General features: G+C 36.7%; 2 protein-coding genes across 2 annotated transcripts; one reads left to right on the top strand and one right to left on the bottom strand.

The window, feature by feature from the left end:
* Positions 1-42,219: 42,219 nt before the first annotated feature.
* On the bottom strand, positions 42,220-43,014 carry LOC128988456 (uncharacterized protein K02A2.6-like). The gene has a single exon (XM_054409750.1). It carries the CDS (start codon positions 43,012-43,014, stop codon positions 42,220-42,222), a length of 795 nt encoding a protein of 264 aa, XP_054265725.1.
* A 38,244-nt stretch (positions 43,015-81,258) lies between these two features.
* LOC128991000 (zwei Ig domain protein zig-8-like) lies at positions 81,259-143,769 on the top strand. The gene is made up of 7 exons (XM_054413701.1): positions 81,259-81,518; positions 119,277-119,413; positions 130,105-130,318; positions 130,816-130,878; positions 131,235-131,422; positions 133,508-133,664; positions 143,525-143,769. Exons 1-7 carry the CDS (start codon positions 81,467-81,469, stop codon positions 143,620-143,622), a joined length of 909 nt encoding a protein of 302 aa, XP_054269676.1. The 5' UTR covers positions 81,259-81,466; the 3' UTR covers positions 143,623-143,769.
* The last annotated feature ends 410 nt before the right edge of the window (positions 143,770-144,179 follow it).

Below are 144,179 nucleotides of genomic sequence, written 5' to 3'. Positions count from 1 at the left end.
TGAGCACTACCATGTTTTGAGGCCATAAACGAAAAAAATATCTAAAGGGGACAATCGCACTGCAACGGCCAGTAATCACGGCACGTTGAAACATGTATTGCGCATGCACACCCTTGAACATTGCTAGCTACTATTGTGGTATTTATAAGCATCATGAATAATCTTGACTCATAAATCCTTCTATTTTTGGTACTCTAGATGAAACTATCTGTTTTGAATCAACTTGTATATTTTGTTATTTATTTGCAATGATGAGTTCCTAGCCGTAGTTTGATATCAGTATTGTGATAGTGTTCGCAGATGAACAGTCTATGTATCCTAGGCCTACATCACGTAAGATGGAAGGTGTTCAGTGACACATAGGCTGTATTATCTGGAGAGTAACCGGATATTGCGTCGTTCCCGGCGTTATCAGTTTAGTGATCGAAGGTGAGCAGACCACCTATCCCAGAGTTTATAGTGGAATAAATTGTATTTGATGAAAATAGAAACATTCACTATATTTGCTACAAATGACGTTTGCTCCTCATAATTAGATGCTCCTCTAAGCATGGCAGGTAGAAGTAACTATAAATCAGTTAAGCTTCTTGGTTTTCATTTGGATTCTAGACTTGATTGGAATGATCATATAGATGGCATTTGTAAGAAAATTTCCAGAGTGTCTTTTTTAATGTGGAAACTTAGAGATTGTGTGAGGGATGAGTATTTGAGGATATCTTATTTTTCTTTTGTTCAATCACATATTTGTTATGGAATAGTTTTGTGGGGTCACTCTAGTGCTGTACACGACATTCTCATAATTCAAAAGAAAATCTTGAGAACTATGTGTAGAGTGGATGAAGTGGAACACTGTAAACCATTGTTTATCAGACTAAATATCATGACAGTAATAAACCTTTACATCTACCAAGTACTTATCCACACAAAACTACACCTTTCAGATTTCACCACCAGAGACCACTTTCATGCACATGACACCAGAGGCAAGGCTAAGCTGGATCTACCCCAACACAGGTTAGCCAAAACAGGTAAATCCTTTAAAGCCAACTGTGTAAGGTTTTTTAATAGGCTCCCCCAAACTGCAAAACTCATCCCATTTAATCACTTCAAAAAAACTATAAAAAATTGGCTAGTTGAAAACCCTTTTTATTCGCTTGATGAATTCGAAATGTCAGAGTTTAATGTTAAGTTTTAACCTGTTGTACATAGTTTTTAGTTAATTTTTATTTAATGTATTAGCATTATTTGACTGTTCCTATTTCTGTATTGCTATAGATCAATGGAATAAACACTCTTGACTCTTAATATATATTTACTTTTACGAACGGAATTCATATGTGTTGTAATATGTCAAGCATTCATAATTTAAGTGTATTTAGTAGAGGTTCTTATTTGTATGTTTTTCTTTACTCCACAAAGATTTGAATAGCTTTGTCATTCGCAAACCATTATAGGCATATTCTGATCCTTACAAGTTAATGTACTTTTATAAGATGAATTACACATGGTTGTCTTATATCGCATGAATTAGGACTCATGGATAGAATTACCTACGGTAAATTTGAATTATAAATCTTCTTAATTGTTTTCTTTTACTACGAAACGTTCACCATTGCAATAGATCCAAGGGATCATAGTAGAATACCCAGTTGATGTTATTTGTGTTATGCACTTGTTCATCGATCCATCGAAAATCGTAGTTTGTATAATATTATTTAGTCAATTTTAATTAACTTGTAAAGTTTTTAATTTTTAATTTATAATCGGAAAGTTCTCTTTATTGAATACAGATAAATAATGGTTCCCTTTGATGGGATATTCCCAATGACTCTAAAAAAGCTGAGATAATTGGTTCAGTCAGTTGATTTAACTTCGAAACGATTTTGACACAACCTTGATCTTAAAACGTTATATTTTATTTTAAATTGACAGCAATTTTACACACTTTTAAATAGGCCATAATAAATGTTTAAGTTTTCATTCAACTTTTTCAGATATAAATGATAATGATTAGTTACGGCATTGCAATTGTTTAAGAAAATGTATTTTGTGGAATTTCGTGTGTAAAAAATTACTGATCAAAACAAATCTATAATTCTACTAAATGGAGCAAATAGAAGCCATCAAAATAGCCAATAAAATAGCCTATAACCATCAGGATTAAGAAGATAGCTTATTTCAATAGGTCTAGAGTTGGGACCATCGATAAAATCTAAAAGCCCAACAAGATCTAAAAGCCCAACATCATCAGGGAAGAATAACGTTTTAACAACGATGAATTGGAGAAATTAAGAAAATGCCAAGTAGACAACTGTTGTTATTACTAAATATGGAAACAGAACATTGCTTTAGTATAAGATACGACGTAAGCCCAAGACTATGGAATTTTGGTTATCACTTTGTAACAAAAATACACCTTTCCTATAAAAAACTTTGCTTGTAAATCATTATAAGTTATGATAGTACGAACGTCTAAGTTCGAGCGTTCAGATCTAACGGAAAGTAACTTAGTTAGGCCTATACTTTTTATGAGCTTTGAGTTTTTAGTTCTATTAGAATTTACTATTTTTATTACATGGACGTCTAAAATCCGTTTTTTATTCGACAGTTAAATGCGACATAAATGCAGTTTTATAAGGTTAGATAAAAGAGGGAAACGATCATTAGTTTCTCCAAGGCCAAACAGAGCTAATTGTTTAACTGACAAGAAGGCAAAAGTTTGTCTTTCTTCTTAAGCCTCGTCAGAAAGCCTTCACTTTTCTTGTTCTGCTTTCAATCACCATTTAGTTTAAAATGCGATATAGTAGTTCCTATTACAATAATTGCATGTATGGTATAGTTTAATACAACTATACTCCCTTATAAAATCAAAGTAAAACTGATTTATTTTTATTTTGTTCTTTTATTAAATTTGTTAATACTGTAACAGAAAGCATTATTATTTGAAGGTTGTCAGTAAATATGAAAACTATAAGTATTTATAGGAATAGCTTGTTTTATACTCTATTAAGTATTATTTTTAACATTTTTCCTTCAGATACTTAATTGCATGGTTCCTATATACGAAGTCAGTGAAAAATAAAATTCAAATCAGTAATAGTCTTATTACTGATTTGAATTTTATTTTTCACTTGCATTTGCATTTTAAAAATAATATCGCAAAATACAAAAATAATTGATCGTATATCTGCATGTTTGGTATTACATCTATAGTGACATGTTTAACATTAGTAACAAAACCCAAATTGACATCTAGGTGTAAAGATTGTTAGTATGTAGATAATTTATAATGTAATTTCGAAAGAACCATTGTCAAATTAAATTACAAATAAATCAAGTAGATAATCATTTTACTTTACGTCATCACCAAAGGAGGATGAAATAAACTTAAGCAAATAAGTTTGAAGTTGACTAAGGCATTACTTTTCAGTGAGATTGAATAAATGTCAGTTTACTGGATTAAAGTATTATTAAGATAAGTTGGCGACTTGATTGTTGTCAATTTTGTATAATCTTATTATTAAAGAAAGGTACAAAAATTAAGAAAAATAACTTTAAGTGACGGATTTACAAGTTAAATAGTTTGTGCTTGTTGAAAAGTTAAACATAACTAGTATTTTCGTAATGTCTCACCCTTAATTTAATTTTTATAACAATCGATAACAGTTGAACAAATAATTTTTTTCAGAAGTTTTTTCTTAAATAATACACCTACATTGTTTAATGGAAATTATGTATTATGCCTAAAGTTATACTGAGTGACAATTCAGACATTTTTAAAATTATTAATGTTTAACATTTTTTAAGTGTGTCAAGGGATCATTAGGTTTATACTTTAAAGTACCAGTCTCTAGTATTCGTGGTACCAGTACTTTAGTTAAGTCAAATAGCATTGGTACAACTAATTCATTATTTCATTATTAGCTTATTATCTTTATTTTTCATTCCGTATTTTTCCCACTGAGCCAAACAATTTTTTCGATAGATTTATATTATTTATAGGTATATTATATATAGGTAGGTTTACTCTTTAAATGCTAGGATGTTGGAGATCATAAATAGACATTCTTATATTAGTCATCTAGGTTTAAAGAATTTCGCATTCCTCATATTAATGTAAGTGTATAGTTATTCTTGTATCTTTACGTTCAACGTACAACGCAATCTACGTTTAACGTAGAAGCACATGAACAACTTAAAATACTCTAGTGTTCTAGCAATATTTATCCTCAATGAAAAGAGTCGTTTATTTTTTATGACTACTACTTAACACTGGCTTAGTTATTATCCTAGTTATGGCTATATTGCAAGCACAAAATATTAAAATATATAAATAAATAAAAAAAACCTTTTAACTTTGTTTGGCAAGTCTCGTACAAATACAAAAAGAAACTAACTTAACATATTGTTCTATCAGACTAGAATCAGAAAATGTCTGTATTTGTAATGGTATACCAATTACTTTTCATTTAAATAACCACCAAAAGATCAATTACGGAGGTAAGGTTAGAGTGGTTACGTTTAAAGACTCAATAATCTGTTGTCAGGCCAGCAGAGAAGTCTGCCGAGGAGCTCTTTCAGTAGTAGGTCTTGCAAGTTAAGTTTTGGTTGTAAAATAGTATAACTAAAATAATTCAACGATCTAATACTAAATAAATTCATTTATAATACTAATTAATTACCCAATACTTAAAAAGAAAGTAGTACAATTATAAAAAATGATAATTAGTTGCTATAGAGTATAAAAGTTTAAGACAGTTTAAGCAACTGGTGTGCAGCATCAGGCACTAATTAAAGAGCTTTTATAAGGCCATATGGTCTGTGTATGAGTGCGTGTGTCACACTAAGGGGAACATTTAATTTATTTTACGCAGCTCGTAGCCTTTGTAGTCTGTGCCTTTAGAGAATGTAAAAAGCTAATAAACAGAATGCCATCTAGTAACATGTTATTTTAATGACCACCGTATTGCAATAGACTCGACGATGATGGTGATGATGATAATGATGATAATGAAGATGTTTGAAAAGATTATACAGGAAATGCCTGTTAAACACAATACATGTAAACATCTTGTAGATTTAACAGTTTATTATGATAAAAAGATCTTAGATGTATTTTGTGATATATTTATAATGAATATACAGTTATAAACCTAAATTAATATTATTTATTGGATAAATATCAAAAACATATTTTCTTGTGGTTTCCGGAGAGTAAGAAGCCATCGAAGACTTTTCAAAATGAATCGTAGTGTTGAAGTGGGTTGTGGCTTTTGGTGAAATCTCTTTCATAACCATTTTGCTATTCATTTGGCGTTTTGACTTGATTTAACAACAATAAGCTTCTCCCTACTTTAATTTGTATGAATTCTATCCCTCGTAAAATGTCTGTAAGCAATATTTAACAAGATTATAATAAGTATTCTTGTCAGTATTTAATGTCCGGAAAATAGTTTTGGTTACTATATTTTCTACCAATAATTTGTTTTCATAACGTGTTAACATAACAGTGGATTAAAATCAAACTCGTTAACACATTGTAAATATGTGTAGTAGCCCTCCAATGATTGTCTATAGTTATAATATACATGTTCGTAATTTATTGATGAACGATATCGCAAGGCAGTGACATCCGTAATATTAAAATAACTGTATTTTATATAAGTTGCTGTTTATATAAAAAATGTTTACGGTATAAAAACATTTAAGCTTTTTCTATTAATTTGGATAATCCGGTACCAGGAAAAGGAAGAAATGCCTTGTAAACTTTTAAAGCTTTCTCTACGACAAAATTACTTAATCTGCCTAACTCTTTTAGAGTCATGATTTATTATCGTCTTCATATAACTGTAATATTAGCAGTAAGTTAGTTCCAAGATAACATGAAGTTAAAGATTAATATCGTACTCATTTCCTCATTATTTACGCAAATAGATTTTAAAGATTGGACGTGGTTACTCCATATTGCCATAGGAGTGTAGGACTTTGAATCCGAAGGTTTAAATCATAACCAATCCCTGATTGTATTTAGTTATGCCACACCAAACGCATTTTCCTAGACGGGATCGTGCTATGGGGCATTAGTTCAGACTTTGCTGTAAGCTGAAGATCATTGAACATATAGAAACCGAAATACATGGGTTCCTTATGAAAGCTGAACGTTGGACCTTTCATCAACTACGGAGTTCTATGGTTTAGTAACGCATTAGGTATGAACAATCTGAGCAAAATAGTATAAATATCATGAATATACCAAAGGTTTTGTTAGTTGATAGTGGCGAAATCGGTATTCTGGGAATGTGGAACTTTCAAAAAAATAGAAAATAGGACAGTGAATTTATATTTTGAACTGTCACAGGTTACAGCTGACGATTAAGTGCTTAAATTCCACATTATAAAATCCTGTATATTAAAATAAATGGTAAGTAAATAATAGATACGTCTTATAACAGTTATAAGATATATTTACGCTTATACTGTTACTCACATGACGGTAAATATAAAAAAGATTGTAAAACATCATGTTTTACAATGTAACAGTATAAGCGTAAATATATATTTGTAATTGTTGTAACGTACCCCATTCACCCCTGTACCCGATTTACCTTCCCGACCTACCTACGAGTTTCACTTACCTTTCCCTGATACCTTTCCACCACCGGCGTCGCCTCCAAACCCTCAGCGTCGTCCGGTATCCCTCCCGAAAGTTTCCGCGACCGAATCCAGAAGTCCGCTTCAGGAACCCGTTACCTCACCTTCCCCTGATACCTTTCCACCACCGGCGTCGCCCCCAAACCCTCAGCGTCGTCCGGTATCCCTCCCGAAAGTTTCCGCGACCGAATCCAGAAGTCCGCTTCAGGAACCCGTTACCTCACCTTCCCCTGATACCTTTCCACCACCGGCGTCGCCCCCAAACCCTCAGCGTCGTCCGGTATCCCTCCCGAAAGTTTCCGCGACCGAATCCAGAAGTCCGCTTCAGGAACCCGTTACCTCACCTTCCCCTGATACCTTTCCACCACCGGCGTCGCCCCCAAACCCTCAGCGTCGTCCGGTATCCCTCCCGAAAGTTTCCGCGACCGAATCCAGAAGTCCGCTTCAGGAACCCGTTACCTACCCTTCCCCTGATACCTTTCCAACCCCGGCGTCGTCTCTAACACGCCTACGTCCCCTGTAAAAGGTCCCGATGTCCAAAAACACGTTCCGCATCCTTTACCAGTCCTACCGTAATTACCTATACCACTCCCAGCCCCGGCGTCGCGGTTTAGGCCGCTGCGTCGCACCCGCTTCATTGTTCAACATTCCCGACGCCAGAAACCATCACCCGAAACCCCAAGAGTCACTTACCTACCACGGCGTCGCCGATTCCAGGGCGGCGTCGCTCATAAAGCTTCCCCGAACACTCACGACGCCTTCCTGTACCAACCTGAAACTTTCCCCAACCTAAGCACACCTCCAAAAACCCAACGACCCAAAAAGTTCTCCAAACCACCCGCCACAGAGCCCAGCGTCGCCCACGAGGACAGGTACAGACAGGCCGGGTTGAGGAGAAGAGCGACGACGCTACCTAACCTCCAAACCGGTAAGTATTTCCACAGCCCCTTTGCAACGATGCAGAAACCAGGAGCGATGTGGCCTCGATGACGGCTGGAATACAACTGACGACCAACTGGCCTACTGCGCATGCGCGACCTGGAGCGCATAAATACGGAGCCCCTACCAGGCTACAAATCAGTCTAGCTGGAGCAGCCGAACTGGACACATCGACCAGAGCGACTCACGAACTGGTAAGTATCCGACGATTAGCCCATCCTGCTAGAGTAATCCATAGCACGATCCCGTCCTGCTAGAGCAATCCAAGCACGACCCCCGTCCCGCTAGAGAGATCCAAGCACGACCCCCGTCCCGCTAGAGCAATCCAAGCACGACCCCGTCCTGCTAGAGAGATCCAAGCACGACCCCGTCCTGCTAGAGAGATCCAAGCACGACCCCCGTCCCGCTAGAGAAATCCAAGCACGACCCCCGTCCTGCTAGAGAAATCCATAGCACGACCCCGTCCTGCTAGAGCAATCCAAGCACGACCCAGTCCTGCTAGAGAAATCCAAGCACGACCCAGTCCTGCTAGAGAAATCCAAGCACGACCCAGTCCTGCTAGAGCAATCCAAGCACGACCCCCGTCCTGCTAGAGAAATCCGAGCACGACCCAGTCCTGCTAGAGCAATCCAAGCACGACCCCCGTCCTGCTAGAGAAATCCATAGCACGATCCCGTCCTGCTAGAGCAATCCGAGCACGATCCCGTCCTGCTAGAGCAATCCGAGCACGACCCCGTCCTGCTAGAGCAATCCGAGCACGACCCCGTCCTGCTAGAGAAATCCAAGCACGACCCAGTCCTGCTAGAGAAATCCAAGCACGACCCAGTCCTGCTAGAGAAATCCATAGCACGACCCCGTCCTGCTAGAGCAATCCAAGCACGACCCAGTCCTGCTAGAGCAATCCAAGCACGACCCCCGTCCTGCTAGAGAAATCCATAGCACGATCCCGTCCTGCTAGAGCAATCCGAGCACGACCCCGTCCTGCTAGAGAAATCCGAGCACGACCCAGTCCTGCTAGAGAAATCCCAGCACGACCCCGTCCTGCTAGAGCAATCCAAGCACGACCCCGTCCTGCTAGAGCAATCCAAGCACGACCCCGTCCTGCTAGAGCAATCCGAGCACGACCCCGTCCTGCTAGAGCAATCCGAGCACGACCCCGTCCTGCTAGAGCAATCCCAGCACGACCCAGTCCTGCTAGAGCAATCCAAGCACGACCCAGTCCTGCTAGAGCAATCCAAGCACGAACCCCCATCCTGCTAGAGCAATCCGAGCACGACCCCGTCCTGCTAGAGCAATGCAAGCACGACCCCGTCCTGCTAGAGCAATCCAAGCACGACCCCGTCCTGCTAGAGCAATCCAAGCACGAACCCCATCCTGCTAGAGCAATCCGAGCACGACCCCGTCCTGCTAGAGCAATCCAAGCACGACCCCGTCCCGCTAGAGCAATCCAAGCACGACCCCGTCCCGCTAGAGCAATCCAAGCACGATCCCATCCTGCTAGAGAAATCCATAGCATTAGATTTACCGATATCCTGCTAGAGAAATCCATAGCATTAGATTTACCGATATCCTGCTAGTGAAACCCCAGCATTCCCGGTGGCTATGATGAGTGTGGCCCTATTGTAGACTATTTGAAACATTGCCCGGTATCTGAGCCACCCTTCGAACCTTTCTTTCCTGACCCCTGGAACGAACCCCAGCAACGACTGAGCAGATCCTGGTAATAAGTGATAAAACGACACGACATACCCCGAAGTACATCACATAATTTTGGCGCCCGAACAGGGACCCTAAACGTTTAGGGACGAACGAAATTGACAAAAGAACGAAAAGAAAAATGGGAAACGAAAAGGACTCATCTGAGACGACCAAGAGCTCCAAAGACGAGGAGTTTCCACCTTTACCTCCACTTCATTTAACGACATCGACTTCAACTACGATGAGCACGACTACATTAACATCAGGATTACCAAGCACGATATCAAATCCTAGAAGCCAATCTGAGAAAATAATCCAACCACCCGATGAACGAGTTGGATGGGTCTACAACCTCAGTAAAATTGCACTGCAAGAAGAATGCGAGAGCAGACGACTTGATACATCGGGAACTGCGAAGGAGCTGCGAAAACGACTAGTTGACTACCTGCGCACTCCGACAGCCACCCCAGACGCTTGCTCTGAAGATGAAGAGAAGGAAGATCAACGACTAGACGACGACAACTCACTGACTGGTGCAATCAGGAAGCAAAGCCAAGCCATTTATGATACAGCATCTAGAAGAACTCCACCCAATTTACTACACAATTTTATAGAAATCTTAGGGCTCCCACCTCAAGTGGATTTGGCTACATTAAGACGGAGGCTGGTTGATCTGACCATGCTGGAAAGAAAAGAAATTGCCCAAGTGCCAAGTCAAACTCAACGGCAAAGTGACAGGGACGCCGAAAACTGGACTTTGCGAGAGGAAACGCTACCGAAACGCAATATGGCCGAGAGTCTGCGTACCAGCACACATTTTCATGGACATAATGACAGATTCCGTGAGGAGGATCTGACAACCCCAGCCATCTGCAACCTCGTACGAAAATGGAATCTGAAGTTCGATGGTAGAAATGATCCCATCTCTTTTTTGGAGAGATTACATGAACTGATCGAGTCTTATGACGTCCCCCCGAATCGAATTCTGCGATCGCTGCCAGAAATTTTTAAAGGCAATGCTCTTTTGTGGTGGAGAAATAATAGGGACTTATGGAGATCTTATGAAGATTTTCGCTCAGATTTCGAACAACAGTTTCTGCCACCCGGGTATTACCGGAATCTCGACAAAGAAATTCAAGAGAGAACTCAGGGTGAAAGAGAAACCTGCCGAGAGTTTGTGGTTGCAATCTCTACACTAATTCGTAGGCGTGGAGGATTCAATAATGAAAGTAGATTGAACCGGATCTACAGCAATTTAAAACCAGACTACAAATTCTACATCAGACGTCACGAAATCCACAGCCTATCTGATCTCATCAAAAAGGCAGAAGAGTACGAAGCTGTGTTGAGAGACAGAACGATCTATCGCCCACCACCCCCTCCAGCACAAGTGCTGACCCCAGAAACTGCCTATCAAGGAAAAGGAAGACGCCGCTCTGACTGGAATGAGCCTATCTACTTGGACGAGATGTATCAGCCTTTTTCTACGTATGAAGATCCACAACCTACCTGGAAACCTAAATATCGAAACCCACCCGAATCACAAAAACACAGTGACAGAGACTTCCTCAAAGCCAGGCAGAGCCTACAAGATGACCGAAATACCCGAGTATACTCTGGACCTACATTTAACGCTCCGAGACGTTTCAATAGAGATACTAGTGAGACAAGGTCAGCTGGAGAGAATCGTAATTTCCGAGCATATCCCACAACCCCTGCGGAGCCACCAAGGAAGTTCGAGCGAAATCTCCAAAAGGCTACTACACCCCCAGAGAATTACCAAAACACCAGAGGACATAGTGGAAACCCTGTCTACCCAGCCCGACTCTTTGAGAGACCTGCACCCGAAATCCATCCTACACCTGGAGAAAGTAAAACCCCCAGAGTGCACTTTGAAAATAATACTCCGAATACGAATAATTCCAAAATTGGGACCCATGGAATATACGTTTGTTGGAATTGCGATCAAGAAGGACATATGTTCAAAGATTGTAAACACCCTCGCCGAATCAGATGTTTCAACTGTAAAACTGAAGGACAATTCACCACCACTTGCCCATGCCGTTCGGGAAACGCCAGAATGACCCTGAGGGAGGGAAGTCGTCAGGGCCATTAAACCAACAAGCTTCCCAGAATTGGATCAAATGGCTACACACTGTAGCAAATTTCCATGTAAACACCCTTCCAACCAAGGCCAGAATAGATGAGAGAATTTATATCCAAGTCGATATTCTTGGCAGAAAATTTCCAGCACTAGTTGACACTGGGGCGATGCTATCTTTTATATCAGATGATGTTGCTGATCACCTTACAAGTCAAGGATTTTACTCTATTCAGTCCAAGGTAGTGATATGTCTCGCTGATAGCCGCAAAGTTGAATCAAATGAAAAATTTATTTTCCCTGGACAGATAGACAACTACGAGATCGAAGTAGAAGCAGTCTACTTGCACGGGCTAACATCGCCGATAATTCTCGGCATAGACTACATCAAGAAATTAAGGCTGGTTCAAATAAACCTTCCCCGAGCCATCAATGATCAAGGTGATTGCCTAAAGAGAGTAGAATTATCCGCCTTAGATAATCTCACCGTAGACCAGCAGAAGAAACTTGATGACTTCTTAGCCTACGAGCTTCCCTTATTTGAAACCACCGCCGCTCGAACAACCATTGTAAGCCACAAAATACATTTGAAGTCTGCTGACCCAATCAAACAAAGGTATTATCCTCGCAACCCTGCTATGCAGGAGATAATGAGAAACGAGGTGGCAGATATGCTTAAGGACGATATAATTGAACCTTCATCAAGCCCCTGGAGTTCCCCAGTGGTCCTCATTAAAAAACCATCAGGCAAATATCGATTTTGCATCGACTTTCGCAGGGTCAATGAGGCCAGTATAAAAGACGCCTATCCTCTGCCCTATATAAGTGGGGTGCTCGACAAGCTTCGCGAAGCGAACTTTATCACCACTCTGGATTTAAAAAACGGGTACTGGCAAATACCCATGGATCCAGAAAGCAGGCCCGTAACAGCCTTTACTGTGCCAGGACTTGGTTTATACCAATTTAAGGTTATGCCTTTTGGGCTCCATTCCGCCCCGGCTACTTTTCAAAGACTTTTGGACACTATTATTGGCCCAGACTTAGAACCAAAAGCATTTGCTTATCTGGACGACATCATTATACTTGGTAAAACATTTGAGGAACACTTAGATTTGTTAAAGGAGGTATTCAATCGACTACGGACTGCTGGGTTAAAACTTAATCCCGATAAGTGCCAGTTCGTCAGAACGGAACTTCGCTATCTGGGTCATATTGTCAACAAAGATGGAATCCATACTGACCCGGACAAGGTAAAATGTATGAAAGAGTTTCCAATACCCAACAATGTAAAACGTCTTAGGAGTTTCCTAGGCTTGGCATCCTGGTACAGGCGGTTTATTAAAGATTTTGCAAAGATTAGCGCTCCTCTGACAGTGCTCTTAAAGAAGAATGCCAAATGGGATTGGACCAACGAACAGCAACACTCCTTTGAGACCTTAAAAACTAAACTTGGTTCAGCCCCGGTTCTAGCCTGCCCAGATTTCTCCCAGGAATTTACGCTCCAAGTAGATGCATCTCATTGCGGCCTCGGTGCAGCATTGACTCAATGCCAAGAAGGAAAAGAGGTAGCGATCGCTTTTGCCAGCCGACTCTTAAGTGCCCAGGAACAAAAATTCAGTACCACAGAAAAGGAATGCTTGGCCTTACTATTTGGTGTGAAGACCTTCAGACCATACCTAGAAGGGTATCATTTTAAGGCTATAACCGACCACCAGTCCCTTAGATGGCTGCTTGCTATTAAGGAACCGTCCGGACGCCTAGGACGTTGGGTATTAGAACTTCAACAGTACGATTTTGAAGTGTGTTACCGAAAAGGGGTTAACAACGGCTTAGCCGATGCTCTCTCTCGCATTCCCGAGTCCCAGACGGAACAATTGGAATGTTTAACAACAGTAGAACAATCAGAAGAAGAGTCGAGTCAAGAAGCAGCAAGTGGGGATCAATGGATTGACAAAATGGTAAAGGCGGTCACGCAAAATCCTAAAGAGTTTGTAAATTACACCCTGTTCGAAGGAAAGCTTTATCGAAGACCGTTTGGACAACGAACTAAGTCTGGACCACTGACAACGACCTGGTTACTTTGTGTACCTAAAACTGAACGTGACCAGGTGCTAAAGGAAAACCACGATGCCCCAACGGCCGGCCATTTAGGGATACACAAAACTTTGAATCGAATAAGAAGACTTTACTATTGGCCTGGCTGGAAAAATGATGTCATTCATCACGTTAGAACGTGCGAAAGCTGCCAAAGGCAGAAACCAGAGCAAAGGAAGCAAATGGGTCAAATGAAATTCAGGGCTCCCCAAGGCCCATGGACTAATGTAGTAGCTGACATCATGGGACCATTTCCGAGATCCACTAAAGGCTTCAGATACGTCTTCGTAATCCAAGACACTTTCACCAAGTGGGTTGAGATAACACCTTTGAGATCTGCAACCGCTAAAGACATAAGGGATAAATTTAGAGAGCTGATCCTTTTTCGATACGGTGCCCCATCTTCAATACTGACGGATAATGGCACACAGTTCACCTCAAAGCTGTTTGCAGAATTGTCAACCGAATGGAAAATTAAACACGTATTGACCGCCCCGTATTCTCCTCAATCAAACCCCACCGAGAGAAGCAACCGGGTGCTGAAGACCATGATTAGGCAGTACATCGATTCCAATCATAGGCATTGGGATAGATACTTAAAAGAATTCAGGTTGGCAATAAATACAGCCGTACACGAGTCGACAGGTTACACGCCAGCCTTCCTTAATTTTGGAAAAGAATTCCGACTCCCCGAGGCCCTTCATGAAGGCCTTGAAGTAGACCTAGGAGACAATCTTACAGTACCAGACCGTATTGAACTTCTGAGAACCATACGAGACAACGTGAAGCGAAACCTCTCCAAAGCCTATCAACGTCAATCTAAGTACTATAACCTGCGAAGACGACCAAATACATTCAAGGAGGGACAACAAGTGTTATGCAGGAGGCATGAACTCTCAGATGCTGCAAGAGGATTCGCCGCCAAATTGGCCCCAAAATTTGACGGACCCTACACAATTGTGCACCCTGAAGGAGCGAATATATTCGAACTCCTAAATGACAAAGGAGAAACGAAGAGAGCCCACGTCAAAGACCTCAAACCCCTCTTAGTCTAACCCCGAACCTTCTTTTCCTATCTTTTTCACTACAGGATATTATTCTAAGTCTATATTTTATGCATGTTGCCTGTTTGTTGTATGTTTTGCTTACCTTGGTTTTCGCTTTCAGAAACGATGGAGCTGTTAACCAAAGAAGATTTTGACACGCTTAAACCAAACCATTGCCTCAATGATAAAGTGGTAAACTGTTTTATGAAGCTACTGGAAACGCAGTCGAAACATCGTTCGAAAAAGGTGATGGCCTTCCCAAGTTTCTTTTTTGAAAGGTGGGACAGAGAGGGACAAGGATACGATGGTGTGAAGAAGTGGGTAAAGGAGGATCCTTTTGCAAAAGACTTTGTGCTTTTCCCCATTTTTATCAAACCAGAAGGTGCCTCTATCACATCCCACGAGGCCAGTACTACCACCAAAACTCAACCGAAGACCAAAGTGGGACATTGGGCTCTCATAGTTGTCCGCCCAAAGAAAAAGGACGCCGTGGCATTAGACAGCCTTGGACGAGAACACAACTTTCGACTGGGCCAAGTAAAAGAGTTCTTCGAGCAAGAGTCTCTAAAAAGGAAAAAGAAAGTGCTCCCAAGATGGAATCTTTTAAACACCCTAAAGACTTGTCCACAACAAAGCAATGTTTATGACTGTGGGGTCTATATATGTTTATTTGCAGAATACCTCACGCAGGGCAAAACTCTACAATCGCTGAGGGAGAAAACCTCAGAAGAAATACGACAGCACGTGGTCCGAAAACTAAAATGGTCCTCCAACCCGCGGGGCCCAGCGAAACAGCCTCACAAATCTCCACGGGTAATTGTAAATAGATTAAAATCACCCCTAAGACGGAGGCATTCTCCAAAGAAAATTCGACCAATTGGTAAAAATCCTCCTTCAGCCACCATCACTCGCCCCGAAGAGGAGACCAACCAAGTTCCGTCACTAGTTCACTCCTCGGCTCTACCAAGCCAACCCTCCCCCATGATGTATAGTAACCGTGAGGGATATTACACACAGTCAGGTCAGAAACAAGAAGTAGTATCGGCTGCAGACTTCTTGCAAGTAATTCTCCGGAGTCCAGCTCACTCTGCGGCAGCCGATCCCCTGTTGGAGGAATTAAATGAATTTATTGAAGCTATGCCAAATGCAGTGAGCCCCTTTCCCCATTCACCACGCAAGCTCCAAACGCCTGACTTAGAGTCAACATTGAAGGAAATGAAGCTGCAATCTCCTCAGGCAGAAAGTATGGAAGACGGAGGGGCAGGAGAAAATGTTATGGCACCCACCGTCAAGGAATTCCCAACACCAGCCCCTGCCGAACCGATGGAGACAAGTATTCCAGCTCCAGTTAGTGGTGTCCTCGGAAGCCCTAAACAAAGGGAATCAATGCCACCGCCCAGAGGGTTTCCTCCTACAAAAATGCAACCCCCAAAACGCAAGCGAGGACACACCCAACGACAACGAGTAATCCTACCAGATGGCTCTTTTGTGCGCATGAACAAAAGAAAGGTGGAAAACTTTGCCCACTATTTCCCGGATGTAGATATATCGAGTTTGGCAAAAAGAAAGAAAACATCCGAGGAGCAGTAACGAAAAAGAGAATAAACCCAAAGACGACATGTTAGTTTTAAGGAAGATTTATTTGAAATGTTTCTGTGATTTATAGTTTTCTAGTCGAGAAAGAGCTTTTTTATTTTGTTATACTTTGTTAAGGAGAATTTTTGTTTTAGAAACGATAATTTTAAGTCAAGTATTAAATAGATGACCAGTTGTTCCTTTTTATATTTGAATTTAGGTTAAGTTTCAAAAAAAAAAAAAAAGGAAAAAGAAAAAAATTGAAAAAAAAGTTAAAAAAAAATGAAACTAAATGAGACTGATTTTTATATTTGTTCATTTATTCGAACGAGTTATTGTTATTTTGTTAGTAAGAGAGAATTGTTTTGTTTTGTTTTATTGTAATAAAGTTTTTTATTTTCTTTTTACACAGCAATTGTGTTCTTTTTTTCCTTGTTTTCTTTTTGCCTCCCGAAGTGGGAAGGGGGCTGTAACGTACCCCATTCACCCCTGTACCCGATTTACCTTCCCGACCTACCTACGAGTTTCACTTACCTTTCCCTGATACCTTTCCACCACCGGCGTCGCCTCCAAACCCTCAGCGTCGTCCGGTATCCCTCCCGAAAGTTTCCGCGACCGAATCCAGAAGTCCGCTTCAGGAACCCGTTACCTCACCTTCCCCTGATACCTTTCCACCACCGGCGTCGCCCCCAAACCCTCAGCGTCGTCCGGTATCCCTCCCGAAAGTTTCCGCGACCGAATCCAGAAGTCCGCTTCAGGAACCCGTTACCTCACCTTCCCCTGATACCTTTCCACCACCGGCGTCGCCCCCAAACCCTCAGCGTCGTCCGGTATCCCTCCCGAAAGTTTCCGCGACCGAATCCAGAAGTCCGCTTCAGGAACCCGTTACCTACCCTTCCCCTGATACCTTTCCAACCCCGGCGTCGTCTCTAACACGCCTACGTCCCCTGTAAAAGGTCCCGATGTCCAAAAACACGTTCCGCATCCTTTACCAGTCCTACCGTAATTACCTATACCACTCCCAGCCCCGGCGTCGCGGTTTAGGCCGCTGCGTCGCACCCGCTTCATTGTTCAACATTCCCGACGCCAGAAACCATCACCCGAAACCCCAAGAGTCACTTACCTACCACGGCGTCGCCGATTCCAGGGCGGCGTCGCTCATAAAGCTTCCCCGAACACTCACGACGCCTTCCTGTACCAACCTGAAACTTTCCCCAACCTAAGCACACCTCCAAAAACCCAACGACCCAAAAAGTTCTCCAAACCACCCGCCACAGAGCCCAGCGTCGCCCACGAGGACAGGTACAGACAGGCCGGGTTGAGGAGAAGAGCGACGACGCTACCTAACCTCCAAACCGGTAAGTATTTCCACAGCCCCTTTGCAACGATGCAGAAACCAGGAGCGATGTGGCCTCGATGACGGCTGGAATACAACTGACGACCAACTGGCCTACTGCGCATGCGCGACCTGGAGCGCATAAATACGGAGCCCCTACCAGGCTACAAATCAGTCTAGCTGGAGCAGCCGAACTGGACACATCGACCAGAGCGACTCACGAACTGGTAAGTATCCGACGATTAGCCCATCCTGCTAGAGTAATCCATAGCACGATCCCGTCCTGCTAGAGCAATCCAAGCACGACCCCCGTCCCGCTAGAGAGATCCAAGCACGACCCCCGTCCCGCTAGAGCAATCCAAGCACGACCCCGTCCTGCTAGAGAGATCCAAGCACGACCCCGTCCTGCTAGAGAGATCCAAGCACGACCCCCGTCCCGCTAGAGAAATCCAAGCACGACCCCCGTCCTGCTAGAGAAATCCATAGCACGACCCCGTCCTGCTAGAGCAATCCAAGCACGACCCAGTCCTGCTAGAGAAATCCAAGCACGACCCAGTCCTGCTAGAGAAATCCAAGCACGACCCAGTCCTGCTAGAGCAATCCAAGCACGACCCCCGTCCTGCTAGAGAAATCCGAGCACGACCCAGTCCTGCTAGAGCAATCCAAGCACGACCCCCGTCCTGCTAGAGAAATCCATAGCACGATCCCGTCCTGCTAGAGCAATCCGAGCACGATCCCGTCCTGCTAGAGCAATCCGAGCACGACCCCGTCCTGCTAGAGCAATCCGAGCACGACCCCGTCCTGCTAGAGAAATCCAAGCACGACCCAGTCCTGCTAGAGAAATCCAAGCACGACCCAGTCCTGCTAGAGAAATCCATAGCACGACCCCGTCCTGCTAGAGCAATCCAAGCACGACCCAGTCCTGCTAGAGCAATCCAAGCACGACCCCCGTCCTGCTAGAGAAATCCATAGCACGATCCCGTCCTGCTAGAGCAATCCGAGCACGACCCCGTCCTGCTAGAGAAATCCGAGCACGACCCAGTCCTGCTAGAGAAATCCCAGCACGACCCCGTCCTGCTAGAGCAATCCAAGCACGACCCCGTCCTGCTAGAGCAATCCAAGCACGACCCCGTCCTGCTAGAGCAATCCGAGCACGACCCCGTCCTGCTAGAGCAATCCGAGCACGACCCCGTCCTGCTAGAGCAATCCCAGCACGACCCAGTCCTGCTAGAGCAATCCAAGCACGACCCAGTCCTGCTAGAGCAATCCAAGCACGAACCCCCATCCTGCTAGAGCAATCCGAGCACGACCCCGTCCTGCTAGAGCAATGCAAGCACGACCCCGTCCTGCTAGAGCAATCCAAGCACGACCCCGTCCTGCTAGAGCAATCCAAGCACGAACCCCATCCTGCTAGAGCAATCCGAGCACGACCCCGTCCTGCTAGAGCAATCCAAGCACGACCCCGTCCCGCTAGAGCAATCCAAGCACGACCCCGTCCCGCTAGAGCAATCCAAGCACGATCCCATCCTGCTAGAGAAATCCATAGCATTAGATTTACCGATATCCTGCTAGAGAAATCCATAGCATTAGATTTACCGATATCCTGCTAGTGAAACCCCAGCATTCCCGGTGGCTATGATGAGTGTGGCCCTATTGTAGACTATTTGAAACATTGCCCGGTATCTGAGCCACCCTTCGAACCTTTCTTTCCTGACCCCTGGAACGAACCCCAGCAACGACTGAGCAGATCCTGGTAATAAGTGATAAAACGACACGACATACCCCGAAGTACATCACATTGTTATAAGACGTATCTTTTATTTTTAAAATGAATAAATATTTAAAATGCAACTCTCATTGGGAAGAAGGATTTACTGCAGTATAAAGAGCTTGGCACCAGGCCAAAGTACTTTTTATTATCTTTTATTGGAAATTCGCTTTGTCTGCAGGATTTTCTGCAGTGGTACTTGAGGTGTGTAAATTTGTTTAATTGTGTTCCTACGGATGACGTGACGGTGCAATGAATAGTGAATTCGTCAGTCAACCTGTTACTTAGTTGTATTAGGTTGATTGCCTTAAGACGAATATAAACAGTAATAGCAATCTTTAAACTAATTACTATACACATTCAATTTATGATGGGTTTAATCACAGTGTATAAGATGATTGTGAGGTTTAGGTACACGACCAATTTCACAAGGGATTTGGGCAAGATTGTATTTGGTCTCAGAAGCCGCAAATAGGTGTCATATCTACAATTGTAGCGATTCACTCATTAACAGACCTAATTCAGAAAATACCAAAACTAATTTCAAGTGATGATTCATTCCGACTCCTTTCCCTGATACCTTTCCACCACCGGCGTCGCCTCCAAACCCTCAGCGTCGTCCGGTATCCCTCCCGAAAGTTTCCGCGACCGAATCCAGAAGTCCGCTTCAGGAACCCGTTACCTCACCTTCCCCTGATACCTTTCCACCACCGGCGTCGCCCCCAAACCCTCAGCGTCGTCCGGTATCCCTCCCGAAAGTTTCCGCGACCGAATCCAGAAGTCCGCTTCAGGAACCCGTTACCTCACCTTCCCCTGATACCTTTCCACCACCGGCGTCGCCCCCAAACCCTCAGCGTCGTCCGGTATCCCTCCCGAAAGTTTCCGCGACCGAATCCAGAAGTCCGCTTCAGGAACCCGTTACCTACCCTTCCCCTGATACCTTTCCAACCCCGGCGTCGTCTCTAACACGCCTACGTCCCCTGTAAAAGGTCCCGATGTCCAAAAACACGTTCCGCATCCTTTACCAGTCCTACCGTAATTACCTATACCACTCCCAGCCCCGGCGTCGCGGTTTAGGCCGCTGCGTCGCACCCGCTTCATTGTTCAACATTCCCGACGCCAGAAACCATCACCCGAAACCCCAAGAGTCACTTACCTACCACGGCGTCGCCGATTCCAGGGCGGCGTCGCTCATAAAGCTTCCCCGAACACTCACGACGCCTTCCTGTACCAACCTGAAACTTTCCCCAACCTAAGCACACCTCCAAAAACCCAACGACCCAAAAAGTTCTCCAAACCACCCGCCACAGAGCCCAGCGTCGCCCACGAGGACAGGTACAGACAGGCCGGGTTGAGGAGAAGAGCGACGACGCTACCTAACCTCCAAACCGGTAAGTATTTCCACAGCCCCTTTGCAACGATGCAGAAACCAGGAGCGATGTGGCCTCGATGACGGCTGGAATACAACTGACGACCAACTGGCCTACTGCGCATGCGCGACCTGGAGCGCATAAATACGGAGCCCCTACCAGGCTACAAATCAGTCTAGCTGGAGCAGCCGAACTGGACACATCGACCAGAGCGACTCACGAACTGGTAAGTATCCGACGATTAGCCCATCCTGCTAGAGTAATCCATAGCACGATCCCGTCCTGCTAGAGCAATCCAAGCACGACCCCCGTCCCGCTAGAGAGATCCAAGCACGACCCCCGTCCCGCTAGAGCAATCCAAGCACGACCCCGTCCTGCTAGAGAGATCCAAGCACGACCCCGTCCTGCTAGAGAGATCCAAGCACGACCCCCGTCCCGCTAGAGAAATCCAAGCACGACCCCCGTCCTGCTAGAGAAATCCATAGCACGACCCCGTCCTGCTAGAGCAATCCAAGCACGACCCAGTCCTGCTAGAGAAATCCAAGCACGACCCAGTCCTGCTAGAGAAATCCAAGCACGACCCAGTCCTGCTAGAGCAATCCAAGCACGACCCCCGTCCTGCTAGAGAAATCCGAGCACGACCCAGTCCTGCTAGAGCAATCCAAGCACGACCCCCGTCCTGCTAGAGAAATCCATAGCACGATCCCGTCCTGCTAGAGCAATCCGAGCACGATCCCGTCCTGCTAGAGCAATCCGAGCACGACCCCGTCCTGCTAGAGCAATCCGAGCACGACCCCGTCCTGCTAGAGAAATCCAAGCACGACCCAGTCCTGCTAGAGAAATCCAAGCACGACCCAGTCCTGCTAGAGAAATCCATAGCACGACCCCGTCCTGCTAGAGCAATCCAAGCACGACCCAGTCCTGCTAGAGCAATCCAAGCACGACCCCCGTCCTGCTAGAGAAATCCATAGCACGATCCCGTCCTGCTAGAGCAATCCGAGCACGACCCCGTCCTGCTAGAGAAATCCGAGCACGACCCAGTCCTGCTAGAGAAATCCCAGCACGACCCCGTCCTGCTAGAGCAATCCAAGCACGACCCCGTCCTGCTAGAGCAATCCAAGCACGACCCCGTCCTGCTAGAGCAATCCGAGCACGACCCCGTCCTGCTAGAGCAATCCGAGCACGACCCCGTCCTGCTAGAGCAATCCCAGCACGACCCAGTCCTGCTAGAGCAATCCAAGCACGACCCAGTCCTGCTAGAGCAATCCAAGCACGAACCCCCATCCTGCTAGAGCAATCCGAGCACGACCCCGTCCTGCTAGAGCAATGCAAGCACGACCCCGTCCTGCTAGAGCAATCCAAGCACGACCCCGTCCTGCTAGAGCAATCCAAGCACGAACCCCATCCTGCTAGAGCAATCCGAGCACGACCCCGTCCTGCTAGAGCAATCCAAGCACGACCCCGTCCCGCTAGAGCAATCCAAGCACGACCCCGTCCCGCTAGAGCAATCCAAGCACGATCCCATCCTGCTAGAGAAATCCATAGCATTAGATTTACCGATATCCTGCTAGAGAAATCCATAGCATTAGATTTACCGATATCCTGCTAGTGAAACCCCAGCATTCCCGGTGGCTATGATGAGTGTGGCCCTATTGTAGACTATTTGAAACATTGCCCGGTATCTGAGCCACCCTTCGAACCTTTCTTTCCTGACCCCTGGAACGAACCCCAGCAACGACTGAGCAGATCCTGGTAATAAGTGATAAAACGACACGACATACCCCGAAGTACATCACATTGTTATAAGACGTATCTTTTATTTTTAAAATGAATAAATATTTAAAATGCAACTCTCATTGGGAAGAAGGATTTACTGCAGTATAAAGAGCTTGGCACCAGGCCAAAGTACTTTTTATTATCTTTTATTGGAAATTCGCTTTGTCTGCAGGATTTTCTGCAGTGGTACTTGAGGTGTGTAAATTTGTTTAATTGTGTTCCTACGGATGACGTGACGGTGCAATGAATAGTGAATTCGTCAGTCAACCTGTTACTTAGTTGTATTAGGTTGATTGCCTTAAGACGAATATAAACAGTAATAGCAATCTTTAAACTAATTACTATACACATTCAATTTATGATGGGTTTAATCACAGTGTATAAGATGATTGTGAGGTTTAGGTACACGACCAATTTCACAAGGGATTTGGGCAAGATTGTATTTGGTCTCAGAAGCCGCAAATAGGTGTCATATCTACAATTGTAGCGATTCACTCATTAACAGACCTAATTCAGAAAATACCAAAACTAATTTCAAGTGATGATTCATTCCGACTCATATTTATTTCTACTAGATAAGCCGTTTCTCGAAATCGAGCAAAACTGCAACTTGTAATAGAAGATTAAAGAACAAAAACATAAACAGCAAGACCTCAATCAAAGAGTTACTCTAAAGTATTTTCCGTGGCTGATTATAGAAATATGAAAAAATATGTTGTAAAAATTATAAGAGTAATCTACAATATTTAAATATAGATTTGCTCTCATACTGCTTTGGTTATCTCTTAGGGCAGGTGCCCTTTATGCGAACGTAGATCGTAGATGTCAACCACACACTGAAAAGTGAGCTTTTTAGACCTAATGTATCAAAGCCTAATCCCTGTCTTGACGCCAACCAGAACGACACCTAATATATTTTTAGCATTGTTAAATTATTTATACGATATGTTCTGCTTTAAGAGTGTTAAAATTAGGGGTCGCTACCAAAGTCTCTGGTTGGGAACATACGAGGGCAAGGAAGCGGATCCAAACGACGTATCTAGAACGGATTCGCGTTTAACATTATTATTTTTTGAACTAAAAAACTACGATTTATTTGTCCAGGTGGTGCTCTGTTTTTAGCTTTAAAAATAGCTGCGACATGTATACAGGTAGCATAATTGTAGCAAGGGAAGTCATTTCTTTTGTCTCTTACTATGCACATGAGAATCTTAATCGGAGCTCTCGTCCCTACGAATTTCTGACACAGTCTTAAAAGATTTGGCAAATGGGTTGGCATTTTGACCCTATTTCACACATATTATTTTTTCATTTCATTTATTGTCTGAATTGTGTTTCATGCGCTGTTGGGATCCATTGCTAATGTCGTACTTATACAACTGTGTCTGTGCGTGTTAAGGATCATGACCTTTTTGACGAATTAGATTACCTACTTGGTGGTAAAACGTGTCATGAATCTTGAAATTGTAGATCTCCTGTGTGATCCTCTCATCTAAATCAATTCAACTATTAAAAACAATTTGTTGTCAAGTCTTGCTAGGAAACTCTTTATTTATGAACCAGACAGATGTTAACAGATGTTTAAATCAAAAATATAAATTCAGACTTTGCTCTGGAAGTATAAATCAAATCAAATCAAATCAAATTAGCATTTATTCCGCCAAAATATTTACAAATTACAAATCATGTTAGTATCATACAGAAATGTTTACAATATTGTTTGGTATTTTAATAATATAAAATTTAATATAAACATAAACATATAAAAAAGCTTTTTAAATTAGCGAAATATCTTCCACAAAGAAGGAATACCTCTGTGTGTGGAAGAGAGTCGTATTGTATATATTTATAAATTTTTTAAGCTAAGTGATGAAGAAAAAAAAAGTTATTTTAGAAAAAAAAATGATTTTGGAATAATAGATACGCTGGAGGACTTAATGGTAAGTGAGTGTAATACTATATTAAACAATTAGTGAACCCTTCCCCCCTCCCAACGCCCAATCACCCTCCCCCCAAAGATAACCTATCTACTTCCCAATACACACACACATACAAGCTCACACACGCAATCACACACACACTCACACACACCACCACACACTGATACACTCAGCTGTCCTCGTCCCAACACCAACAAGCGGCTGGTAGCCCTAGGGTACTAGGGCCGTCAATGCTCTGTCCCTGTGGCACAGAATCGAGAACTGCACACACACACACACACACACACACACACACACACGCTCACAAAGACGCGCGCGACGTTTACGCTGACATTCAATCGTTCTTTCACCTTATCAGCTGATGTGAGTTTAGTTGTCTGTCTGTAAGTTGGTCATTGTCTGTAGGTTGAGATCATTACATTTTGAGCAGCTGATCTCTCCATACTTTGTAGCCATAATGTAATTTGTTTTTTGTATTTAACTAGTGATCCAAAATAGTTTTCCCGTAAGTTGTGAGGCAGATTGTTGTAGATAGTGTGAGCAACATAGTAACAATTCGTCGTAGAGTAAGTTCTATTTAGTCTCGGTAAGCAAATTCCTCCACCTAGTGCATGTCTGGTTCTGTATTCGTGTGCTACTCTTTCAAAAATGTCATTAAAGTGTTTGAATATGTAAATAGTCATGGTTCGGATGAACAACTGTCTGATGTCGAGAACGTTCATTTCATTGAAGAGAGCATCCGAAGGGTAGCGCCGACACCTGCCTAAGGCTGCTTTAATTATAGCTTTTTGGGTGGTTAATAATGGCTTTAAAATATAACTATATGCACAGCCCCAGGCTATTATTCCTCCGTCAAGCAAAGACTGCACGTAAGAAAAATATGCAATTCTGATTTCCTCAAATTCCAAAACCTGTCTTAACTGATTAAAAGCATATATATATTTTCTTAGTTTATTGTTTAGATATGATACGTGATCTGCCCATGAAAGTTTATAATCAATAATTACGCCAAGGTATTTATATTTTTGCACTCTATCTATCACTGGACAGTCACAAGCCGGATCAAAATTTGGACAAGAATGAATTTTTAACTCATTGACGAGTGTGTCACCACGATGACTAAAAGTGATTGGCATGAATTTGGTTTTATCTACATTAAGTGTCAAAACATTTTGATCAAACCATTTTTTTATTTTTGAAATACCTCTTTCGGCGAGGTTGAAAACAGTCTCCCAATCTTTACCTTCGAACAATACTAAAGTGTCATCTGCAAAGAGGTAGAACTTCCCTTCAATGTTGATTTTCACTAGATTATTTATGTATATTAAAAATAATAAAGGACCAAGGGTACTTCCTTGAACCACACCATAGTCCACTTCAGCTAAATTGCTCTGAACTCCGTTTATGACAACGAATTGCTTTCTTTCAGAAAAATACGATTCAAACCAGTTCAATGAAATGTTTTTAATCCCAACTAACTCCAGTTTTTTTAAAAGTATTGATCTGTCAACAGAGTCGAATGCTTTTGCTAAATCGAAAAATACTAGTACAACTTTATTACCTTTATTAACTGCTAAATTGATATCTTTGTTAACTTCAAACAAAGCGTCAGAAATATTTTTTGATTTCCTGAATCCAAATTGACGTGATGTTAAAATATTGTAATTATTTAAATAATTAGTTAACTGGTCTTTAATGATTTTTTCCAATACCTTGGTTAACACACTCAGCAAGGAGTGTGTTAACCAAGGTATTGGAAAAAATCATTAAAGATCCTGTATAAGTCCTGCAGTCTGTGGTCAAACCTTAAAATATTTCAAACTACGTCCATATGTTTAGTTGTAAATAAAGGGAACTGAGTTTGATCTCAACAGATTATTATTGTGAAAATAAAACTGCTTGGGTATTAATATATAGATATTCATTGGTTCACCACATTTATTGGCTAAATGCTTAATGCATTAATTAATTATTACTAACTGTGTAAATAAAATACCTTACTTCATTTGGTATAATTATTGTAATGTGCGAAAATACCATATTTGAGTAGAATACACATCCAGACCCTCCAGACTGAATAAGGCCAGAAAGACTACGACATGGAAGTCTAACAACACACACACATATTATTTGACAAAAAGTAGATTAAGCATAAACTTGTTTTATTATTACGTACATTACATCTTAGTGATATAATATAATTATGTATGTGTTTATTTGATGTTATTTAACGAACTACAATAACTGAATATTACACGTCGTTGTAAAGGAAATTGTATTGTAGTATAGCTCAGGAATATTTATTACCAAGGTAGGGAATTTGGACACTGACCTTGAAGGTAATGTAGATTAGCTTTTTTGTGAGTCATTTAAAATGGCAAAAGAGAATTACAAACATGAATCAATGGTATCTTCCAGTCTTAAATTATTCAAATTTGTGTTAATGTAATTTTTGCATGTAAAAGGATACATGTAATAAATAGTATAATAGTATATATTAGCTATATTTTATGTATTTAATTGGTTTTTTTGGAAACATCTACTGGATTTCTACTTGGTAATTTTAGAAAAGATAAATTAAATTGTAACAATTTCCTTTGAGTGTGTATATTTGAAGACGGTGGTTGGGCCTTGTTTATTGCAAATCCATTGAAAAGTAATCCCCAATGGTTATAATAAAACATATATCTATTTTCTAAATGGCATATTATGAAAAGTGAAAACTTATTTAGTATGGTTAAACATAAAACGTTATATACTTTAGGCTACATAGCTAAAATGTGTTGTGATAATTACTTTTAATTCAAGGCATGCTGTTATGTATATACATTATTACCAGTCTTACATTATTCTTACATTATTACTTGGCAAATAATTAATAAAACATTTCTCCGAGGTAAAAACCACTGAAACCATTAGACTATTGAAAATGAATCGCAGCGTTGCACTGGGTTGCGGCTTTTGGTGAGAACCTTTTCATAAATGTGTTGCTATTCATGAGATGTTTTTACTTCTGTTATTATACAACACCGTTCCCATCACTTTTATTTAAACGAATGTCGCTTCCATAGAAAATGCCTGTAAACACTATTTACCTACCCCATGAGAAAATCTGTATTTAATAAGAGGCTATAATACACATGTCTATAAAAGAGAAAATTGGAATTTTGTATTCCATTCCCCTTGTTAACCATCTCGTTTGAAATACTACTTTGTCCTTGCACTTTTGAGCGAGAGTTTGATTAGACGGCAAGCACTCTCGGTAATGTTATTGTTGTATTTTATCGCCTGTCTGGGGACAGTATTTGCTTGAGCCGCCTCAGTCGCGCCGACGTTATGGACCGGAACTAAACACCAGACCTCCCAAGCTTTAGTGGGTTGCAGGTTTGGAGCATTACAGCCCAAGAGCAACTTTATTCAGTAAACACTGATGATAGTAAATCTTTGTATACTTAATAAGACAAGTAAGATAATGAAAAAATTAGGTCATTTTCACATTTTTTTTTTTCAAATTACTTTGTTTAATTGAGTTTAAATTTTCAAAAATAATGAAAGTAAAAATGTGGCTTTCAATACTTAAAAATGCTTTTGGGCTGCCCTCTGCATTTTTGATTCAATGAGGTACATATCTTTTACATAAATACCATTGGTCTAGCCAAATAATTCTTCACAAGACTGTGGTAGGCAAAATTTTCAAATCTGCCACATGACTCGTACAAGATTATCACAGAATTGTCAACAGAATATTTCCAAATAATGATTCTTAACTAAATCTGCATTACATCATGCTATGGATAGACCAAATAATTAGAATAAAAAAGTATGCGACCACTCTCAAACCGTAGACCGAACATTACTGAATATCTAATTAAAATCATTACTTCCATGAACATGCAATGATATTGAAAAATGCCACAACACATACTTTAATACTTTTAATACTTTCTTATGAAATGGCGACCATACAATGTAGGTATTTTAAGCCAAGTATGAATGGAGATGAGTGTAGGATGAGTGGCGCGATCTTGTAGTCTTACATCCATAAGAGAAAAAAGGGAAAACAACATGCATTATTAACAGGTAACAAGAATACTGCAATAAATACTTTAACGATTAACATCTTAACAGTTAGTGGACTTAAACATGCAATTATACAAATTTCGGGACCACATACATAACAAAAACCGACATATCTGAGAAAACATGCATCAAATAAATATTCCAATTAATAGGCTACTACGTACAGTCTACTCATAGAAGTTAAGAAATCAAAATAAAAGTTCAGTCTGTAGAGAGTCACTGATATTTCAAAGTTTTACCATCATACACAGTGTGTAAAGGCGCGTTGGTAGAGAAAATAGTCACGACTCGCCTTATCTCACATATAGTTACCATCTGGTCGACCAGTTTGAAATATTTGAGTTTTTCCGTGTTATTTGTATATTACATAACTTCTGATCTGGCGATCTCCACTATGAGGAATATATACGTTCTGACCAGATGATGTACTCTATTTGCTGCACAAAACTGTCTGTTGTCATGTAAACTACCAAAGATTGTTTTGACACTGCAAGTAAACAAAAAATACTTGGATGACAACTAAACTGATTCCTTCAATAAGTTGATAGTATCATTAAATGCAGATTTGAAACACCAAAATTGTAAAATTATCTTGTTCCTTGAATGGTCCTCAACACTCCTCCTAGTTTTTCAAATGTGAAACCATATCTTTTCCTGCAACAGCAAACCAAAGTACCTATTAAAACAGAAAACCAAACGGTGATTTAAAAATTATGAAAGTAATCAATTGTTGTTGTTGGCTGACTACATCGTGTCTAGTCTAGGCTAAGTGGTAGTAATGTTAAGTTAACTAACGCATTTCCATTCACGCGTACATTCCTACATTGTATATGACATGTAGATTCAATTCAGAGTTAACATAAATACTATTGATAGTACGTATTTTTTATTTCTTTAAGTTAGCACTGGTTTAGTTGGATTCCGCAGAAAAACTAACACATCTAGAAGGATTGGACATTTGACAAATATCTCGGTCAAAATGTCTGATTCAGCAATGATCAGCTCTGCTTTGAACAAAAACAAACTAAAATGAGCAATTGGATGTATACGTATTTTTTAAAAATATACCATACACTTATTTTTTGAGGAAGCTGGGTGGACCGCGTGTTAACTCAATGTGGGCTAAACTAAGCATCTGAGAAATACTGAGGTATACGAGGTAGAATTAATGTAGTACTAAATAGTTGTCACCAGAGGGAATATTTGATGACTCTGGCGATGTCGTTTATAAAGAGATTGAAGAGTACAGGGCCGAGATGTGAGCCCTGGGGGACGCCAGATGTAGCAGAGATCGATCTTGAGGTACAAGAGGCAAACTTCATCATCAGTTTCCGACCACAGAGGTAAGACGAATACAGTCCATCAATGGGCCGTGGATCCCGTGAGACGACAGTTTAGCAAGAAGGTGAGGGTGGCTGACCCTATCAAAGGCATTGGAAAAGTCTAGGAATATGGTGTCGACCTGCTTTCGACTGGTGAACGAGGATATGATGTCGGAGTGAAACTTGATCAAGTTTGTCATAGAAGATCTACTCAGTGAGAAGCCATGCTGGTAGGGAGAAATAGCGCTTTGGAGTAGTGGGAAGATTTTAGTTGTTGTCATAACGTCAATAGTAAGTATTTAACTGAGAAAATGCAGAGTAAAAATGCCTGATGTTATTCAGATGATTTTTTTGTTTCTCTTAACTGTGAATAATAATTGAACGCTTCAATGAAAGTTTTTTCAAAAAAGGAAAAGTTTCTTGGGTGTAGTATATTACTACATCCAAAAAGGAAACTTAATCTGTCCAACTTTATCGTTGTCCGCGTGTGTCGTTGTCTAACTTTGGCGCGGTCCCGTATTAATTATATAGATGGTAGTAAATACCTAGGCCCTACATTTTTTGTAAGTAGGTATCGGTACCTATTTTATTGTAACCGAATTGTTAGGTACCGGTAATTAATGATAAATTATTTTTAGAATAATTATAATAAATTACATATACCTGTCAAACTAAACAATAATTTAATTAGGTACAGGTACCTAATACCGTAACTGTTTACCATTATGCTTACTTGTTATTTCCATTTATTGTTTTATTGTTTTATTGTTATCTACCTAACAAAAATATAGGAAGAAAAAGTTAAATTTCATGTAGTTGTACTCTAAAACCTATTAATAATATATAGCTTATGAACATTATATAAATAGTAACGTACCTCATGTTTAATTTGTGAGATCTTCAATCTTATTTCTTCCATTAATAAATAATTCATCAAAAAATACTTATCACATTTGGGTACATTATTTACATAGCCGTCCATTTACAAATAATTCAACAAAAATATTTACATATGTCTATTTACACAACCTCCTTCATCTTGGAAACTGCAACAAGAAAGTTAACATAACAATTAGGCTTTTCAACCTTAGTGTGAATTTTGTATAGGTCTATTCGTTTATTATGTGTGTGTGTAACAAGTTACTGGTCAGCTGCCAATTCACTTTGTCTCAATGAACAGAAAACTCAAAATTTGAAATTTTGTTTGAGGTCATATGCCCAGGAGGATATTGACACTTTAAAGTTCTTAGGATTTTTTCCAAAGTAATGTAAAATGGGATATGCACATTGGGATGCTATGCAGTCAATTGTCTAAGAGATTTAGCGAATTGCCCATATAGGGAATAAGCTATTACCGTAGTACTCATGGTAAGACTTGGACCCGGGACCTATATAATTTTTTTTTGAGGTCCCTAGATGCCAAAAGCACCATCAGTTCAAATTCATATATTATAGTATATTATTAAATGTTTAAATAATTAAACATTTAGTACCCTTTAGGTTACTAAATTTTCAATGATTTCATCGTCAATGATCTCCCTAAAACCCGTCCAGTTGGCCTTTTTGTTTTTCAAAAAGGCTGCGCCTTAGAGGAACAACTTCAGGTTTAACAACAGCACTAACGGTGCATACTATTGGTCTGTGTTGAGTTCGGGGAATTGGATCACCTACAGACTTTTCACACTGGGAGGCAATCCTGCTGCTCACAAAGATGTTGTCAGGGTTATAACCCCTCTTCCATCGACCGCTGTTAAAGGAGCAAGGGAGCTTAGGATCGTGTATGAGCTGCAGGTCATTTGCCTCAGCCCAGGTTTCAAGTTTTGTCCCATTTTCACTTGTCTCTTTGTATCCCCAAGCAATGGTCTGACAATTAAAATCCCCCAAGACGAAATTAATGTCATCATAGCATAAATTATCGGGCTCTGTAAATACATACTGAGATTCGGGAGGCTTATACAAAGAGGTGACACTGTACTGTGATGTCCTGACCGTTAGTATCTCAGTATTGTTCCTCTCAGCAAGCGAAGCTGAGGTGATGTCAATGTATGGCCTGGCAAAAACAGCACTTCCAAAAACGATGCCCTGACCTTCCACAGCTGCCTTTAGTTCGGCAGCAAAGGCGGCTTTATCTTTAGACTTACCCAGTTCGAGGAGGACGTCCCTGTCGCGGGTTTGTCTAATCGACCGTACAACCGTGTCGGTTTGCTCTGGCTTAGCATTGGCCTTGATAACACCAAAGACTTCGGCGAATGATCTTCCCTCCAAAGGCTTGACCAAGATTGTCTCCGTCCTGGGCTTTTTGGGCCGGGACTTTTTAGAAGCAAGTGCCGAGCCAGGCACAGACCGGAATAAGACTACACGTTCCTAAACAGTTATAAAAATAACTGGATTAGGAACGTAATCTAGCGTCATTTGGATCAGACGTGCGCCTACAATTCAACAACGAATGTCGCAGTATGGTGAATTTACCAGTTTGTTTGATGGAATCAATATTGTAATAAAAGGGTTTTCACCCAAGCTGAATGTCCACTATTAAATAATACAGTTACGAGTACTAACAAACATTAAAACAATTTGATTATTTATGGTAAGATACCTACCTTCTGTTTCTCAAAATTTGCTTAGTGTGACTTGTACCACTATGGATTTCAGAGGGTCAATTAATGGTAAAATAGTGGTGGTAAAATAAATGTGTATAATGTAATATACACAAAAATTACATATATATATATGGTTTCTGATAACCATCGAGACTATGTACATACTTCGCCGGGTTATTCATTTTAATAAATCAAAAAACAGTTCCGCGACCATCTCCATCCCTTTGACATTCCAATGGATTTCGTCTGGTCTACGATGTTGACCATGGCCCATCCACCTAGAAACGAAAGTGGATATGATTTTAAAAGTAATACTTTGTTCAGCTATAGCTTTTGCGGTTGATCTACTTTCTTATTGATATTGCTTTATTTACAGTGTAGTTCGTAATAAACATACAGTCTACATTAAACCTAAAATTATTTTAAACAATTTACCTCTCAAAGGCATTGAGTTGAATCCTGCCATCATGCGTCCATAAAATTCCAGCCACATCCAATACTTGGACTCGCCCTACAATTTGGTGTATATTAGATATATTTAGCGTTAATAATACAATTACAAATATTACTGCACAACATATAAGTGTAATTATTTCATGCTGAAATGAACAAAACAGAATAGAATAATACAGTAATATTAACAAATAATCATACATGATTTTAATCTATTAGTCTAATTCCGTAAATAATTTCTTGTGTACAGCAAAACTTTGATTTATATACCGATTTTGATGATTAAGGTGTCAAATTAAAGGGAATACTCTGTAGAAGTCATGGAATAACTTTTGTCACGCTCAGTTCAATGTACTTTGCTCAATTGGACTTGAAAGTTGCCATGTATTTTAAATGTATACGTCAACATTTGTTAGATTACCTAACATATGATTCATTTCTTAAAAGAAAACATCTGTCTTCACAAAAATAGTCTGTTTCCCTTCTGTCATTTTAATATTTACTTTTTCTGTTTACCTACCAGTTTAATTTCATATACAACTAGCTGTAACCCACGGGCTTTGCCCCGTTTAACTTCTTAATTTTCAAGATTATCTCGTTCGCATGGCTCAATCACGTCCTTGTTGAAGTTTGTTCGCTACGCTCACTCACCTTTGGGTTGGAGCTCGTTCGCTACGCTCACTCACCTTTAGGTTGGAGCTCGTTCGCTGCGCTCACTTGCCTTCAGTTTAGCTCGTTCGCTGCGCTCACTTGCCTTCAGTTTAGCTCGTTCGCTTCGCTAACTCGCCTCCAGGTTGAAGTTCGTTCGCTACGCTCACTCACCTTTTGGTTGCAAATTAGCTGTTGTCATAAATGTAAAAGAAATAATAGTGCTGCACCCTGTTGGTAATCCTTGTAACTTTAATGCTATTGAACATCATAGAACAGGACCAACTTGTTTAATTGAAACAGCTGTTAAGATTCAACAATTCCATTTCTCATTAGGTTAACATGGGAAACTCCAGAGCCACTGGGGCGGAGCCCGAAAGGATTTTTGAAATAAGAATATGCCTATATGTTAATCGGGAATGTCAGCTATCATAATGCCAAATTTCAGCCCAATCCGACCAGTATTTTTCGCGTTCACTTGTCACAAACATACATCCATACATCCATATATCCATACATCCAAACTTTCTCATTTATAATATTATAAGTAGGATGATAACTTATGAGATTGAATAGTTTATTTATGCAGTTTCATACATTGGGAGTAAAAATCTATCTATTTCATTATGTGATTGTGTTTTATTTCAGATATGGTGTGTTTAACGTTTTCATAGATATTTTTATGTTGTGTGTCTTCCAATTTTTAATTTTGATTATCACAAATTGCCACCTAGAAGAAACAATCCCGTGTTTGCGATTCGGCGAAGTATTAACAACAGAGAGCCATATAATAAAGAAAGTATTTTAGTATAAAGTAAAGATATCGAGTTACCTATGCTGGTTTTTGAAATTCAAAGAAATGTTACGTGACTCCGTGATTATTTGTTTTTATATTGCACGGACAGATGCTGTCGCAACAGATTATTTTGACTTAAGAAATTTTAGCGTACAGTACAAAACAGATTTAAATTGCCAATACAATGAAATGAGTCAGTCTCATTTTCCGGATTAAAATCCAATAGTAACGAAGCTAAATGTTTGTAAAATAATAATATTATGGGATGGAGGTTTTATGTACAATAAGTATTCTTTATCGACTGTAGAATTATTACTGTGAGATATCGCCAGAAGAGAAGGCCAAGACAAGCCTTTTGGTGGAATGGTTTTTGGAGGCAATTTCCGGCAATGAGCTACCATAGTCTCTGGTGCGAGTCGATAATTCGATAGTTCAATAAATATATTCAAGGCAAATGTTTAAAATATTTCACTTTCTAAAACATGAGAGCAAATCCAAGTGAATTAATATTTGCTTTATATCTTTTACGACAAGGAATGGCCAAGAGAGCCATAATGGTTTTGTGAGACATTGATAAGTCTTCCTCCACAATGTATTGTCATATAAAAATATAAAAATAGCATTGACAAAATCCTCAGTGAAGGATTCTCTGAAGATGCTTAAAAATACAAAAATCATGCAATAATTTCACCAAAGAATGAACATTGAACCAACAAAGAATAAAATAGTTAAGCAACTAAATAATGACATTAGAATTTACTACTCAGTGGAAACTTTGACTCAAAAAGGAGAACAGTTAAATCCACACTTTAGCACCAAGTGGTTATGTCTCACAAGTTATGCTTTATAAAAGGTGTAATTGTAATTTTACTAAGAAATTTACACCCATAAAAATGACTGGTTAATGGAACCAGAATAATGGTGAAAGAGATTAATGACAATGTCTTAAATCTGGAAATGATTACCTTACTGGAAGTTCGGCTGGTAAAAGAGTTTTATTATTCCAATTAAGTTTAGATTCGTCAGAAGGAAATTTTCTCCTGAAATTCAAACGTCGGCAGTTCCAATGCCGAATTGCTTTTGCCATGATCATCACATAAATTCAAGGACAGACACTTGAAAAAGTTGGTCTTATCTGCCATGCTTTCAGCATGGGGCATTGTACGTACCGCGATTTTGATTAACTAAAAATAATTTTTATAGAACAACGACACCTAGGTCATCTGGTTAAGAGTTTCACCTATAACAATTCAAAAATAAAATGTAAATGTTAACTGTTCTGACGGGAAGTAATCTGAACTCTGTTAAAACCTTTATTAAAACAATATTGAGTATTTACTTTTGATTTATTATGTAGTGACAAAGTAAAATGTTATTTAAATAATTATTAAAATGACATTGAAATGTAGTTAATATTATTAACTGGAAACAACTACACCTTTTCCACTTTTATTTCAGAAATGGACAATTGTATTTCAGAATAGTAATTTGTTTTCCTACAGTTACATAACAATTTACATGTTCTCTCACTGATTTGAGAAAGCAAAGTGGCCAATTCGCTCATCAGTGAGAGAATGTTAATATTGTCTCACTCGCTCCAGATTTGCAACGTATAGCCCCGAAATAGTGAGCGCGTAACAGTCAATGGTAACATGCAGACAAGGTCGTATGCGCGCGAAATACGTTGGCAGCACTGGCTGTAAATCAGCTGGTCGGCTGTTGTACTGTTGTATCATTAAATGTCATATTAAAAGCTCATTTCTGTGTAAAAATATATCACGTTTCTTTACCAATTTATTTGTTTTACGGTAACTGTAGGAAAAATATAATGTGCAACTCGAGTGCAAAGTGCAATTGCTCACTAGTTGCACAAATAACAAATTTCAGAAATGGCAATTTGTATTTCAGATGTAAGAATTTAATTTTAGAAAGCGTCAATTGTATTTCAGAATAGTAATTTTAATTTAAGAAATCATCACTTTCATTTCAGAAATGACCATTTATATTCCATAAATAATTGTTTGTATTTAATAAGACATCAATTGTATGTACTTCATAAATAATTTGTGTAAACAACTTTGTCACCAGCATTAGGAATTAGCTATGAATTCGTTATGAGCAACAAAAACGTTTAGTTAGTACAAATTTGGTATCATAGGATGTGATTCAACTTGAGAAAAATATGTTATTAGGCCTGGTCAAATCAGGAAAAAATCTTGGTAAACGGCAGAATTTTCCAGGCTAACCTAAATAACCTAAACTTAACCCTCCCTGGGCTCTATTTATATTAAATTTTAATCAGATCCGCTACGACTGTGCAAAATTATGTAATCAATTATTTCTGAAATACAATTGACTAACCCTGAATTATATGGGACAATTTCTTAACTACATATTTATTACTACTTCTGAAATTCAATTGATGTTTTCTGAAATTAAAGTTACTAGTCTGGAATGCAAATGATACTTTCTGAAATAAAAATGATAATTCTTAAATACAATTGATGCTTTCTGAAATAGACTTAACACTTTCTGAAACAAAATTAGAAAAGGTGTAGTTAGGTAATAATTTGAACGAATAACAAACAAATAAATACAGCTGAGGTATTTTTATAGGTATAAGGAAAGTTCACTTTGGAAAGGAATTACGACCTCATAGGACAATTATTAATGAAATAATGGATAATTTTGCGAAAGGTTTCTCGCCATGACGAACCTTGGCGTGATGTAGTGCATGTGTGCATGTGTGTGACTTGTAGTTTTCTCAAAGTTCATGGGTACTTTAGGATTTATATATATAAGTGTTGTAATTTATTAATTAATGCGTTGTAACGCACTATATTTAATATTTTAGTGTTGCACGTTTACCTGCTTCGCTGGCTATGTTGTTGTTCAAAAAGTCCCTGCAGTAATGGTAGCGCTCCCGCTCAAGCGGACTACTAAACTCCAGAGCGGGAATTGGTGGAATTGTACATAAAGCCACTTGTTCACACTTCCTGGTCAAATAGTTTAGGATGATTTTCAACTTCTTTAAAAGTTTTCTTAACGCCTTTGCCTGAAAAATTAAGTTTGTAGCTTTTAAGTTTGTATGCATTAGTAAAAATGATTATTACAACCTATAAAACAATTAAAAAGGCTTCATTCAATATCATTTGTAATAAAGACATCAGAATTAACTGTTATTCATTCAATAAAAACTGCAAAATCGCCACCCTACGACTCTATCATTGCACTACATAACATAACCTGGGGATTGGATCACCTCACCCCGAAGATAAGGGAAGAACATTGTTGGAGGTTTTCTGTATACTATTATATGTACTGCCTGTCTTTTGTACATGAATCATATGTTTTATTATAATGTTAATACTCTATTTACAATATTGTTTACATCAGTTCTTTGAAAATCATGTCCATTAAACCATGAGAGAGACTAATGAGATATGGCTCTGGGCACCACGTGTCACTAGTCACACAGCTACTTCACAAATCACGACTGTGAGAGATGTGTGTGGTGTGGCTCTGGGCACCACGTGTCACTAGTCACACAGCTACTTCACACATCACGACTGTGAGAGATGGCTGTGGTGTGGCTCTGGGCACCAGGTGTCACAAGTCACACAGCTACTTCACACATCACGACTGTGAGAGATGTGTGTGGTGTGGCTCTGGGCACCAGGTGTCACTAGTCACACAGCTACTGCACACATCACGACGACTGTGATAGATGGCTGTGGTGTGGCTCTGGGCACCAGGTGTCACTAGTCACACAGCTACTGCACACATCACGACGACTGTGAGAGATGGCTGTGGTGTGGCTCTGGGCACCAGGTGTCACTAGTCACACAGCTACTGCACACATCACGACGACTGTGATAGATGGCTGTGGTGTGGCTCTGGGCACCAGGTGTCACTAGTCACACAGCTACTGCACACATCACGACGACTGTGAGAGATGGCTGTGGTGTGGCTCTGGGCACCAGGTGTCACTAGTCACACAGCTACTGCACACATCACGACGACTGTGATAGATGGCTGTGGTGTGGCTCTGGGCACCACGTGTCACTAGTCACACAGCTACTGCACACATCACGACGACTGTGATAGATGGCTGTGGTGTGGCTCTGGGCACCAGGTGTCACTAGTCACACAGCTACTGCACACATCACGACGACTGTGATAGATGGCTGTGGTGTGGCTCTGGGCACCACGTGTCACTAGTCACACAGCTACTGCACACATCACGACGACTGTGAGAGATGGCTGTGGTGTGGCTCTGGGCACCAGGTGTCACTAGTCACACAGCTACTGCACACATCACGACGACTGTGATAGATGGCTGTGGTGTGGCTCTGGGCACCAGGTGTCACTAGTCACACAGCTACTTCACACATCACGACTGTGAGAGATGTGTGTGGTGTGGCTCTGGGCACCAGGTGTCACTAGTCACACAGCTACTTCACACATCACGACTGTGAGAGATGGCTGTGGTGTGGCTCTGGGCACCAGGTGTCACAAGTCACACAGCTACTTCACACATCACGACTGTGAGAGATGTGTGTGGTGTGGCTCTGGGCACCAGGTGTCACTAGTCACACAGCTACTTCACACATCACGACTGTGAGAGATGGCTGTGGTGTGGCTCTGGGCACCAGGTGTCACTAGTCACACAGCTACTGCACACATCACGACGACTGTGATAGATGGCTGTGGTGTGGCTCTGGGCACCACGTGTCACTAGTCACACAGCTACTGCACACATCACGACGACTGTGAGAGATGGCTGTGGTGTGGCTCTGGGCACCAGGTGTCACTAGTCACACAGCTACTGCACACATTACGACGACTGTGAGAGATGGCTGTGGTGTGGCTCTGGGCACCACGTGTCACAAGTCACACAGCTACTGCACACATTACGACGACTGTGATAGATGGCTGTGGTGTGGCTCTGGGCACCACGTGTCACAAGTCACACAGCTACTGCACACATTATGACGACTGTGATAGATGGCTGTGGTGTGGCTCTGGGCACCACGTGTCACAAGTCACACAGCTACTGCACACATTATGACGACTGTGATAGATGGCTGTGGTGTGGCTCTGGGCACCAGGTGTCACAAGTCACACAGCTACTGCACACATCACGACGACTGTGAGAGATGGCTGTGGTGTGGCTCTGGGCACCAGGTGTCACTAGTCACACAGCTACTGCACACATTACGACGACTGTGAGAGATGGCTGTGGTGTGGCTCTGGGCACCACGTGTCACAAGTCACACAGCTACTGCACACATTACGACGACTGTGATAGATGGCTGTGGTGTGGCTCTGGGCACCACGTGTCACTAGTCACACAGCTACTGCACACATTACGACGACTGTGAGAGATGGCTGTGGTGTGGCTCTGGGCACCACGTGTCACAAGTCACACAGCTACTGCACACATTATGACGACTGTGATAGATGGCTGTGGTGTGGCTCTGGGCACCACGTGTCACAAGTCACACAGCTACTGCACACATTATGACGACTGTGATAGATGGCTGTGGTGTGGCTCTGGGCACCACGTGTCACAAGTCACACAGCTATTTCACACATCACGACGACTGTGAGAGATGGCTGTGGTGTGGCTGTGGGCACCACGTGTCACAAGTCACACAGCTACTTCACACATCACGACGACTGTGAGAGATGGCTGTGGTGTGGCTCTGGGCACCACGTGTGACAAGTCACACAGCTACTGCACACATTATGACGACTGTGATAGATGGCTGTGGTGTGGCTCTGGGCACCACGTGTCACAAGTCACACAGCTACTGCACACATTATGACGACTGTGATAGATGGCTGTGGTGTGGCTCTGGGCACCACGTGTCACAAGTCACAAAGCTATTTCACACATCACGACGACTGTGAGAGATGGCTGTGGTGTGGCTCTGGGCACCACGTGTGACAAGTCACACAGCTACTGCACACATTATGACGACTGTGATAGATGGCTGTGGTGTGGCTCTGGGCACCACGTGTCACAAGTCACACAGCTACTGCACACATTATGACGACTGTGATAGATGGCTGTGGTGTGGCTCTGGGCACCACGTGTCACTAGTCACACAGCTACTTCACACATCACGACTGTGAGAGATGGCTGTGGTGTGGCTCTGGGCACCACGTGTCACAAGTCACACAGCTACTGCACACATTATGACGACTGTGATAGATGGCTGTGGTGTGGCTCTGGGCACTTCGTGTCACAAGTCACACAGCTATTTCACACATCACGACGACTGTGAGAGATGGCTGTGGTGTGGCTCTGGGCACCACGTGTCACAAGTCACACAGCTATTTCACACATCACGACGACTGTGAGAGATGGCTGTGGTGTGGCTCTGGGCACCACGTGTGACTAGTCACACAGCTACTTCACACATCACGACGACTGTGAGAGATGGCTGTGGTGTGGCTGTGGGCACCACACTACTGTGGTGCCCACACCACTACTATTGTGTACTATTGTGGGTTACCACAAGTCGCTCCGCCGCTTTCCTCATCACGACGAACGACAAAATATACAATTCGCACATGCAAGAAGTACATTCATAACTCATGATCATTAATTTTACGGTAGACTATTAGACAACTATGTGTATTGTAAAACTAGAGAAACAATTTCGGCTCAGAATACGCAACAGCAAGCAGTTATATACTTTCATAATATGGATTGTGAAATTGTTGGTAAATTCTGGCCAAAATACCAATTACCTATCAATAATCAATTTCATTTATAAAAGAAAATAAAGAAGTGTATGACTATTTGTCAACATGGCCTACGTAACTTATACGTTAACCTGTTTACATAACAATTAATTCAAATCTTTATTTACCAATGGCACTGTCGCCTTGGAGAGATGTAATAGGTCGTTTGTACCAATGAGCAGGCAGACTTTTCTCCTGGGCGTATATCCGCGGAGTCTCTGTTTGAGTTGGTGTACAGTCTGCCCGCTCACGCAAAGCCCCCATTGTCGACTTGTGGATACTGTAAAAAGTTTTCGTGTAAACAGTGAGTTAAAACAAATTAAATCCGCAAGGTGTTTCGTTGTATTTGAAGTTACCAAAAGCTTTTTTAATTTAATCCTTAAGGTATCTGGGCTGGTTAGGTAGACAATTTAAGACTGGCAGATAAAAAAAAATGGTAGCAAAATGTAATACCCATCCTAGATAGCATATAAGCTTACGACAAACTTGTCATATCCTTTACACGGATAAACGTATCCCTTAACCTTGACTAAAGGATGAATAAAAGGTAAAAATTACTTATATAGGCAAAAATTACATTACATTGTTATACTCACCGGTAGTTTGTTCAGAATACTTCTTAGCGAATCTTAAAAACATGCTATCGCCCATTAGTTCGTACCGACAAAACATCGGGCAAGACGCCATGCCAACGAGTTTTGTTATGCACTTAAACTTTTAACTAACTGTTGTGACTTTGAATTAAAGTTCATAATAAGCACACATTTGAAGAAACTCTTTTATTGAAAATTGTTATGATTAACTATAATAAAGTAAAATGTAAACATTGAAAAACAATTATCATCTGTCTTGACCTTATTTGAATTATTAACTAAATCATATGAAGTCAAGATAGACTAAAGGATATGACAGTCTTCCCCACTAATTAAGAACAATCTTTTTCAATCAAATCTGGTAGTCTCTAAATCTTGAGGGCATGTGACGCTTACGCTGTGGTCTGGCGTTGGTATTATCAGCTTGCTCACGATGTGGTATGACATTCTCAGCTTGAGCTCTTTCTGCTGGAGATTGTTCTTCTGGTTGCCTTGGTTCTGGAGCTGCAACTGGATCTGGATTCCTATGTATTTCTGGTCGTCTTGGAATTCTGGGAACATTAAACAACTGCGTTGGTCCGAATGTAACATTTTTCGTTTTTGGACTCTGTACCAGCGTTGGGCGTAGTTGATTGATGTGCCTCTTCAGGATTCAATCAGAAGAACTCAGATGAGATTCAATCTTCAGATGAGTCGAGAACTACGAGATAGTGTCTTTTCCCAAGCCTCTTCTTTACTTGACCAAACTGCCATATGTTTTTATTATTGATGAAAAGTTTGACCTGTACCCTCTCCCCCACATATAGTGAACGTGCAGGTGAAGACTGTGTAGTTGAAGGTTGAGGTTTGTACGGGAAAATGGCATTTAGTCTTATCCTTATTTTTCTGTGCAGGTAGAGTTCCGCCGGGGACTGACCACAAGCTAGCGGTGTTGCTCTGTACCTTTGTAAAATATTTTGAATTTTGGTTTGGATTGGAGTTTGGTCAGTTGAGACTGCTTTCAGGCGATTCTTTAGTGTTTGGATTGATCTCTCGGCTAAACCGTTTGTTGCCGGATGCCCTGGAGCGATGAATTTCTGGAAAATACCGTTTGTTTTGCAGTAATTTTGAAAAATATCACTTTTGAAAATGGTAGCATTATCTGAAACGAGTACTTGAGGATATCCATGACATGAGAAAATTCCTTCTAAAAGATTAATTGTGTTTGCACTAGTAGGTGAGTCTTTGATGATTTTCACCTCCGCCCATTTAGATTTTGCATCAACACACATGAGAAAATATGTATTATCAAGCGGTCCTGCATAGTCGATATGAACCCTTTCCCAATTCTCTTGTGGTGTATCCCAGGGATGTACTGGAACTTTGGGAGGGCTGTGACGTGTGAGAGCACATTTTTCACATCCTTTGACAATACGTTCTATTTCTTTGTCGATGCTGGGCCAGTAGACGTAGCGGCGGGCCAGCTGTTTCATTTTTGTTATACCTAGGTGGGTATAATGAACTTCATTTAAGATTGATGGTCATAAGCTTCTTGGAATAATTACACGATCTTGGCGAAATAAAATCCCGTCAACCAATGTATATTCTGTTTCATCAGACTTGTTTTTTAGATCTTTTACAATTCTTGATAAGTCTGGATCCTTTTCTGTTTCACTCCTTATTGTTGAAGCGGTTATGTGTTCATCTGACATCTCGAAAATCATTTGTTCGTATACTTGGTTGACTTCATTGGCAATGATTTCATCAACAGTCGAATTTACTTGCTGAAGTGGAGCTCTTGAGAGGCAGTCAACATTTTCATTTTCCTTGCCAGGTTTGAATTTTAATGTGTAGTTGAACCCGGATAAGTAAGATGCATATCGGAGTAAACGTCCTGATGTCATTTGAGGGAGTGCTTTGTTGTGCTGGAAAATCCGTGAAATGGGTGCATTGTCAGTTGCTAGTGTGAAGTGAGTCCCAAAAAGGTAATAGTAGAAATGTGACACACCAAAAATAATAGCGAGGCTTTCATGGTCTAATTGACTGTAATTTCTTTCAGAAACTGTAAGAGAACGAGAAGCATATGCAATGGGCTTTTCTTCTCCTTCTGTGACATGACTAAGCACGGCTGCAAGTCCTGTAGGGCTGGCGTCTGTAGTTAGTACTAGAGGGAGAGCCGGATCGAAAGGTACGAGAACTCGATCACTGCAGAGCTCTGATTTGATTTGTAAAAATGCTGCTTCACAGGATGAATTCCATTCCCATTTCATATTTTTCTGTAACAGACGTCGCAGAGGATATGTGATAGTTGAAGCATCAGGGATGAAACGTGAGTAGTACGACACAAGTCCGAGTAGACGTTTGACCTCTTCAGTATTGGACGGGCGAGGCATCTGTTGGACTGCTTGAATTTTCGTTGGAGATTTACTAATTTTGTTGAACTCTACGACTCGTCCTAAATACTCAATTTTTTCTTGAAAAAATGAGCATTTGTTTCTGTTGACATGTAAATTGTAATCAGAGAGTCTCTGTAGACAGGCTTGTAAATTTTTACTGCATTCTTCAATGGTCGAACCATGCACAATAATGTCATCAAAATATGCTTCTGTCTTACGTAACCCCTTTAAGATCTGAGAGAGTATGCGGTTGAATTCTGATGGTGCAGTTTTGACGCCAAAACTGAGTCTATGTACTCTATAAGTACCTCTGTGAGTCGTCATTGTCTGTATCATGCTATATTCTTCATCCACCTGGAGATGTAAATAGGCTTTGTAGAGGTCAAGTTTGCAAAAGTATTTTGAATTGCGCAAACTGTCAATAACATCATCAATACGCCTTATAGGATGATTTGCTTGAATTAGACGCTCGTTGACACCGCATTTGTAATCGACGCAGAGGCGGACACCACCGTCTGGTTTAGGAATGACAACCAGTGGCGATCCCCAATCGCTGGCCTCCACGGGTGAAATGATCCCTTCATTTTCCAGTGTGTCCAATTCCTTGTTCACTTGGTCGGTTAAAGCATGTGGGACATTTTTTCGTTCCTTAACAAAAATAGGTTTTGCACCATTTTTGAAGCTGTAATGACACTTTGAAGTCTGGAACGCATCCAATCTTCTCTTCAAAAATGTTGGAAAAAGGCTGAAAGATTTCTTCAGGAGACTGGATTCTTTTGATTTGGGAAATTTGAGTGCTTTGATTTGTGTCTTCATTCAATTTGTTCAGTTCGATTCCTAGGGCTCTTATCCATTGACGTCCCAAGAGTGCTTCGTGTCCTGTTGGAACAATGTGGAGTTCCTCTTTGACGCAACGTCCACAGTAAGTAACATTTATTTTCACTTTCCCTTCAGGTTTGATAATATTACCTGAGTAAGTTCTGAAAGCAATGTTAGTTGTTTCCAATGGAATGTCCAATTTGAGTTTGTCGAAATCATTTTTAGCTAGAAGTGAGAATTTTGCTCCTGTGTCTACTTCGAATTGTTGTGGTTTACCATTGAGATTAACTGTGATCATGTATTTGTCTGAATCGTTATTTACTTCAAACAGATCTAGTAACTTTGGGCTTGAATTGACATTAGTTACTTTATTTAGACCGTAATCAGAAAATTTCGATGTAGACTCTGTAGGAGAACAGCACTGGATGTAGTTGGCTGCACTGGGAGAATTGATTTTCTTCTGTTCTGCGATAAGGGTCGAAATGCACACTTTAGATATGTGTCCTTGCTTGTTACATTTGTTGCACTTGAGCTTAGATTTGTCGGTGCGGCACTCGGATGCTTGGTGATTGTCTTTTCCACACCTGAAGCAAAGATTACCAATTCCAAGAGATTTCAGATCTGGACGTTTTCGAGAGCGTGAGGAGTGACCCTGTTGCTGTCTGGAAGGTCGATTACCGGTTTGGAATTGAGATTTCCTTGCTTTATGTGAAACTTTATTCACATCGTCACATATATTGAAATTTGCATTACTTGAATGTGAACGTTTAGACAGTTCCCTGGATTCAATTTTTGATGCTTCGAGGGCGATTGCTCTGGTAAGGATTCCTTCAAAAGTAGTTTCAGTTGACTGTAGAATTTGTTCTCGTAGCCAGTCATCTCGCAAACCTCGAATAAACTGGGCTCTCAGGAAAACTTCGGCGATTGAAACTGTCTGGTCACATGAACACTTGACAGAAAATTCACACTCAGCAATATCACGTTGTAGGGAAGCCACGAATTCTGTTATTGATTGGTGTTCTTTTTGAAATACATTTAGAAAATAGTTTTGAGATACTACAACGTTCTTCTTAGGAATCAATAACTGCTTGAATGCTGTGATAAGCTCATCATAGTTGAGACTTTTCAATTGTTTCTCGGGGCCTAGAAAAGAATTAAGATTGTTATAATGATATTGGATGTAACAGGCTAAAATAATGGTACGATTTTTTTTGATTAAATATCAAAAATAGACGAAATATAGACAAGCAAGACAAGCATATTCAGGTTCCACCGATTTGAATTTCCCGCTTCCTTGACGTGCGCGCGCACCTCGCGCATGCTCCAGTTTCCCGCGCTGGCCTGTCGCGCATGCGCACGACGGTCTAGCTACTCAGAGAATCCAAGATGACTCTAAGACTTCACTTCCGAACACGATACCGACCCGACTAGTCGATCTTCAAATAAGGTAGGAGAACGTCTCCAATTCTATTTGTAGTATTTGCATCGACATTTATTTTCATCCGTATTATTGCTTGATTTAATTTAACGCTAATTGCTTTGCTTTACCTTTTGTAAATCATTTGGAAATTATAATACCGTAGCATTTTGAGCTTGAATCGCACATATATAGTATTATTGCATTTAGTTGACGTATAAATTGTCATTGCTTTGTAATTGCTTGATATATAATTAGCAGATCATTTTACACGCTAATTTGTAGATTTGCTTTGCTCATATTGATTATACATCGTACTTTATCTACCTTGCTTGTGCATTCTATGCTTGTATTTACATTTGTACGCATCTAGCCTCATTATACCTGCTTTATTCCGTTGCTTAAAACCTATCCAACCATCCCAAGACCATTCCCATAAATCCTGGGAGCTGTGATAGCCTAAAGTAGGTAGAGTATAGAAGTGCTATTATTAATGAGCAGACCATCGTACCATTATTGATTCCCTTGTTTAAATAGTTGAACCTTGTGTTTTACCATTAATCCTTGGATTTTACACCTTGATTCCTTGGATTAATACCGTTACTGTTTTGCCATTAATCCTTGGCTTTACACCTTAATTCCTTGGATTAATACCACTACCTCCTTGCTACATTTATACCGATTTACCATTAATCCTTGGATTTTACACCTTGATTCCTTGGATTAATACCGTTACCGTTTTGCCATTAATCCTTGGCTTTACACCTTAATTCCTTGGATTAATACCACTACCTCCTTGCTACATAATATTACCGATTTACCAATAATCCTTGGATTTTACACCTTAATTCCTTGGATTAATACCACTACCTCCTTGGTACATAATATTACCGATTTACCATTAATCCTTGGATTTTACACCTTGATTCCTTGGATTAATACCGTTACCGATTAACCATTAATCCTTGGCTTTACACCTTAATTCCTTGGATTAATACCACTACCTCCTTGCTACATAATATTACCGATTTACCATTAATCCTTGGCTTTACACCTCAATTCCTTGGATTAATACCGCTCCCTCCTTGCTACATAATATTACCGATTTACCAATAATCATTGGATTTTACACCTTGATTCCTTGGATTAATACCGTTACCGATTTACCATTAATCCTTGGCTTTACACCTTAATTCCTTGGATTAATACCACTACCTCCTTGCTACATAATATTACCGATTTACCATTAATCCTTGGATTTTACACCTTGATTCCTTGGATTAATACCGTTACCGATTTACCATTAATCCTTGGCTTTACACCTTAATTCCTTGGATTAATACCACTACCTCCTTGCTACATAATATTACCGATTTACCATTAATCCTTGGCTTTACACCTCAATTCCTTGGATTAATACCGCTCCCTCCTTGCTACATAATATTACCGATTTACCAATAATCCTTGGATTTTACACCTTGATTCCTTGGATTAATACCATTACCGATTTACCATTAATCCTTGGCTTTACACCTTAATTCCTTGGATTAATACCACTACCTCCTTGCTACCTAATATTACCGATTTACCAATAATCCTTGGATTTTACACCTTGATTCCTTGGATTAATACCGTTACCGATTTACTATTAATCCTTGGCTTTACACCTTAATTCCTTGGATTAATACCGCTACCTCCTTGCTACATAATATTACCGATTTACCAATAATCCTTAGATTTTACACCTTGATTCCTTGGATTAATACCGTTACCGATTTACCATTAATCCTTGGCTTTACACCTTAATTCCTTGGATTAATACCACTACCTCCTTGCTACATAATATTACCGATTTACCATTAATCCTTGGCTTTACACCTTAATTCCGTGGATTAATACCGCTACCTCCTTGCTACATAATATTACCGATTTACCAATAATCCTTGGATTTTACACCTTGATTCCTTGGATTAATACCGTTACCGATTTACCATTAATCCTTGGCTTTACACCTTAATTCCTTGGATTAATAAAACTACCTCCTTGCTACATAATATTACCGATTTACCAATAATCCTTGGATTTTACACCTTGATTCCTTGGATTAATACCGATACCGTTTTGCCATTAATCCTTGGCTTTACACCTTAATTCCTTGGATTAATACCGCTACCTCCTTGCTACATAATATTACCGATTTACCAATAAATCTTGGATTTTACACCTTGATTCCTTGGATTAATATCTTTGCCGTTTTACCATTAATCCTTGGTTTTTACACCTTACTTCCTTGGATTAATACCTTTACTACCTTGATTACCGTAAACCGTTCTACCTTTAATCCTTGGCTTTTACACCATCGTTCCTTGGATTAATACCTTTACCGTCTTACCATTAATCCTTGGCTTTTACACCATAGTTCCTTGGATTAATACCTTGATTACCTTGATCACCGTAAACCGTTCTACCATTAATCCTTAGTTTTTACACCTTACTTCCTTGGATTAATACCTTTACTACCTTGATTACCGTAAACCGTTCTACCATTAATCCTTGGTTTTTACACCTTACTTCCTTGGATTAATACCTCGACTCCCTTGCATAATAGATTACCGTATAATATCTTAAACACATTCTTTAATCAATAAATAAGATAAAGCGCAAGCGATAGATTTTCGACATCAAATAGATACCGCGAAATTACGACCCACTCCTTGTCAACGACCTTTTTACGATTCCTTGATTGCTTCCACATCATTCCTTGATTAGGGGCGATGATGAGAGCTTAGCAGCAAGGACATAAAGGAATCTCAAGAGTGATTGAGTGATTTTAAAGCTGCACTACTGAGCCCATTCCAAAAACTCCAAACCTATTCCAAAGGCCAAGAAAAACCGATCCTGGATTTACCCACTTCTAGCGATTGAACTATCTGTGCTTCGAAATTATTTGACAGTACGAACAAAACGACACCGACCCGGAAACTCTGTCACAAATTTGGCGCCCGAACAGGGACTGTTTTTCAAGAAAATACACGAAGGAGTCACGAATTTGAGGCACCAAGACAGGACTGTTTTTCAAGAAACCCACCAGAAGGTGTCACAAATTTGGCGCCCGAACACTGGGACTGTTTTTCAAGAAAACTAGACGAATTTGACACGAAGTTGCTTCCCCAAGACTTGGAACTGTTTGTTAAGAAAACCACACGGAGGTGTCACAAATTTGATGCCCAAACACTAGGACTGTTTTATTAAAAACTGTGAGATATTTCGAGAACTTTGTATCTAAACTCAAGGAGTATTTCACCGAACCATCAACATCATAATGGGACTTCTATCACTGTTTCTTCGACTATGGATGTTCTTACTGACGCCATTCTACGTATATCCACCAAATTCAGTAAAGGGGGATAAGGAGACTGATCCAAAGGATAAAGAGAAGAAAACTTCAAGCCCTAAAACAGCTACAGAGACATCTACTACGTCAACTGGTGGGGTATACACCGCCACAACATCGACAACATCAACTGTGGACACAAGTCACCTCTCAACAAGCTATGCAGGAGCAATTAAGAGAAATACACCACAAACACTTGAGGTCCCAACAACAACTACTGCTCCATCTCCCACCGAGGCGGATCCACGAGTCGGCTGGATATACAGACTTCATAAGGAACAGTTGGTGAACGAACTGGACAATGTTGGATTACCATCAGAAGGAACTGTTGTTGAGCTAAGAAGACGACTCGTCACCTATACACGAATTCAAGGATTAAATGAACCAGTTACTGAACCAAGCCACGCCACAGAAGATGATACACGCCTGGACTATGCCGGCTTACCCCACTACACACTAGGTGACAACAGCAAGGCTTTTCCTGACACGATTGCTAACCGGACACCTATTATGTCGGTTCAAGAAGATGGTAGTGGATTAAACCGTCACCGAAATCTAGACATACTAAAGGAAATGTTGGGTCTTCCCCCTATGGCTACCGTTGACCAAATGCGATCAGCCATGTCCCAAATGATACAATCGTCTCGAATCTCAACCAGTCCACGGACTGGCGGACATCTTGAAAAATCGGAACGTTTCACAGGCAGCGAGCCAACCCCAAATCCACCCTTGATTTCAGGAGATGTTAGACAAAACCCGAATGAAATAGCAAACACGTGTAACACCGTTCGTAAATGGAACTTAAAGTTTGACGGAGGAAAGGATGCCGTTTCGTTCTTAGAAAGATTAGACGAATTGGTCGCTGCCAATGGGATCAAACAAGATTTATTACTACGATCAATGCCAGAACTTCTAAAGGGCCAAGCCCTACTTTGGTATCGAAACAACAAAGATTTTTGGACTAATTATGAGGACTTTTTGTCAGACTTCAAGATGCAATTCTTCCCACCTGAGTACGGACGAAATCTAACTCAGGAAATTATGAACAGAACTCAAGGCGAGACGGAAAGTTTTCGTAACTACGTCACTGCACTCTGTACCCTAATGCGTAGGAAAGGAGGCTATACTGCAGAGGAGCAAATGGATAAGATATACACAAATATGCGCCCAGATTACAAACTAACAATCCACCGAGACCAATTTACCTCTGTAGGAGCCGCAATCAAGTTAGCTGAACACTACGAATCCTATTTGAGGGACAAACAAAACTATAGAGCTCCCCCAAATCCAGCGCAATCGTTAATGCCAGAAACTGCCTACTACCGGACCAACGATAGGACACACTCATCGATTGTTTGTGATAATTCCATGCCAAGACGAGAGCCTCTTCACACTACGAATAGAAATTGGAATCCACCGAGCCAAGATAGAACTTCACGGTTCGCCACTGGAACCATTAACAGACCCACGAACACAAGATATTTCTCCGAACGAAAAGTACCACTCACCCCAACATATCCAAATGCCAATAGTAACAATGTGGTACAATCGAAGTCGTCTAATTATCAACAAACCCAAGAAGCATCATCCCACCTATTCTGCTGGAACTGCGAGAAAAGTGGACACAAGTACCACGAATGTAAAGAACCACGAGTTATCAGATGTTTCAACTGCAAGAAGGAAGGCATACGTACGATTCATTGCGATTGTAAGAAGGGAAACGCCAATTGGGTCCGGAGGGAAGGAGGGACTCCGGCCTTCGACGCAACAAGGCCCTCCACAAGTCTATCACAGAACCAGCAATAAATAAGAGAGAAATAGTAAGCCATAGCAACCATGAAGTCTCTTTTGTAAAAGATATAAAAGTTGGAACACCAGTCAGACAAAGGATTTATCCTCAAACTCCAACAGGCGTGCGCACAATACACCCAGTACACATTACCATGGCTACTGATCAACTCTTGACCAAACCGAGGAGGCAAGGAACGGAAGACAATTCTACTTTTAATTGGTACGACCGAAGAAAGCAGCAAGTTCTTAAACAACCCGAGAAGTATAAAGACTATGTAGTTCGTGAGGGTAGACTTTTACGAAGAATCCCCAAACGCAGCAACCGGATTGTTGACCAAACGACTCTGTGGAAGACTTGTGTCCCGGAGACCCAAATATCAGATGTCTTGACCGAATGTCATGACACTCCGATTTCAGGCCATCTGGGCATTAACAAGACGATCAAACGAGTTTCAGACCGATACTACTGGCCGAGATGGAGAATAGACGTAAAGAATTATGTCAGAGCGTGTGACTCCTGCCAACGTCATAAGGTTGAACAAAAACCTCCCGTTGGGCAAATGTTTTTCCGACAACCTAAAGGACCGTGGGTGACGGTTACATCCGATATAATGGGACCAATGCCACGATCAAGGCGTGGAAACAAATACATTCTGCTGTTCCAAGACACATTTACGAAATGGGTTGAGATAGTAGGAATGAAGAATGCCACGGCCAAGACGGTATCCCAGCACTTTACTGATCTCATTCTTCTTAGATATGGTGCCCCCGAAGTTATCATCACAGATAATGGGACACAATATACATCTAAGATCTTTCATCAGGTCACCAAGGATTGGAACATCCGCCATCAATTCACCGCACCTTATAGTCCTCAGTCCAACCCTGCCGAACGCCCGAACCGTGTGATTAAAACTATGATATCACAGTTCGTCAACTCCGATTATCGAAATTGGGACATCCATTTAAACGAGTTCCGATATGCCATTAACAGCTCCGTCCACGAATCTACGCAATATTCACCCGCCATGCTGAATTTTGGTAGAGAGTTGTGTACTCCAAACAGCATACATGCTGCCCCTGTCGAAACCTCTTCCCGCCCAGAAGACACACCTATGGGAGAAAAGTACGGGTCACAGATACAACGCCTTCACCTACTACAAGAAAAGGTGTGCCGGAACTTGAAGACAGCCTTCGAAAGACAGTCAAAATATTACAATCTGCGAAGACGAGCTAACGAGTTCAAAATAGGGGATCTCGTTTTGAGGAAGACTCATCGGCTTTCAAGTGCAGCCGACTATATAGCCGGAAAACTTGAACCAAAATTTGATGGACCATACATACTTAGCGAGCCACAAGGATCTAATATGTTCAAAATATCAGATCAAAGAGGCAAGAAAGTTGGAGTCGTCCACGTTAAGGATTTGAAACCTTACAAAAATAATTTGTAGAAGAAAACATTTTATTTTATTTATTCTTGAAGAATTTTAGTTTGAAGAATATTTGTATTTATCATCAACTTATGAAGCTTCTGAGAAAAAAAAAACCAAAAAAAAGCACAAAGAACAAAACACAAAAATATTTATGGAAGATTCTATTGTTTTATTTTATGAAGAATATACATTTTTTTTCTTTTTACATGTTTTCTTTTTTTTCTGCCCCGAAGTAAAGGGGGGATGTAACAGGCTAAAATAATGGTACGATTTTTTTTTTATTAAATATCAAAAATAGACGAAATATAGACAAGCAAGACAAGCATATTCAGGTTCCACCGATTTGAATTTCCCGCTTCCTTGACGTGCGCGCGCACCTCGCGCATGCTCCAGTTTCCCGCGCTGGCCTGTCGCGCATGCGCACGACGGTCTAGCTACTCAGAGAATCCAAGATGACTCTAAGACTTCACTTCCGAACACGATACCGACCCGACTAGTCGATCTTCAAATAAGGTAGGAGAACGTCTCCAATTCTATTTGTAGTATTTGCATCGACATTTATTTTCATCCGTATTATTGCTTGATTTAATTTAACGCTAATTGCTTTGCTTTACCTTTTGTAAATCATTTGGAAATTATAATACCGTAGCATTTTGAGCTTGAATCGCACATATATAGTATTATTGCATTTAGTTGACGTATAAATTGTCATTGCTTTGTAATTGCTTGATATATAATTAGCAGATCATTTTACACGCTAATTTGTAGATTTGCTTTGCTCATATTGATTATACATCGTACTTTATCTACCTTGCTTGTACATTCTATGCTTGTATTTCCATTTGTACGCATCTAGCCTCATTATACCTGCTTTATTCCGTTGCTTAAAACCTATCCAACCATCCCAAGACCATTCCCATAAATCCTGGGAGCTGTGATAGCCTAAAGTAGGTAGAGTATAGAAGTGCTATTATTAAGGAGCAGACCATCGTACCATTATTGATTCCCTTGTTTAAATAGTTGAACCTTGTGTTTTACCATTAATCCTTGGATTTTACACCTTGATTCCTTGGATTAATACCGTTACTGTTTTGCCATTAATCCTTGGCTTTACACCTTAATTCCTTGGATTAATACCACTACCTCCTTGCTACATTTATACCGATTTACCATTAATCCTTGGATTTTACACCTTGATTCCTTGGATTAATACCGTTACCGTTTTGCCATTAATCCTTGGCTTTACACCTTAATTCCTTGGATTAATACCACTACCTCCTTGCTACATAATATTACCGATTTAACAAAAATCCTTGGATTTTACACCTTAATTCCTTGGATTAATACCACTACCTCCTTGCTACATAATATTACCGATTTACCATTAATCCTTGGATTTTACACCTTGATTCCTTGGATTAATACCGTTACCGATTTACCATTAATCCTTGGCTTTACACCTTAATTCCTTGGATTAATACCACTACCTCCTTGCTACATAATATTACCGATTTACCATTAATCCTTGGCTTTACACCTCAATTCCTTGGATTAATACCGCTCCCTCCTTGCTACATAATATTACCGATTTACCAATAATCCTTGGATTTTACACCTCGATTCCTTGGATTAATACCGTTACCGATTTACCATTAATCCTTGGCTTTACACCTTAATTCCTTGGATTAATACCACTACCTCCTTGCTACATAATATTACCGATTTACCATTAATCCTTGGATTTTACACCTTGATTCCTTGGATTAATACCGTTACCGATTTACCATTAATCCTTGGCTTTACACCTTAATTCCTTGGATTAATACCACTACCTCCTTGCTACATAATATTACCGATTTACCATTAATCCTTGGCTTTACACCTCAATTCCTTGGATTAATACCGCTCCCTCCTTGCTACATAATATTACCGATTTACCAATAATCCTTGGATTTTACACCTTGATTCCTTAGATTAATACCGTTACCGATTTACCATTAATCCTTGGCTTTACACCTTAATTCCTTGGATTAATACCGTTACCTCGTTGCTACATAATATTACCGATTTACCAATAATCCTTGGATTTTACACCTTGATTCCTTGGATTAATACCATTACCGATTTACCATTAATCCTTGGCTTTACACCTTAATTCCTTGGATTAATACCACTACCTCCTTGCTACCTAATATTACCGATTTACCAATAATCCTTGGATTTTACACCTTGATTCCTTGGATTAATACCGTTACCGATTTACCATTAATCCTTGGCTTTACACCTTAATTCCTTGGATTAATACCGCTACCTCCTTGCTACATAATATTACCGATTTACCAATAATCCTTAGATTTTACACCTTGATTCCTTGGATTAATACCGTTACCGATTTACCATTAATCCTTGGCTTTACACCTTAATTCCTTGGATTAATACCACTACCTCCTTGCTACATAATATTACCGATTTACCATTAATCCTTGGCTTTACACCTTAATTCCGTGGATTAATACCGCTACCTCCTTGCTACATAATATTACCGATTTACCAATAATCCTTGGATTTTACACCTTGATTCCTTGGATTAATACCGTTACCGATTTACCATTAATCCTTGGCTTTACACCTTAATTCCTTGGATTAATACCACTACCTCCTTGCTACATAATATTACCGATTTACCAATAATCCTTGGATTTTACACCTTGATTCCTTGGATTAATACCGTTACCGTTTTGCCATTAATCCTTGGCTTTACACCTTAATTCCTTGGATTAATACCGCTACCTCCTTGCTACATAATATTACCGATTTACCAATAATCCTTGGATTTTACACCTTGATTCCTTGGATTAATACCTTTGCCGTTTTACCATTAATCCTTGGTTTTTACACCTTACTTCCTTGGATTAATACCTCGACTCCCTTGCATAATAGATTACCGTATAATATCTTAAACACATTCTTTAATCAATAAATAAGATAAAGCGCAAGCGATAGATTTTCGACATCAAATAGATACCGCGAAATTACGACCCACTCCTTGTCAACGACCTTTTTACGATTCCTTGATTGCTTCCACATCATTCCTTGATTAGGGGCGATGATGAGAGCTTAGCAGCAAGGACATAAAGGAATCTCAAGAGTGATTGAGTGATTTTAAAGCTGCACTACTGAGCCCATTCCAAAAACTCCAAACCTATTCCAAAGGCCAAGAAAAACCGATCCTGGATTTACCCACTTCTAGCGATTGAACTATCTGTGCTTCGAAATTATTTGACAGTACGAACAAAACGACACCGACCCGGAAACACTGTCACAATCACTGCCGATAGAGATGCACAGTAGCTGTCCAATCTTAGTTGAGTCTGTTAGGCCTTTCATGGTGTAATAGTTTTCAAAACGTTCTAGGTAACATGTAAAGTTTTCTTTCTTTGGATCATAGTTTTCAAAAGGAGCCACATTTGAGTAGTTGACCCGAGGTATCTCAGTCTGTTGATCATTCTGTTTTAAGACAGTTTCTAATACTTCTTTAATAAACTTGTTCTGGTTTTCTTGCTGTTGTCTTTGTTGTTCTTGAAAGATAGTAAGGAATTGATTGAACTGATCTGCATTCATTTTTAATACAAAATAATTTGAACACAAATTCTGAAAAATTTAGTAATCTTACATGTAATAATTCTGTTTTTCCTTCGTCGCCAAATAATTGTTGTGACTTTGAATTAGAGTTCATAATAAGCACACATTTGAAGAAACTCTTTTATTGAAAATTGTTATGATTAACTATAATAAAGTAAAATGTAAACATTGAAAAACAATTATCATCTGTCTTGACCTTATTTGAATTATTAACTAAATCATATGAAGTCAAGATATACTAAAGGATATGACACTAACGCTTCAGATTTTTGTTGCCTTAATGTTTTTTTCGGTGCAGGGGCCTTAATTAAATCCTCTGACAGCTCATTCTAGCACAAAGTACACAATTTTGTTTCAAAATTAAAATGTAACAACAACACAAAAACTACACAGAAAAACATAAACATTAGCAATAATAAATAATAACAGCTGTGTTATTTACACATATGTAACTTAAAATATATTACATATTTCATATTTAAAATTATTTTTAGCTTTGCTATCTTGCAGGGAGGAGTTGGTAAAGAGAGTTCTGGAGGCACTCAAGATGCGTCGCCGGCAGATACGCTGTTGGAACTGTGGAGAAATGGGGCGTCCCCGGAGTAAACGTCATTCAATCTCTCCAGCAACGAAGCAGGAGTATGACTAAGAGTCAAATCATCGTGCCATCGAGCCATAAGAAGGCGGATGCACTCTCCAGAAGACAATGTGGAGACAGTAGTAGGCGAGTCGGTGGCTCAGTTGGTAGCGGATAGGACTTAGGGCCCAAGGCAGCGATGTCGAGGGTCACTGCCGCAAACATTTAATCAGAGTACAGTTCACCTTTGTACTGTACCGGCTCACCCCTTGCTTTGCTGGATACGTTCCACGCACAGATCAGTAGTCTATGTGAACGGGCAAATGCAAGGTTAAAAGAGGCAGCCAGTCTCTTAAAACAAAAAAAGAAAAAAAATCATTGTGCACGCAATGAAGAACATAGTAAATCGGTTCATCGTGTGACTACCATTAACGACGAAGGGGACAAGAAGAAGCTGTCAGATGACCTTTACACCTCGCCAGTGGAATGTGCCTTGGCCCATTACGTAGCAGAAGACTGGAGAGCGTCGCGAGGTATAGTCATAGTCTTCAGAATAAAGTTTGGATATCTCCAAACTCCAAAACATGTTACATGCCAACCTTTGTAAACACATGCCATCATCAAAATTGATATGGAGGGCCCCAACCTCTACTAATTTACACAGCTTAAATAGGCCTGGCCTATACCCTTAAGGGCTTAATGTGATAAAGAAGGCTTCTAAAACCCAAAACTAAGATTCCAAATCAATTAACATTGATCGCTTAGAGCTATTTGATTCTATAATATCCATTTCCAAATTCAGCCTACTTGGAATTCCCAAAGGTCACAGAATTAGTTTTAGGTTTTAAGGTTAAATCTTGTCCCATAATATCTCTCCTTCAGCTATAACTCTGACTACGGTACAAACTTTAAGCTATCATTATTTGGTCATTTAATGTAAGAAAATATGTTTGCTGGTTGTTGTTGTTGGCTACTTAAAAGCAGTAAACTATTTCATTTTTATTATTCTCTCTTTCTTTAAAAAACTATGTGAATAATATTGAAGGTATGAAAAGTAAATCCTAAACTTTATATACCCGTTGATAGAATGGCCAAATACCGATAGACTTACATAATATCGAAGTAACTATATGTAGCAAAACACAATCGACTTCCCGAATCGATCGAATCAATGATGACGTCACGACCTGCTAACATCGATGTGAAAATCTGCCCACCTCGAATCATTACAATTTTACTTATCCCCTCTCAGTCCTAGAACCTCATTGGTCAGCTACCTGTGTTTTTATGAGTAAAACTATGCTGCTATGAAAGGAAACAATACTGTTATGTGAAACTTTTCAATTCTAAGAACTGAATTGAAACTGCTACTTTAAAAAACGGTCGTAGGTAAAAATATGTACATGTATGCAAAACCTTTGTTCGCAACGAATATGCGGGATAGTATATGCCTATCCAAACTGAGAAGCACGATTATATCAAAGGTTACTAACGAACTTTGTTCAGTAGGCCTAACATTTAAGAGTAAAATAATAACAAAATATTCTATTACAAAACTCATGACATTCTTGTATAGTTATGAATAATCACACAAACACAAGACCAATAATGTACACCGACACAGCAGAGAATGTTTTTATGTATTCTTACACAACAGATATGTAATTATTGTGTAAGTGAAAAACTTTGTATTTACGTTTCAATAAGTAAAATATATGGTAATGTATGGTATACTTTCATTGATGACTCGTGGCATTTGTAATTCAATGAATCTAATATAACTAATATAATGGTTTAAATACCTTCAGTCACCAGTTCAAATTAGTCGGCTATTGCGACCTAGGTTTCGGCACGAAGTTGTACCATCATCAGGCGGGCCAGTTTTGAGTCTTCAGTCCAATGGACGTCGTTGAGTTAAAACAAATAAACAGTTCACGACATACAGCACAAACACGCACACGAACACATATAACGAATAATACCGGTATTTACAGAAGGACGACATTATTGTAAGTTCACCGGCCGCGACGGGTGACATCCAAGCACAGGTGTGATATCGGCCAAACAGGTCGATCATTTGCAACCAGGTTAAAAGAACATAAACCAAACCCTCGTTTCACCCAACAAAAATCCACATTCGCCCAACATATAATTGAGAATGACCATAGAATGGGAAAATTAGATGAGAACGTTTCCATTCTCAGCTATTGTAAGAAAGGATTTTTATTGGACACGTTAGAAGAGTTCCATATCTACAAATCGTTAAAAGTAGATGCCGACAACCTACTAAACGACCAAATCCACCACAGCTCCAATTTAATTTTTAACAAAATAATTGAAACCCAAGCAACACTAACGCATCCTACTAGACATGGCTCAAAACAATACCGAGGACAAAGGTCAGATAGACCACCTGAACGTTCCAGTTAGTTGTGGCTTGGATGTCACCCGTCGCGGCCGGTGAACTTACAATAATGTCGTCCTTCTGTAAATACCGGTATTATTCGTTATATGTGTTCGTGTGCGTGTTTGTGCTGTATGTCGTGAACTGTTTATTTGTTTTAACTCAACGACGTCCATTGGACTGAAGACTCAAAACTGGCCCGCCTGATGATGGTACAACTTCGTGCCGAAACCTAGGTCGCAATAGCCGACTAATTTGAACTGGTGACTGAAGGTATTTAAACCATTATATTAGTTATTATAACCAGTTCAGGGGCAATCCAACATCTTATGATGTCGAAAGAATCTAATATAAAGTAGACATTAGTGGGGTTAAATGCCTTTGGCTTAGATGTATGTTATAAATCAAAAGGTGTTCATTTTGAATATAATTTTATTTCAATTTTGAAAAGTTTAAATCGTAATGATTGTAGAGTAGTTTTATAACTCTGACAGAGAAATGGAATGAAGTGCTACTCTGAGTGAACTTATAAACTTTCGCAATCATGTCTCCACAATCTGCAGCGGATAAAACTTTTATTTATTTCTAACTGCCTTCAGTATAGTTCAATTATTTTATTAAATTGTCTTAACATATTATTTATATATCTATATAAGTATAAAATACCCCCGCCGCAGCAAACCTGCAGACTTAGCGAATTTCCATCTGCCTGATTAGATTTAAACTAAATTGTCTCCTTAAAAATATCACATTTATTCCCTACTAGCTGTAACCCGCGGGCTTTGCCCCGTTTAACTTCTTAATTTTCAAGATTATCTCGTTCGCATGACTCAATCACGTCCTGGTTGAAGTTTGTTCGCTACGCTCACTCACCTTTAGGTTGGAGCTCGTTCGCTACGCTCACTCACCTTTAGGTTGGAGCTCGTTCGCTACGCTCACTCACCTTTAGGTTGGAGCTCGTTCGCTGCGCTCACTTGCCTTCAGGTTAGCTCGTTCGCTACGCTAACTCGCCTCCAGGTTGAAGTTCGTTCGCTACGCTCACTCACCTTTTGGTTGCAAATTAGCTGTTGTCATAAATGTAAAAGAAATAATAGTGCTGCACCCTGTTGGTAATTTTTGTAACTTTAATGCTATTGAACATCACAGAACAGAACCAACTTGTTTAATTGAAACAGCTGTTAAGATTCAATAATTTCATTTCTCATAAGGTTAACATGGGAAACTCCAGAGCCACTGGGGCGGAGCCCGAAAGGATTTTTGAAATAAGAATATGCCTATATGTTAATCGGGAATGTGAGCTATCATCATGCCAAATTTCAGCCCAATCCGACCAGTATTTTTCGCGTTCACTTGTCACAAACATACATCCATACATCCATACATCCATACATCCAAACTTTCTCATTTATAATATTAGTAGGATTTAAACAGAATTAGTTTAATGAGTACTTAGGTTTGCTGCAACAGGGAGGGTAAAAAAGTTTTTTTTAATGTAAAATATGAAAAGGTACTATGGTTTAGTAAGAAATTAATGTATTTTCCAAATTTGATCAAAATATGTTCATAAACAAGCAAACTACAACAGTTGACTTATTCTCCATAAGACTAACATGGGAATTTTTACAAAAAATTACAATTTTTTTGAATTTTCTCCGTAACAATTAGGCGCATAATAACGCTTCAATATACTAAATTATTTGTTTTTTTAAGCTCTACAAAATGGTTTAAAAAGAAATTGTGAAATTTTGTGTTTTTAGGGTCAAAAATGGGAAAAACCTATTTTTACCCCATAAAACCCCCCATAAACCCCCGTTCCCATAGTCCGATCATGCTGGTTCGCGAACTCATTCAAGTTTATCCTGCCTTACACCTTCAAACCAAATTTTATCAAAATCGAACAAAAATTACTCAAGTTATCGTGCGGATGGACACACACACATATATATATATATATATATATATATATCTATATATAGATATATAAAAATTTGAACGAATGTGTTTTTGGCCTCTTGGGACATCAAAATGAAATAGTAAATCGGTCCCGGGCTTAGGTCTTACCATGAGACCTACGGTAATAGCTACTTCCCTATAGGGAAATTCGCTAAAAGGATGTTTGTATATATATATATATATATTTGTTTGGCAGTGATAAACTCAGACACCGCTGTACCGATTGCCACGAAACTTGGTACATACGTGTAGAATTTCATGGAATAGGTTTATACACCATCGATTTCGTGATCCGTCCAATCGGCTCCGCCCCAGTGGCTCTGGAGTTTCCCATGTTAACCTTATGAGAAATGGAATTAATGAATCTTAACAGCTGTTTCAATTAAACAAGTTGGTTCTGTTCTATGCTGTTCAATAGCATTAAAGTTACAAGGATTACCAAGAGGGTGCAGCACTATTATTTCTTTTAAATTTATTACAACAGCTAATTTGCAACCAAAAGGTGAGTGAGCGTAGCGAACGAACTTCATCCTGGAGGCGAGTTAGCGTAGCGAACGAGCTAACCTGAAGGCAAGTGAGCGCAGCGAACGAGCTCCAACCTAAAGGTGAGTGAGCGTAGCGAACGAACTTCAACCAGGACGTGATTGAGCCATGCGAACGAGATCATCTTGAAAATTAAGAAGTTAAACGGGGCAAAGCCCGCGGGTTACAGCTAGTATAATATATTATAAATATTATTTATTTGTATATGATTGTTTCTAATGACTAACTAATATGCATTATTATAACACCCAATCCAATCCAATCGTAATCAATTACACATCTCCAACCAATGCTAAGAACAAATTAAAATTAAGAACAATGTCAAGTCAAAAACTTTATATTGCTGCCCCAACAAAAATATTACTTTTTCGCCAGTGCTAAGAAAAAATAACAATGGGTATTTTTATTATAATTTAATACCTATACAGATACATGGAGTTACTCAAGTAAAATAAAATCAATCTCGTCACTAGCGAATTAAAATTTACCACAAAATACAGGTTTTAATTAGGCTTTTGCATTTATGATTAAAACATTATATATGTACACAAAAATACCATTTTAGCAATATTAGCCTATAATACAAGTGTTATGTCTTATACACAACTCATTAACCTCAGTTTTACAGTCAATTGCTCTGACGACTCACTTAAATATTCCCTCAAAGGACGATTGATAAAGATGATATTTGCCCGAAATATCCCATTTCCAGACCATCCATAAGGTTTGAAACTTACTCTGAGATACGTTTGATCCTGGAACCATCCACAAACCATAACATAAGGAGACGAATTACTGAACTGCTCCCAAATTACTGTTTCACAAAATGTAGTTTCCATTTTCAGCCAAGCCATTACTATGAGGATTTGCCGAACAATTATTAATGTTACAGAATAGTATTGATCTACAATTTTTCATATTTCATAGCTTATGTTAGTTTTGCTATGGTCTACTTCAAAGGTCCATATCCAAATGTTTTCTTTTTGCGCGTATGTTGTAATTTGCTAGAATATTGTAGATAGTTTGTTAAGACCGTTATGTTATAGTTCTCATGTTTACTTTTTTCGTGGTAATTCATAAAACTGTCATGGGTACTTTCGTCCCGTTAGCCTAATGTAAAACATTGGAAATTTTAAGTTAGTTTTAAATTGCATTAGCATTATCAAATTAAAATTAGTTTGTTTACAAACCTCCTCACTATTAGTCAAACCGAGGCCACACTAAAAATACAGGCCGTAATACTCGGGGAAATCGTGTTCATTATTTATGTTGGGCTGAAGGCCTCAACCGGCAATTATTTAATTCCTACATATTTAAATGTCGGGGCGACCCTTAAAGACGGTGACACACTATCGATCTTTTCCCCGAACAAGACCCCGAACCGAGCAGGGAGAAGGGAGAAGGGAGGTCGAAGGGAGGATGTTCGATAGTGTGTCACGGGTCCGTACACCGATCAAGACGCCGAACAAGACATCAGGCCGAGCAGGGAGACGAGCGCTCTGGAGGCGGTTTTTTGGCGAAAGATCAAAGAAAAGATCGGTCCGATGTACGGTCCGATGTACGATAGTGTGTCACGGTACATTTTTGCCCCGTACATCGTCGCGAGCGCCGCACCGAGCGGCCGCCTGCGCTAGCATTGATAGTTCTGATTTAATATGGCAATTAAACTCTTTAATTGGTAAAATAAATAAATGTTGGGTAATATGTTGCCGTTATATATTATAATCATTTAAGATGTAATGTTTGTGGTTTGTTTGGTCAAGGTTGAAAGTGTAGAAACCGTTAAATCAATTATATCAATAATATTAAGGTTGAATTAAGTAATTGATGTTGACTTAAATTCTTTCAAAAATAATATAAACATTAATATTATTAAAGGCAATTAAAATTATCATTCTGTAACGTTATTTCAATGAATAAAACCAATAGAAATCAATAGATATAACTAAGCATCCTTTATAGAATATTTTATTTTCTCGACAAGTTTTCAAAATGCGACTTTTAACAATAATTTGTATGTTATAGAAACTTTTTGGCTTTGGTCTGGTGTGCATTTTTTAGATTGCCTCCGCGCTCTCACTCGCACACACTCTCTATCTCTCTCCAAACTTCCTTTTGCCGCGCTCGGTAGAATTCGTCTGGTCTTGGTCATGTTCGGGGAAATGTTCGGAGTAAAATTTTGCTGATATTTATCTCCCTTCTCCCTTCTCCCTGCTCGGTTCGGGGTCTTGATCGGGGAAAAGATCGATAGTGTGTCACCGCCTTAAAGGCCTGGTTACGTGGCGCGAGCGCCGCGCGGACTACCTGCTACGTTGTGACAGATTTGACAGCGCTCAAGTATACTGTACACGTCTTATAATCGTCAAATTATCCATGTTGTAAATAAATTGTGTCCGTATATGCGAGCTTTTAAACACTTTGTTAAAACTTAGTGTTTTAGAGCGTTCTTATACCTAATTATAATAGCATAAACGATTGCTATTAACCTAACCCCTAAACGTAACATAACAGCTGACTCTCCGTACTTGGACATGTGCCACGGGGAACCCGCAGTGACCACCGCGTGGAGTTACGGACGTTTAAAACCCCAATTTTGTGCGATTTTTTGCGATTTCGTCAAGTTTTCTCCCAATGTTAATCACATAATCATCTACAAAATAGCGAACAGCCGTTTAGATCAAGATTATTTTTCTCTAGCTGTCACTGATATGTTTACATTGAATGTTGTTTACAAATACCGCAATCATTTCCGATCACGTTTCAAAAGCAAATCCAAACCACCAAACCGAGTTGGATTAAAACCGTTTTTCCTGTGGGGTTTCTTTACATAACGGATTTAATTAATCGCAAGTGCAATAATGTGTAGGGTAATCGTAAATGAAGATAGAGCTTCTTTGTGTATACAATTGTTCTTGAGTTTTGATAACCGGGGAAAAGACCTTGAATCAGTGTTGTATATGGCTGGGAAATTTACATTTTTACGTAAGCTTTACCAATAGCTTACATAAAAGGTTTTAACTCATTGACGGCGCTTCAATGGTGGTTGTGTAAAGTGTTAAGTGACAACTGCAGAGGGTGATTGTACCAGAGGTTTACGTATTATGCTCAAAACGCTTTTCCAATGTGTCTTCTCAACGCTATGTGCTGCTCGCTGGACCATACAGCCAATATACCATTGCCCATCTCTTGGGTTCTATAACGCAATAACTATAAAGCTATAAGTAGTTTAAGTTTATATTTAAATTAAAATTTTTATTTATATTTATATAAAAAAAAAACATGTAAAGAGGCTTGACTAAAGTTAAAGAATAAATTATGGTAAAAAAAGAAGAAAAAAGTAGTTTAAGTGTTAATAGTTATTTTTTCTTAATGTTCCAATGTGTTGGCGTACCAAAATGTTGTATAGTAACCGGTATATTTGCTCTCTACAAAACCAGCAAAGTCCAAATCAGCTGCACTGTGTCAGTAGGAACCAAAATCGATGTATACTATACCAACTATCCCAGTAGTTATGTTTCAGAAACTTGGCCACCGACCAAAGAACCGAAAAATCTGTTTGCTGGCTTTGAGAATCGCTAATATTTATATAGTCGTAATATTTTGTAATATAGTCGTAAAATAAAATCGTAGTGTTATATAGTCAATGTTAATATGTAGAGTAAACCGTGATTCATAAACTTATCTGTAGGCTACTACTGTGTATAAGTATCTAAACACGATAACCTTCGGTAGTAGGCTTACAGATCCTGTCTGTACAAATCATAGCAACAACAATCGTTTGGTATTGCTTAATTTATAAATTTAAAATAATGTGTAAGCAGCTTAACGTTTGATTATAGATAAACCTTACAAAATATACTTTCTCTTGCCTAGCTTACGTTGTTGCACTGGTAGGATTAACCTTCAATCGATAAATTCAACATTGTGTACCGCTTTAAAATTATTTTCCCTCCGCTGATTTTTGAATTTTTGGAAGCTGTGTAAGCTGTAGATTAGATATAATATCTTCGATTTCTAAAGTGATCTGTTGAACTTTATTTTATTAATTGCTCGTTATGATTACAGACGTACAATTAAGGATTCGAATTGCGATTAAAAGAAGGAAAATTTGTAAGACAGTTTTCCAACAAAACGAAAATTATAAAAGAAACTTTTTCAATCTTTGGTACTCAGTGGTGAGTTTTTCAGCCTAACTTTGTAATCATTGTAACTCAGTTGTTGTTACTTTCATGTTAACTTTGTTACGTTTCCGGGTACTTGTTAAGACATCTACCTCATCAACGATCTAATTTCACAGACTAGATGTAAGTAATACTTTACCCGATAAAATAATTTCATATCACAATCAAAAAACCAAGCATAACACTTTCAATAGCTTCAAACAATTAAAAATTTACCCTTTATTGTTTACATAGTTGGCTATTTTGTTCCTTAAAATATGGTTTAGTACAATCTTACGTTGTGATAAAGCATAATCCCTTAATTGAAAACCTTGGTCTCAATCCAATCATACATTTAAAAATTCATTTAATGGTTTAATGTAGTAAACCATCGTCCGAAAGTAATTCCCTATCTTTCTTACCTGAACCGAATAGCAGTGAAACTCTTGAGATTTCACAATGCCTACTAAAAGTTGCTAACATTGGCATATATTACACCGAATAATATCAACAAAGTAGTTTTCAGTTGTACAACAAGTGATTTATTTTTATTGTGTCAATATTAGTAACACAAACTTAAAAAATAACAAAGATATGGGATAGGCTCAACAATGAAGACGTCGTAGGCCAAACCATCACTAAGCCTGCGGCATTAAACCAATCACAGAGTCATATTTAACCTCGTGTGAGGTAGGTTTATTCCGATACAATCTTCATTGACTAGACGATGTGGTGGGTCTAGTGTATAGACATTGAGTTTTGTAGGATTATCCTAAGATTTCTGAACATAGGCAATGTATTCAAATAAGCTTTTAAAATACAGGGTGTCCACAAAGTCTTGGTCTGATGAGGAAATCGCATAGTATGAAAACGAGTAATAGTAGGATACAGATTTATTTACAGAAATTACAGGCAACTTAAGATTTTATAACTATGTATAAACGTAACACAACTCTACGTGTGCGCCTCCAGTGGCCTGCAGATATTCTATTCGTATTTTCAGTTTGTTCCAGGTTTTAGTCAGCATATCCTGGGTTACAGACGCCACAGAATTTCTGAATCTCTCCAGAAGTGTGTGTAAATTAGGAACCAGGGAAGAATAGTCAGTGTCCTTGACAAATTCACACAAAAAGAATTCCATGAGGGTTACATTGGGGGAATGAGGTCATTTGTGGGGAAGTGAAGATTAAAAAAAAATCCTTCACACATTTAGCCCAGTGTGATGGAACGCCGTCTTGCTGGAAAATTATCATAGGTTGCAGTTCTTATAATTGAGGGGCTATATACAACTCCAACATAAAGTAAACAAACCCATTCACATTTTCTGCATTTCCGGCACACTGCACCAAAGATTTAGTTTTGGACTGACCCTTTCATTTTTAACCCCGATCCTGGGATTTTCACTCCCCCAAATTCTACAATCAATGTGTCTGTTAACCTTCCCACTTAAATGGGAGATCTTCGAACTGCTATAGGGGATTGGTTTCGTGAAATAGCCAAACACACTGCGATTTCTCTTGTAAACTCACGATTTCTGAAGTGGTCAATCAGTTGTGTTTAGGTGTTACCTATTTCATTAAATAAAACTTGATTAAATTTCCTCCAAAACAAGGCATACAAGTTAAGTGTGGCTCTAATGGTTTTCGTACAGCAAGGCTATTAAATCAGACCAAGACTTTATGGACACCCAGGTATATTAAGAGTTATACTTTACTGACTATTACCAATAACCAGTGTAGTGTTAGCATAGTAGGTAACCTTTTCTCTTTTGGAATTCCGTGTGATGAGTAAGTAAATAGTGATATCGATTACAATAATTTGCTGGTGTAGTATGACACGATTTAAAAATAACTTTAAGCACAATCTGTAGGGGGCTTAGTGGTTTAGTTGAACTACATCTGCTACAAAATCTAGCTAAATCACGATATGGAATTGACTGTATACTCATTCTTTACGAGCTTCTACATCGTTCACACCCAATGTATTCGTACTAGAATTAAATCAAAATTCTTTAAGCTATTGTTAGGACTTGATCCTTACCTTGTCTTGTCCCTTTCACAAAATGTGTCTGTGGTTCCAGTAAAATATTAGGTGGTCAAACGTACCTCGTTAACTTTCAAGACTCGTAAAATATAATTGGATGTGGGTGCGATGCCCAACCATAAAAAACGTTCCTAGAATTATACGACGATGGTTGGGAATGTTCATGGCCTGTTTAATCAGTACGTAGTTTAATAACTACGATGGAAATCGAATGTGCACTTCAATTATTAAAAAGCAGTTGCTCAACTACACCACCTACCTACAGGAGACTTTATAAGGATTGAAGGAGAGCTCAACTTAACATTTTTAGTTAGAAATCATTCCAATTTTTAATAACAAGTAACGTTCAGCTAGTTTAGTAAACCCTAAATCAAATGTGATACAGTGGTTGTGAGTCGCTCTACATGTCTCAGAAATAGTTAACAACACTAAGGTTCTTCCCTAAAAGCAGACATTAAGTGCAATTTGCTATACACGTTTTGTGCTAACATACGTATTTAGATTTGACAAATCCTATATATTAAAACACAAACATAATAATATCATTTAGATGCTTATGTTAAGTACAGACATAGAAAACATTATGTTTTACCTATGGTACAGGCTAGATTCACAATTTATTACGTAATGTTTGATTTGTATTTTAAACCTAAGTGCTAGATACCTTCCTCCTTCTAAAGGTTGTGATTCCGTAGATTGGAATTATTTGTACACTTTTGGTTTGATTTCAGTTTGTTTTGGTTTAGGTGCAACTGAAATACGACAACAATTTAACGTCGATTCCATCTGTCATACCAAACCGGAACTGACACATCCTATGTCAACTCAATCATGGCACAGGCTCAGTGACAGGCTACGATCAATATCTGAAAAATAATTACTGCATTAGAACAACCGTTGCCTTATTACGTTTAGAAAAAGGCACCCCCCCCCCCACCCCATCAACCAGGGCTACAACACTTGCCCTGTAGGGGGTTATTGTGTAAGGGATGTTTACATTTTGACACCTGCAGCCCATTCATTTAGTCATACCACTCCAGGGGTCTAAACATGTAGGAATGTTTGACAAAGAGTCTACGCTAGATTAGACGACACGGTGTTGTTCATTTTTGGTAATAATTTCAGTCTCATCCCCAGGGGAGATTGGGTTTAATGTTCTGATTCACCATGGACGAGTGGGGAGATGGATTTGTGCCATTTGTTTATGGTTGGAATGATAAAATATTTGTCCCCTTTAAAACGTTAGCAGTCATTCTTTTTATGAATGAAAATAAACAAATATTATTTTGCCTACATACGAGTATTTAACAAGTTCATTTGTTACATTATATTAATTTTCTTTTACGCCTTGGATTTGTTTCACGTAAATTACTATTTCAAACAGTAGACCAACACACATCAACAACACTATTGTCAACTATTGTGGGTGTTAAAAAATAGATACTCATATTGAACAATGCTAACAACGAAATAGATCGTGCAAGATATTTTAGGATTACATTTGGGAATAGTCACTTTGAGTTTATCTTTTACTGGATAAATTCCATAGCAACATTAAGACCCATAATAATTAGAAATTTAAAGATTACAATCATGCTTTTTTAGTGCAGTATATTATATCCAAAGTGGGTTGGATAAAGACATAAATCTAGAGTGTATTTTTAAAACTTCATAAAATTAGCGCTTCCTTTGTAGACCGGTTCCTAGATTATTGTTGGGCCACATTTTGATGGGCGCAGCGGAGTGGCTTTTTTACTTTCGTGAAAATCGTGTTAATCGAAATTTGATTTACGGGAGGCCGCTCTCACCTATAAGCTCTAAAGTAAAGTAGTAAAGTAAGTTCTAAAGTGATATTATTTTTTTAATAACTGTTCACTCCTCTTAATCGTTACTGCACAACGTTCGCAGAACTTACTTCATACTTGGATTTTGCAATGGAAAACCAACTAAGTCGGAAAAGATTGGGTCACATATAAAATTAAAAGATTAACGGGTTGCCCAAAAATCACTTGTTACCTATCCAATTCACTTGTTGAGTACGGCGAGCGGTCTGCCCACCAAATTGTCCCTCAGGGTATCTTTGGGCCCAGGTCAAGTTCGCTCACTTCAGCGTGGAGTGTGTTGTAGAGCTTAGGTGTAGTAAGGGTAGCCGTTTTGAGTCTTGACAAGACAGTATCCGAGTAAATCAAGGAGATGCCCACGACATGTTATATATGGGTGTTGGTCCTCATGCCGAGCTAATTTCGATGAGTTTTCCTTGAGCAACACTATGCTATTAAGTATGCGCTAGTTGTAGATTGTCAGAACCTTTAGGCATTTAAAATAAGCCTACATTGGTCATGATACCAGGCGGACGTAATCACTCCCAAAGCCATTTTCTTAAGCAGCAAGTTGCATTTGTATGGCCCCAGAGAGGGGTGCCATAACTTAAGTGGCTATAAAAAATATCATGGTACACTGTGACTAATATGGTTTAGAGATAACCCATCCAAGTTTTCTTAAAAGATAGTCAACTCCATCAGAGTAATCAATTTTCTTATGACACCTGTGTTGGTTATCTGTCAAGCTTGACGCGCCAGACTAACCTGGAGTCAATCCAGAAACCTCGTCATCATTCTATTAGATCGCTATATTCCCTAACAATGTTTCCACAAACATTTTGAATTGCCTAAATCGATCATGTTTACACTGAAACCATCCGAATCGAAAAAAGGCTGTTTGATACATTTTCATTACCACTTAAAGAATTATTATTACCAGCTCATGTGAATATTTGACACCCATTAGCATCATTAATTACGATTTTGTTATGTACTGTTGTAAATCATAATTCCAAACCGTATGTTTTGACAGTAAAAATTACGTTTACTCAACTAATCAAAAGGATTCCTCGTCGTTCGTTGAGCTGGAGCCAGAGTTGATGGAGAGAAGCCAGAGAAACACCTGCTGCTCTCTGCAGAGAGTGAAGTGAATGCTGACGTCATCGTCAACTGATTACAAGGCTGTTCTGTGAATAAACTGACAAAACTTTACTTTTTTTATACTTCGGCTATTTACAAACTCGCACTTTAAAAATCCTTAAAAATTTCAACAACCTAAACTTGTTTATAAAGTATCTGCGAACTGTGTAATATCTTACCGCAAAGTATGCGAACTTTTTTATTGTTGTCCTAGGATGCTAGGCACAAGCCCGGAGTTGTTTTTCACATTACTTCAGGCTAGACCTAGGGTTTGCGTTATTATTGAGCAAAGCGAGCGAAGATCTTACACTTCTGCACTATGCGCGAATCTTCTATAATATTAAAACGTAACAGGGTTTTTTATTTCACGATTCTGAATCAACCACTCGACGGATTTTCATGATTTTTGTGTTGAAAGAAAGATAATTTTGAGAACTAGGGAATGTAGAAGCCATAATTTTAGTTTAGGGTCCAAGATTTTTAGAAATTAACTTTTAGTTTTTGAAAAGTCTATCAGCCGATGCTAAGATTCTAAACTAACTTTTGGTATAGTATAATTTGCTTAACATAACAGCTGTAAACATTCAGCGTTTGTAACACAAATTCAGCATTTGGATCAAATTAAAAGACATAATAAGGGTTGACTTATTTATACTATGTGTAATACTAATCATTGATACGTTCAATCCTTCGATAAGAGGATGACGGATTATTTAAATATACATAGTAAAATACTAGGATGTTCAAATTATTTTTTTAAAGTAATATTTTTAATCTTCGGTTTGTTTTAGTGCAATATAATTTGTTTTAACTAACAGCTGGTTAATTATAAAAATGCCCTATAGAACTATGAGGTTATTTACTCAGATTTTGTCATTGATTATAGGAAATAAGTAAGATTAGTAGACCACCGAGATAAGTAACGCCATCGATGTATACAAGTAGAGGATCTGTACACCAGTTTAAAAAAAATATTCAAATTATTTTACTGCTCAACTTTTTTGGAAAGGGTAGGAAAATCACAATTTTTACATGTTTTAATTCATCTTGGCAGCTTTTTGTTTACAATCAATGTTTTTGAATGCTTGAACTTTGTTTGGATTAGTCCCGGAAATATTGATGTCATAAAGATGGAGATCAAGAATCCTCAGGAATACGATTTTAAATTACCACCACAACCTAAGATGGGTTTTATCCAAAGATATACGGATGAATGACATAGATTGAACACAATGTCAACATTGACCTAGGATACTGCAATTAGACTAACCTCTGCGATGGAGGGTGATATCATTGACTAGGCCTATACACTTCTCAATTGATAATTACTCTTTCTACTGTAGGCTGTATAAAATTTGTCTTTATACGTGTAAACTAGCTGTTCTGAATTATAAGCCTAACAGTTTTAACTGACTACTCCTGTACGTAGGACTGGCTAACACATAGTTTAAACTTAAATAAATATAGAATGGTTGGTCGCCATGGCATTATTTGCGAGATAACAATAAAAAGGTAAACAAGAGTCGTAACATACGTTAGTCAACGAATCATCTAAAATAGTACATTAGAAATACAGTAAAAATAAAAAGGGAAGAACAACAGGAGCAATGAGCATAATTTACTACAAAATGAATAAACCAATAATTAGGGTCACCGGAATTAGGCTGATGCACCATTGACTTTAAATACTCCAAATAGCAATTCCATTTATGTGAACCAAATATAGGCCTACCATTGAGTTTGGATACTGCAAGTAAACCTTCCATTTACGTGAACAGTACCATTAATGCAGACTTTGAATAGGTACTGCAAATAGGAATTCCATTAATGTGAACCAAAGATACCATTGAGTTTGGATACTGCAAGTAGACATTCCAATTTGGATAGTGGAAATAGGCACTCCATTTATGTGTATCAAATAAATAAATCTTGTTAAATTGCTTTTACATTCTTAAACCAGCATAAAATACAAGGGTTTCAATATGAAATTTTAAGTTTAACCGACATATTGGAAAACGCGGACGTTAAAGAAAAAAATACATCCATTTTTGTATGCCAAGGGAAAAAGGTTGAAGTTCTCCATTTAATGTTTCCTCCAAATCTAACAGTTTCCGAGAAACCAATGTTTGCATTGTTAAGTTGTTCGCTCTATAGACAGTGTCTTAAAATACAACCAATTTAATGAAACAACGCATTTTTTTATTATAATAAAGCATTGTTATGTGAAATAAGCTAAAACCAAACTTAACCCAACCTAACCCAACCCAACCAAAACACGTCAACACACATATGTTATCAATAATGTTTGCAATGATTCACGAGTAAAACACGTCTCATAAAAATGCGTAGTAGTCCTTATTTTAGTCTTAAGAGATCGATCACTGTAGGTACCGCTAAAAAAGTAACTTTTACAAATACGAAACATTTTTTTACCTATCTTTTAACATGACTATCAAAGCTTAGTTATGATTCTATAAGAAAAAAATATTGCAACATATACAGTACAATAGAGCTTTGAATCTGAGTAAAACAGGAAGAAACTTTATTCCACAGAAACAATCAAAAGTTTTCTTCGGTGGATCAATCACAAGTTCTGTTCGTCAGTGAGTTTAATTTAGAATCAGTTTTTTGTTTACTTATTGTCGTGGAAATCATTATATATGTAATTTTCAAGAACAAGATGGTTATTATTCACGATATTAGATACTTAATCTTTTTGTACTTTTTAGCAACACTACCAACTCAATAGCCACACAGCTTAGTATAAGAACTCCTGTTAGTAAGCAAGTAATTAAAATATTTCAAATATACCTCTGCCAAAATATAATTTTTAGCTACTCCTGTTATAAACACGTTTTCTAACTCCCCCATTATTGTGTATTAGTCCCTTTCAGCTTGAATTAAACGTCGCGATTTCGTCTGAAAGTGTAATTAAAGTTAACTTTAGACCAACTATACTAATTGGAAGATGTTCTCAATATCAGAGAGAGTCCACTTAGAGGCTGATATCCTTCATTTAACAGATAGGCGAATCTACAGCTCTGGGTGTACTCATAACCACTGAACATAGCGAAATGATTCAACCGATGGACATCGTAGCGGTTGGTGAGATCGTATCTCGGACCACAATGCCTTAAGTTCGACGCTTTTGCCCCAAGACCGGCCTCAAAGATAACATTGTATGGAGCTTATATTGGTTAATCGTAGTATATATAATCACGGGAGGGAGCTGATCTACAGGTAAAGTGCAGGACTTTGGTCCCTGAGGTCCCGGGTCCAATCATCATTGGCTTTTATCAAAGTAACTGGGCCTATTCTGAAGTAATATGGTAAAGGCGAGACACAAAAAATAGATTTAATGAAGTTTTTAAGAGTTATATTTTCTTACAATATGTTAAGCGTAACTGCTGCTAGGAGACGAACTTTGAAACTTTCGTAATCATCGCCTGCCAGGTGGTAAAGTTTTAATTACCTCTGTTAAAATATCGCTATAACAGTATTAATCCGTCAAACAATATCTTACGAAACCCCTTTACGATCCTCTACTATGAGGCTTAAAGTAATAGAAAGAGTTGCCTTACTTTTAAACATAATAATTAATCATGTTCATGTATTTTTACTTTAATTTGTATGACTTCTGGAAAATAACAAAACTAGTATTCCTTCAAATCGAATTATTAGTTTAACAAGTTACATTTTAGTGATAGGCAACTGTTTAGTATAAAATAAATCTCCATGACAATTGAAGATTGTTGTTGTGAAAAAACAATGCCCTTGCAATGGATTCTGGTTTCAACCCCAAAAAATATATCTTGGTACCAAAGACAATCCAAAATATCACGCAAAAAATTTACCAAAATATTTAATTTACGGTTAGCCGGTGACTCAGTCGGTAGCGTGACGGACTTCTGGCCCAAAGCAGCGATGTCGTGGGTTCGGACCGTGGTCACTGTCACTACGTTTTATTAGTACAGTTCATCCTTGTACTGGGCAGGTCCATACTGTGTCCGTGTGGACGGGAAAATGCACGATTAAAAGAGGCTGCCAACTTCCTAAACAAAAAACCGCACAACTGTCATCAAGTTTTTTTAACATGTTTTTTTTTTTTTTGGGGGGGGGGTACAGTAAACGAACTGTAGCTATGTTTTATTCATAAAATTGAATTCCAATTCTAAAAGGCACGTTAACATTAATTCGAGCTCGAAATCCATTAACTATAATGCAAGCTCGAATTAATGTAGATGCGCCTTGACGATACCAAACTTAAGAAAATCAGTACGTAAAAGGACAGAACTATTAGTGTTAAAGATGTTTTTATCGAATAATATATTATAAGCTTTGAAAATTTTGTACGTCATATTTTAGTTTGTATTTTTTTAAACGATACCTTAAAAGGTCTGTAGGGTTCATGGACATCCTGCATTTATTTTTGGACGTTTCTAGAACTTAAATAGCCACAATTAAATGGTAATGCATAAACGACGGTAAATTAGAGAAAAAATGTACTTTAGCCTGTGGAGTTAAATGTGGATTTTATTTATTTGGTATAAATATAATGAGTTAACATTTATTTGAGATGTACTTTGAGTGAAGTTAATTACTAGTATACTTTATCTTCGATTCAAAGGAAATGTAAAAGAGAATTTAAATGTGCAAGGAATGTAAAATTAACTCTAAAAAATAAAACTCACTGAAACTGGATACAATGTTACCCAGTAGAAAACAAAAACTTTACAAAGCTTGAAAACTTATTTCGTCAGGGAAGCAGAATCAACTCTCGTGGAAAGGTTGGACCCAATTATAAGTCAACAAAAAGTTGCGTGCACCAGTGGAATAAAAATAATTTACTTTTTCCCTCCCACATGGTTTGAATTTCTGTTGTAAATGCTCTAGCTAGTGACAGGTCCTTTTAAAATTACAGACCTATTAAATGTGTAAAACAGATCAGAAAGCGTGTTATTTATTTTGTAACAGTTAAAAATAATATAATTTAGATACATTTCATTGCCCTATTCACGGAAGCAAATAGGTAAGGTAAAAATACCCCTGCAGCAGCAAACCTGCCTATTAAGCCGTTTGTATGATCCATATATCCCTTGAACATTAAAAGTTTAGTACTGGAGCTTGGCATAGGTAAGCTTGGTTAAAATATGAATCCATGTCACCAAACCAGTAACAACAAACAATACAGTATAAAGAAAAGTGCGTAAATTTGACAAACCGTGTATAGAACAAGAAGTATTCGCATTTATAAATCCTACGACCATTACGATAATAATTACTCTATGTCTATGATACTTGGCTTCTTCCGGCTGCACTCTTGACATCGTCACCACATGAGTCAGAAGCTTGTAACAGATGTCAAGGACTCACTAGTTTAAGAGTTTGAATTAAAACTGAAACCGACAAATGACTACGGTGTAAGTGTGAAGATAGTTTTTTACCCCTCCCCCACCCATCAACCTAGAGTCCCAGAAGGTTAAGGGTCTCGAAATTGAATTCCTTCCAACTCATTCCTTCCCAGTGCCAAGATATTCTCCCACTCAAAGATTTATCTGTTACACAGGTGTGTCTCTGGATATATAAGTATGTAAATTGTCTGTGTATTTGTTTGGATTGTCTGACATTTAATTGTAGGCTTGAGGGTTCACGTAATTGGATATGTGAAGAATGGATGTTAAAATATATTCTGATCATATGACCACTAAAGCTTTATGTAAAGTAATTGGACAAAATTGAAAATCGTATGATTACTAATAAATCGCTTTCGATTTATTTAAATTACCCGTGCAGTTTTTACCGTTTTTATTTTTGCTAAGGGCCTTCTTAAATATATTGTATAGTTATGACAAAACAAATTTAAAAAGTATCAATATACATTTATTCTGTGAAATTTCCGTCGGGTTTAAAAACTTATAAAATGTAATGTATAATTTAACAATGTCTTAAAAAAACATAAAAAAAACATTTGAAAACTATGCAAATAACCTGTCATACTACCTGTACATACAGTTATAACTATGTACTAAAACACAGCTTTCGCTCAAATTGAACATATTTGAACAGACCATAGATCGCTTTCCGTTTTCTCATGTAGACTTTTTTTCTCAGAGTGTATGTTATACCTCCTGTTTGGATCCACATTGATGATTGTATACATTTAGACTGGAATCACTTAAATAACAATACAAGTGGTAGCTGTCAATGGTTCAAGTGGCTCTTGACCGTGGAATCAGCACTTGAGGAATTGATTCCAGCAGCTTCATTTCAGCTTCCTCGTGCACTAATAACAGGATAATACACTTATACAATTACTTGCTATTAAATAAGAAGCACCAAATAATGTTTTTAGTTTTTAATATTAGACTCTGAAAAATTATAATTGTTGATTTATAACAACTTGTTCAAAAATTTGCATTGTTTTTATATTTGAGACCATCATTAAAATGCATGAAAGAGTGCATTCGAGTGATTTATAGAAAACAACCCTTCGTTTAGACTTTAAAGTTTAACAATCCACAACAACATATAAACTTTCCATATCTGTTGTGTACAAAGGTAAGGCTTTTAACACTTGTTCATTCTCATTCCCCCCCTAATTTGGGCATGCCAAATCCAATAAAATTATTTTCTATCTTGAAAAATGTCCGAAAAGGGCCCAATTTGGCAATTTTGGCCCAATTTATTAGTACAATAATTTAAAGGTCTAATCACTCCAATCCTTTTGGTGCAAAAAATAATTATGATTTACAGAGTGGGTCAAAATGTTTTAAAAGAGGACTTTGAAGTAAAGTACCCTATTACCCTAACTACTGAACGGAACTGCGCCAATTTTGTTTCAAGTTAATTCTTGAGCTACTCTTTAAGATAACTTGTAGTAAGGGCATTTTCTATGTTATTTTCCAATTTAAAAAAATCGCAAATTTGAAGAATAAAAGAAAGCTGAAAACTCAAAATTCTTAAATAGCTAAGGTATAGTAAATTGCATATCATGTGAAAGGTGCTTTTTAAACAAACATTTTATGAAATTAAGTTTTCTTTCTATGTCTTACCGTTTAAAAATTGCAGTAGAAAAACATAACTTTCTATGGTAAAATTATAGTTAGTTTTCTAATAAAACACATTGCACTTTTCTCAACAATGTAGTAAGATCCATTACATATTGATCAACTACTTTTACTTGTGTCATCCTTCATCCTGTTCTTTTCTTTTTGGTAACTGAACAAGTTTCAGAAAACTTCCTAACTAAATCTAAAGAACGGTTGCCATTTTTGACTCGGTTGTTAGTTTGAATTCAAATGTGCGGCTCTGTATTTTACAATTAAAGACCTTTAATTTGATATGTATATCAACCTATGCTTACATCAAAGATATTCTTCTTTATCCTTGTGGGCCGTACCCCTGGATGAAAGGAAATTGATAATTGCTTAAAAAGGTAGGTTTTCATGATAAATACCTAGATACAAACCTCTACCTCCGTATCTTTCTTAGTAACAAAAAATAATAAGCCGTTCCGGGACTTTTTTAACACACTGCACATCTATTATATTATTAAAGTGATACAATCAAATTTTATGTAAACGGTTAAGGTCATTTACCAAATAAAAATATAGGCATATGGCACATCAAAATGAAGTTTAGAGTGTGTAGATTTGCCGAAAAGTATTGATATGCACGAATTTCCTAAGGGGTTTGCCCCACAGGCTGATTTCCAAAGGGCTACGCCTGGCATGCTTTCAATGTTTAAATGATTTAATTCAATTTAGTTAATGATACAGCTGGTCAGTACAATGAACTGGTGTTTGTTTATTTACTCGAAAGATATGTTTGTGACGCTTTATGTAGATTGATGAGGGTTATGTTTGGTTTTAAAGTGAGGTTATATACGTTTTGTAAAGTATTGCTCAAAGTTTCATTTTTTAATTTATATAGTAAGCTACGTATGAAAAGGATAGACTAAAATTGAAGAATTATGGTAAAACATGTCATTAATGAAGCATCAATATGAAGGAATTGATGCTATTGTTACACTAAGGTATGTTGTTATATTCTCATGGATCTATTAACATCAAAAGTAGGGGGTTGAAAGTAAGTAGGTTTACACTTTTAATTAAATCAGTTTATAATTTCTAACTAAATCATAGAGTTGCTGTATGGACCCAGCTGTTCCTGATCATTGGGCTTTAAATAAATGATCCTGACTAATGAAACCGCTGATATTAGTCAGTAACAAAGCTACACAGGTCATCTTTCTTAGCTACACACCATTCTTCACTCATGCTTCATTCATATTTGGGTTAAAATACACACCTAGGTGGCGTCCCCATCTCAATGATTGATTGATTGATTTTAAAACACACATCAGCACCACTTTAATAGCTCTCTAGGTCACATTGTCTTCCCGTTGCAAAGCACAGGTATAGCAGCTTGTTAGTTATTACTTTTCCTTGAATCTCAAGTATCCCTTATATTGAAACTCCAAAGTCATAGAATCACAAATCAAATCAAATATATTTGTATTAGGTCCTACTGGTCTCTAATAATTACAAGTAAACCCCAGTAACATTATTGTAAACAATTTTCATACGAGCACTAGTTGTTAGTAATTGGGAGATGACACTAGTGCAGAGTGGGAGAGGCGGCTGAGAACTGATGTTTGGTGTGATTTAATTGAAGGCAACACAACCACCTGCTTCACATCATCTATCAGGGTTAGAGGTAACAGGTTTTGGTTAAGATTATACAATATGTTTCCCGCTTTGTTCTGTGCGAGCCCTCTAATCCAGACTAATGTATTGGTACATGCTCCACTCGTCCTTGTGAATTGTTTAATTTTCAGACAAGTGTACGTGCTGTACTTGAATACTTTCAATGAAATTGCAGTTTACAAGTTTTTAAAGTGGCTTAAATATTGTAATTACTGTTATGTACAGTCCCATTCTTTGTTTTGTCTATGACAACACATAAATTGCAAGGTTATACACAACAGTTTCCTTTTGTCATATGATTATAATAATAGAAGCATTGGTGATACATTTATTTAAGTGTTCAAAATTGAATATTGGACCAATTTGCATTTATATGAATTTGAATTAAAATTTTTCCAATTCTCTTTGCCTGTGGCCTTTTCCCTGGAGGTACGATAGGAGATACTTGTATAGGGGAGATACAAAAATTGTCATTTAATTTTTTAATACAGTTCACATGTAAAGATTACTTTTAGTATGTTTACTACTAAAATTTTAAAATTAAGGATCCGTATGTACAAATATTATAAGATGTATGTCATAAGCTTCTATATTAATTGTAATAATTTATTTTATTATATTCAATTACATTAGGGTTGTTGCCTGTGTAGTACAATAGTTCGATCACCGACAAATACACGATTTGACGTATTTTAACCATGTTCCATTTCTTTTTTAAAGTGAAAGTAAACATTTACGAGTATTTGTGATACTGTGAAAATCTCACTTTCGTAGACACAAAAAACGCTGTACACGTTTAGACAAATGTTTAAAGAATTTTTCTTAGCTACTGAAATGATTGAATCTTGACAATAATATAAATATCTTCCTAGAACATTTTTCTGCTAAAAAACGTATAGGGAAGTGTTCACAATACTCATTTTTGACCGAACAAATTTTGGTTCTTTGGGATGATTCATTTCACCCACGAAAACTTTGTGTTCGTAATAAATAATTTACCGGTACCCACAAAAAAAAAAACGTGCGTAAGCAGCCATTTGATATTACCGAGACCAAACTTTAAATTTCAACCACAGCAAAAATTAGAATGGTAAATACAGTATTTTTCCGATCGTAGTTTTCTACATACCTGTCAAAAAGGATTGTATGTATAATTATTTGTTAAATTTGTATTTTCTTAGTTGTCTATTAAAACGTGCTAAATATCCCCGAAAACATAAATTATGCAAATACCACTAAAACCACTCCAACCACAGCATTATAGATAGACCATGAATAATCTTTATTTACGAAACTACTCAATCAACTCAGTCTCCCCTATTGATGGTCACATCTGCCACCATCGTATTGCTGCATTGTGGAAGTTCATCTACAGAAAATCACCCCACAATACTAGTGCCCTGGGATATTTTGGATACCCCTGTCTTGACCCTGCTGCCCCCCCCCAGAACACTCACACAAACACACGAGCTCACATGTTCTACAGCTAGTCGCTCCTCGTTCGCGTGTTTATAATAAGAATCAGTCACCGATGGTCCGCCGAGCGTGCACGATGAGAGGCATTGTTTAAGTTACCTACTACGAGATAAATTTGTGTTAACTTCACAGCATACTTGTGTATTGAGGACTGGTCTATCATGGTGGACAGAGATGCTAGATTGTGGTTGAGTGGATTTATACCCAAGAAAGTGGTGGATACGACTCTATGATGTGGATTTACAACTTGGTTTTCGCATTGTTTTACACCTCCACATTGGGTAAGTTTGTGTTAAATCATTGTTTCATTCAAATAACCATTTTTTGTAATCTTATCGATATTTTTGTTATGTATTTTTTGTCCATGTTATAAAATAGTTTATTGTAATTTGTTGTGTAGCCAATTATAGGGTAGTATATTTAAGTGGCGTGATACTGCCTGTGGTATCATGGTGATTAGGCAAATCAATCAATATTTTAAAAGACATTTAGTTAGTTTCAAAACCTTTTTTAAATGCAATAGTTGGACACTTTTTTCGTGCAAAATGTGATTTCTGAGACTCCGTTAAACTGCTGGTCTACCAAATCTAGTATTTGGCCAACTACTTTGCTCATCATTTCCCCAGTGAATTGATGAGCAAAGATACTACGCTTGTACAGTGCATTGTGATGATCTGGTTTTAAGCGATTGCAACATCAATTGATGACCGTTTGCTCACTAGTTCTCACTATTGTCCGTATGTGAGATACAGAGGCCTACATCCATGACAGATGTGGGTTTCAATGTTCGATTGAAAATGTATTGACCGTTCATTGAAATGGTGAAACGATCATGAATAAGTGTAACCACAGAAAATATGCCATTATTTATTGCTCTTATATTATATATGATTTAATAGTTTTGTTCACTTTTAGGGCTACTTTTTCAATAAATAAGTGAAATAATAAATACCAGAGTACTCTGAAATTTATTATTTAGGCACAAAGGCCATGATCACAGTATTAGTTATAAAAAGTATGTAAAAAAAATTTAATATATACTTAATAACATATGTTTTGAATTCATAGTAAATTTTGATTAAATGGTCAGGTGCATTTCATGTGAATGTATAAGATTCTTCCTTGATTTGTCTGATTTTTTCATGAATTTGATTTTGTTTTTGCATTACATTGTGAATTTGGTCACCGTGTTCTTTTGAGTGTAGATAGATTTGCAGTTCTTCTTTTATATCAATTTTTCCGCCCTTTTTCTCATAGTTTAGAATTTCAACACATTCTTCTAATTTTCCACAATTCTGAATTAATTGTTTTCTAATATGTGTTCTGCGTATACATATGTATATACAGGGTGACAAAAAAGTCTGGAAACGGCTTGATATCTTTTTAACTAAACTCGTTAGAAAATTTAAACCGGTACTTACGTATTATACGGAGGCCACATATTTTACAGCGCGCTGCAGCGGTTATGTTAGGTTGGGTTATCATAAATATATGTTTTTTTTTATCAAATTAAACTATCTTAACCTAACCTAACCAACCAAACTTGCTGATGGTGAAGGTTTACTAATCGAATCGAATCTGTAGGTTAGGTGGCCTCCGTTTAATACGTAAGTACCTTTAAACCTTTCACATCAACTTATATGTATAGAAACTACTTTTTGCAAGCATTACCATTTTTTTACCTTCAACAGGGGACGGCCCATGAAGATTAGGTAGATAATCTTTAACGTAAGCATAGTTTGATATGCACATCATTTTAAGGGTCTAGTCAAGTGGAGTTCATTGCTGGAAACCCCGTCAAAAATGGTTCATCCGTCACAAAATGGTGACAGTTAAAAGTTCTTGCGGAATATATTACCTGCACTCGTAGTCAACATTAGCCGGGAAATCTGAAACCCGGTTAAATTTGTTTTAAAGATTGGATAATATTAGTATATGAGCTAGTTGATTTTAAAATACAATTTCAGCTCTCAAGCTATTGTCAAATACCAGTATTTACCAATACTAAGGCCTGTGCACTGTGCAGGTATGTTACACAAGCACTTTGGACAGCCGCCATTTTGTAACAGATGAACCTTTTGAGACGTGGTTTCCAGCAATGAACTCCACTTGACTAACCCTTTAAAATGAGGTGCATATCAACCTATGATTACATTAAAGATTATGTACCTACTCCTCATGGGTCGTCCCCTGTTAGAGGTAAAAAATTTTAATGCTTGGAAAAAGTAGTTTTCGTACATGTAAGTTGATGGGAAATGTTTGAATTTTCTAATGGATTTAGTTTATAAGATATTAAGTAATTTCCAGACTTTTTGTCGCCCTGTATTCGTTAGTGTGATAATTTGAACAAAAATGATCCGATTTTGATGAAATTTTGTACAAATGTGTAAACCTGCGTTTATTCTATCAAAAACAAGCATGATCGGACTATGGGAACGGCGGCTTATGGGGGGTTTTATGGAAAAAATTGGGTATTCTCATTTTTTACTCTAAAATGATAAAATTTTAAAATTTATTTCCAGAACATTTTGAAGAGCTTAAAAAAAGAAATAGTTTTGTATAAGAAGCGTTGTTGTATGCCAAACAGTTACGGAGGTAATTAAAAACAACTTTATATTTAAAATTCCCTTGTTATTCTTATGAAGAATTAATAAACTGTTGTAGTTTGTTTTATGAACATATTTTATGAATCAAATTTGGCAATTTCGTGTAAATGTCATACTAAGCTATTAACTTTTCGATAAAAAAACAAACCTTTTCTGTAGAAACAAACCTATGTATTAATGAATATTAATGAATGAATGTATATTAATGAATATTAAAATTAATTTTAATTTAATAGGAAATAAATCTGAAAATTTTTAGGGAATATTTTAGTAGAAATCCAGCCAGGTAAATTGAGATTCGCTTAGTCTGCAGGTTTGCTGCGGTGAGGGTATACTTTTGTTCTCATATTTTATAGAATCTATATTTCTATATTACTTGTAAATAAAAATGGAAAGAAAATATTAAGCTTTATTGGCAAATATTACTGAATAAAGCGTTTTCAATCTAAAGAGAAATCTATACCATTATATAAAAATCTAATGGTGTCTGTATGTGTATTACTAATAGGTGCAAAAACTACTGAACCGACTGGGCTTAAATTTTACAAAAATATAGCTACCACACCAAGGACCATTATAGGACTATTCACATTTCGATACTGACTGTAGGCTTTGCCCCTTTGGCTTTAAAAGTTCTGAGGTGAACATTTTAAAAGTAAATATTGATTGGTCTCCATGGCTGTGATGAGAACACTAACAATGTTTGTTTACATTTGCTTTGACATTTAAATATAAACAAGAAGAACTGCTAACCTGCATATATCACAGTTTCAGACAGCTGATATCAAGAAATTAAATATAATATTTTCCATAAATATGAGGTAGGTTTATTTTAATCTAACTCTTTTCATGGATTATTTATTCTAACACTATGTCGTTGCTTTTTGTTTTCTAAAATCTGTTGTATATGTGTAACTATATTTAATTATCAAACGGTAATACAAAATACTCTTATTTTATCTCAACATAGCTTTCAGTTCACATTTACTTTATTTGATACATTTATTATTTGTGTTTTGCCACACCACTGATTAAATTAAACCAAGAAAAATATCATAAAACTAAGCAGTACACAGTGTTCTTTTGTTGCTGGTGCTTCTGTCTATGGCCTTATCACCAAAGACAAATATTTCGGCAAGCCAAAGAAAGAAGATTATGAAAAAACATTCAGTGATTTAACTAAAGACTTTAAGCAGAAAGGTCTCAAGCATTTAATATGCTCCCCAGTAGGCTGTGTGCGGGATAATGTAAATTTAAAACAATTTGTAATTAACATATTAAAGTTTCAACAGTACACAAATGCATCAGTTACTGTGGTTTCTTATTACCAGAAATCTTTCAGAAGACTTCGCAATGGACTGTCTCACGAAGAGTTTTTAAGACAAATAATTCAGACTTTGTATGATCAACAAAAACACTACTCGGAAACATCAGCCAGTGAGTCATTACTGTCCCTTGAACCTTGGAGTAATTCAGATGGAGAAGTCATCCTGTGAACCTTGCTCAACAAACACCGCACATTCAACACCTAAAGTGAGAGGGCATCACCTTGAGAATTATGCAGCGGTACTTAAAGAATGTCCACCAACATCTGATGTGATAGTGTCAAGTGAGAAAGAGCAGAGCACAGTGAAAGTGTCCGAGGTCTTAAATTGTAGTGATAATGAAAATGCTTCTTTTTTAAGCTCAACCAGCCAGACTTTAGGACAAACTTAATTACTCAAGATGTTATGGGGTCAACTGATTTTTCCAATATATTTAATACATTTAATTCCAAAAAAGGGGTTAATATTTTTTTCTGGAATATTCAAGTTGAACACTTTCAAATCAAAAATGAAAACATATTTAATACAAAAATGCCCGTATACAGTGGAGGATTTTTTTACATGTCAAAATATTTCTATTTAATTGTGCCTGTATTTTATATGTATATATATAATTTTTTATTGTACTGTCTTATTATATTGATTGATTACATGTAAGTATTCATTTGCTGTATTTAATAACATCATTATGTATTTTGTGACGATTGTTAATAAATGGTGTCTATGCTTGTGAATATCATCTGTTACTTTGTTTTCTTAATGGTAAGTGTGAAAATGTGAAGGCAATGGACGATGGAACTGATTAAAAGAAGTGGTTTGTATTGTATATTAAGTTGTTTGTTGATATTTTTGTATAGTAGAATCAGAGATGCAATGAAACATATACTGTATTTGCTATTACATTTTTTAGTCCTTGATGCTTTGACAATCATATTAGTTTTGTATGCTGTCTTTAATGCTAAATTATTTGTTTTAAATTTGTTAAGTACCTATAGATATAATTTCTTTAATATTTCAAAGGACTGTATTGATAAGGCACAGCAATATTTCTAAAGTTTCTAACAGCTGACTTAGTTTTGCTAATGATTTATTGTGAGTGAAAAAACTGAACATGAAAGGATTTGTTATCTATATATATAAAAGGCAAAGCCCTCACTGACTGACTGACTCACTCATCACTAATTCTCCCACTTACCACTTACCTAGAAGGCTGAAATTTGGTACACTGATTCTTTAGGCCTTAAATAGGAAAACTAAGTGGTTTTTATTCTGATCGGACTCTCGGGCTCCGCCCCAGTGGCTCTGGAGTTTCCCATGTTAACCTAATGAGTACTCATATTTAAATGGAATTATTAATGAATCTTAACAGCTGTTTCAATTAAACAAGTTGGTTCTGTTCTATGATGTTAAATAGCATTAAAGTTACAAGGATTACCAACAGAGTGCAGCAATATTATTTTTTTTTAAATATTTTACAACAGCTAATTTTAAACCAAAAAGTGAGTGAGCGTAGCGAACGAACTTCAACCCGGAGGCGAGTTAGCGTAGCGAACGAGCTAACCTGAAGGCAAGTGAGCGCAGCGAACGAGCTCCTACCGTAAAGGTGAGTGAGCGTAGCGAACGTACTTCAACCAGGACGTGTGAGCGCAGCGAACGAGCTCCAACCTAAAGGTGAGTGAGCGTAGCGAACGAACTTCAACCAGGACGTGATTGAGCCATGCGAACGAGCTCACATATGAAGTTAAACGGGGCAAAGCCCGCGGGTACAGCTAGTAAATAAATAAGTGTAATCGGGATTTCAGTCAGAGTTTTGAAAGAGAACAATTTATTGATTTCGAAATAAACGTGTGATTGAAGACGGGTCGAACATGAGAATAAAAATGTTGCGGAGCTGAATCACGCTTTCAGTCATGATGAGTAACTAAATAAGACAACAATTTGGATTGCATTTCAGGTTATAGCGGTCATTAACATTATAGATGATCACAGATTTTTTCTTTTTACATTCGGGTTTTTTGTTAGACCACACCTAAACATAATAAACAGCAGAGAATCCCTTAGTATGATTGTATAGTTTCACGTGATTGAAATGTTTAAACGTCAAGTTGAATTGTTTTTGATGCATATTAAACTATAAACAATACGAGCAGTAAACAACAATAGTTAGTAAAGTTCTCTCCCGCTTAAGAGTTTCAGTTAGCTTTATAGCTGTTGTTATAAATTATTGTACTTGATTATTATATCAAGGTACATGGTGTTTATTACTCAATAAACTGATCGCACTACTCATAGAGGTATAACCACATTAACCATGCAAAGTAATATTGTGTTTATGCCGTAAGTTAACTAAGTTATGATAAATGCAATTGCTTATCAGTAACCAAAATCAATTAAATACTATAAATCTTGGCAGACTATTACAAAACGTATTAATTGGTTCTTACTTCGCCGTGAACCCGACCTCAACAGGTTGCTTCTGTCTAAAATTGTGGTGTTTTCCAGTTTCTCTTAAATTATAAACCCACTGAAACTGTTGAAATAGGAAATAAATAGTAACAATTGGCAATGATGGGATTCCCCGGAAACTCCCCGGACAAGTGTATGATTACTGTGTTTATTATTACTGTACCAATAGTGTATAAATTTGAATACATTTTGTAACTGTAAGTACCTAATGGCTTTCGTAACTTAGGAAAAACTTTAAACGACTACCATTTTGGAGTGAATAAACTTTTTTAAGTAGGGGTTGCAGCATACTTTTCTACTAATCATTTATGTAGCACTTCATTTGATGTCCATATCAAACTATGGTTATATTTGAGACTTTCCTTTTACTTCTCGTGGGTCATCTCCCTTATGAGAAAACAATATAACAGTTCTTTAAAACAATAAAATTTTTATGAGTTAATAGAGTTAGGCAATTTATATTGTTTTGGAATAACATAATATTAAACCACTCTGCGACATTTCTAATAAACTATATGTTTCTTAAATGTATACAAAATAACAAATCAATATTGAACCATAAAAGAAAAGTGCAAGCCGTGATACATGAAATGGTCAAATAAAGATTATGTATACTAAGACTCTGTAAAGACAGCTTGCAATGGTAATGCTTTAGCTACTAACTAAACTTTGAAAACACTTCCGCTAAATTTGTGTGTGTTTTAATCCTAAAAGCATAACAAAATACTCATTCAATGACTCATTGATGTAATCTCATTGACAGACCTCGTACACACCACCTAAACAAACAAGAATAGATTAACATTTTGAAAAGACCCAATTTATAGAATCTTGAGTAATGTATTCATTGAGCTTGTTTGTCTAGCTATAAATCATTCTGAAAGCAGAACAGTAATACTATGTAGATAAGAAAAGCAAGTAAGTTGATTTATTTGGAGGTAAACTAGGACACCTGTTACGAAGGTTATAACTCAGAGTTACTGGCAAACAGCTTAGGTGGAGTGCTTCTACTTTCAACCCTTAAGACGTTTATAGTATAATTTATTGGTGAAGTTTATTTACCATTTGACCCTAATCAAATGATAATTGAATCATTTTGTAATCCAGTGTCCTTCAAAATTCATTTTCTCGGAATGAAATATACTTGTAGTTTTTCTTTTAAATGGTTTTACATTTTTTCGTTTTAAATTCTAAGGGTTATCGATTTGTGATTTGATTTTAATAAAAATCCAAAATTCAAAGACAAATAACAACGGTTATATTATAAACTTATGGAAAACAAAGAGTTTAGAAGCCTATTATATATAATCTTATATTATAATAGTTTACTGTGTTAAATTGTATAATTTATTCTCCATTGATGCTTAAAATAGTTACTTGAACATCTTCGGCATAATGTTTTTATTTGAATTTTAAATGGTTCAAGTATCCATCTGACGGTTTATTAGAGTAGGAAGAGAGAGTTTTGTAGATCTTAAAAAAAAGAAATAAATTTGTATATTGAAGCGTTGTTTTATGCCTAACGGTTACGGAAAATAATTTAAAATTTGTAAATTTAAAATTCTCATGTTATTCACATGGAGAATAAATAAACTGTTGTAGTTTGCTTGTTTATTTATATATTTAAACCAAATTTGGAAATTTTGTTTATTTAATACTAAGCTATCGACATTGCAATAAAACAACACATCTCAATATATTCCCTGTAGCAGCAAACCTAGGGTACTCACTAAAATTAATGTAATTAAATAGGAAATAAATATGACAATTCTTAGAGAATATTTTACTTAAAATGGTTTACAATACCTGCAAATACCTGTAATCCTTTGTTGCTGATTTTGGCAACTAGTTACTAGTACAAAAAACACGAAAAACACGAAGATACATTGACAATCGATCGTGACCGGGCTGAGGTAAAGTCTAGACACGTGTTATCGTTTTTTGTATGTTTTATTTATTGAATTCTGTTTGTCACCTTGATGCCTGAAGATGGTTCAGAAGAACCGAAAGTAGTTGCCAAAATCAGCAACAAAGGATTACTATATGCAGGTATTGTAAACCATTTGAAGTATAATACAGTAATCCGGAGGCTAAACAACTATTTTTTAAATGAAGATGAAATATCTTAGTAGAAATTCAGCCAGGTAAATGGAAATTCGCTTAGTCTGCATGTTTGCTGCGGCGAGGGTATTTTATAATATGATAGTTTATGTGACATAAAAGGTGCTTTAGTTTGCGACGTGCAGTATAGCTGTTACGACATAAACGCAGTATTTTTTATTAAATTAAAGCTTTGGAGCATTATTGACCAATTTCTAAACTTGTAAGGTCGTCAGAGATAAAAAGTACGTAGGCTGTATTGAAATCATTGTACCAATCCTGGAGACATAAATCAATAGTTTGCCCTTTAAGTTTGATATGATGATTTTTTTTTAAAAAAGAACAGATTTCTAACCAAAGAACACTGTTCAGTTTAAGTCAACTACGTTATTTCTTTATTCTAAAACTGGATAGAGCTTAAACATGAAATGCATTGTATATATTTCAGGGGTATAACTATAGTCAAAAGTAAAACACTCTGAATATTCTTTATCAAGGTTATCAACAATATTTATTTTGTCACGGATCTTTTAATTGAGTCTAGATCAAAGGACGAAGAAGCTGTGGAGACATAACGATATTGCCACGTGTTAGAGAGAGACAGAGATTAACACTTTCTTGTGTTAGAGAGAGAGAGAGTGTAAATCCTGCTTGAGGCGCCACACATTCAGAGACAACACTGAAATAACTTGAGCGTCACCCACATCTTCCGAGGAGAGAACTCATTTTATATTATCCAAACACTTATATTTTCTACTAGCAGAGTACCCGTCCTTCGTACGGGGTTGGAATATAAGTATAAAATGCTTATTGCAGTTATACTCAAGCTTTGCGTTTGCAATAAGGGCGGACACAGTTTGATAATTTTTAATTTTTTTTATTTACACAATTCTATAGTATTACACATCTACCATAGCCATAATGTTCTACCACTTAACCTAAACAATAGAGAAAAATAAATTATCAACAATTCGCAAAATATCACAAATTATTTATGAAATGAAAACATAAAAATAACTGTAAACAATCCTACTTTGACAGTTCTCATTGCGAATCACAGTTTTTTGTTGCTGCTTAGTTCAAATTAGCTGTTTTCATAAATGCAAAAAAATATAGTGCTGCACCCTGTTGGTATATCTTATATCTTTTTAATGCTTTTCCATATCATAGAACCAACTTTTTTAGTTTAAACAGCTGACTAAATTCTTTAATTCCCTTTAAATATGAATACTCATAAGGTTAACATGGGGAATTACAGAGCCACTGGGGCGGAGCCCAAAAGGATTTTTGAGATAAGAATATGCCTATATGTTAATCGGGAATGTAAGCTATCATCATGCCAAATTTCAGCCCAATCCGTCCAGTGGTTTATGCGTGATTGAATTTTAAACAAACAAACAAACACACAAACTTTCAGATTTATAATTTTAGTAAGATAAACATAAAAACTTTACCCCAAATACAAAATAATTAAACCGGGAAATATGGCAAATTAGTTAGATTTAATCATTAAAGTATGCTTTGAAAATATTCTACGTGAAATTAAATTAAACAATTTTTAACTATTTAAACGATTTTTACGCCAAATTTTGACGTACTTCCCACGCAAGGATTTAGTCCAGAACTCATCACTATAGGTAGTGCGCGTGATTGTCAATAATTTTATAACTATTATTATATATTTTCGGATTGGCCTTATATTTTAAAATGCTTTAACATATTTGGTATTTAAGTATTAAATTATTTCCAACATCTAAAGAGGATCTAAAAGACAGGTGAAATACGTATAACTAACTTATTTATAATGAAGAAGGTTCCTTTTATTTTTTATTTAAAAAGAATAGCTTAACTTAGATTTGAATAACTGATTTTTAAAACTTTTTACTACAGAAAACTATTGTAAATTATTTAATCGATGCAGTGTTATTAGGTTTAATCAGCTGTAATTGTTTGTTTAAGACTGAGGTCGAATTCCAGGTGTGTCTAGGATATACCCGCAGGACCGACCAACAAGTTGAGACTAATTGTAGGGTGTTATTCAAGATGGGTTACCAGCTACAGGATTTATGGTCGATAAGTGAATTTATGGCTTCACTTTCCACGAGGGAGTTTGAACCACGATCTTGTTTCAACCTGGAGTATGGATTTGATAAGTTAATCTTCGAATAAATATGCAACCGAAATATATATCCACCAGCAGGAAGGATTTTAGGAATATTACCCTAATTTTTAATATGTTTTACAGCTTATCTAATCAATTGAATTTATATTTTAAAATTAATAAACTTATACTCCTATTGTTAAAGACAAAACTGTATAAATTCGCAACAGGAATGTAATTTAAATTTAATGTAATAAATTGTTCAAATTATATGATATATTCAGAGTTTTTAAAAGCGATTCAAGTAAACATTGTCAGAAAACTTGAGTATAACAAATAAGAACATTAGAATATTTAGCTATTATAAATTAATAAACGTATTTTTCATCATACATAGTGTATACAAGTTAAATCACTGTATAGGCTATGTTTAATATAGTATGGGATTGAAATATAATTTGACGAGAAAATAAAATGTTAACGCGTTTATAGTAACATTTAATGCGAAATTTTGGTCTTGTACATGGCCTAATCTAATCAAAGTACATCATCAAAGTCTTTTTTTAGCTTAGTTTCCTAGAACTAATATTTGAATTGGTTCTAATCAACAAATTTGCTTCAACAAGTTTTGAACGCTTTGATTATAACGCTGTCAAATCTTGTGCTGTATGTCCTAATAATACTATTCATTTTTTCGAATGAATTTACTGATTACGTGTATTATTATCTGCTATACAATGGTGTTTCAGGTTTCATGAGATAGCCCGCATGGACTTTTAAATTACTTTCTTCTCCAGTCTTTGTTGTTGAAGTCTATTCCTAGCAACATTCCCTAGCAAATTGTCCACTACATAAAGACTATAAATCCATCCCGTCCTTTGACATTTCAATTGCTTTCTGACATTTTTACAACTACTTTCTCATTTTCCTGCAACTATCAACAATTTTATTGCAGCATTCTACATTGGCGTTATATATAGCTATCGTGAACAATGGCATAGGACTTATTTACACCGTTCTTTACATGCTGGTAGTAAGATCAATGAAGAAATACAACTTTTCAACAAGTTAGAATTGCCTTTGAATATTTGTCCATCGACATGAAGAAGAGATAATCAGCATATCAATTGCGTAACCACTTTAGAGCGTTATTTGATTGATCGACAACGTATGCTGATGTAAACCCTGATTCTTTTCTTATGTTCAAATTGTAAACCTACATAACTGATTGGGAAACATATCATTATCCTTATCTGGTTGGGAAAACGTCACCATGTTAAATGTTAACACATGGTAAAAAACGTTAACATTAGTTGTTTCAACGTTCAACGTTGTGCTTTCTAGTGAGTAGTGTAGTATTCTTCAGTCACGGCTACACAACGTCTAGAAGGCTGACGACTGTGAACATCAACTGATATGCAAATGTGGTCTATATTACTGAGATAAGGCTATAACCTCCCTTACACTCTGAGAAGTTAAGCCCCTTCCTTTTCTCCGTAACATTATATTACACTGTTTTAAACAAAACAATAAAAAATAGCACGATTGAACCATAACATTTATAAAATGAACCATCTCATTTTAGCTCTTTGAATTGAATTTGTGGTAACAATTTTAATTAAAAAGTCTATATAAGGCTTACAAGAATATAATTTCCTTATTTTTCTGCAAAAATGGGACATTTTATTGTTTATGCTTATTGATTCTTCGCAAAAGAGTCTTGTGAAGGAACACTAAATCTATAAGAGTTAGTTTGCAATTGTAATTCCCTTTGTATATTTATGTCACAAAATAACGCTCTAACTTACAAGTAATGATAAAAAAACACGTCATTTCATAACTGAACATGTATTTTTACGCATGTATGTTTTTAAATCAAGTTATGGGGGCTTCCATAAAATACAGAACACAAAAGTACTAACATCAAAACGTGCATTAAGCCAATTTAAGAAAACACGTTTTGCATTATCCAAAATAGTTACTTAACTTTCTTAAAGCAAGAAAAATTTGCTGCTTATATGGCTTAAGGTTTGAACTCGCGACCCTTATCGTAGATACCAAAGATAAAATCTCTCCAACCGCCAATTAGTTTCTGCTTTTAACTTTCTCCAACTATACATAGTACGATATCGAGAAAATATTGTTTTCGTCAAAAGCTTGTCGTTTAAGCTTTAGGCGGAATATATTTGTTTTGGATTCCTCTGAACTCAATAAAGTTGTTTTCGATGTGAAGGATGTGTGTATGTTAGTTTTTGGAATTTTATATTTATAATAGTGATTTTCCCATTAAATTCCATAGACTAACTAAAAATCGGAATTTAGAAACTGTTAAGGGGCCTTAAAACAGATATTACTACCCAAAGCTAAAATGTTCATGAAAACAATACTTTCTGCTTAACCTATGTATGCATAGAGGGAGAAATTACAAAATAAACGTATCTAAGGTGAAAATCATCTTGTCCCTATTTGAGAACTCTAATTGGACAATCGTTTAATGAACAATAACGACAATTACACCAACATGCAAAATACAACCATGAAAGTAGCACGAACATAAATATAACAATAACAACGACACGATGGGCAGTAACATATGGAGACAAGAGTCTAAGTAAACAGAAAGTGTCGACAGAATGTTTACGATGAGTCCAGCAGCACATGAACGATTACATGTTTTAACTGCTCTGCGTAAACTTTAACACGTTTAACGACTCATAAAAACGGCCATTTATTTGAAGACAAAGGTTTGGACATTTTATGAATCAAATTATTCATAGAAATCATTGATTGGGATTTAAATAAATGAAATATAAATGTTTTTGTGTCTATGCCAGTGACATTTTGCACTAAATAAATAAAAACTCTATCAAGGGAAAACAGTCTAACCTAATTTTCCTGTAAATATGTCATGAATCGAACCCGATCATCCAGATCGAAAATAAAAATAAATTAGTCTTTATTTAGAAACTATTGGCAGTTTTATCTCTACTTTCATACAGTTTTCCTTATGTATTAAACACATAGTAGGGAGAACAGATTGAATTGATTCTTTCCAAACCTTAACAATAAGTTTGATAGTAACTGAAGTTGTAATCCTATCTACTGCAAATCGTACACATTGACACAATAATATAACCTACAGTAGAACCTTGATAACAAGACTCTCATGGGGATCATCAAATAAGACTTGTTATCAAGGTTGGCTTGTTATCGAGGTTTGCAATAACATGTAATTAAAGGGTAAAATAAATTCTAGGGAGTTTGAAAATTACACTGGTAATCAAGGGTGACTTGTTAACCAGGGTCTTGTTATCAAGGTTCCACTGTATTATCATTTACACGTTATAAATTATTTTAACTTACATTTCAAATAGTAAATAGCTTTTAATTTACACACTTAGGGTGAAATGCGTGAACTCAAACTAATTTAGTAACCCTTGGATAATAAAATATTAGGACCACGAAATATAATCTTCCCTACATTTCTCGCTAACGCTTAATTACTCTTGGCTCTAATTTATCCACCATTTTCCTTGAGACAAAGTAAACCTGAGCTCTTGGAAGTTCTAATTATATTCATACCACAAAAGATTTAAAAATCTTACTTTTCCATTTGATTAAAAACCAAATTAAACATTTCCTCCCTGTTTACCTACAGAGAACTTCTTTTGAGAGATATCATAACATTATTATGTGTTTATGGCATTACATCATCTGAACTGTCTGTGTTTGGTTTTCATCCACAAAAATGTATGCTTTGAAAATTAATAAATTCCTGTTATCTTGAATATGCATGGTAATGAGTATGAGGCGTTGCTGGTGTAAAATTATAGAGTACGATACTTCTGGCCTGAAAATTTACCAGATTTGTATGACAGCAAATAAAAATTCAATTGATTTAGATTCACTTTAATAGATTCGGTATTAGCAAAGTTCTTGTTTTGCGATCTTCAAAAGACAAGATATTGTTAATCTCATTATGATTGCTGGATGTAGATTAAAATGTCATCAAACTAAAACGTATATCTACTTCAATGAGTTAACGATTACTAACTACGTGTTACAAAATATTCTTCCAAAAGAATTCCTACAAGTTCATTAATAATACCAAAGAATTAAATATTGAAATGCACCATACGCTAGCATATTTCGATGTAGTTAACCTATATACAAATGTCCCCATTGATAAAGTACTGGAAATAGTTAAACAACATCCAACCAATAGTCAAACAATGTTATCAGAATATGCTGACGACATTATGTCATTGCTAACCGAGGTTTTAAAAGAAAACTATTTTTCTTTCAATGCTAAGTGCTACTCTCAACCAGATGGTCTCGCTACGGTTTCTCCGTTATCTGGAATACTTTCAGATATTTATCTGAACCACATTGATAGTTTTTTTTCCGATTCCAATAAATACAGACACAGGATTAAGCTTTACAGTCGTTATGTTGACGACACCATTATGTTATTTAATGGCAACACTCGACAACTGAACCTGTTAGTAAACTACTTAAACAACGTTGCACGTTTAAGTAGCTTAACAGGTTCATAAAAAACTGATTCCCGGTATTAGTTGGTATCATGGTTATCTGGAATATAATTCTAGTCAATATGTAACAATAACATTGGACGCAAGATACCTTATATCCCGAATTATAGCTCCCTGCGAGCATATGAATAGGAAGTTTTAGACCAATTTATAATTCAAAACCTTCGTTAGCTGACCGATTCTCTACACTAGTTTATTTTAACCAAAACAGTTCCAGAATCTATTTCTCACCTCTAGTTATCACCTAAGCAGGATCCGTCACGCCAATAGAGACTTGTGCCAAATGTGAATGCTGATGTTGCCACAGTTTATCGGGAGGGAGAGAATGTGTCGCTTAGAATAGCACAGTGACTCGCTCCTTAAACAACTGATACCTGCCAGCTGTACAGAACAATTCAACAGCTGATACCTGCCAGCTGTACAGAACAATTCAACAGCTGATACCTGCCAGCTGTACAGAACAATTCAACAGCTGATACCTGCCAGCTGTACAGAACAATTCAACTGCTGATACCTATCAGTTGTACAGAACAATTCAACTGCTGATAAATGTTACCTGTACAGAACAATTCAACAGCTAATGCCTGCCAGCTGTGCAGAACAATTCAACTGCTGATACCTATCAGTTGTACAAAACAATTCAACTGCTGATACATGCCAGCTGTACAGAACAATTCAACAGCTGATACCTGCTATCTGTACAGAACAGTTCAATAGCTGGTGATATACAAAATATCATCTCTACTGAAGAGTTTGACAGATGATAAATGGCCTCTCTACTGAAGAGTTTAACAGATGATAAATGGCATCTCTATTGAAGATTTTAATCTTTGATAACTTACATCCCTACTGAAGAGTTTAACAGATGATAACTGACATCTCAAAGAAGATTTTAACAGATGATAAATGACCTTTCTACTAAAGAGTTTAACAGATGATAAATAGTACATCTACTGAAGAGTTTATAGATGATAAATTACATCTCTGCTGAAGAGTTTAACAGATGATACCTGACGTCTCTAATGAAGATTTTAACGGATGATAAGTGTTGATAATAAATTTGTATCAAATAAAAATCTAATAAATGATCATAATATGCTAATAATTCAAAATAATAATAAATTCCTTAATGTTAACATAACTCTACATTGTGGTAAAAATGCAGTTTTAGATATCACCAGATATTTTTAAATCAGCTGTTCGTTTGTTGCTAAATAGAGCCCTATTACTGTGGCCTGTGTTAACAATTAACATGCGTTTTAAAGAAGGAAAGCCTGTTATTTGTTGATAACTCAAAAACTAAAAAATGTATGGGTATGGTTTAAATTTGAAAGTTGCTTGGAATAGCAAGACCTATAAAATGATGTGCTGTTCGACATACGATGCTAATTGAAATGTTTGAGTTTATATGTAAATATTTTCGAAAACAAATTTCTTTCAAAATTTTTGAAAACAATTATAAGAAGTTGTATAATATTATCTTTTTGTATAATATTATCTTTAAAAAAAAGATAATATTATACTTTAGGATACCAGAATAAAGATTAGCTTATAAGGAATGCGATATGTGTATCAGGGTAAAGATCTCTGCAAGAAAAATACAGGTTATTCCGTAAAAACCAAACCTTTATAAAAAAGTGGCCACCATTTTGAAACGACTAAAGATAATTTAGTTATGTTTTCACCAAAATATTTCTTTTCTAGTCTATGTTTGTATTTTATATTTCCAAGATTTCATTTAGTGTCCTTCTGGTTTTTGAACACCCTGTATTAAAAAGACGTCAAACACATGTTAACGTTATTCCTCGAGGTTAAATTAGTGGGGAATAATTTTATTTCATGATTGTAGGACCAAAGATTTGACTAAAATCAACTTGAGACACCTTACGTGAACCACCCTACATATTGTTAGTTTGTGTGCCACAACTGAACACGAAAATAATATCCACTCGACTTCGGCTCAAGAAGATTCAATAAGCGAGGTACTTCATTTACCTACAATAAGACTACTTTGTCATAGTAAAAAAAACTATTATATGCTGTATATCACATCGCCATGTGTTTTACACAACGACATTAACTTCCAAGAATATGTAGACAGTAAGTGCTTTGTTTTGACTCCTTTACAGACTTCATTAGGCACAAGACCTTCCTGCAGAACAGCAGTTAAACCCATTGAGATAAACTAGTCTAAGCTTATTGCCACAAGATAACATTGTCTCTATGTACACATCCCAAGCGCGGACACAATGAGGCTATTTTCACCCCTATGTTTCTGCTATGTAGTGTGGACTATTCCATATATTCCTTCTTGTTAGACTTTCTCATTAGTTGAGGTCTCATTTTGACCAAGACAGTATTTGCTGTTTACTGTATAAAGGTGTGAACTTCTTATAATTGTATTTCGTACAAGTAATTGTTTGATTTTCGTATAATAGAAAGGTATACATTTTTCAAATAATGTTATCTACTAGAAAAATTTTAAAAAATTAACTCAAATTGTGTAAGAATTATTTGTAATTTCGTGGAATTTTAATGTATCGCCAAGACTTAAAGTGTATTTACTTTGAACAATGAAATGTTTCATTCCAGTCACGCTAGTTTCTTGTCTTTAAAATAAAAGTTTAACTAGGTACATAATAATATGTTTGAATATTGGAATTTAGAGGGACATTTTTGTAGTTAGACGGAACTAAGAAGTCAGAGAATGCCCGATTGTAATTGTTCCCGGCAATCATTAGTCCCAATAGTAAATTAATATAATTTGTAGTAAACAATGTTATTATGTAAGTGTAATAATTGTACTTTTTCAATATTGTGGTCCTGGCCAATTAAAATATCTTATTTTTGACCAAAGCTATAACAAGAGAATTTACTGCAAGTTCAATTTATTCAGTCATACAGTATTTATATTAAAATACAAACGGTGATACGTAGCTTTTGTAGACTAATAATGTTTAATAGGTGTATTCAATGGTTTTGGAGTAGAAACATAAGTATCTTTTAGAATTTCAATATAAGTTTGTTAAATTAAAATTTGGTGAACGGATGATGCTCCCAGTTCAACAAAGATACATTTTTGAGGTAATCGAGTATTTCTTCTGAGCAACAAAAGAAAATAAATATTATTACTTTCTTATCACAGTGTACTCTGACTCATAAGGCTATATGCCAACATGCTCTGTGAAGGTAATGGTATTGTACTAGCCGCTAGCCCGGACCAAGTTCAAATATAGACCACGCAGCATCAAAGGTCATAATTCCTTTGTGTAAAATTTAATATACAATCCCTTTTATGAAATCTGGAGCTTGATTTAGTGCTCATTAACGTTAAGCTTGACTACTGTGGTTTTGGCAATTTGTCTTCTATTTTTTGTTGTAAACTTTCAATTGTGTACCTTAACACAAAATAAATTCTAAATTAGTTTACAAATTGATCTTTTTATTCTGTCATTAAACTAGTAAAATAGCTTGTAGGAAAGGGAGATCATCAACACCAAAGCGTTGACGGACGTAAACGCGATTTACTTTCTCATTAGTTGGCCTTTAAGGTTGATTAAATAAGAAGGTAACTTTTTTTTAAGGGAGAGGTTTAGTTTTCTTCAATTTAAATAAAAGTAATTTCTTATAGATATTTTACAACACCCATACTTTCTAAGCAACACACTAACAAATAAATTTATTCTTAGGATTGTCTTTCCGGCAAATACTTGTAGAATGTTAGCAAGCCCCTAGGGCAATCGGCTGGCATCACAATGTAAAGATTTCACCTGTAGCAGCACTCGGTATCAAATGGTTTATTGTTGGGTTAGTTCGTAGTTTTCTGTTACTACTACATTTTAGGTTATGTTCCAATAGAAAGTGTCTGCCGAAAGTTAAGAGGTTAAATATTGTTTCAAAATTGGTTGTTTCGTATAGCTTTAAATGATATATTTTCGCATTTGAAAACGTGTTAGCGTTTTTCTACACGGAATAGTACTATAAGAAAAAGTAGTTTACAAATAGACCGTTTTATTCTGACATAATATTAAATTAGTTAAATAACTTGTAGAAAAGTTAGATCATCAATATAATAAGGCGTTAACGGAGGTAAAAGCGTTTAAATTTCTCATTAGTGGGCACTTAAGGTTGATTAGATAAGAAGGTAACTAACTTAACTAGTAAAGTTTCATCAATCTATGTTCATACACAGATATGCCAACATAACATAACCTGATATGGTTTTTCTTTATTCCGTTAAAAAAAATTAGCGCTAATATTTAATACAAATAAAACGTGTTTACATATATATTCCAAAATATATACACCCTTCCTGTAAACTTACACAACTGTAAACGTACAATGATATACTTCAATACACTGTCGTGTCACTAGACCCAATCGGAGACTTGTAAGGCTTACACGAATTCACTAAAACCGACAATTATTGAACTGAAATGCAGAATCATACAGTATTCAACAGTGAAACACACAAAATACAAATTAATTAACATGTAGGTTATTGCAGTATTGTGCTTTATTCATCTAGTTAAACAAGCAGCTATACCCGTGCCTTGCAACGGGTTCAGTATGCAAAAGAGACTATGTTGATATGTTGGTGTTTTGAAAATGCATTAAAAATTGTTTCACTCCTACCATTTAATTAAGAAACGAAATCGAACTGCATTACTTAACTTGATAGTAGTATGTTTTTGTTAACTCAGACTGTGAACACTTATTTAGGCTACCTAGGATACAAAACCAATGATAGATTTTAAGTTTTCAAATAACATGAACATGTTCAATGGCATGTACTGTAAACGAACAGAATAGTTCCAAACCTGTCAATAGCGTGATTTTCTAACATATTTTAGTGAAATTTTAATCAGGCAAATGGAAATCCGCTTAATATGTAGGTTTTCTGCGGCAGGGGTATTATATTACTGTTAAAACAAAAATATATTAAGAAATAATCCTTATAAAACTCATGATAAGATCCTTGGTTGATATGGCAATGGTTATAGAATCTTAATTATTTCCTAAATCCAAGAATAATTTCTGTTACATTGAATTATTCCCTGTAATAGTAATTCCCTCTTGATCGGAAACTATCTCAAGCCGGCAAAACCTAATTTTCGGTCCGTGGTACGAACGCTATTTTCCACCACACTATACCCTATTACCACTATTCACCACAATAATAATGTACACTAACAGTCAACGCAACTACAACGTTAAGGTTATGTGAAGAAATAGTTTGAGGAATCAGAAAAAATAAAAATAAATAGTTGCTAGGCAGCGGTGACAATAAAACAATTCTATCGCAATGCTATGGATACTGATTGTACATTTAATAGGCATAAATAAGTATTGATTCATGTTTTAAGAAAGTAAGCGCGCAGCTGATTTTGCAGCCCTAGGAATGTAAAAACCTGCTCGGTCCCCAAATGACGATGACAGCTGGCATGGCCAGCAAAACGTGACTTTCAGCCACCAATTAACAACAGCTAAAAACATCATAGTGTGGTGAAAAATATTATTAAAGCATTTCACAAATATTAAAACAGACTCAGTATAGATCATAAACATAAATAAATGTACTGAAAGAACCCCATACTAATGATACTAACATATGGTTTGACAGTTCCATTTCAGTAATGTTAAATAATATTTACATTCGGGCAAGTGACATAATTTATTTATGTTTATGATCAGTACTGTTTCTGTTCTAGTATTCGAGGAGTATTTATTTATGTTTGAACCAGCTGAGTGGAATTGTGAAATCTAAATTCATTTTGACGGTTAGTTCTGCTTGTTAACATTTTTTAAGCTTTGTAGGTTTGTTCTTTGTTACCATGAAACCATCAATCAATATTTATTTTTAAATCTCTAACCTAAACAATTTTAAAAGCCCACAGGGTGTTTGTGTTCTCTTTATGTATCCTCGGATCTGTTGCTTCATTTGGGGGTTTTGGGGGGTTTTATGGAGTTAAAAACGAATTTTCCCATTTTTGACCTCAAAATTTAGCAATTTCTTTCCGAACCATTTTGTAGAACTTATAAAAAACAAATAATTTAGTATATTGAAGTTTTTTTAAACAGTTATTGGTTATACAAAAAAAATACGGTACTTAAAAAATTGTATGTTATACTTAAGGAGAAGAAGTAAACTCTTATAGTGTGCTTGTTTATGGTTATATTTTTATCAAAGTTTGACAATTTTATTTATTTTATACTAAGCTATAAATATTTTACCAAACACAAGCTAAATTACCCTCCCTGTATCAGCAAACCTAGGTACTCGTTAAGCTTAATGTTATTTGAATAGCTTTAAGTGATTTCAAATCAGGCCAATGGAAATTCGATCGGTCTGCAGGTTTAATGTGGTGGGGGTATTTAAAAGAAAATATCAAAAAGACATTAGTAATACAAATCCTCTGAAAAACTGCACAAGTAACCAAGATAAAGTAAAAAATTACCCTTATTAAGGTATATTTTGTTAGGTATATTTTCACTTTCAAAAAAATTTAAGATTTCAATGTAAAGACGGTGGAAGGTTGTGGTGTTGATGTTTAGAATAAAACCCATTCTTGGTGTGAAATGATAATCACTTCACATAAAAATGGCACATTATTCCAAGCTCTCCAGTAAACTGCTCTCTACTGTCCAAACTAGGTAACACTTGTAAAATACCTCAGTACATTTACAAGTCACAGTAGCCATTGGAGTAAACGTTCTCAACTGTCACCATAGAATGGAAATCAGAGCATTTTATTACATACAAGCATGTAGTCTCAGGCGAAAGCTATTAAACACTGCATTGCTGTCTGTTTCTCAAATAAATGTACACTTTCTTAGAATTGTGACTTGTCTACTTTGTTTAATGCCCTCATAGTGTAGTACATCTAGCCTAAACTTTACCTCACCAAATATACTATCCCAAAACACTTTTATCTGAAACCAAACCTAATCAATTAGTTTTAATGAACAATTAGATTATAGTCTTTGCTCGAATTATTGAATCTAAACTGTGATACAACAGATTCTGTGAGCCTAATCCAAATGTTTTTAGCAAAATATTTGAGATAGTAGCGTAACTCAAAGATTATAGAGACAATTTGTAAATTTTTTTGTTAAGCTACACAACACCTCAAAATAAAGACAAACATGTTATGAAGAAAAGATGTAGAAAAAATAGGAAAATATTTTAACTGTTACATAAGCTTAAGCGTTAAACAGTGGTTGTGATTTTAATATCTGTGGTGGTCGTAATATTCGTGGTGTCTGAGTGAGGTTGCTGTAGCCAGTTATCACCTTAGCAACCACCGCATGTGGGGACATTAACATCCGTAAAGTCTTAGTTTACAGTCTCACTTTGCATAACTTAATGATAGGCAACATTCATTACAATACCGGTGAAAGATACCGTTATTAAATTGCCAACAACTGTTGTTATGTTCAATTTATACAAGAATTCAGCAGCATTCACTTGGCGAGTTGGCATTAAAATGTCAGAAATTTGGCATTAAATTTTCAAGAAGAACAAAGAGGATGAGGCGAAGGATTTTCATCCTGCTGCCATAAAGGAAAAGTGAATCTACCACCATACCGAGAAAGCTATTATATCCAGAGCCTACTTAATGGAGCAAATTGTTTGAGCAGAAACTAAAAAGAGAACGTTAGATCGTACAACTCCGTGCTCGCAATGGTCAGCACTCGAGCTAAAATTGAAGAACATAACGGTGGAGGGCCTTTCATGTATAAGGTGCACGTCACAATTTATCACTCAATTGGCAACTTTCAACCGTCAGAAGGGGAGCATCTCCCAAATTTATATCTACGACGTCGAAACCGCTACTCAAGAAAGAATGCTAAACAAAGCTAATGGCTCTTGCAGCACTGAACTCATGCACATTTTGAATCAACATTTGGTTGATATTAATCCATACATGCAAGTTTTCAGCATGATGAGCTCCGTCCTGCAAAATACTCCTACTGAACAGCAAAAAGAACTTAGAATGCATATAGTTAACGATCGAGCTCAAGACCAACGCCGATACAACAACGCAACTTCTAACGACGCGACGTTGCTATTTTAATATCCTAATTTATAATTCGTGCGAATTCGCACGGGTTCACCTAGTACGGTTTATCTTACGTATTATTGCAAGTAGTATTCTCTTTGTACTTAATGTGGCGGTCTCCTTTAACCTTGCACTTGCCCATCCCCATAGACTACAGATCTGTGCGTGAAATGTATCCAGCAAAGCAAGGAGTGAGCCGGTACAGTACGAAGGTGAACTGTACTGATCAATTTTAGTGGTAGTGACCAGGATCCGAACCCGCGACATCGCTGCCTTGGGCCCGAAGTCCGCGACGCTACCAACTCGGCCACCGACTCACCAATAACTCTATACTATCTATTTACTTTATACTATATATTTAAAAAGACAAAAACAAAACGAGGGACAGCTGGCGACAAATTTGTAACGCACTGAATCCAGCCTTTCCAGCGTCTCATGTATGTGTCTTGTCCTTGTATTTGCACTATAATTTTCGATAGTAGCTCGTCGAATGAGGGGACAGACATTTGAAAATAATTAAAGAACTTATTTTCTTCATATCTCAACTGTAAAAATAGAGTGTGAAAAGCTCCATGTAGCTGTCTGTTCTCCAGAATACGTAGGATGCACCCAAACAGTTCGGTGGTTTTTGATCATGAACAGCTAGGCCTAATATGATTAAAAGGCTGCTATTCTCAGTGTTAAACTGGCGACCCTCGAGCACTAGAATCACTCAGCTTAGCTGTATGACAACCATATCAACGAATAATCGGTTTACAGTAAAACTATGTAGGGTGTTTCAGAACTCCCTACCAATATTTTAGGGCATTGTTCCTGGGTAGGAATCACGTACTCCCGTAACCGACATTTTGTTATTTTCACTTATTAGTTTTTCCTTCATAATGGTTTGACGTAGGAAATTGAAACTTTGCAAAAACATTTATAATATTAGACAAAGCTACAAAGAAATTAAGAAAAATTTTCAAATTCACAAAAAAAAATAAAATTTTGTTTCTTTAGTAACTTAAAAACCGTGGATATCACAAAGATTTTACAAGAATAACTTTTTTAGGCAATTTAATTACAAATCGATTGACACCTCATTCGTTAAGACTAGACCAATATTAACTGAAATATGTGATACATGACCGCTGGAGGTTAGTTGCAGTTCATCTAAAGTCTGCCCCAACAATGCAACAGTCTCTATCCTCTTTGAAAGCTATTTTTAATAGATTCTAGATTATTTCAAACATAAATTAAATATTACATCACCATCAAAGTATATTTTTTATCGATTATCTGTCATTAGGATGGCTTAAATATTTCACTCGTTTTTACTGTTTTTAGAATTCACACAAATAACCGAAACTTTTCATATCAGCTGTGTTAAAAATCAACGTACTTGTTTACAAACAAACCAGCTGATTTTATTGTTGCCTGAAAATGTTATTATTATTTCAATGTGGTTAGTTTACACTCACTTTTATTAGCTATTTAGATTTACTGTTTATTTAAAAAGCAACCGTGTTATTAATTAATTATTTAGGAAAAAAAATTGTCGATTGACATCTCATTGGCAATAATAAAACCAGCTGGTTTGTTTGTAAACAAGTACGTTGATTTTTAACACAGCTGATATGAAAAGTTTCGGTTATTTGTGTGAATTCTAAAAACAGTAAAAACGAGTGAAATATTTAAGCCATCCTAATGACAGATAATCGATAAAAAATATACTTTGATGGTGATGTAATATTTCATTTATGTTTGAAATAATCTAGAATCTATTAAAAATAGCTTTCAAAGAGGATAGAGACTGTTGCATTGTTGGGGCAGACTTTAGATGAACTGCAACTAACCTCCAGCGGTCATGTATCACATATCTCAGTTAATATTGGTCTAGTCTTAACGAATGAGGTGTCAATCGATTTGTAATTAAATTGCCAAAAAAAGTTATTCTTGTAAAATCTTTGTGAAATCCACGGTTTTGAACCATTATGAAGGGAAAAATTATAACTGGAAATAACAAAATGGAAGCTATGTAAGTAACTAATGACTTCCGTACAATTTAAATATGATATTTAGATATGATTCCTACCCAGGAACAATGCCCTAAAATATTGGTAGGGAGTTCTGAAACACCCTGTATATACAATCAACTCACTATGAACTACCATTAAACTACAATCTAATCTGTTGTTAAATAGCCAATCTAACAACGGAACAGTCTGCTGAAGAATTTCAATGAACTGCCTATGACCATAAGATTTATAGTTAAGGCAATGACCAATCAGTCATCTGCAAAGATATAAACAGCTGACTAGTAAAGAACAGTCAGCTGTAAAGCTAAAATTAGCTGACCACGAACAAACAGTCAGCTGTGGACATCTGCCCAGCTGGCTCATCGCCATATACACTCTGGTACTCGCCCATCGTAGCGTACTCATGATTAGATGTGTAAACATTGTCAAAAACGTCAAAACACACCATTAATGTAACGTATACTCATAGTTTTATAAAACTTTCTTAAATATTCTCTTTGTTGTTTTCTGAGTGTAATGCAAAAATAGTGTAGCCTATCTAATTGTAATAATTTGTATGAATTTTGAAACTATACAATGCTACACATTGATGGGAATATCAAAAAATCTATATATTTTTCCTTACAAAAGGCAAACTAGATATCAATTATTAGTTTACTGTCACTTTAATTGTTACAAATTAAGTATAGGAACTTGTAAGTTATAAATATAAAAACAATCTTAGTAAAAATGTTGACAATATCCAATAGTCATTAGTTGAATAGAAATGAATTGTTACCCCCCTTATTACGGTGTGAGTAAGCAGTTTATTTAAAAAAAGTATTTTAGTGAACAAAAATGTTACTATTTGTTGACATGTTTGACGATCTAAAAAGCTGTTGTGTAATACATTATCTTTTACTGGAAATTGTGTAAGTGCAAACCTCAATGGACCAATCTTTGAAATTCGAGATAAACTTAAAAATTAGTCTAAACTATTCTATAATCATATTTAGTCGATTACACTTCAAATATTTTATTAAGTATGATTTAAACAACCACGTAATTAGGATTTTGAGTAACATCATTGTAGCGTCAAGACTATATAGCCTATCAAATTTCACGTTTATTTAGAATTGGATTTCGGCGTAAACTTACTCTGGATGAGAAAATGTCTCCTGCAAACATATAACAAATAAAAAATGCGAAGACTATACATTGTTTTCCATAATTAGTTTTTTCCGTTTTCTGTGGTATTAAATACATGTATTCATGTGATATGCATGTTTGGTAACTAGGTAGTCGTCACACGGGTTTGTTACACTGAAACTCTTTACACAACATCTTTACGATTCGTCTAATTATGCTTTCATTGGTTCATTATGCATCAAGGTTTTATTTAATAACTAAGTTCATTTTCATAAATCGAGTTTAATATCCAGACTAGTCAAAAGCAATAACGGTAGTTCGATGGCTCTCAAAGCTGTCACCTCGATAATTGCATGTCTCGATGAAATTGCGCCTCTCTATGAACCCTTTGAGCCAACCTCGTTATACTAAAAGGTTCAAGCGAAGCAACTTCTCGCTTGATTAAAACTCATTTTATTACTGGTTTGATCGAATCTGAAAGACTAGAGACTTCCTGAAACGGACTTATCTAGTTTTATATTAACTACTACAAGGTGACAGAAGAGAATTCCAACTCATCCGTCACACACTTATTCTTCAAGTTTTCTCCTTTTTGTAACCTAATGGTGTTTGTACATCTAATCTTATTAGATTTCACAAGTATAATCGCTTTCAACTGTCACAATCATACGTACCATAAAGTCGGTTGGTCAAAATCCGCGGCGTGCCCAAAACTCTACTTTTCCCAATTACACTTCTATAACTTATTGAAACTTATTTATGGGTAATAAAAAAAAAAATACACTATTTAGAAAATATTTTTGAACACATGCTATATAAATTTGGAGAGAACAGGCAAAATAGTAGAATAATTACTGCAACATTTAAGCTGTTGGAGAAGTTTTGTTGGTTAGGTTAGGTTAGATGAAACTGTTCTAACCTAACCCAACCAAACTTCTTCAACAGCTTAAAATTAGTTTTTTGAGTAATTGAACTAAAATTAATCGTTATCTCATTGTTGCGACAAAGTCAACAGTTCATTTCTACGTTCCGCTGCTGGCGAAGCTACAGCGAACGTCATCTCTCCCAAACAGATAAGACCGTAAAATGTGCGGTCGTTAATACCTGGAAATTATTCCATTCTACTAAACAAAGTACCTTTAATGTTCATTTTATTAACAAGTTTTGGAGTTGTGGGCACGAAACGGATTTTGACGAGTCGGTTGATTTCTTGATAAGCTTCGTCGCGGTGGCTCAGAGCCAGGTCAGGTTGGGCGTTCGTCACTTCTGTACCATTGTTTGACGGAGATCATCCGTTTGGTCGTATTTAAAACAGAAATAGTCCTAGTTCCATCGGTGACCGAGTGACTAGCTTTTCACATGCTAATGGTTACATCGTTGTTTATAATCATGATTGAAACACGTTAATTTAAAGTTACGATTACGTAAAGTTAAATAAACCTAACTAAGCTAACCTAAAATAAACTAACCTAAATAACCTAAAATAAACTAACCTAACTTACCTAAAATAAACTATTCATTTGTTTTTCTTTTAACGAATCTGGGTCTTAGTAAATAGATTTTTCGTTTTTAATTAATTACATACGCTGCTGGTTTTGACTCCCTAGGGAGTAGCCTAAAACACCTCCCGCCGGATCAGCAGTTTCACCGAACCGGAGAAGTGTGGCCTCCCTCATGCCTTCCTGTGTAACTCAACTTGCTCCAGCGCCGAAGGATCCGGTGTCCGGCGGTTTCGCCGGAGGTTGAGGGTCAGAACACACTTGTTCCGGCGAAAACTATTTTGCCGGAGCCGACGACAATAAACAGAGTGCAATGAACTCTGAATCAGTTTTATCTTAGACTAAGTACAGTTTTGGTACAGTTTAGTCTTAGAAATGGTGCTGTCAAGACCTCAAAAGTTGGCCGTGCTGTGTTTGATTCACCACAGAAGGAAGAGAAAACACCACCGAACTGTTAGGGTGCATCCTACGTATTCTGGAGAACAGACAGCTACATGGAGCTTTTTACACTCTATTTTTACAGTTGAGAAATGAAGAAAATAAGTTCTTTAATTATTTTCAAATGTCTGTCCCCTCATTCGACGAGCTACTTATAGTGAAGCCCATGGGGTGTAGCCCAAGGGATATATAATAACAGGAATAGACCTTTATGTTAAACAGGTATATAAGCTACCTTCATCTAAAATTTTATTTCAATCGGTTCAGTGGTTCTTGCGTTATTAGGTAACAGACAGACACACACACAAACACACACCATCTCATTTTTATATAATATTAGTATAGATTCATTACCAAAACTACGCTCAAGGTCAAACAGATGTACTAAACTTATTGCTAACTTACGAAACTAAAGCTTAACAAGTATACTCTACAGCACCAAAGGATTATTATTCATCTATTTAAACTAATACTATCGTTAGGTATTTAAAAAAATGCAAAATAGCGGATATCTGGTTAACGAAGCGATTTTGGAAAAAAATTTATTCTTGACTTTCTCTTTATTTTGACCCAAGGAATCACTAGGTAAAATATGTCCCCACCTTATTTGAACACCCTGTAGAAGGGACAAAGTTGTTTGTTAAAAGTACAAAGTTCGTTTGTTTGAAATGTCAAGAGTGTCCTGTTGAGAAGAAAAAAACATAAAGTGGAGTTTTTATAACATCATCAAGTTTTTGGAGATCTATCAGATCTAGAACAACACTTAGAACAACAACACATTCAACAATTAATTGCTTCAATAAACGTTTCACAAAATTCTTCATCACACTCAGGCATTCTAAATACAATTAAATTCAACTATCAACACCATTCACTTGTGATCTCAAAGCAGACTGGCTGCAAGTTCTTTCCTTGACACTTGCTGCCAGTACTTACCCAGTGTATAGGAAAACATATGACAAGTGACGTAATGGACAGTACTTGCAGCCAGCAACTTGCCGTCTCTACTGTCCTCGTCTATACGTTGCTTATAACATTTAAAGAAACGGCAAATGTATCAAAGCTTTCAACGGAATGGCTAATAGTAGTAGCAGTTATGAAACATTGTGGGAAGAAAGTAAATAAACCTTTGGATGAAGTCCATGTGGCCACGGTCTAGTTAGCAGGCTGGTATTACAGGTTAAAATAACTTGGCAACCTATCCAATGTTTGTACACTAAACATTTAGGGAACAAGGTGCATGGTTCATGTATTGATAAACCTTCATACATACCAGAAAATATTGGTTATACTTGCGCGTAAATTTGTATACCATTTAAAAAATTCAAAGGTTAATCATATATAACTGTTATTTGACTCATATAATGTATCTCCAGGGTCTACTTGTAGCTGTCCATGCGATCGTGAAATTGCTCTATATGTAGGAAAATGTTTCTGTATCATTAACAATATTAAACTGAACAAAATTGATTGCTCAATTCCGGGATTTCGGCAGCATAATCTTTCAATAATATGCTTATTTTCGTTTTAATAAAGAACTAAGTTTCCATAGAGACAATGATTTTCTTTATTAAAAACTATCAAACAGTCAACAGTAAAAAAAAATTAACAAGCCTCCTTGTTTGAGAGTAAACTAGTACGCCATGGGTCTCATTCGTCCGGTGTGGGTGAGAGGGTGTAGGGATCGCTGTAAGCTGGATATTTGGACAAGTATCCAAGAGGCCACCTCCGCCGTCTCTATAGGTGCCGGGGTGTTAGTTCCATGAGTACTTGGTCCTTCCCACAGATTCCCTCCTCCTGCACCTCCCGACATCCGTGTGTTTGGGGCTTGTGGAGGATGGGGTTTCACGGGGGGAAAGGGTGAAAATCATACACAGGCAGTACCGGAAAAATGGAAAAGCCCAACAAGTAAAGATTGGACCCTCGAGAGTGTTCAAGTCAGCCTTGGATCATCTGCCGCAAAGCCAATAGGATTTGGAATAGTGCAAGAGAACATCACAAGCTCTCGAAATGATGGGATAAAATTCTAATTATGACTGAGGGTAACTGAAAGCGGTGGTGGAATTGTACCCTCCTGGAATTGTACGCCCTGGAATTGTACGCCCCGCAGGTTAGGGACATCAGGATGACGTCTCATTTTCTCGATCAAATTGGCGTGTACGGGGTGGAATTGTACCACCCTCATAAAACTTTGATATTGTTATGCAGGAGTGGTTCGATTAAATCCACTGGCATCTAAAAACTGTACGGACCGGAATTGTACCCCCTGGAATTGTACCCCCCCAGTTATAACTCATGTTTATTTGGCCAGTGTATGGTGTGGAATTGTACACCCCGTCAGTCTAGCCCTTCCACTAGGACCGGAATTGTATCCCCCTGGAATTGTACCCCCTGATGACCGCAGAAGAAAATATACGGCTCGGAATTGTACCCCCTGGAATCCAACCCCCCCCCCCCCATTTGACTCAGGAGCTTGTCTATTCTGATTACCAAGTAAAATCAAAACAATATTTATGTTGGAAATTAGAGGTGAATCACCCGAAAGTGAACTGACCCAAGTTACCCGACACCTAATGAATTGCTTGTTGTGATAGGATATTCTAAGACACTGAAAATTAAGGGCATTCCGAGTAACGTAAATCAATTGTTTTGGCAATAGTACGGTGTATTTTTATCAAATTAATATGTTCATGAAAAATTACCTAGAAATGGGTATAGGAATTTATAGAGTATGGTTCCATCGCTCTAAAGACGGTGACACACGATCAATCTTTTCCCCGATCAAAACCCCGAACAAAGTAGGGAGAAGGAAGGATGGAGCTCGAAGGGAGTATGTTCGATAGTGTGTCAGGGGTCCGTACACCGATCCAGACGGCGAACCAGCTATCAGGCCGAGCAGGGAGACGAGCGCTCTGTAGCCGATTTTTGGTGAAAGATCTAAGAAAAGGACGGTCCGTTGGGTCCGATGTACGGAGTGATGTACTGTAGAGTGTCACGGTATATTTTTGCGCCGTTCGCCGTTGCGAGTGCCGCACCGAGCGGCTGCCTGCGCTACCTTAATTAATTATGACAAATAAACTCTTTAATTGGTCAAATAAATAAAATTTGGGTAATATTTTGCCATTATATATTACGGGCATTTATGTTGTAATTTTGAGGTTTGTTTTGGTCAAGGTTGAAAATGTATTTTACAAGTTGAAACCGTTAATTAGTACAATGACTATTTTCTGTACAGGATTAAAAATCCAAAATATGTCACTGTAGAAGGGGTTCGCTACTATTTAATTTCATAATACCAATTAAGATAATTGAAAGACGTTTCAATATGTTACTTACAGTGGGAGGGTTACAATTCCAGCCCGTAAACAAGCCAAGCTAGCTGTCAAAGAGTGGGTTACAATTCGGGGGAGGGGGGGGGGTACAATTCTACCCCGTACACATTTGGCTATCTGATGGGGGTAAAATTCCACTCCGTACGTAAATATTTTGATTTTGGCAGGGGGTACAATTCCAGGGGGTACAATTCCGGGGGGGTACAATTCCGGGCCGTACATCTACAGCTTTTTTTTAAATATCTATTATAAGTATCCGGTTCACTGATCAATTGTCCACATTAAATAGATAAAATTTCGTTCAAATCAAAGTGTACGGGGTGGAATTGTACCCCCTAGGCGTGACGTCAAAATGACGTGAACGATGGCCGGGGGGTACAATTCCAGGGGGGTAGAATTCCGGCGACTCCTAACGGTTTGTAATGTTAAATAGAAATAGAGTACGTAAGTAAGTAAGTAAGTAATGTTATAAGTATAGATACATCATATTGAACCGTTTTCAATAGAAACAGTAAAAATGTCAATGTGATAACGTTGGCTTTCATTACATTTTAAAATCCTTTTTATTTCACATTGTCACAAATCAATTCGAATATTACAGGTACACTTTGTAACAAGTTTTTTTTTCATTTTATAATAATATTTGATATAGAAAATATTTAACATTCTATAATCATGGGTGGGTAAAACTAGAAGTTTTATAGCAGACTAGCAGCTATGCCCGTGCCTTGCAACGGGGTCAGTATGCAAAAGAGACAATGTTGGTTCTTTGAAAATGCCTTAAAAATGGTTTCACTCCTACAATTTAATTTAGAAAAGAAACTGAACTGCATTAATTAGCTTCATAATAGTAGGTTTTTGTTAACTCAACCCCTATAAAAAAGTAATTTCTGGCCATATATGGCCATATCAAAATTCCATATATGGTTTCATAAAGCCATATATGGTTTTTTATGGACATATATGGAAGCAGATATGGCCAGATGTGGTTGTATCCATATATGGTGGTGTCCATATATGGTCATATATGTAGTCTATATATGGAATTATTGGCCATATATGGCCATACATGTTTTCTATATATGAAATGATTGTCCATATATGGCCATACATGTTTTCTATATATGAAATTATTGCCCATATATGGCCATAAATATCCTCCATATATGGAATCATGGTCTTTATATGGCCATATATGACTCCCAGGTATGGAATTAAATTACTCATATACGGAATAATAATTTTCCATTTATGCTCATGTATAAATGAGTTTTTGACAATAACTGGAATTATTATAAGGAATAGTTGCCACATTTGGATTTTGTAACTGGACTCCCAAACACTTCTTATAATATATATAATACTATAAATCTTAAAGTTTGTGAGTTTGTGTATTTTCTTGTTGCTCTCGGAAGCACAAACTACTGATACATACATACATACATACATGATACATGATCTCTCCGTCCGTAGTCCTTTGCCTTAAGGAATTGGACAGGTCAGGGTTAATACAAAGAATAACCAGCTTAATACTAATTTTTGTCACCATCTAGGTAACTGTCTATGTCCTCTAAACTTAACTCTACTAGATATTTTTTTAATTCTGATTTGAATTTTGTTAAGCTCTGAATTTCAAGTAATTTTTTCGGTAGGGCCTGGTACAATTTCATTCCCATGTAATCTGGTTTGTGTTCAAATTTTGTGAGTTTATGTTGGACTGCATGTGTGCCCTTTGTTCGTGTGTTGTAAGTGTGATTTGTAAAAGTTGGTTTAATGTTCTGTGATTTTATATAGCAAACTGATTCATAGATATAAAGTGAAGGGACTGTGAGAAAGCCAAGTTCTTTATAAACATTTTTGCAGCTGGTCCGAGGCGGCATGCCCAAGATTGCTCTTACTGCCATATTCTGCCAGACAAAGATCTGGTCAATATTCTTCTTAACAGCTCCCCATAGAATGATTGAATACAAAATGTGCTGTTCTATTAGGCCAAAATACACAAGTTTAGAGAGAGCCAGGTTTCCGAAGGTTCTTATTCTTCGGAGTACAAAGACCCCTCGAGCCATAGACCCCTCCAGTTTTTTTATTTGTGCATCCCAGCTCAATTTATCGTCCAATCTCACCCCCAAAAAGTCGGCAGTTTTTGAAATTTGAATTTGATCCTCTCCAATTAATAGGTTCGGAGTCCTATTATTTTTTGAATTTTGTCTTTTTGCAGTTTGGATACACATGTATCCTGTTTTTTGTGAATTTAATTTGAGTTTGTTTGAGGAAAAAAAGTCAGCCAAATCATTTGCTCTTTGATTAGATTCTGCCTCCAGGGCCGCGTCGTCAGTTCCCCTTACGAACAACGTTGTATCATCCGCAAAGAGATAGACGCTGTCCTGCGGAACAGTATCTGTGATGTTGTTGATGTAGATCAAGAAAAGGAGAGGTCCAAGGACAGATCCCTGGGGGACGCCATTGGAGATCAATTTTTTTGTTGATGAAATTCTTTCAGTTTTTGAATTTGAGTTTTTTTGAATCTCAGTGACTTGGAATCGGTTGCTCATATAGGATGTGAGCCACTTCAGCGCAAGTCCTGAGATTCCAATTGATGCCAATTTTTCCAATAGAATTGCAGGTTCGACACAATCGAAGGCTTTGGAGAGATCAGCAAAACAACCAACTACCGTCTCTCCAGCCTCCATTGCGTCTATACTGCTGTTGATGAAATCAATGAGTGCCAATTTTGTTGATTTGTTGCGTCTAAAACCATATTGTCTGTCACACAATATGTTATTTTTTTCCAAGAAGTTGCTAAGTTGCTCCGAAACAACTTTCTCAATCAATTTTGAAACGACTGGTAGGAGAGAGATTGGGCGATAATTCCCCGGATCAGTTCTGTCTGACTTTTTAAAAATTGGTTTTATTTTTGCAATTTTGCAATTCTGAGGGAAAATTCCAGATGTCAGTGAAAAATTGACAATGTGGGTAAGAGGAACTGCCACTTCCTCCCTACAATATTTTAGGACATGCATACTGATTCCATCTACACCACTAGAGTGTTTAGATGGTAGCTTTGAGAACAAATCCAGAAGGTAAGCAGATGTAATCAAATGAAATTGTCCAAGTTCAGCAGTGCCATTCCTCCTAAAACCAGATAAGGCATGGGTTTCCTGATCCTTGTTAACAAGCTTCGAAACATTAACAAAATAGTCATTTAGGGTTTCACACACTTCTATAGGATTTTCTATTTTGTTACCGTCAATATTCAGTATAATATTATTACAGTCTGAATTTTCTTTTGGCCTAATGCTGTTTATAATCTTCCAAGAGTCTTTAGATTTATTTTTTGAGCTGGATATGCAATCGTGTGCCCATTTTATTTTACTTTCCTGTATTTTGTTTTTATATTTATCTTTAAGCTTTAGGTATAATTCTTTGTCAGATATCATTCCTGTCAGCCTCCATACAGAGTATTGTTGGAACATTTTTTCCTTAGCAGCTATTATCTCATTGTTCATCCATTTGTTTTTTCCTTTGCGACTAAGATTAAGTTTTGTTTTTTTATTCGGGCAGCTGATATCAAAATAATATTTGAATGTTTCTATAAAGCTATCATATTTGGTATTAATATCAGAACTGAATTCCATATCATACTGAACTGATTGAGTTGAAATGTGGTACAGTGGGTGGCAGATAATATAGGCATTTCTCATTTAAAGTAATTAGTAGTAAAGTAATAAAGTATCCAGATTTGAACCCAGATGACAAAATCCTGTACATACATCTATTGTACAATTTTATTATAACGCAACAAAATCTTAAAACTGACGTATAATTTTAAAATTGTAAGTGTAGTAGGCCTAAATAAAGAGAATATTATATTAATAATTAATTTATTGTACCTTTGCTATCAAACAGCTGCAAATATCTATGTCACGTAGTTAGGCTATATTAATAATAAAATTCTTCAAATGACATAAAATGTCTAAGAAAATCTTGTTTTACGAGACCAAATACAGCTTCTCTTATTCGTAATGGGTTTTGTAAAGACATCTGTTATGAAGCGGTTGTGGTGTAGTGGTCAAAGGGGTAGACTCCCACGCAGGAGTCCCGGGTTCGAATCCCAGTCGGCTACTTGAAAATTTTGTTTTGAAATTTTCAAATTAAAAATTGTTATTATGGTTTTAATGCATAGTTTATAAGATTTAATGTGAAAATATGTTTAATTGTAATTTTTTTATTTATTTATATATTTTTTATTAAAAAATTTCCATATATGGGGGATTCCATATATGATCATATCTGGTTATATTTGGTCCAAAACCAAATATAACCAGATAAAAAAAATTTTATATGGCCATATATAAACTTTTTCATAAGGGAAACAGTAAACATCTGAGCTTATTTAGGCTACATAAAGAAACCAATAATAGATTATGAGGTATAATAAAAAAACATGTTGAATGGTTTGTATTGTAAACTGAAAGCTATAACAATAGTTCTATATTCTATAACCCTGTCTGAAGTGTAATTTTCTAACATAATTTAGTGAAATCATAATCAGGCAAATGAAAATTCGATTAGTCTGCAGGTTTGCTTCGGCAGGGTTTTACATTACTGGTTACACAAAAATATATCTAAAAAATAATTTTCATACAAATCACGATAAAAGCCTAGGTTGATACGGCAATGATTATAGAATCTTAAAATTTCCTGTATTCATAACTAATTTCTTTTACAATGAATAATTCCCGTAAAATATTATTTCAGCATTTCACAAATATAATAACAGACTCAGTATGGATCATAAATATAAATAAATGAAGTAACTGAAGGAATCATATACTAATGAAATGGCAACATATGGTTTGACAGCTCCTTTAAGTAATGTTAAATAATGTTTACATTAGGGCTAGTGACATCATTATTTTATATTTATGATCCATACCCTTTCTGTTCTAATATTCGAGCGGTATTTATATGTTTGAACCAGCTATGCTTGACAGTTCTGCTTGTTTACATTTAAGCATTGTGGGGTTATTCTTTGTTGCCATAGAGGCCAATCAATATTAACTCTCACCTCAGAACTTTGAAAGCCCACGGGGTAGATTCCTTGGTCAATATCAAAGTGGGAATAGTTATATATGTTTCTTTAGAGCTATAGCTTCATTTTTTCCAATTTAAACCCAGTCGGTTCAGTAGTTTTTGAGTTTATCTCATACAAACACACAGACAGGCAGACAGACACCACCTCTTTTTTATAATGGTATCGATTAAGGCTTTCATATTTGAAAAATCATATCCTGTTGCAAAGCATGAGGAAAATCTCTTAGTAAAGTGTAAAATACCCAGGATTAATACAAACCATTTCTCAGCTGGGAGTGGAGTGTGTGTTCATGGAGTGTTGCAGCTGTTTGCTGTGCTCAACAAGTCTTGCCAACATTAAGACTATTTACAAGAGGTTATACCCGAGAGAGGCTGTCTCATTGTATTTGTTAGTTTGCGTAAGAGATATTCGGTTTTATCTTCAATCTTGGTGTTTACGTGGTGCTTTAAAACTTTAGCGGAGACACTTCTGTTAACCACAGAAGAATATTCTGGTAAAGAAAAGGTGGATTTAATATCCTACAAAAATACAAACTAATGTATGACACTATGTAATGTTTTACCTACCACAATAGTCAAGCCACCACACAAACTTTAGTTATCAATATAAATAGTCAAATATTTTGTACACGTTTTTATTTTTTGTAGAGTTATAATAATCAGTTTAACGGTATAGAATGTTTGCGTTTTCACCTAGCCATTTCGTAAATTATGTATGACTGGATGGTTAGAAATAGTTTATTCCCTACCCATAATCAATATGCCTTGTCTCATGGGTTGTATATCAGCAGATTCCAATGTTCTTAAGTGCGTATTGTTATTTTTTTCACAGAAAGTGTTTACAATCATTTCAATTTTGTATCACAAAAGATGGTTGTAAAGTATAACTAGGTGTGCAATGCAGTTGTCTGCTTGCAATATTGAGCGGAGCGAGCATATTAATCCAATACTTTCCTCAAGTCAATGCTACATCTGTTACTCGTAAATGAGATACATACTTGCGGTATCCAATGCCAATGTTATATTTGGTTAAGATAAATGGACTGCCTATTTATAGTTTCCAAAGTCAATTATAAGTTTAATTCACATAAATGAATTGTCTACATACAGGAACAAAAGTTAAGACATATAAATGATAACATAACCTCTTTCAGAAGTTATGAGAAGTGATTTTTAAAACACTGTCGTAGGTAAAGTAGTGTACGCAACTCACGTAAATAGAGTTAAGGACACGAGTAGAAAATGTAAGGTACAAGCCTTCTATAATAGTGTACAGTTGCTTATCAAGAAATACTTGTGATGTATGATTGTTGCAGGTCATCCCGGGATTGACGGCCCATCGCCTCGGTCGCCTCCTCCGCCGTTCTTCGAGCAGACATCCTCCAGTGTGATAGTGCAACCAGGACAGACCGTCCAGATACCCTGTAGAGTCAGACACCTGGGCGACAAAATTGTGAGTTACATTGTATGTTTAATGAAGTATCACTGTATATATTTGTGTGATGGTACAACCAGGACAGAACGTCCAGATACCCTGTAGAGTCAGACACCTGGGCGACAAAATTGTGAGTTACATTGTATGTTTAATGCAGTATCACTGTATATATTTGTGTGATGGTACAACCAGGACAGACCGTCCAGATACCCTGTAGAGTCAGACACCTGGGCGACAAAATTGTGAGTTACATTGTATGTTTAATGAAGTATCACTGTATATATTTGTGTGATGGTACAACCAGGACAGACCGTCCAGATACCCTGTAGAGTCAGACACCTGGGCGACAAAATTGTGAGTTACATTGTATGTTTAATGAAGTATCACTGTATATATTTGTGTGATGGTACAACCAGGACAGACCGTCCAGATACCCTGTAGAGTCAGACACCTGGGCGACAAGATTGTGAGTTACATTGTATGTTTAATGAAGTATCACTGTATATATTTGTGTGATGGTACAACCAGGACAGACCGTCCAGATACCCTGTAGATTCAGACACCTGGGCGACAAAATTGTGAGTTACATTGTATGTTTAATATAGTGTGACTATATATATATCTGTGTGATGGTACAACCAGGACAGACCGTCCAGATACCCTGTAGAGTCAGACACCTGGGCGACAAAATTGTGAGTTACATTGTATGTTTAATATAGTGTGACTATATATATCTGTGTGATGGTACAACCAGGACAGACCGTCCAGATACCCTGTAGAGTCAGACACCTGGTCGACAAGATTGTGAGTTACATTGTATGTTTAATGAAGTATCACTGTATATATTTGTGTGATGGTACAACCAGGACAGACCGTCCAGATACCCCGTAGAGTCAGACACCTGGGCGACAAAATTGTGAGTTACATTGTATGTTTAATGAAGTATCACTGTATATATTTGTGTGATGGTACAACCAGGACAGACCGTCCAGATACCCTGTAGAGTCAGACACCTGGGCGACAAAATTGTGAGTTACATTGTATGTTTAATGAAGTATCACTGTATATATTTGTGTGATGGTACAACCAGGACAGACCGTCCAGATACCCTGTAGATTCAGACACCTGGGCGACAAAATTGTGAGTTACATTGTATGTTTAATATAGTGTGACTATATATATATCTGTGTGATGGTACAACCAGGACAGACCGTCCAGATACCCTGTAGAGTCAGACACCTGGGCGACAAAATTGTGAGTTACATTGTATGTTTAATATAGTGTGACTATATATATCTGTGTGATGGTACAACCAGGACAGACCGTCCAGATACCCTGTAGAGTCAGACACCTGGTCGACAAGATTGTGAGTTACATTGTATGTTTAATGAGGTATCACTGTATATATTTGTGTGATGGTACAACCAGGACAGACCGTCCAGATACCCCGTAGAGTCAGACACCTGGGCGACAAAATTGTGAGTTACATTGTATGTTTAATGAAGTATCACTGTATATATTTGTGTGATGGTACAACCAGGACAGACCGTCCAGATACCCCGTAGAGTCAGACACCTGGGCGACAAAATTGTGAGTTACATTGTATGTTTAATGAAGTATCACTGTATATATTTGTGTGATGGTACAACCAGGACAGACCGTCCAGATACCCTGTAGAGTCAGACACCTGGGCGACAAAATTGTGAGTTACATTGTATGTTTAATGAAGTATCACTGTATATATTTGTGTGATGGTACAACCAGGACAGACCGTCCAGATACCCTGTAGAGTCAGACACCTGGGCGACAAAATTGTGAGTTACATTGTATGTTTAATGAAGTATCACTGTATATATTTGTGTGATGGTACAACCAGGACAGACCGTCCAGATACCCTGTAGAGTCAGACACCTGGGCGACAAAATTGTGAGTTACATTGTATGTTTAATGAAGTATCACTGTATATATTTGTGTGATGGTACAACCAGGACAGACCGTCCAGATACCCTGTAGAGTCAGACACCTGGGCGACAAAATTGTGAGTTACATTGTATGTTTAATATAGTGTGACTCTATATATTTGTGTGATGGTACAACCAGGACAGACCTTCCAGATACCCTGTAGAGTCAGACACCTGGGCGACAAAATTGTGAATTACATTGTATGTTTAATATAGTGTGACTCTATATATTTGTGTGATGGTACAACCAGGACAGACCTTCCAGATACCCTGTAGAGTTAGACACCTGGTCGACAAGATTGTGAGTTACATTGTATGTTTAATATAGTGTGACTCTATATATTTGTGTGATGGTACAACCAGGACAGACCGTCCAGATACCCTGTAGAGTCAGACACCTGGACGACAAGATTGTGAGTTACATTGTATGTTTAATATAGTGTGACTCTATATATTTGTGTGATGGTACAACCAGGACAGACCTTCCAGATACCCTGTAGAGTTAGACACCTGGTCGACAAGATTGTGAGTTACATTGTATGTTTAATATAGTGTGACTCTATATATTTGTGTGATGGTACAACCAGACATTTGTACAACATTGACAAGATTGCGAGTTACATTGTATGTTTAATATAGTGTGACTCTTGTACTTTATATAATAATAAAAAACCTTTTGAGATTGAGGAGCAAATCTTTAATTTTTTAATCGATCCCATCCTTTCACAACGGATTCAGAAACGCAATATACACAATAGGCTAACAGCACACCAATGTCCATCCAGTGCATACATATACATCATTATCCCGTATTTATTAACTGGCTCGTAGTATACAAGCAATACAACTGTCTAAATTTTAAACAACTGTTAAATCAATTCAAATTTTTTTTTTCATTTGTAAACCCAACTAATCAAGTATAGATATTTCATAAATATATTAAAAATCAAAAACATATTTAACAAAGTACCCTTTTAGTAATTATTTTTCATGACGACATGTTTCGGAAACTAAGTCCATTATCAAGTCATATTTACCATAACCTCATTCTTTAAACTAACAAAATTAAAAATATAATCATATGTAAAAATAATAAAATATAAAATATTTTAACTAAATCTTAATAAATTTTGGTATTAATTTTGTCATTATACTATATGAATGTTTTTCTTTCTTTCCTTAATTTTTCAATTTTATCGTAGATATGTTGGTTTAATTTTGGAATCATTGTGTTAAGTATGTTGTTGGGGTCCTTTTTGTTGTGTATATAAATATTTAGCTCTTTTTTACATTAAGTTTCTCACGTTCTTTTTCATATTCTAAAATTGTTAGATTTTCTTTCATGTTAACTGTGGTCTGAGTTCATTATATGGTCGGCGAAGTTCGACTTCATTGATGTTTGATTTTTTTATTTCAATGCTTGTATATGTTCTTTGAATCTTGTTTTAAAACTTCGAGATGTTTGACCTATATAATATGAATATAAACAAATATATGAACATAAATATATATATATAATATACGAACATAAATATAATATGAAGCTTATTAACCAAGCCTGGGGAAAAAGGCTACAATAGATATCGAATCGGGAAAGTGGTAGAAATCGCCCAATAATACGAAGGCCAATTTCACAACATAACCACTATCGTATAGACGATTTGCAATATTCCTTAACACACTGTGAATTACTCGGAATTAATTATTATCTCATAACTATGAAAAAAATCATTTGAGTACACTTAACACCCATCAACCACCTCATTGCTCCGCCATTTCTGACCGGTTCTTCTAAAGATCGTCTAACCAAGTAGTGCTGAGTAAACCACGCAGGCGGGCAGTTGTGTAGTGTAATGGAGCAACTTTGACCTAATTAATGTTCTGTTGGAGAGCTTTGAGAACAGTTCAACTTGTATTGGAGTCATCTGACCCACTCAATTATTGAAACCAACCTGTCGCGATAACCTGCTCTTTAATTTGGCAAATACAGTAATTCTTAATATAAACTTTGAAAAAAAATGCTATGTACAATTCGAATTGATGATTAGGTCATTTGTCTTTTATGGATTCATGTATGGATACATGTATTTATGTTCAAAGTGAATGCACGATTCATTTCACGAGTTTCTTTAAAGCATTCCTTATCTTATATTTATTTTTAGTCATCCATTTTCGTATGTAGAATTTTAAGTAGGTTTTCATAGGAATACTGATGAAACAAAAGTTTTTTTTAAAGAGTTAGCTTGTCTCTTACATCACTAAGTTTTTATTGAATATGTATTGTTAATAGTTGAATTGTGTCTTACTTAGAATTAATTGTACAACGATAAAAACGTTGTTCGCCAAACTATAAACGGCCAATTGTGTGACTTGGTATGGTTCACATTATTGAAATTATTAATTATAAAATTAAATTTTAATTTTGATTAGATTTTGCTTTTAATATTAAAATTATAAAGATAACTTAAAGTGTTATCAAAATTTAGACCCCCCACGAAATTCCACCTCTTTGCAGTGAAAATTAGTTCAAAGGTCTATTTTTTACGTTTTTGAGCACCCTATAAATAAGGATAAAAATAATATAAAACTTTTTCCACTAAAATACTCAGGGCTCAAAGACCTTTAAATGAGGTATAACACGACCCCTTTACATTTGAAAATTTTCCAAAATCCACCCCACCCCCCAAAATCTGCCCTTTGGGCTGTTTTTTTTTTTTTTTAAATAATTTATATGAATTCCTTGGGGTCAAAATAGGGGGTTCCAGTTGCAATTCGGTTTCTCTTTGCTTTCATATTGAAGCTGTAGAAGCCGGCCGGGGTGGTCTGGGACCCTGTATAGTGGTTAGAAGATCCTGAGTTAGGGATATTTTTGCTTAACTTTTTACAACTAAATCTACAGCTCTACAGGATTTATTTTGTCAATTAATGGTTGTTTAAACCCCTAATTCGTGTAGATTAGCAAACAATTATAAAAATTTGATTTTATAATTATTTGATTTGATTATTTTATTTGTTTAATATTATTTGTTGTGAAAGAGTAAAACAAAAACAGGAACACATAAAAGACGGCTTTATTTAAGTTTATATTTCCATGTATCTGTTTGTAGCAAACATTAGGCTGCCTTTTTTGAGTATTTTCAAGAAATGCGTTGTATTAATTTGTGGGAAATTTATTTTCTTTCTGGATAGCACTTGCCACGTAAGTCAATTTCCTTACAATTTAAAAGTTATTTGAAAAAGGCTAAGCAACCTCCGAATTTAAATGTGTTAAAATACTGAATTGCAAGTATTTTTGTTAATCCTTTAAGAATTAAAATCTACAGTTCTATTTGACAAATTTTACTAAATGCAATGTCAACCTTGTTTGCATGTGACGATGCATTCCATACTGGTGCAGCGTGCTCCGCAGCCGACACACTGAGCTCTAAAGCTCAGTTCTGAGCTATGTTCTGAGGACATTAGGGTTAGCACCCCAGCATATGCTGGTGAGCTTCCTGATGATATTATTCATCTCTGATATTTTACCCCTAGTCGCAATACAATGCGCCTTAAATAAATGTAAGTGTGCGGTCCAGTATGACACCAAGATATTTGTCTGTAGGACAATGCTGAAGACGGTCTCCCCGCCACTTCACATTCAACTCACGGCCTGCTTCTCTATTGTTTAGTTGTTTAGGTGAAAGGCACAAACTTGGGTATAAGCAGGGTTCGGCTTGAGGTGATTTGCGTCATAGTACTGGGAAAGCTCATTAACTCATATATGAAATATGCACATTGATACCAAAATGTTGCCATCTAATGAGATGTATTATGTCTAATTAAAACCACAACAGTTTTAAGAAGAGATTATTATTCAAAATATGTTTTATCATATTTAGAATGTTTACTAGTAAAGAAGTGTTACTGTTATTCACTGGCTCAGTGATACAAGTAAATTACCAAAGTTCGCAGCCATTTTGGACAAGGAGAGACACTGAATGAGAACATTGTTATGATTTATAGCGTCGAGCAGACAATAAAACTGAATAACCTTTGTGGAATGTTGGCTGCCCTCTTAAACGTATTATTCTTTTCCAACCACGCAGAGCGGGAGGTGATTTATTCAGTTTCATTTATACATTAGAAATACCCCGGCCGCAGGAAACCTGCCGACTGGGTGAATTTCCATTTGTCTGAATTGATTTTCAATTAAATCTTTTTGAATAACATCGGAGTTGAGAAGTACCTAGGTTTACTGCTACAAGGAAACTAATAAAGTGTGTTTTTTGGTAAAATATCAATAACTTAGTATAAAATAAATAAACTTGCCAATTTTTATCAAAATATATCTATGAACAAGCAAACTACAACACTTTACATTATTCTCAATAAAAATAACATGAAAATTATAAATTTACAATTTTTTTTTATTTTCTCCGTTACCAATATTTGTACAAAAAACACTTTGATATGCTAAATTATTTGTTTTTAAGCTCTTTCAAGAGGTCTAGAGATAAATTGGATTTTTTTTGTGTTTTGAGGGTAAAAACTTAGAAAACCCAATTTTAACCCATAAAACCCCCGTTAACCCCCGTTCCCGTGGTCCGATCATGCTGTTCACGAAATGATTCAAGTTTATCCCACCCTATCAATACCAAACTTCATCGAAATCGGACAAAATTTACTCGTTCACGGGTACACACTCACACACAGACATATATATATATATATATATATATATATATATATATATATATTAATAATTGGAAACATTATAACAACATTAAATACCCTTTTAAATTCATTTTAATTAAGCAACGACATGTTTCGACACTTAGGTCATAGTCATGTTTTTATACAAATACAATAACAAATTAATGAAAGGAATAAATATAGTCATATGTTAAGCTAACTTAAAATTTAGAGGATCTTGATCTATTCTTTGTTTAATTTTGCGTATATTATATAATATTTCTGTTTTATTGCAATTGTAGGATTTTTTCGAATATCGGATTTGTTTTGTTGATGTTCATGGTATTCAGTAAATTTTGAGGAAATCTGTTGTAATTTGTGTATGTATGAAAATCTTCCTTGACATTTAATTTTGTTTTATTTCTTTCATATTCTAGAATGTCTAAATTTGCATTTATATTTTTGTATTCATGTCGAGTTTCGATAAGGTGCTCTGCAAAATTTGATTTCATTGTCGTTTTGTTACCTGATTTTAACGCTTGTATATGTTCTGTAAATGAAAGGCTCAGTAGATTTTGAGTTTATCTCATACAAACACACACACACTCACACACAGACAGAAAGACACCACTTCTTCTTTATAATAGTATAGAGTAGATCGATGTAAAAATCACAAATGTTAGAAATTTTGCTGCCTTTGTATGTGAGCCCCTGAGATCCATATTGGTACAAGTCACAGTAAGCTAATTTTGAGAATTCAGAAGTGTTTAGTAGATATCTTACCACAAATCATAAAATTGATTTTAAGTTTGTTAGTATTCATAACTGTATTATTTAATAGTGTATACAACTTTTTATCTCAGATTAGAGGCATTTTTTGAATGGGGTTGTTTTTTCGGGGTTGAAATGTTTTTAATATCTTACCGTAAATCATCAAATTAATTTAAAGTTTGTTAGTATTCATAACTATATTCATTAATAGTGTATACATCTTTTTATTACAGATTAGAGGATTATGGGGTTGTTCTGTAGGGGTTGAAATTACTTATACCATTCTGCCTTGACAACATTTTCATGAAACTTCTAGATAAATTAGTAAGTTATTTTTATAGCTGATACACAATTTGACTTTTATTGACATAAAACATAATTAATTTACATCAACTGTAGGCTTCAGACAAAACTTCAGAAAAACAACAACCTGAACTTTGTTTTGCTATACTTTGTCACAGTCTATGAAGTGGCAGAGTGGTACAAAATCACTGACTGAAGTAACGTTGTTTGCAGCAATAGTGGTACAAGTCTGACTTGAACAACTATGGTTGCTAAGGATAGGTACCAGCTGTTTTGGGAGCAAAACAAATAAAAACATAATTCCCTCTAAAATCCTTGTATTGGTGATTGCAATTGACTTATATACCACTTTGCCCACAAATAGAACCATTAAAGTGTGATCCATTAGTACCAAAAATCAATTAAAAAAAATACTTATGCCACTATGGATCTCATGGGCTCATGTGTGAAAAACTGTGAAATATTTTGTTAAAGGTACATAATTAAAACTTTTGATCTACTCCAACTAATTTAAAAAATCTGTTGTTCCCTAAAAATTAGACATCAATTATCAATCATTGATTTGAGTACGCCACCGATGTGGGGCTCATATTTTAACCCAAATATGAGTAAAGGATGAGTGTAGAATCAAGACCCACAGGAAAAAAACTCTAGAAAAAGTGCTTTAATGGAGTCTTGGTAGAATGGAGTGGGATTATCTTAGTCATCAACTAAGATCACAATATGTTATTGCCTGTGTTAGCCGGGATAATTTTTTTGAAGCCTAATGATCAAGAACTAATGAATCTAGTTTCGAACCATCGCTACAGGCGTTTTTGGTAAAACTATGAGTAGTCGTATAAAAACGGAGCAAAGCCTTTAAGAGCATAAAATTACTGAAAAAAGAGTTGCTGGCTCAGTCAGAAGCGTGACAAAATATGTGGAACCAAAACTGATGTCTATGTTCCGTTTCCCAGTGCCACCACTAAACTTTTTCCCCTTTTTATGTGTTTCACATACAGAACTTTGAGGCCCATATGGTCACCAATCTAGCCTATTTTATTCAAGAAAACAAATAAATCCCTTTGTAATCTATCTATATATATAACTAGCTGTAACCCGCGGGCTTTGCCCCGTTTAACTTCTTAATTTTCAAGATGATCTCGTTCGCATGGCTCAATCACGTCCTGGTTGAAGTTCGTTCGCTACGCTCACTCACCTTTAGGTTGGAGCTCGTTCGCTACGCTCACTCACCTTTAGGTTGGAGCTCGTTCGCTGCGCTCACTTGCCTTCAGGTTAGCTCGTTCGCTACGCTCACTTGCCTTCAGGTTAGCTCGTTCGCTACGCTCACTCACCTTTTTGGTTGCAAATTAGCTGTTTTCATAAATGTAAAAGAAATAATAGTGCTGCACCCTGTTGGTAATCCTTGTAACTTTAATGCTATTGAACATCATAGAACAGAACCAACTTGTTTAATTGAAACAGCTGTTAAGATTCATTAATTCCATTTCTCATAAGGTTAACATGGGAAACTCCAGAGCCACTGGGGCGGAGCCTATTGGACGGATCACGAAATTGATGGTGTATAAACCTATTCCATGACATTCTACACGTATGTACCAAGTTTCGTGGCAATCGGTTCAGCGGTGTCCGAGTTTATCACCCCCAAACAAACAAACAAACAAATATATATACAAACATCCTCTTTTATAGATATAGATTCTGTAAGACCAAATTTTTACCAAAAAATTTGTGGACGTCTGGTAAGTCGCAGAAAGGTGGGAGGGGTCTTAAATTAAAGGTCTTGACCCCAGGGACTCGGGAAAAATAGCAGAATTCCCATAAAGTTACCAGAAAACGAGATATAATGTAAAATATCCACCATAAGAAATGCATGGGGACTGAAAAACGTCTGCATTCTATCAGCTGTTACTTATTTATTTGCAATGTTTACATTTATTCTGAAAGTCAATTTTGGTAAATAATGTTTCAAAATTAATTGTGTTTAATGTTTTTGTTTTTCCGTTTTTATAATGAGTGAAGTAACTAAACAGGGTAGGGGAAGACCTGCAAGACGTGGATGCAAGACATGGAAGAGTGTCCAGGAATTCAACAGACTTAAGAAATGCAAAAGAGAACGTCATGTGGGGCCTAACTGTGAAAGAAATCCAGAAACTGTTTTACAACCTATCTTTAGAAGAACGCTGGAATATGAGTTGAGTGTTGTTTCTCACAATCTAGGTCCTCTTAAAGCACTTGCATGCATTGTGGCGCATTTCCCTTCGCAGAGGAGGCCACAAATGGAAATTTCAACGCATGTTGCCACAATGGGCATGCCACAACCACAAGTAAATGACGAACTAAAAGAACTGTTTTTACATGATTCGAACTTCATAAAAAACATTATAAGGCAATACAACAGTTTTTTGCGTCGCTTTCCGCTACACAAAAAGAGAGTTCCGGGAAATGAGCCTTACTGTCTTAAAATTTAGGGACAAATTCATACCTAGATATATTTCTGACTTACTACCGCGAAATGGGGAGTTGCCCTCATAATAATTAATAATAATTTTAACCTTTACATTTCGTTCTCAAAATTGAAACTATAACAGAATTCGTAAGATTACAAAACAAATCTTCAATTTTAAACTAGAAAAGATGTGCAATGTTTGGCTGTATGATTTCAGCTCTGATTCGTCGTTCTGCGGGCTCAGACCAAACCGTGTGCACGTTTCCATTTGTTAATATGTTGTGTTATTGATTTAATCATTATTTTACAATTGTATTTCATTGACACATCAGAAGTAACTAATATACGACTCCAAAACGGAAGGAAAACCAAGATATAAAACAAGAAACACTGTTAATTTTAAGTTACATAAAATTGATAATTAATTTTAAAAACATATTTAGAATATTTGTCTTTTTATATATAGTTTTTTTTTTTTTATTGTAGTCTAAATTAGGGGCTATGGCCCCTACAGGCCACTAGTCTATACTATTTAGATCAATTTACCTCTACAGGTATCATGGATCAGACGGAGAGACCTGCACATCATAGCGTCAGCAGGCTTCATGTTCACAGCTGATGCCAGGTTCAGCGTGCTGCATCCCGAGGGTGACTCCTCAGCATGGACGTTGCAGCTGACGGGGGCTCAGCCCCAAGACCAGGGGCTGTATGAGTGTCAAGTCAATACAGAACCTAAGATGAAACAGGCTGTGCTGCTCACAGTGACTGGTATGTATGTTCTTACTGCACCTGTAGGATACAAAAACCAGAAAAATATACTGTTTTAATCATCTGGCCATGAAATATAAGAAATAAAAAAGTTTATTAAATGTAGGGAACAACTATTTTACTGGTCAGTTTCTTATTCGTCGAACCAGTTGACTGACATGACACTTGCTCGACCAATTCAGTTGACTAGAATTTTAATTAAATGAATAGGAAAACACAATAATGTCAACATGACGTATAAGCAAAAGCATATTTATACTAGGGGTCACGAGAGTCTGCGGTTGGTGCCAGCCAATAGCAAGACGGGACTAGCACGACATCGCCCGTTCATTAATATTCGATACTAATAAAATAGACTAAACAGTATTTTTATATCAGCTGGTATTACTAGATTTGGCTACCCCGCACCGGCCTCATTAGCTCCTTCAAAGTCACGTGGTTAATAGGCTCCACCCTTTACTGCCATGGACCGTACTGATTGTTCCTGATATTTCCAGATTCGGTACCAGTGGATGATGCCCTTGAGCTGTCTATGGGCGATGATGCCTCTGCCCTAACAGGTTAGTGTTAGATATATTCATGTTACTGCCTATTAGGCATGTTTTTATCCCTAGATAATGCTAGATAATTCCTATATAGATTAGTTAGACAGGTTACTGTTGAAGCTAATGATATCTTGTGGCTAGTTAGTATATACATGTTGAAGGATATGCTCATTATATCAAACTAGAGCTTGTTAATGTTGAAGCTAATGATATGGTGTGGTTAGTTAGTATGTACATGTTACTACAGATGAGAGAAATAATTTCGAATTGTATAATATTTAATAGTTTTTAATATGTACGATTAGTGAATTTTAAAAAATCCCCCTGGCTGGACATAAATGCTCAATGAAAGCTTATCTCGTGTACTTGAGGTGGCGTCACTCGTATCCAGGGCCCACGAGAGCAGTACGTCAGATCTGGGAGTACTTGGACACTGACCTGTGAGGTATCCGGACTATCCGGGATCCGGCCTCCGCTTCATCAGAAGACGGACAACTTCCTAGCCAAACCTCAACGTCTGGTGGACTGGCTACACGAGGGAAAACTTCTAACGTACCAGGTAAACCGTTTAATATGGCTCTAGTTACTATTAACAATAATAATAAAACGTAGATGTTATAGTAAAAGCTAAAAAATAAAAAAGTTTGTATGGACCTCAACTAATTATTAAACTTGCTAGACACTCAGCAAGTGTCTGAACAAAACATGTACATGGCGCGACGGAGACTTCTCCAATCTATATTTCAGCACTAATGCTCTTAACGTAAAGGGTGTCATGTTATTCAGTGTAAAAATATTTTAAAAGTAACACAAATTAAACGACAAGACAGTATCTTTAAACGTAAAATGTACAAGTTTCTTTAATATCTACAAAATAGTAGTTTGCTTGTGGGTGCTGATTTTTATCAACATTTTATTTACAGTGAGCTTCGTTCTTTAGTCACCATAGCCGAGGACACAAGAGCGCCTAAAAAATAAACTGTTTTATCTTCTGTCAAATTGGTTTTTAATTTGTCAAAATTATGAGAAAAACAATAAAACACACCCTCACTAGGTTTAGTATGTTTACCACAGACATAGTCTCAAACACCAAAACTACTTCACATGATCCGTGGGATGATAACTCGGTAAACAATTTATGTTTATTCAATGGTATAGCGTATAAAACAGGAAAGAGTAGGCTGAACGTAAAATGCTAAGGAAACTGAAGTGTTGATTTAGAAGTAAGCACCGCAGCAACCATGCACTCTGTTGGATGGAAACTGTCTTCATAAAGTGATAACTGTAAAGGAAATCACTACAAAGACACCCCTGCCTGCCACCTGCTACTTAAGATTCGTCGGGGGAACTTTCACACCTATTTCGATGTTGAAACACGATTAAATAATATCAAAGAGCTGGTTAAATTCCACGTAAGCAATCACAACAAAAATTTTAGAACTATTAGTTATTTATAACTCATTAGTTTGACTATGGCTGAATATTTTTCACATAGACTATTCGTTAATATTAGTTTTTTGTAAATTATTTAACCATCCATACTGGACAGTAAACAAGTTTTAGTACATTTGTGTTTATATCATGTTCTAACCAGAAATATTAATATGTAATCATATATTTAGACAAATAAACATTAGAAAAATAAGTTAGTTATATTGGTTTAGATTTAATATTTAATAATTTTAAAACAATCTGGGAATACCTAGATGTATATAAGAGAGGATGATGCATCTGCTGTATTTGGTTAGTACGCATATATAACCTAATCTATAAGGATTGCTTTCAGAGCGGTGAAAGCCAGTTGCACGGAGCAAACGTGATTTAATTTTGTATAAGTAACTAAATTTAAAAAAGTCAATAATGTGTGTTCATGTACTACGTGTGGAATGCAACTCATAACTTATAACTCATTTATTGAACCAAAATAACAAATACAAAATTTGCATTGGTCATGTCAATTATTAGCTGATAACTAAAATTAAAGTAAGCAATAAACAATGGTGCTTCAATACGACCCCACAGTAATTACTAATTAGACAGGAGATTTGACAATGGGGCTGATTGCCCCGAAATTATAGTTATCAGAAAAAGACAACTAGGATTGAAGACGTAAAAAAGTTATTTAACCTATTATTAGTACATTTTATCAATCCAGGAAGCAAAAAATGGATAAATGAATTTCTTCTCACAAAAGCTACTGTCCGTGCATGAGATATTTGTGCTATCAGGAAATATAAAAAAGTATAAATAAATAAAAAAATAGGAAAAAATATATTTATAAAACATGACTGACAAATAATGAGTAATCATTTGGTTAGAAAAAATAAAAGAATAACAATAACGAAAAAATACCCCCGTTAGCAAACCTGCATACTAAGCGAATTTCTATTTACCTAAATGGATTCCTACTCAAATTTTCCCTAATATTGTCAGATTTTTTCCTATTTGAATAAAATTATATTTAGTGAGTACTTAGGTTTGCTACTACAGGAAAGGTATTGAGGTTGTTTATTGAAATCTTGATAGCTTAGTATGAAAAAACCAATTTGCCAACTTTTATTAAAATATATTCATAAACAAGCAAACTAAACAGTCTATTTATTCTCCATAAGATACATATCTTTTTGTACATTGTTGGTTGCAGTCTTCTAGAGGAGGTATAAGCGTGGATACAGAGCACGGTGATGGTGTGACCATCAGTAGACTGACTCTGGCCAATCTGAGAAACGAGGACACTGGGAGATATGTCTGCAAACCGATGTCTACCTCTCCAGCAGTCGTCACCATCATTGTGATAGAGGGTAAGCTGAAAAAGAAAACAAGAATGGAAGAAAATAAGTATAAGAATCAGTCCAAACTCCCTAAATATATATACATGATATGCCAGGGACCAACCTGTATACGCTACCCAGTACCCCTGTATGGCCAATCACCGGAGAGTAGGTAGGCTAGATTTAATTTGGACTTATTATTCTTCAACAACCAAGCTAACAGCTAAGATGAGGTTTGCTGTGATAACCTATCATTAGGTGATTTCCCTCAGATGTTAGGATGCTGCACAAATTACTCCAATGCATGGTATTAACAAATTATAATTTTATTCTTCAAAATAATGAAAATCCTTTATAATCTTCCTTATAAATGATACCTAATATTACTATATCAGTAATTAAATGGCAACAGTCTTACTTGGTAAATTTCCTGCGATTTGACTGGCTTAAATAGGCTGTGATTCCCAGTTCCTACGGACTATGACTGTTTCAAGTACAGTAGGCCTAATGCTTGAACTCGTCTGTAACAATTTCAAAAGAAATAATAACAGGTAAACCAAAGTAATACTAATTTCACATAATTGAGGCAAACATAATTAATTTAAGGTGATTTTACAATTTACAAAACATTCTCAGAACATGTGCTTTTTCATCCAAATGTAACATGAAAGTTAAGTATTTAATATTTGACATTTACAAAGTTATTAACTGACAGACAATCAAAAGAATATATATAATCATAGGTAAAAACATGGTGAACAAGATTATTAACAATACAATACCACATAAATCAATTTTCTTATTTTTAAAATGTTTTCTACTTACATTTTCACGAGTTTGTACAATTTTTAAGGGAATCAGCCAACTAAGAAAGATTTGAAGAAACAGCTCATTACAAAAATGACTTTAGTTAATTCACAGCTGTTCTCCAGTTCTGCCAACAAGGTGAAGTGTAATAACAGTCAAACTAGTTAGCCATTGATCATGATTATATGTACATTATATATTCTGTGAATTAAAATAATTTAAATTTAATTAACATTTCCCTTACATCAGTATAAAATATCCCTCTACCTCTTTTTAAATTTGAATTATTTTAAAATCCAACTAAATATGTTTATACAAATCAAAGAAATAAACATACTAATCTTCACAACAAAATTTTCACTTATATCTACACAATTCAAACTCAAAATGAAAAAAAAAATATATATTTTTCCCATCTGTGAACTTTTCTATAACTATGCGGTGTTCTTTGCGATGAGTATTTAGTACCAAAATTCACCGCGAGATAGCTATACAGAACAGACACATTATTATTATCCAACATAGTTACAACAGAGGCTAATAGATGGCAGCATCAAACAAGATAATCAATTCCTTCAACATGCGTGCTACGGTGCTACCAACATTCAAAGCAATATCTTTATTGATAATCAATAATCATCTTTTTAAATAATTCAAAATGTTCATGTTTCTTGTCCTAACAAACTATTTACAAATACATTTAAGTCATATACCCTGACAATTAAAGAGATTGTATAACATTAAGATCATAGAACTCATTTTTCATTTGTTTTATCAACATTCAAAATCTCAAATAAAAAACTCTGTGTTGGCCAACCTGGAAAATAACATCAAGTGATTTGTTTTAAAGAAAAAACGCCATTTCAGTTTTGAATAGCTAGTGTGTTGTGTTTTGTGTGTCGTGTGATGTTTTACTTTAAATTTTTAGTTTTGTGTATTTTGCGTGTGAAAGTGTTAGTGTCTAGTCAAACATCAATTTGAAGTTGGATGTTTTGGTCGATGCATTGATGGCAGTTAGGCTGACTTGTAAATCGAGTTCTTTTTCCTTTTGATCTGGTACATCTTCTTCCTTTAACGTCACAGGAACATAGGTTTCTACGATTGATTCAAGTAGGCCTACCTTATTCATTGTGAATCCAACAGTTTTACACTCCACGATTTTTGTGCTCAAGGGCCGTTTTGTGTGATTGGGCCAGATGCCATACAAATGTTGATCAGTGATGTTAGCTTCATTTTTGCTTATTATTGCATTTCGTAAAAATGAAAGCAAGGGGGTCAATTCGAGTCCATTGCATTCTGTGATCTCACTGAGATAACCTTCAACAGGGTTAGGTAACTTGTATATAGGCATGGTGTGTATTTGCGTGTGATTAGGATTTGTAGGCATATTTAACATATTATTTTGCATGTTAGGGTTTTCATTTAGGTTAGTTTCAGTAGGCTCTATAGGTTTAATTGTAGTTTCTTGATTCGTCCCTTCCGGTGTAGAAGTATGATTTAGGTTAGGCCTATTTGGTTTTGTCGGGCTAGTTAACTGTTCAACTAAGTTTTCTTCCTTGACGATTGACTTATTTAAATCCTCTTCATATTGGTTCAATTCAGGTAAAGATACTTGGTTTTTGATTTCATCAAATTTGCTTTGCAGTTCTTGTAAATTGACCTTCAATTTGTCCAACTTACCGAAGCAGTTTGGACCTAACATACATGCGCTTATATTACTTATTCTAAGGTGCAGATGAGTACATAGAGCTGACATTCTTGCTATGTACAGGTTGCTCGGTTGGGTATCACACTGTTCTATAAGTAGCTGAAATCGATCTACCTTAATTTCTACGGTTTGAAATTCAGTACTTAAAGCTAATTTCCCAATAAGATTGTTCACATCTGGTTGAACCTGTAAAATAGATCTGAGCTGTTTTCTGAGTGCTTCTACATTGTCAAAGGTAGAATCTTCTCCTCTACTTAAAATTTCATAGTTAAGTTCATCTTTACTTAAATAATTTAAATTGAATTTTTCCATTGTCGGAAATTACTAGACCTATTCATACACAGAATAATTTTGGCAGCTTATATGAATCACTTGCTGAAACAAACTAATTTTATGGCAGAAGTTATGCCACTTCTTAAAATTTTCTTGTAGGCTAGCAAAGTTAACTTGAGGTTAGCAAAGTTCACCACAATGTCTAGGTTTTAAATAAGCGCAAGGGTTGAAATTAATAATAAATTAGCAGAGTTGCGCACTTCTATACGCTACCCAGTACCCCTGTATGGCCAATCACCGGAGAGTAGGTAGGCTAGATTTAATTTGGACTTATTATTCTTCAACAACCAAGCTAACAGCTAAGATGAGGTTTGCTGTGATAACCTATCATTAGGTGATTTCCCTCAGATGTTAGGATGCTGCACAAATTACTCCAATGCATGGTATTAACAAATTATAATTTTATTCTTCAAAATAATGAAAATCCTTTATAATCTTCCTTATAAATGATACCTAATATTACTATATCAGTAATTAAATGGCAACAGTCTTACTTGGTAAATTTCCTGCGATTTGACTGGCTTAAATAGGCTGTGATTCCCAGTTCCTACGGACTATGACTGTTTCAAGTACAGTAGGCCTAATGCTTGAACTCGTCTGTAACAATTTCAAAAGAAATAATAACAGGTAAACCAAAGTAATACTAATTTCACATAATTGAGGCAAACATAATTAATTTAAGGTGATTTTACAATTTACAAAACATTCTCAGAACATGTGCTTTTTCATCCAAATGTAACATGAAAGTTAAGTATTTAATATTTGACATTTACAAAGTTATTAACTGACAGACAATCAAAAGAATATATATAATCATAGGTAAAAACATGGTGAACAAGATTATTAACTCATTGTTCTTAAATTATTGTGGACGGACTCATCAATTTTGATGTTTATTTGTTTTCACGTCCAGTGCCTTTGGATGACTGAAATCTGTCATCGCATGCTGATTGGTTCCTGGAATCTGGAACCCAATTTCAGCTGTCTCTAGTAGACATTTCTGAATTTCGATATGACTAATCAAAGTCATTTTAAACTAAATTGAGGTATAATTAATAATATACATAGTCTCTGTGAAATCTTGAAAAGTAGGGCACTCTTGACATTGTGGATTGCTAAATTCTTCCACTGTCACACAGAGTTTGTAAAAGCGAGTCGAACGCTCGTACTGCCCAGTGAATGCTGGAATCTCGTAATGAACACGTTCCACGCAAATCACATTTACTGTTGTCTCATGGTGGTCTTCGGACCTATCCATGACTGAAGAGACTAAAATAAAGTCGAAACAACAGAGCACACTTCTAATCCTGAAAGATGGATTAGTCGTATTGGACATAGCGCAGGCTCAATCGAATTTCGAATCTGCAAACCACACACGAACATGGATCGTACACACCCGAGACGGTACGTGTGACAATCTCAATGCTCGGAGAGGTTGAGATTTTGGTTTTGTAATTTGAAAGAACATTCAAAAGAATGTAATTGAAAATTGGCAAGGGATTCGTCCCATTTACCTTCAAAAAGATTAACCTGTAATGAAGCGCTTGTCTTATCCCCTCACAATAACGCGTAACCGGGTTTTAGACGTAGGGCAGATGCTGATCTTAATTGCAGCTATCAACCACGAAAGCTATATGCTGTGGGAACCCTCACGATCGCCGGACAGGCAGATGCCGCCCACACGAATTGTGTAGAAGAGCCTAAACGTGCTACTGTTTGATGATATCAGTGATTCTAAATTTGCAGTCTGATTGAGAAGACTGACCAGCTCCGCTGGATTTGCAACTACATCACCTGTCACAATCACTTTAACCAATTAATAATTTTGAGTGACTTGTAACATTAGGTGCAAGTGTTTGGCTTCGCAACCTTCTAAATTCTAAATTAATTTTGCAGGTTAGATGTATTGGTCACGAAACTCGTTCTTGGGGTTATACGTGCGAAAAGACGCCCTAGTGGCGGAATCACTCTTGCAACGTAAAAGGTGCGATTATACGCATAACGATATCATCTGTTTCGGTCTCAGGGCTAGATAGCCCATACCTCATCAGGTGCACACTTTAGTGCACGACAGATTGAATTATAATGTGTTGAGGACGGATTAAATTTTTCATCGTCCAACTGAAATTTTGAATTTTGATGTTTCTAAATTTTGAAAAGATGAAATTGTCAACTTAGAGTTGACCAGGCACACCTGAGTATTTACTCATTGTTCTTAAATTATTGTGGACGGACTCATCAATTTTGATGTTTATTTGTTTTCACGTCCAGTGCCTTTGGATGACTGAAATCTGTCATCGCGATGACAGATTTCAGTCATCCAAAGGCACTGGACGTGAAAACAAATAAACATCAAAATTGATGAGTCCGTCCACAATAATTTAAGAACAATGAGTAAATACTCAGGTGTGCCTGGTCAACTCTAAGTTGACAATTTCATCTTTTCAAAATTTAGAAACATCAAAATTCAAAATTTCAGTTGGACGATGAAAAATTTAATCCGTCCTCAACACATTATAATTCAATCTGTCGTGCACTAAAGTGTGCACCTGATGAGGTATGGGCTATCTAGCCCTGAGACCGAAACAGATGATATCGTTATGCGTATAATCGCACCTTTTACGTTGCAAGAGTGATTCCGCCACTAGGGCGTCTTTTCGCACGTATAACCCCAAGAACGAGTTTCGTGACCAATACATCTAACCTGCAAAATTAATTTAGAATTTAGAAGGTTGCGAAGCCAAACACTTGCACCTAATGTTACAAGTCACTCAAAATTATTAATTGGTTAAAGTGATTGTGACAGGTGATGTAGTTGCAAATCCAGCGGAGCTGGTCAGTCTTCTCAATCAGACTGCAAATTTAGAATCACTGATATCATCAAACAGTAGCACGTTTAGGCTCTTCTACACAATTCGTGTGGGCGGCATCTGCCTGTCCGGCGATCGTGAGGGTTCCCACAGCATATAGCTTTCGTGGTTGATAGCTGCAATTAAGATCAGCATCTGCCCTACGTCTAAAACCCGGTTACGCGTTATTGTGAGGGGATAAGACAAGCGCTTCATTACAGGTTAATCTTTTTGAAGGTAAATGGGACGAATCCCTTGCCAATTTTCAATTACATTCTTTTGAATGTTCTTTCAAATTACAAAACCAAAATCTCAACCTCTCCGAGCATTGAGATTGTCACACGTACCGTCTCGGGTGTGTACGATCCATGTTCGTGTGTGGTTTGCAGATTCGAAATTCGATTGAGCCTGCGCTATGTCCAATACGACTAATCCATCTTTCAGGATTAGAAGTGTGCTCTGTTGTTTCGACTTTATTTTAGTCTCTTCAGTCATGGATAGGTCCGAAGACCACCATGAGACAACAGTAAATGTGATTTGCGTGGAACGTGTTCATTACGAGATTCCAGCATTCACTGGGCAGTACGAGCGTTCGACTCGCTTTTACAAACTCTGTGTGACAGTGGAAGAATTTAGCAATCCACAATGTCAAGAGTGCCCTACTTTTCAAGATTTCACAGAGACTATGTATATTATTAATTATACCTCAATTTAGTTTAAAATGACTTTGATTAGTCATATCGAAATTCAGAAATGTCTACTAGAGACAGCTGAAATTGGGTTCCAGATTCCAGGAACCAATCAGCATGCGATGACAGATTTCAGTCATCCAAAGGCACTGGACGTGAAAACAAATAAACATCAAAAAAGATTATTAACAATACAATACCACATAAATCAATTTTCTTATTTTTAAAATGTTTTCTACTTACATTTTCACGAGTTTGTACAATTTTTAAGGGAATCAGCCAACTAAGAAAGATTTGAAGAAACAGCTCATTACAAAAATGACTTTAGTTAATTCACAGCTGTTCTCCAGTTCTGCCAACAAGGTGAAGTGTAATAACAGTCAAACTAGTTAGCCATTGATCATGATTATATGTACATTATATATTCTGTGAATTAAAATAATTTAAATTTAATTAACATTTCCCTTACATCAGTATACCTGTCCATTTGGTGCTTAGTTGCAAAAAGCAACAACATACCATAGTCTTACTATTTAAGTTTCCAAATGGGCAAATTACGTGTTTGATTATTGTTAGCCAAATATATACTCATTTTATTTTTAAATATTATTTAATATTAGATTATTACCAGAGTCTGAACTTTAAAAACATTCTTAGACAGAGAAACCAACTGTAGCTTACTGTATTTGCAACCAGCACTAGATGAGGTTAAACAGTGTCAGTTTGTGTTAATGTTTACATGTTTCACGGTTGGCAGCATTTCAAGAATGAGCACTGATAAAGCTAAGTTGCCCAATCACTTCCTACCCTTCATTATATAATTGTAATTTGGCTCTTATTACACAATACTGCTGTTTTTAAAATTTTCTGATCATTTAACATGTTTAATTGCTATCGCTGGTAATCATGCAGTCTAATTAATAGTGTTCACCACACTACGTAGTTATTGAAAACAAAATTGTTAATTGCCAATTAAAAAGGTAGATGTTTCTTCGAACGTATAACAAATTATAGAAGGGTTCTGATCCAAAATGTATTATACCACAAATCAATAATAGTACATACAAGTGAGGAATAAAAGAAAATATGAATTTTTATGATGGTAGCATAAAATCTAGCATAAAATGTAGTCTTTGTAATTTATTAAGGTTAAACAATATGTAGATTACGTGAAACCCGTCAAAATCGACGGTTACTTTCAAGAGTTGCGCTAATCATGCATCTAACTCTGATAAATAGAATGAAATCACAGAATCACAACTATAACATTTAGCTTTGTTTAGTGAGTAAAAAATAAGTGTAAACATAATAATGACTATTGGGTAAGTTACAAAATATGGTTTGATCATTCAATTTATAAAATATTTCCAGTACGTCATCAGAGTTATAATGACTATGTTAACTGGTTTCATTTCCTTTTAGAAGAAAATTTCGATATAACTAAAACCATGTCGATGGTACTATTGTGGTAAACACAAAATCTAAGTTTTTATTTCAGAAAAATTAAATACCTGTTAAAAAAGAACGTCAGCTGTGTAAATATAGATTTTTCCTGGTCGGTCATCATGGTCATTGATGGATATTTACTGTCTAAAATCATACGTTTTAATTAATGTTGCTTAATGTATGAAATCACATGTTAAAATACTTTGTTTACAGTTGATTGTTTGTGTTAAGATTTTGATTTAAAATGGACTTTTTTGATTGTGTTTGATTCTGAATTTACTAATTTCTTACATATTTAACAGTCATCATACCGTACTTCTGTGCTAATCGATTCACCTCAAACGCCTCAAACATAGCTTTGAGAAATCTGGCTGTGGAGTTGTTAAATCTGGAATTATTTGACATGCGGATGTCAGTTGTCTAAGCTTTATCAATTACACGAAGTTCCCAATATAATCCCTGTCCAAAAAAGAGATGGTTCTAAGTGTAGTGGAATATACTTGTAGAGAGCCTGAATTTTATTCGTGAACCGTAGGGCCCACATTCATACGGTCGTACGGCTTAATCGGAAACAAATAATGCAAATGACTTAGCAATGCTGCATTTCCAAAAAGCAAATATAGTTTAAATTGGCTGTTGTGTTAATAGCTACGTTTACATGCATTGTTGTTAATCAACGAATTTTAAACAGGATGATGAGATCTAGTTTAAAGGAAACATCACATTCCTGCCCTCACAGCAGCTGCTTGAATGGTAATAATTACTCTTGGGGCAAATTTTTTACAATCGAAGTGCTGTGTTATTTTAAAAAATCTCACTCAAGAGCAAGTGGCCCATGGTTCGTAAGGCCACAGCCAATCATCTATCAAGATGCCATTTTTTGTCAGATTTCTGTGTTAGGATGTTATTAGGCATGATAAGAGCACAATGAACTTCTTCAGCAGATGAAGAATTAATAATAATCAATCCTGTTGATTAAGAAAATTATAAGACGATTTCACAATCCAAGCACATTTAAATGGCTCTAGCCTGGAACGTTTTGTAGTATCGAGTTTGAGTATTTTTGTACGTAACTATCTGGGTAAAAGTTACGGAATATTCTTCAGGCTACAACTCGCTGTACTTTAAGAATATTTTGTTAGAGATTAATTAAGTGGTTTTTGTTGCTGAATTGTGTTAGTAAACATAGTTAGTTTTTTGTTAGTCTAAAGGCTCTCGGAGAGTTTAAGTTCTTATTTGTATACCATAGGCTATTGTGGGAAGCCATATTGTCTAGTTTCTGAAATCGTTTACAAAATGGCAAACGTTTAATAATTAGTAAAATGTATTTTTTTATTTTATATTCCAACGGACAGCTCCATTTTGATATCGATTAACATACGAACAAGACTTGCATACGACTACTAACATGTAAATTGATTGTTTTGCTTCTTTTTTGATAGTTAATAAAATTTAGTCATTATGCCTTCAAAAAAGGTCAGTTTGAACGTCGCGGCCTTGTGTAGCCTATTAGAGGTGGCTATGGTATTAAACGATCGACAAATAATTTAATGGCTTATCTTCAGGCCAAGACCTTTCTTTAGAAGACCCTACGCCAGCCGTTCTCCAAAGTTAGTGGAGACAAAGAAAAACAGTTTCAAATTAATATATAGATCTGCATTGGCCATCCGTCTGCAATTAACAGACACAATAGTCGGGCATTATGTTTATTGTCATTGTGTCTGTACACCTGGTCCCTTGGCATACCTAAAGAAGACCAAGGAAAGAGTGTGAAACCATTATCACGAGCAAGGGGGTCCAAAGGTGCATAATGATCAATGATTTGTACGACAACTGAGATCTTGCGAATGAGATGCACAATAAGCTGACAAAATGATATCTCACACCAATAATTTAAAAGACTGGCCCTCTGTAAAGAGTCTGTGTTCATTGGCAAGATAAAACATAAATGATAAATACAGAATTTACTACTACCGGTACCCACCCTTACCTTTAGTCAAATGTATTTGTACGAGACACCGACATAAAGACTATATTAACTTTGCAACACATTTTTAGGAGAAAAGACAGCAATGTTGGGCCGTAGCTCTGCCACACTTCCAGTCAACCATTGGGTCGTCATGATTGTCCTAGTACTACTGACTGTGAGACACTAGTGCGTCAACTACACTGAACTGAACTCCTCCGAGAGCTGCATATGTACTCAAGTCTCTAGACCTCTTTGACAGTTCCTTGACACAATCTCTGTAATAAAATGTAAAAAGTCTCTTTTACCTTTTTGTAATAAAGTATGTTTCATCTTTTCCTGATGTATTGGAACATCCTGTAGGGATTGCTGTACTTTTTCTTCTTTTAAGAGCGTTTACCTTGCATAGTTCAATACTATGGGGAAATGTACTAATAAAAAGTAATGGCAGATACCAGGATCCGACCCCACCACATCGCCAAATTGATTTTTCATTGGATGGACAAATTATTCAAATCAAAAGATAACTCAAACCAGTAGTTTGGGCTTTATGTACTAGAATTAAACTCCTTGCCCTTTGGAAACTCTAAAGCCTATATTTTTTTGATTGAGTGGGTTGATACTTACTCTTTTGTTTTAAATACACTCTTTAATATTCACACCCTCTACTTTCAGAGTACAATCTTTACTGTTGCACATCCCATTGTTGTCCATTGTTAGATAATATAGGTCATAAAATCGAGTTTG

Source organism: Macrosteles quadrilineatus, unplaced genomic scaffold (genome assembly GCF_028750875.1).
Source record: "Macrosteles quadrilineatus isolate MER2022 unplaced genomic scaffold, UCM_ALF_1.0 Scaffold_3__2_contigs__length_128488019, whole genome shotgun sequence".
Lineage (NCBI taxonomy): Eukaryota > Metazoa > Arthropoda > Insecta > Hemiptera > Cicadellidae > Macrosteles > Macrosteles quadrilineatus.
The sequence above is the reverse complement of the archived record's forward strand: the minus strand, read 5'-3'. Positions and strand labels throughout refer to the sequence as shown.

Excerpts from the sequence above, each read along its gene's own strand:
- LOC128988456 (XM_054409750.1), bottom strand. The coding sequence starts at position 43,014 with ATGAAACAGCTGGCCCGCCGCTACGTCTACTGGCCCAGCATCGACAAA.
- LOC128991000 (XM_054413701.1), top strand. The coding sequence starts at position 81,467 with ATGATGTGGATTTACAACTTGGTTTTCGCATTGTTTTACACCTCCACA. Across the intron at positions 81,519-119,276 it reads GTTTTACACCTCCACATTGG|GTCATCCCGGGATTGACGGC; the intron begins GTAAGTTTGTGT and ends TGATTGTTGCAG. Across the intron at positions 119,414-130,104 it reads GACACCTGGGCGACAAAATT|GTATCATGGATCAGACGGAG; the intron begins GTGAGTTACATT and ends TTACCTCTACAG.